Below are 106,249 nucleotides of genomic sequence, written 5' to 3'. Positions count from 1 at the left end.
GAAAATTCTGAACTTTTTTTCAAAGCAATCGTACTGCTTTACCTGCATAGAGACAAAATATCGAAGCGCGTAAGCGTCGCACCGCCGTCTAACGGATAGGCATTGGTACAGAACCCTACTATACTTATTGTTAAAATCTCTATAAAATATCTGATAATTTGATGTGCATATGTCTAATGATCATTTTTGACCGCCAGATGGCATTTTTTTTACCTTTTTTACTAGATCTCCGAAACCGCTAGACCTGCCTTCATGAAAATTTGATCAGTTTTTCATCTTGTTAATACAAGTAAAATGTTCTTTGAATTATTCAAATCGGACGCTCCGTTCTCTTAAAAACTGAGTTACTGAGTTTTTGGCACTTTTTGCCCCATATCTTCGGAACGGCTAGACTTGCCTTCTCCAAAAACTAATCAGCACGTCTCCTTATCAATACGAATCGAATGTTTTTTGAATTATTCAAATCGCTTCATCCGTGTTCCCGAAATCGTCGACGAAAATTTGTATCCGAACACACATACACACGCACGCACACACATACATCAATTTTTTCTAAGGTATGCTAAAATATTCAGAAACCTCTGAAACGTAAAGATTTATAAAAATTTTCATTCTCGATTTTTGCGATTACTTTAACTTGCCTTACGGGAAGTTAATAATAAAGTTCTGGACTTTATAACAGAGGCTTCGGTTCGATATCCTCCTTGGACAACTTGATGTCAAGTAGCATTAATATCGGTTTTCATTTGAAAATATAGCTAGCAATATATTTCCAATAAAAATAGTCATATCTCCAACAATTATCATTATTACATTTTGAGAGTACGGAGCCAACGGAGCGTCCGATTTGAATAATTCAAAAAACATATTAGTTGTATTGTCAAAATATAAATTTTGTCAAAAGATCGAGTGAAAAATGTAAAAAAAACATTTGGCGGTAAAAATGATCATCAGACGTATTCACATCAAATTATCAAATATTTTATAGAGATTTGATCAACAAGCATGAATTTTGTTAACATTTTTATGGGTTTACTGTTAGACTGCGATGCGTCGTTTACGCGCTTTGATATTTCTTCTCTAAAACTACAACAGCACGATTGCTTTGAAAAAAAGATTAAAATTTTCAGCAAAAATAAAAGTATAAAAAAATTTCAAAATATAACAAAAATCATATTTTTCAAAAAGTTTAAAGCTTCTAAAAAAATTAAATTACGGTACAGGAAGTTCCAGAAATTTGCCTTAAGGCACGATACCATGCACCACTTGTTACTGAATAGTTTTATAATGGTCGTATAAAATATATTTTAACCCAGTAAATATATCGTTAGATCTATATATACAATAAATTACAAATGTATATAACAGCCTATCTAAATTTTGAGAGACCTTCGATCGCAGGCTGAATGTAGAATCTTTGTGTGGTTCCTTCGGCGTTGATGGATATATCTTTCTGGGAAAATGTCACAGTGGGTTCCAGTACGTGAGATGGATTTCGTTTTTGTCACCCTCGCGATGTTGCAATTAGAAATACGATACTTTTCGTACAGACCTTTTCCAGACGTCATATCGTAAAATATTACTCACATTGGGACATATTTCAAATGATAGTGCGACTAGTAATATATAACAATTATCAGATAATTATACGTTTTCTTGTTTTAACGACGGAATAAACACTGTGGTAAATGCTTGCAGCTTTGTTGGTTATTCTAAATTTAAATTTTTGTGTATTTTTAATTATTATATATTTATGAATTTGAAAAAAAATTGATTTGTATCAATTGGGTTTTTGTTCTTTAACTTCGAAAGATTGATTAAACTGTAGTACTCGTATGATGACTTAATAAGTTATTTGAACTGAAATAATAAATATTTTTATAACTTATATAAAACTGCATAATATTACCGTAGGGTAAGTTATAGTAATGGGCCAAAAATCGAAATTGAAAATTTTTGCATATCTTTACGTTTCAGAGGTTTGTGAACATTTTGGCATACCTCAGAAAAAATTGATGTGTGTGTGCATATATGTGAGAATTCTATTGTTTGTCGACGATTTCGGGCGTACGGAACAACCGATTCGAATGATTCAAAAAACAATCGCTCCCTATTGATAGGGAGATGTGCAGATTAGTTCTTAGAAAAAGTTGGTCCAGCCGTTTCGGAGATACAAAAAAAAGAGTGCAGAAAATAGATATCAAGTTTTTGAGAGAACAAAGCATCCGATTTGACTGATCCAAAAAACATTCAATTTTTAATGATAGGAAGAAGTGGTGATTAGTTTTTGGCAAATGCAGGTCTAGCCGTTTGGGAGATACGGAGCTAAATGTGCAAAACATTGTAGTTTTTGAGAGAAGTAACCATCCGATTTCAATTATTTAAAAAACTGTTCGCTTGTATTGACGAAACCGTTGCTTTTGGCAAAAGATTTTGTTCTTTTAATTTCCAAAAAAAAATTAATCAATATTAATCTCATATTAATCAATCAGTATAGTTATATTGCATTTAGAATAAGTAGAGTATTTTGATCGAAAAATATTTTTTGGACATTATGAAATTATTTGTTTAGTGTCTAAATAGTCATATTATTTTAACCTCCTTAAAAATGACTTCAAATTTTTCACGATTAAAGGCTTCAAAGAAAACGCAATTTGTTAATTTTATGTTTTCATCTCATAATATTGTAGAGACCAACAAAAAGTCATTATTTCAAAATTTTATTGTTGCAATTTTAAAAGTTCGTAAATCCCAATTTTTCTTGATTAAATTGATCATTTACACATATTGGGAAGATCTTCTACAACTTTGCCAAAATGGCAAATGGCTTTGTAAAATGCTATTTTTACCTAGTTTAAAAGTTTTTATCTATTTGTAGTAAAAATAGTTGTCTACAAAGACATATGAATATAAAATACTATTAGAATGTTCATATAAAATAACAATTTTCTTTATTATTAACTTCTCGTAGGGTAAGTTATAGTAATGGACCGAAAATCGAAAATGAAAATTTTCGCATTTCTCCATGGTTTAATAATATTATACCTACAAAAAGTCATTGTTTCAAAATTTTATTGCTGCAATTTAAAAAAATGTTATATCCCAATTATTATTGATTACATGGAACTTCTTAATAAGTGTAATTGGGAAGTTCAAACAACTTTGCCAAAATGACAAATGGCTTTGAAAAATGCTATTTTTTGCTAGTTTAGATTTTTTTTATCAATTTGTAGTAAAAATAGTTGTTTACAAAGAATTGTTAGTATAAAATTTATTCAGAGTATTCTGAGTCATATTAAATAATAATTTTCTATATATTTTTTTTAATTTCCCTAAAATAAATTATTATCACAAGTAATCTGCACTAGCAACAGCTACATTACCATCCATATTGTTTCAATAATTTTTGTTAATAGCCATCCATACAATATGATAAATATATTTCCCAAACTCGAATATTCAATTATTAATTCTTTAATCCTGACATAATTTATATCAAATCGAATCAAAACAGAAACAAGAGTAGAGAATCAAACGCACGCACACGATCAGCAAAACAAATAACAAAAGTCATTCTTCAAACATTGGATTCTACTTATTATTCATTTTTTACTTCCTTTTTTCTAGAGGAAGAAAAAGAATACCAAAACATATGAACGTGACTCTAGTTTCGAAAGTTCTGGTATAAGACCCACTCGACGGGGGTTTTCGAGGGACCCGTAGTCGAAAATGTATGGTCTGTCGTAGGGATGAGAATTATTTTCGAACATCGATAATAGTTCGACCATTACAATCATCTAATTTTTTAATACAGCTGGATAGTACTTTGATCCATTTCAGCTAGAATATTATTAATCGGATATCGATGTCAAAATATTTAGTAAAATAAAGTAATTGCTGATTAATAAATTCTATAATATTCGTTCACACAATGGACAGCTGTAATATAACAATCTTAAATAATTTCATTAACACTAGCAATGAATAAACTGCATAGATGTCCATTATAAAGCATACCTGTATATAAATGATACACAGCTACACGAACTATTGTTGTTGCTTGATCTCTTGTTTAGAGTAATGAATCTGAATATCAATTTATTTTTCATTATTTATAAAAATTTGCAACTTTGTAATTCTAAATAGCCATCATAAACGAAAAACATGTAGACTTCTTCCAAACTTACAAAAGTGTCTGAGATATAATTCTGAAATAGAAAGACATATTTTCGCCATTTTAGAATAACGCAGTACTGCTTTAATATTTTTTAATATCTATAAAAATGCAGAGAATTATTATGTTAAACAACGCCTAAATAAATATTGTTTTCACAATTTCACTTGTCATGTAATTGTGTTTGAAGAACTTCATGTAATTAAAATTCATACAATGATTGCTTGTTTTTTTTTAGTTTTTCGCTGGCGATACAGTTTCATTCTTTGAACAGTTGTAGTATCTGTCTTGCATATAAAAATAATTTCCATTTTAATAGCCTCAAAAATATATAGTAACCACGAATAATACAAATTACTTCAATAAACTTACGTTTCTTACACGGCACTGATTTTTTATTTGCTTTATTATTTGCACTATAATTATTTATGGGGGCCGGGATAAAATATTCTTTCGATCCAGACATTTTTTATTTACTCAAGATTTGTACTAATATTTAACCTTAAAATGTAATGACATGGAACACCAAAAAATGAACAATATGCTTCACGCTTTCGGTGACGTACGCACGTATAAAGCACGCATACAAAGACGACTCGCACAAATACGGCGACCAATCAGAATGGACCCGTATAGAAATGATATCATCGAGAGCGAATGACAAATCATTGGCACTTGACCTTGCCGTAACGCACTTCCGTTGCATGTGTACGGATTTACACCCTAGTAGGGCCTAAAATTTTTACTTCAAAAATTGTATTAAGAGATTATAGATATCATTTACAGGTGATACCGATTCACAATTAAATATATAGTAAAATTGTGTAAAATTTACTTAAGAGATTTAAAGATCATCTTAGATTACTACACTGCAGAATGAATTTTGCAGAGCTCTGATTATTTTATCATTATTTCTGCACTGGCAGGGTCCATCTTAACAATAGATTTCAATTGATCATCAATCAGTAGATCAATTGGAAATGATCAATTGATCGAGTATGAATTATCTGTTGAACATCAAATTCAAAATATAGAGATTTTATCTAAGTATCAAAATTTCGTTAAAATTGATAAATATCTCCCACCACATTTTACCATCTCTTCGTCCTGTTCAAATTTGGTTGGCATCTGTGCGAAGGAATGAGATGGTCATACCAGATACCATCGGATGGCAATAAACAAGCCAAAAAAATGGTTTATTTAGTTAAAACGTCAAGTCGAGACATCGGTTAAGGTAGGGGTTACGCTTGAAATCGTGTTTGACATTTTCGAAAACAACGTCAGTTGCTTTTTCGTAACCACGTGAGGCGGTCGTATTGGAAAATAGTATTATAGTAGTTATACGCATCGTGGGTCAATATAAATATTGATTGTAATTGTTAATTTGCCAAATTGATTTTGGTGGTTTATTTTAAGTGAATGTGTGATGGTTTTGTTGGGATATATGAACATTTTTGTGTTACTTTAAGTTTGTGGAACAATGAAGTTTAGCGCGCTTTTATTTGTTGTAGTTGCTGCTGTGTTGGGATGCACTTCAGGTGAGATTTTTATTTATAGATAAAAATTACATTGTTAATTTGTAATCATGTAGATAAATCAATAAAAATTGTATTTTAATAGTTAATATAACTTTGCTTAAGTACATTATAAGCAAATTTAATTTATACTCTTTAATTTATCAATTATTGTCATTGAATATATATGCGCCTTCTGTAAATATTTAGTAAATTATTTTAGCCATAGTATTTTTATTCAAATAACGCGATGCTCTCCTTGTTTGGATCATTTTATATTTATTTTAACCATTTTTGCACCAGGATGGTTGTTCGAATTGTAGACGAGTTTGGAAATGTAAATGTAGGCAAGAATTAGAAATTTTAAGAAATTCTTATATATATTATTCAGTTCAAAAAATTTATACATGTTTTGTCTGTTTTTTGTATAATTTTAATTGTTATTGATTAGAGGTCCTGCAACGAGTTTAAAAATGTAGATGTAGACAAGAATTAGAAATTTTAAGAAATTCTTATTTATTATTCAGTTCAAAAAATGTATACATGTTTTGTCTGATTTTTAACTTCCCTTAGGGTAATTTATAGTAATGGGCCGAAAATCGAAAATAAAATTTTTTGCATTTCTTCACGTTTTGAAGTTTTCTGAGTGCAGGAAAAAGAAATCGAGTTTTTGAGAGAACGGAACATCCGATTTGATTGATCCAAAAATTTTCAATTTATAATGATGAGGAGAAGTGGTGATTAGTTTTGGGCAATGGCAGGTCTAGCCGTTTCGGAGATACCGAGTAAAATGTGCAAAAAATTGCAGTTTTCAAAAGAACTAAGCATCCGATTTGAATGATTCGAAAAAATTTTTGCTTGTGTTAACGAAACGATTGCTTTTGGAAAAAGAATTTTTTTCAATTTTTTTTTGATTATAACTCGGATTTTAATTTTAATTCTGGCTAAAGTTCTAAAGCTCACTAATATACTTTAAATGAATAATTTTAACTTTGCTATTCAGTTTATATGATTCTTATAAATATTAGATAATGTCCTTCATTTTAAATTTTATTTATTCAGTTTTGTTTATTTACTTTTCTGTAAACATATATAAGTTACAGTATTTATAATAATCCATTTGAACATTTAATTTTCATCGAATATTACAGTACGGTACGGTAAGTTCCAGCAATTTGTCTTAAGGCACCATGCCATATACCACTAGTTTATAATTTAAATTGTTATTGATTCGAGGTTCTGTTATGCCCTATTGAAATTAGCTGTGTATGTCAAACATGTAACGACTTTATTTCTCATTATGAATTAGCTTCTTAAATTTAGCTTTGCAAAAGATTGCAATTAAATAATTTGATTTTATTTTATCCCTGTTAATATTAAAGTGGAGTGCTTATGATTTCTTCAATAGAAATTCATTTATTATGTTGGGCTTGCTCGTAAGTAAGTTTCGAACAGCTTGTTATCGAGCAATAGTGACAACAGTTTTTACTTGAAAATTTTGCTAGCTATATGTTTCCAAGAAAAATAATCCCTCCGGCTCTGCTGCATCAATAAATATTCGCCATATTACTGAAATTGTAATAATAATTCTTCACATAGAGATAGGACAAATGTTTGGATTGCTATTTGTAGAACCAACTAGTATTGAGTCAAATTAGCACAACAACTAATAGGACTCTTAAGTTTTAAATATAATCTAATATCTAAAATAAAAGAATATTTAAAAGCTTTTTAAAAAGTTTTTATTTTCAAATTTTATTTTTCACAAGTTGCTGTTCAGTTTTACAGTTTCATTGCAATTTCGTACCTGTACTTAAATTTCTTATCGTACCTGCCTCATGTATTTGTTTATCCTATCGCAAATCATCTCTTTATGATTGAATAACGAAAACATAAAGGATCGCATATAAATAAAAAACTCTTCAGTATTATAACATCAAGTTAATTATATATCTTCCATACACTACGCCTTATTAATTGGTACCTGTTATCTTTTATAATATCAGAAGGTCCCATTTAGGATCATTATTTTATATTGTGGTTATTAATTCGTACAATATATAAATATAAACAGTATTTTTGTAAGGCCCGGATGTTTGGTCTCCACGATATTTGCTTTACAAATGAGCTTTATTTTACAGCTTGGATGAGACGGTTTGGTTTAATCGTAAACTTGTTAAAATACTTTTAATGGTCTTTTTGGGTTTAACGACTATTTGTACTTTAAATAAAAGAGCTTTCACAGATAATATCAATATAAATGTTCGTTAATTTAAACTTCCTTGCTGCAAAATTATATATGTTTTTCTACTTAAATTACAACGTGTCTTAATTAGTCTGTTATTTTATAAAGTCATTTGAAAGGAAAATCCAAGTTTCCTTTTCATTTGTGACAAAATTAAATCTAATCACTATGAGTTGCAATTTTTTTTATATGATCTGGTATAAATACGATATTCTTTATAAAACTGGTATAAATAAGTTTCTTAAGAATAACTACGCATATTTTTAAGAAAATCAAATATTATCAGTTGGTTGTAATTGTATAATTTTTATTGCAGCATTCGCCCAGGATGTTGATGGCGGTTCCGTATGCGCTGGTGACATACCAGATGTCGAAGAACTTTCTGTTAGGCCTAATTTAGCGGGAAAATGGATATCTTCAGAGTAAGTGAAAAATAATGTATTCTAGTTCATTATTTTTAACAAAATTACTGCTACATTTTGTTATAACTGTATTAGTAACTTTCTCTATTAATTATGCTCAAGATTAATCAAAGTAATCGGAAATGTTATAAAATGTCTTTACTTACGTCTAGAAAATTTTATTTAAAAAATAAATATTTTATTTAAATTATTTATATAAAAATTAAATATTTTATTTAAAGCGCAACTTTAAATTCGACTATTATAGAGCGACTATCAAATTCAAGAACTAATCTATACCTATGGATTGAGGATTGAAGTCGTACAGATTTGTATGATAATTAGTCGGACAATTCTTATTTCTACATATATTCATAAATAAAATTTTACTTCAAATAAATATGATTAAAACGTCTTAATACTGTGGATTTAATATACAGTACATTTTCGTCATATAATGACTAATTAACCTGAATGGTTTTTCCTTTGCAGACAAGTGAGATTATGTTATCCACTTAAAAATAATAAATAAAACTAAACTTTTGGATTGTTTTTATTAATTGACCTTATTCTTTTTAATTTTAATTTTTTAGAGAAATGTAATAAAAGAAAGTTTGATAGGAAGATAAAAATTCTGAAAACTAATTTAATAGATTTATGACCAATTCTATTTTTTGTTAATTAAAATTTTTGTGACTTATTACACAATATTTACTTCACATGTGTATGATATAAAATAACTAAATTAATTTTTTATATATCTTTATTAAATAAAAAAAATTATATATCTTTACGTTTCAAAGGTTTATGAATATTTTGGCATACCTTAGAAAAAATTGATGTACGTGCGTGTGCTGATACAAATTTTCGTCGACGATTTCGGGAACACCGATCAACCGATTTGAATAATTCAAAAAACATTCGATTCGTATTGATAAGGAGACGTGCTAATTAGTTTTTGGCGAAGGTAGGTCTAGCCGTTCCGAAGATACGGGACAAGAAGTGGCAAAAACGGTAACTCAGTTTCTAAGAGAACGGAGCGTCCGATTTCAATAATTCAAAAAACATTTTACTTGTATTGACAAGATAAAGAACTGATTAAATTTTTGGAAACGCAGGTCCAGCGGTTATGGACTCTCAATGAAAATAAGTTGAACAAATGTCATTTGGCGGTCAAAAATGTTTATTGGACATATGGACATCAAATTATCAGACATTTTATAGAGATTTCAATAATGTGTACACATTTTAAGTTTTTTGAGTTCTGTACCAATATTTTTTATTATGGTACGGGAAGTTCCAGCAATTTTCCTTTGGGGCACGGTGCCATGCACCCCACTAGTCTTTTTATATTTTGCAAAGTAGAACTATTTATAAAGACTATCATGCTTAATACAAATATTTGCATAATACGCCACTTCCTTGCACTTATTACTGAATAGAAATATAATTAGAAACATATTACCCTAACCTGCATAATACGCTGTCTTGCTTATTAAGCGTTTTCGGATAGGTTTTGGTTTTGGTTTGGTGTTTCTGTATTTACATTTTATGGCTTCAATCAATCAATGATCTCATCTTGCGAGTTGCATGCTCTGTGTCTACAATTCTCACCACGATGTCGTATGATATATGGTCCTCTGTCTAGCGTTTGAGCCATCAATTAAACATAAAAATTATACCCTCGTTATATCTCGAGTGGATTGTCATAAACAAACCGATATTATCGGCGTCTCCGATGTCATATACGCGACATTTTTTATGGTCCCATGACTCCAATGTATGCATGGTGATGGTGAGATGTATGAGAGAATGCAAGAATTGAAAAAAATTATGTGTTATTCGATATGATCTTCGTGCGTGGTTTTAGTTATTTTTTTTTAATCTCGACGGTTTAATCTCGATTTCTTGGATTTATAATCGGATATCTTGAATCTCGTGACGAGCTACCATAAGGCCACGCGTCCACTTTGAACGACCTTAACTCCAAAACATTTTTGTAATAAAAACTTTTAAGGTACCATGTTTTCTTGAACAACAGATGCTGTTGTTGTATGATCAATATGATTACTAACTTATTACTAAATTGAACTATGATTACTAAATTCTTAAACGTTTGTGTTTGCATATTTTATGTGTGTACACTGAGAATACACATTCCACCCTAAGCAGTCATATTTTCAATCAAGGTCAGCTCGATATCAAGCATTTTGATATCAAAATTTTACTTGAGCTTTTCTCTACATCTCAAGTGTAATCTAATCTCAAGAAAAAAATCGATTATACTGGCATTGTTACAACACTATTAGATATACATTTTCAATTAAGCATCTGAGCTAACACAAACTAGTCCCGATTTTGATATCACCCTCAGTGAGCTCGATATCAAGCAGTTTGATATCAAAATTTCATTTGAGCTTATCTTTACATCTTAAATATAATATCAAGCACTATTAGATATACATTTTCAATTAAGTTCGTGGGCTAGCACAAACTTGTCCCGAGTTTGAACCTACCTTTGGCCAGCTCGATATCAAGCAGTATGATATCAAAATTTTACTTGAGCTTAACTTTACATTTCAAATATAATTTTAAGCAAATGTCGATTTTGCCAGCATTGATGCAACACCATTACGTATACTTTTTCAATTAAGGACGTGATCTATCACAAATTAATCCCGAATTTGATTCCACTCTGTCAGCTCGATATTAAGCAGTTTGATATCAAAATTTTACTTGTGCTTATCTTTACATCCCAAATATAATATCAAGCAAATATCGATTTCGCTAGCATTGCTGCAACAACAATGCATATAAATTTTCAATTAAGCACTTGAGTTAGCACAAACTAGTTCCGAGTTTGATGCCACCCTTATTTATCTCGATATAAAGCAGTTTGTTGTCAAAATATCACTTGAGCTTGTCTCTACATCTTAAATGTGATCTCAAAGGAAATCGATTTCATCTATACTTTTTCAATTAAGGACGTGTGCTAGCACAAATTAGTGCCGAGTTTCATCACATTCTCGACCAGCTCGACGAGGGTGCTCGATATCAAGCAGTTTTATACCAAAATTTTACTTGAGCTCATACATCTCAAATATATTCTTAAAAATCGATTTCACTGACATTGCTGCAACAATTTTCGATGTATATCAAATTTTTAAAGTCTTCTTATGAGAAAAAACTGGTTGACCCCTGGGTTGCCCTTTCGATAAAAATACCACTGTTGAATGACAACAAACACAGCTAAAAGAACATGTAGTTCTGATCGCTGTTAAAAAAATCAATTATTATCAATCTCTTATAGGGGCTTAAAAAACGGCATAAACATCAAATAATGGTTTATCATTTAAAAAGTTTAGATTTGTGATTAGTAATTTATATTTGCTGGTAAATGTCATTCAGAATTTATTTGTCTCTCCTCTAGCTATTTTTTATTAAAAAAACAAGGATGTGGGTATCTATAAATAACCCTTAATAATTACTAATAAACAAGGTGAATAACATTTTGTCGTTGTATAATTAATATAATGCTATCTTAATTAGTATTAATTAAAAAAATAGTTTGTCAAATATCTTCGATTAACTATCGTAGGAACAATTGTTATATTTTTTTGTATAATCTGTGAAAAATAATTATATGAACAAAGTGCTTGAAATATTAGAATATGGCATCATACTAATTTTATATAAAGTACGCTGCTAGTGTTCATTATAGTTTAGACTTGAATGAACTTTTAGTATAATAAGTTCAATTCGTGATTTACTGGTTTTATTGCCATTTCGTAGAGTATTTGCATACGTTTTTGTTAATCTTTTGGATTACCATGATTGTCATAAAGAGAACTAAGTAAACAAGCGCACTTTTTTCTTACTTCCTGGAGAACAGACAAGATCTGCCAAAATCTCGACCCATATCTTTCGCCAGATCGAAAGCACACACCACGACTCGAATTCTCGCAAATACCAGAACACCATCGAGATCATCTGTCCTGTTTTTTTATGTTTGTTTAAAGTTTTAAAATGAAAACACCGCAGTAGGTTTTACTTCGAATTAATCAATCAACGTCTCTGCATTGGGTCGCGACGGGATATTTTTCTCTGCATGTGCGAGAACAAAGTTAAGCCTAGTTTCCATGAACAGATCGAATCTTTAGAGTTGACTTTGTGAATAAAACCAATACATATGTGTGCAATATTAGTAGAATTAAATAATACGTAAATTTTTATAAAGATCTTTTATTATATTAAATATTATACAAATAAGTAAAACACATCACTTTTTAGAAAAAGTTTAAATAAGATTTGTAAATTGTTATTTAGTTTTTTAATGTAGCCAGTACATAGATACGCACCCTTAACTAAAAAAATCTTTTAAACTGATCTGAAGCATATTTTTATTTTTAAACATAACAGTTAAACTAAGTTTAATAGTCAATATTTAAAGATTATTAAAATATTTTATTTAATTGATGCAGTGGATGTATTTTATTTCATATTAATGATTAAATAAATGTTGCTGATTATCATTAAAATTCATAAAATGACCTACGATATAACGATATAAACTGGTATTTACACAGTATGAAATATTCAGTTTTACTCAATAATTAACTTCCCTCAAAAAAATCGATTTTTTTAAAAAAAAAATTTACGTTTCAGAAGTTTCTGAACATTTTGACATACCTTGGCGGTCAAAAATGATCATTAGACATATGCACATCAAATTAGCAGATATTTTATGGAGACTTTAATAATGTTGATCAATTTTGTTTACATTTCTATGGGTTTCGTAACACCATTTGTCCGTAAGACGGCGACGCGGCGCTTACGCGCTTCTATAATTTGTATCTATGCAGCTAAATCAGTGAGATTGCTTTGAAAAACATTTTTCCAAAAAAGTTATTTTCTTCAAAAATTTAAAATAACTCAAAAATCAATTTTTTTTCAAAAATTAACAAAAAGAAATCTTTTTTAAAAAAAAATTAAATTTTTAGTACGGGAAGTTTCAGCAATTCGTCTTAAAGCACGATGCCTTACACCACTAGTTTTATTTTTAATAAGGAAAAGTAAACAATTTGACCAATATGTGACTGTGTCCAATTTTTAACATTCAATGATTTGATTGATTTAGTGTTTTACATCTGACCATATAATATACGTGTTATTTCTTTTATGCTTTAGATTTGTTTTATTTGTATTTCAATCGTCTTATTGGATTGTGAATGTCGCACCAGGCCCTTGTAAGAATCGTTTTACGACCTGTGATGTGGCTTACTTGATGGTCTGGAAGTGCAGGCGCTGGTATACAGAAAAGATTTTAGAATACTTTGTACATATTAATTGCTAGAATAAAATTTTAAGCGTGTCAATCTAATTACCAAATGTCTAATACAAAACAAATTGTAATTTACATTGAAGACTAGTGGGGCGCATGGCATCGTGCCTTAAGGCAAATTGCTGGAACTTTCCGTACCAAAAATTATTTTTTTTAAAAAGATTAACATTTTTGAAAAAAAATTACTCTGAAAAAATTAGATTTTTGAGAAACTATAAATTTTTGACAAAAATCTACTTTTTTTTGAAAAAAAAAACTTTTTGAAGAAAAATTTATTTTGAAATATTTTGGAAATTTTGACTTTTTTTCAAAGCAATCGTACTGCTTTAACTGCATAGAGACGAAATATCGAAGCGCGTCGCCGTCTAACGGATAAACATTGGTACGGAACCCATAGGAATGTACGCAAAATTTATACTTATTGTTAAAATCTCTATAAAATATCTGATAATTTGATGTGCATATGTCTGATGTTCATTTTTGACCGCCAAATGGCTCATTTTTTTCTTTTTCCTTCATATCTCCGAAGCCGTTGCACCTTCCTTTCCAAAAGGTCTTCATTTAGTCAATACAAATAAAATGTTTTTTGAATTATTCAAATCGGACGCACCGTTCTCTTAAAAACTGAGTTACCGTTTCTGGCACTTTTTGCCCCATATCTCCGGAACGGATAGACCTGCCTTTGCCAAAAACTAATCAGCACGTCTCCTTATCAATACAAATCGAATGTTTTTTGAATTATTCAAATCGCTTCACCCGTGTTCCCGAAATCGTCGACGAAAATTTGTATCCGAACACACACACATCCACGCACACACACAAACACACACACACATACATTCATTTTTTCTAAGGTATGCCAAAATATTCAGAAGGTTTTGAAACGTAAAGATATATAAAAATTTTCATTTTCGATTTTTTTGCGATTACTATATCCTGCCATTACTATAAAAAAAGAAAGGTGATTCAAATATAAGCACATTAAGGAGCGTCCATAAATCATAATAGGGATGACTTATTACTGAATGTGATGCAACAATTTTCGGGAAGGGCTATTTTCACTTGGAAACATGTATTTAAAGGTCTATATTTCCAATAAAAAATTGATATCGCTACTGCTTGATATCGAGTTTGTTCATCAGGGGGATTCAACCCGCGATCCACCTAATTGCAAACCTATGCACTAATCACTCTGCCACGAGACCCGATTTTTAAAATTAAAAAACAAAGTTTTACTGCATTAAATATATTCACAATGTTTTATCACAAAAATACTGAAGGCACAACCGATTGTCTTAAATCTCAACCATTCTAATTACGCATTTCAGACAGACTTAAGATTTTATATAGAATTGCTAAGGGGGCGTCCAATAATCCCGCGAGGTTTCTAGGGGCAGGGAGGGTTTGACAAAAAATCATGAAATATCACGTGGGGGAGGGGGGGTATAGTAAGATATCACGTGTATTTATTTTTAACTATTTTTTTAAAAAAGTTCAAATATTTTCAAAAAAATCAAAATTTGTACTGTTTTTTCACATAACTAAAAATACACGTGATGTTTGGTGGGGGAGGGAGGTTAATTTTGAATATCACCATGGATCACCAAGGGGGAAGGGGGATCCAAACATCCTAAAAAACATTGCAACTTTTTACGGTGGTGCGTTTGGTAAAAAGGCTGCAATGTTATTTTAAAATTCGTTATCTATGTTTAAAAGTATCAAGTTTTGTATGGTGAATTTTTACCAGATCCTCGCCTAGATCGTTTCCCGCCTCCGCGTGCTCGATCGTCAAATCCAGAGATGAACGTTCATTATAAATATAAATATCGGAGACGAGAAAATACTCTTGACATACGACTTGAGCCAAACCATACGACAAGGGGTTGATTGAGTATGTGCTTGACACGAAAACCATAAAAAGCGCGAGTCACGTACCCACTTTTGCCATGTACCTTATGGAAGTTTGTTTTCCTTCATTCTAATGATATAAGTGCATATGCAGTTATATATGAGCAATAAATTATTAACCATAAGCAGCTGGAAATGTAGACTTGTTTGCAAATATCTTGATGTCGTTATACGATTATTTATTACTCAAGGGAAAATACATAAAAGGATTCTCGCGTATAATTCAAATGTTTATTATCTTCGTTTTATTTCTTCATGGCTTTTATAAATTTAACAATTATTTGTTTATGTACTTTTGCACCTTGGAGGATAAGTATTTTAATAATTCACTGGTCGTCGTGCCATGTAAGGATGTAGACAATTTATAGGTTCTATTTTGTGTAAAACTTTACGTTTTATTTTAGCTTTTGTTATAATTTTTAACTTCGTTTTTTTGCTTTGTGCACTATGTCATAAATTTGTTCCATATTTTTTTTTGAAAAATAATACCTGCACACCTTGTTCAAATCACACATCTTATTATATTTGCAGTCTAAGATTGCAGATACATTATTGGTTCTATTCCTGATCAGGTTAAAGTTAATTGATTACATCATATAATATGATGTTTTAATGTTTCAATTAATATGATTCATATTTGCATAAAATTATTGTTAATAATTAAAAAAAATGTTTTCGTTATAACTTGCTATATGTTTTTTCTAAGGATGTAGGCAATTTATTGGCACTATTTCTGATCATGTAAAGCTTAATTTTTTATTTTTGTTTATATTATGATTTTTAACTTCGTTGCTTTGAGAACTTTACCTCATAATTTAAAAAAAATGTACTCAAATCTTGATCAACTGCTTTTTCGTGTTCTAAGTAATATTCAAGTATTTTCATTCAAAGTTATGATACAATTTGATTTTCTAACTTAATATTATATTAGCTTTGTAAGGATGTATATAATTTATTGGTTTTATGTTTGATCATGTAAAACTTAACGTTTTGTTTTTATTATGATTTTTGCTTCGGACACTTTATCTCATATTTGCACAAAAATATTTTTAACTAGTGGTGTATGACATCGTGCCTTAAGGCAAATTACTGAACTTCCGTTCCGTAATGAAATATTCGAGAAATATTAAATGGTTTCAAATAGATTATTATAATTATTGTAACATTGTCTAATATTTATAAGGATTATATAAACTGAATGGCAAAGTAAAAATTATTTGTTTAAAGTATATTAGAACTTCAGTCAGAATTAAAAATAATATCTGAACAATTTTCGATATACAAAAAAAATTTTTTTGAAAAAAAAAATTTGAAACAAAAATTTTTTTTCTCAAAGTAATTATTTTGTTAAAATAAGCAGAAAGTTCTTTGAATCATTTAAATCTGACGCTTAGTTCTCGCAAAAACTGACATTTTTTTGCACATTTAGCTCTGTATCTTCGAAATGGCTTGACCTGCCTTTGCCAAAAACTAATCACCTCTTCTCCCAATCAATACAAATTGAATGTTTTTTAGATCATTTAAATCGGATACTCCGTTCTCTCAAAAACTCGATTTGTATTTTCTGCACTTTTTGCTCCGTATCTCCGTAACGGCTGGACCTGCTTTTGCCAAAAACTAATCAACAAACATATCAATATGAATCGAATGTTTTTTTAACCATTCAAATCGGTTGATCCGTGCGCCCGAAAACGTGGACGAAAAATTGTATCCATTCATACATACACACACACATCAATTTTTTCTGAGATATGCCAAAATGTTCAGAAACTTTCAAAACTTGAAGAAATGTAAAAATTTTCAATTTCGATTTTTGGACGATAACAATAACCAACCCTACGGGAATATCTCTGCACTATGATCAAATGCTTTTTCCTATACTAAACAACATTGAAGTATCTTCCATACATATTTATGATATAGTCATTTTTGCTAAAATTATAATATTTTTTTATTTCGAACAAAGACTTCATTTTAATGTAGAATTTTAAGTTATAGATAATTTATTCTAAATTATATTGAACTATATAATATATTTCAACATTTAATATATTGATCTCTCAATTTAGTCACTCACTTGAGTTGATCAAATATATTTCCTCCGTCTTTTGTCTCTCTATCTATAATCTAAAATTGTTATATCCGATGCGTATTCTTTCATTTCAATATCACTCATATTAATTCCATTAATTTTTTCAGCTAGTATCTATATATAAATTTCTTTCTTAGTTAGATTAACATAAGAATGTTCTGAGCAAGGCAATGTGTTTCAAATTAAACGACGTGACTGCACTACAAACGTCGGTGTGGGACTTTATATTCTTTTATGTCGAGCTGTGAGAAAACGTCGTGATGAGTTCTGGCTTTTTTGCTGAACAATGCAAAATCAAATATTTAAATGAGCTCTTCTTTGTCATTTTAGTGAAGGCTTACTTTAAAAGATCTTATTAATGTTTTTCGTTTGCAAAACGACGCTGATTAACTGGCAACGTTCCAACTTATCTTTGCTTTAAAAGCTTTTATATTGGATCTCTTGTAAAGGAAAATTTCATATATAGAACCGATTGTTTCTCAAACGATTATATTGTATTTGTGGACCAAGAGTAGGGGGCGACCATTGGGGGCATTAATCACGTGAGAGGGGGAGGAGTTTGACAAAAAAAATATGAAATATCAGATGGAAAAAGGGGGTCTAGATATCAACAAAGGGAGGAGGAGTTTGATAAAAAAATACGAGCGGTGGAAAAGGTGGTCTAGATATCATCAAAAATATCATTCAAAAAATCCAAAATTTTTCAAAAAAAATCCCATTTTTTTTTTGTAGGAACGTTTTTTCTAGGTACTAAAAATACACTTGATGTTGGGTGGGGGTGGTGGTGTAATTTTAATTATAACCACATTTCACTTAAGGGGGAAAATGGGGTTCAAAAATTCTTAAAAATTGATCACCTCATTAATGGACCCCTCTTTTCTACCGTAGATGCTGGAATTTGATCAAAATTGATGTTGTCTAATGATCCTAATTATATATGTATATTTGTACGCCCAAGACCGTTTTAAAATGAATAATGCAAATTATAACTAGTAGTGCATGGCATCGTGCCTTAAGGCAAATTGCTGGAACAAAAATTATTTTTTTTTAAAAAAACTTTTACATTTTTTTTACTTTTTTGCCGGCGATATAATCTCATTATTCAAACAGCTGTAATATCTGTTTTGCTAAAAAAATATTTTCCATCTTAATAACTTCAAACATTTATAGAAACTACGAATAATATAAAAATAATATCTAATCAATAAACTTACGTTTAGTAGACAAATGTTTAATTTGTTTTATTATTTTCAAGGAGGGTAAAATATTCTTCTGATTCAGGCATTTTTTATTAAATCAAGATTTGTACTACAATGTAACTTTAAAATGTTTATCTATGCCGATTTCCTTGTTGATATCGGTACCCATACAACGTTGGTGCCGGTACGCACACAACGACAGATTTCTATTCACATACACGACGACTAATCACAATCGACTCGTATAGAAATGATATCATCGAGAGCGAATGACGAATCATTGGAACTCGACTCTTATCTTATCTTATCTGCCGTAACGCACTTCCGTTGCATTTGTACGGATTTACACCCTAGTCGGGCCTAATGAAGTTTTACTTCAAAAAAATTCATTTTCGATTTTTTTGTGATTACTATAACTTGCCCCACGGGAAGTAAAAATTTGATACATTTCCCAGTACCTACTTTATATTTTAAGTATTGATATTCAATCAATTTTATCAACTTCTCTACTTTGATAATATCTTAGATGTCGTTCAATTTCAGTAACTTTATTTTATTGATATATTGCACAAACTCTTCTCATGCTATGCTATTGTAATATATAAAAATGCATAAAACCCATACTGCTTCGAGATTTAAGATCACATTTATATTTATTAGTTATTACTTTGCTTTTTATTGCTTTTATTAATATACGACAATAATATCAAAGTGAAATGGCGCCGAAGTCAAAGCTTTTATCTGGGTCATAAACAGCCTGCATATGGATTTTGATAGCCTTTTCATAATCAATTTTTCTGAGACTAATAAATATTATTATCTGACATCCAAATGTTCCAAAGTTCACATGAGCTTGTGACATATGAAACTTTTAAGAATTTAAGAAACTTGAGTCCTTTTATTATCATTTTTGAACATTAGCAGGATAATCGTATTACTTATCTTTTCAGGATGTGGAGTGTGCACTTAAATCCGATTTTTCAAGTACGGTGTAGTTTAATCCTTGGGTTTAAATTTTTTGTTCAATATAGAGATATGACTCTTTTGAAGAACCAATAACAGATTTAGCGCACTTAATTCCATCTTATACATATTTGGACAAATTAGAAATATATTTTTATGTCGAAGTAATTTTATGTTAACCTCTACAATGTTGTGGGTTGGAATACTTTGAACTTGTTTGAATGTATGAAATTTGTACTAAATCAGTTTTAAAGAAAATTCGGAGTTAATGAACTTAAAATTATTTCGTTAGGTATTACTAATTTAGTAAAAAAAAGTTGAACATAAAATCTTCTAAATTGATCAAATTATTTGAAATATTGATTTTTTTCAGAAAACACGTAATAATGCTACAAAGTATAAAGCATTATATTTAGGAATAGGTGATTAAGTTTACTCAAGTTTTTATATATTTTTTACATAATTTGAGATCTATTTTTGTGTCGGATTGATGAATCAATGTTATATTCTGCAATATTATATATAGGAGAGATCAGCCCTTCGCTGGAAAAGAATTTTGAATTAGAGTAAATCGAAATTTAATTAATTATAATTTAAGATTAGAATAATATTTTATAAATCTTCACAAATAATTGAGATATTGAATTATTCCTGAAAGCGTGTAATAATAATTTTAGATACTTTTTGGTGTTTCTAAATACCTCGTTCTTCAGTTATTATTAACTTTATCAATTTTTTCCAATATTTAAAATAATATCCTATAAATTGAGCGAAATTAATTGAAATATTGTATTCTTCTTGAAAACTTAATATTTTAATTTTCTTTAAGCAAAATGTTTTTAAGAGATAAGTTAAAGAACCATTATTTATGAAAAGTGATTTTGCAGATTATTTTTGGTGCTTCTAAGTATTACGTTCTGTTATGAAAATTATTTGAGAAAATCAAAATTTTAAAATATTTTTACTCCAGATTTCCAGGTGCTCTTTACGAATTTCAACTTTGCAACTTCGAACTTTTATGGCAAGTCGCCGCCATATTGGAAAAATGGCGTCAAAAACAGTTTTTTAACAATATTTCCTTTCGGCAATTCTACAATAAAAAATTAGCTATGTACGAATTAAACTTGAAATTTGGAAAGGGCACCTCGAAATATATAAGATTAATTAAAATATAAGATTACCAATTTTCAAAATTTCTGGAGTGCTATACTGGCAACAGCATTTTCGAACTATGACTGAAATATTACAGTATGTTAAAAGTTTTGCCTTGTAGTATAAATCTGTAAAAATGAATTATTGATATTTAATGTTTATTAACTTCCCGTAGGGTAAGTTATAGTAATCGCAAAAAAAATCGAAAATGAATTTTTTTATTTATCTTTACGTTTCAAAGGTTTCTGAACATTTTGGCAAACCTTAGAAAAATGGATATATGTGTGGACATGTGTGTGTATGTGTGCGGATACAAATTTTCGTTGACGATTTCGGGAACAAATCAATCAACCAATTTGAATAATTCAAAAGACATTCGATTCGTATTGATAAGGAGACGTGCTGATTAGTTTTTGGCAAAGGCAGGTCTTCGATTTTAAAAATTCAAACATTTTACTTGTATTGACAAGATGAAGAACTGATGAAATTTTTATCAAGAAAACAAAATATTTTTTTTAGGATTATTCTTGTGATAATCAAGCATCTATAGAGTCCTCAAATCTAAAACTTCTTATTTGTACCGCAGAGCGTACACACTAATGCTAAAAACCTTTTTTCTGTTGGCGACATAACAGCCATATGATTGTTCATTTAAGAACCATTGGTCTAGCCTAGCCCTTAACAAAATGCATTTGTCGTGTCACAAGTATATTTCGGTTTCGAATATCCTTTTTGCAATCGGAGATTTCCTCGAGCCCTGCAGCGAAGGGCAAATCCCTATGCTGCAACGGCCTGGCGCTGTGCTTGCAGATAAGAATAGACCAGACGCCCAAGTCGCATTTAGCAATTACCCGAAAAAATAACTTTTGACAGGTACTAAAATTTTCTACGAAATCAATATCTTGGATAAATGTTTCCTGTTTTAAGTAAGGGATAAGGGCAAATGATGTATTTGTTTAAACGACTAAAACTAATTGAATGAACTTGTCTCTTGAGAAGTTGTTTTGTTCTATTGGCTTGCTTCCGTGTTTGTCTGGCTGCCTGTCTGAACGTTCATTTGTAAATGGTAATAGATTTATTTTCTGAATACAAATGTTAATAATTTTTTAAAGTCACATTATTGTATATTATTGTATATTATATGACATAATATTATGTATTATTATGTATTATAATTTTTACAGTCACATTATTGTATATTATATGACATAATATTATGTATTATATAACATGATAGTAGTTACATAGTGTGTCATATAAAAAAATATAAATTAATTTGAATATTTAAATTTATTTGTGGATCAATTGATGTCTGCAAATATAAATCTCAAAATATGTGAGATTGTTTTCAATGAATTAAACTATAAATATACAGTATTCTGCAATGATTGATCCTTTCACAAACGTTTTGTATAAATTTTAAATACAATTGAATGACTTATATTTAAATGATTTTATAGCTCGTTGCCAATTTCACTTTGATGTATTTGACTTATTTTAGTATAAGCAATGAGAAAAATTAATAGTAAAAAAATTAGTAAATTAAAATCTAATCTTAAATCACGAACCGGTACGTGCATTATGAGTTTTGTGCTTTATCTATAAAATAAATTTGAATATACTGAAATTGAGTGATATCTAAAACATTATCAAGGCAGAAAAATGGATAAAACTGATCAATTAAGAACATCAATTCTTAAAATATAGATTAGAAGATCCTCTGGAACATGTATCTATTTTTCACTTCCGGTAGGGTAAGTTATAGTAATCGCAAAAAATAGAAAATGAAAATTTTTTTGTTATTTAACTTAAAAAAAAAATGGATGTATGTGTGGGTTGTGTGCGTGTGTGTATGTATGTGCGGATTACTGCGGATACAATTTTTCGTCGATCAACCAATTTGAATGATTTAAAAAATATTCAATTGCTATTAATAAGGAGAGACGTGCTAATTAGTTTTTGGCCAAGGCAGGTCTAGCCGTTTCTGAAATACGGGACAAAAAGTACCAAAATTGGTAATTCAATTTTTGAAAGAACAGGGTGTCCGATTTGAATGATTCAAAAAACATTTTATTTGCATTGGCGAAATGAAGAACTGGTGAATTTTTGGGAAGGCGGACATTTGGCGGACAAAAATGATCTTTAGACATATGCACATGAAATAATCACATATTTTATAGATATTTTAATAATAAGAACAAATTTTGTTTACTTTTCAATGGGTTTCGTATCAATGTTTATCCAGGTTATCTACGCAGCTAACGTTTCGCAATTGCTTTGAAAAAAAGTTCAAAAATTCTAAAATAATTTAAAGTATGAAAAAATCAAACTTTTCAAAAAGGTTAATTTCTTTCAAAAATTTAAAAAATCTCATATTACAGTAACTGAAGTAAAAAAATCTCTCCGGTCCTCAAATAATATATATCATAATTAATATGATATATGTATTAAAATCGTTTGAAAAACGATTTACATATCAAATTTAATTAAATTACAGATTTATAAACACGGTAGAATCCCGCTAAGGCAATCATTATCAATACAATTTTTCGTATTGAAACATTTTGTTGCTATCTTGCATAACACTCTTTCTCGCTTAAGACGCATTTTTTTGACTGGTTCCTGAAAAATCGTCCTAACGGGGTTTTACAGTTTATATCCAATTATATTTTAAATGATACAATTATCAATGATACAGTTAGTAAAGCCTCCATAGGTGGTCAAAATACTATAGAATAGTTATTTTGACATTTTCTTAACCGTTTAGAAACGGTTATTTTAACTATTATATTCCCAAAATACATTTTTCGAGTACTCTCCTGTTGACCACATATTTCATAGCCCAAGCCCACACGCAATGGTACAATACAATATTTGCACTGAGGGTCTTTGGGGAATCATGTGACATTTTTCCTCAAATTTCAGTAAATAATAACCACCACCACCTACCAGCAACAATTTTTTGTTTATTTTGGGAAGATAACGCGAGACGAATGCAGATGCTCACATTGCATTTTATTTGTTAGATCTGCCTATTGTGAGACCCGTAGCTTCGTTATTGTGTACTGACCCTGAATATTTTTGAATAGGAGGACTACTATTGTCCTGGCACACCTTCGGTGTCAAATTTATTTTGACAGGTAAATGTGCTTAGAATAATTGATATGTCACTACATTGTGTCTCATTTTTAGACCCGCATGGAGAACGCTGGGTAGGATAATGTGTTTTCTATGAAAACCTCAAATTTCGTAGAATATTATTAATGATCTCTACCAAAATTTATTTTTAACAACATAAATGTTTTGACTTAAATGAAAATGAAATTCAAACCCTTTTAATCTTAAATATAAATCGTTGTAGTTTGCATAAAATTTACATCTTATTGAATATTTTTTGTTGCTGTGGCTAGATAATTTTATTAATTATTTTATTTGAATGGTTTTTGAGATTTTTTTTTTAACTTTCCGTAGGTTAAGTTATTATAATCGCCCAAAATTCGAAATTGAAAATTTTTACATTTCTTCACGTTTTGAACGTTTCGATTTCTGAACATTTTGATATACCTCAGAAAAAATTGATGTGTGTGTGTTGTTTGTATGGATACAGTTTTTCGTTTACAATTTCGGGCGCACGGATCAATCGAATTGAATGGTTTAATAAACATTCGACTCCTATTAATAGGAAGGAGATGTGCTGATTAGTTTTTGGCAAAGGTAGGTCCAGCCGTTTCGGAGATACCTAGCTAAATGTGCAAAAAATGACAGTTTTTGAGAGAACAAGCATCTGATTTTAATGATTCAAAAAAAACTTTCTGCTTGTATTGACAAAACGTTACATTTTGGATTTTTTTTTAATTTAAAAAATTTTCTTTTGAATAATTCAAATTTTAATATTAATTCTAACTAAAGCTTTAAAGCTCACTTATATATTTCAAAGAAATAATTTTAACTTTGCAATTCAGTTTATATAATTCTTATAAATATTAGATTAAATTTCGTTTATTTATTTTTGCTGTAAACATATATAAGTTACAGTGTTTATAATAATCTATTTGAAAACATTTAATATTCCTCGAATATTTCATTAAAGTACGGAAGTTTCTGCGATTTGTCTTTAAGCACAATGCCATTTATAACTAGTTTAATTTCAATTACAATTGCCTAATAAATTATCAACTAATCTTAGATAATTTTGATGAAAGAAAATATGGCTTACAATATTCAAAATAATTTCTTCTAAATTTTTTCTTATTGTTAGATGTTCAAGGACTATTTAGTCAATATTTATGCTGTACTTTTTATTACCTATGCATTTGTTATGTGTTTCTGATCTTTATTTTGTTTCTACATCATTCATCTTAGTTTATTCACAAAAATGAAATGTATTTTTTTATCATAATTTAGTTTTTATTTAATTTCAGTCATGTTTAAATCAGTGGCTTCCAGCCTTTTTGTACCGCGTTTTTTGAAAAACAGTACTGCTCTTTCTTTAATTTTTCTAACAATACAATTTTATAAACAGTCAACTGATACAATTTATTTATCAGGCTACAAATTAATATAAAGTATTATGAAGAAATATAACTTAATATAATTTAAAAAATAATTATTCATTTATTCAGTTATTTAAAGTAGAAGTCCTTTAGTCCGGCTTGCTCGGAGCCGACCCCAGTGTCGGACTATCGAAAATTCCGTACTGCAGTAATTACAAAAACAATTAGGTTAATAATTAAACTACATAATCAGTAGAAAATACAAACAATAAAGCTTATTTTATATTTAATATTTTTAATTTTTACAAAAAAACAAAAATTTAATGATTTCTAGCCGTGGGGCTACGTAGTTCGTCGAACATACTTCGTTCATGAACCTAGACAAAACCATTAACACAACAAATTACAAGCCACTCCGAAAATGTTCTAATAGCTCTCGAGCCTTTTTATTTGCTCTAAAAGCACACTTTTGAAAAAAAAACGAAATTTTGGAAAAAAAATCGGATTATCGGGCATTCCGGACTAAAGGACTTTTACCGTATATTATTCCAACGTTTTTGGTTTAGTTTTTTGTAAATAATAGTTTGGAAACATCTGTACGCCCCCTTTGCAGCAACTTTGCGCCCCACAGTTTAGAAATCACGCTTTTAAATACTTAAACAGAAATATAAATCATCTATAATTGACAACATCGTTAATATTAAACATTAAAATATGTACAAAGTACAGCAGTATTTTATTTGCTTTTTATATATTGTATATTTAATTGCTACAGTTATTTTATCCATTGTATGAATCGTGATGAAAATGTGGTGCTTGTACATCATGAACCTGCCTTCGAACAAAGCTCCTAAAATTACAATAAAATATGATATTTATATTTATGTATATCATATTTTCATATACATTTGAATACATTTCTCTTATTTCTTATTACAACTCGGAATTAATAAAACCATTATTCATTTTATTGTGATGCGTTATGAATGAATTTGAATAAGTTATTTCACATGAAAAAATATCACGGGTTGAATGCAGAGTGCGTATGAGGCAGTTACATAAATCATTTCCAAGGCAAGTTATATAAATTATTTTCTTCCTATAGAAATGTTCTATTCGTTTTTATGCTACTACAGTTACGTTATCCTGCAACCGACATATGGTTATTCTAAAATATAAATCATCCCAGGAAATCCTCCAGATTTTTTACCAGTATTAAATTTTACCAGTATTTCAGTAATTTACTGAAATTACCATGATTTGCAAAGAAAATTGAATCATCTGCATTAATATTATAAGTATAAATAATGTTGAAACTTAATTTGTGCACTACTGAAGCTGCTTCATTTATTTAATAAAGAAAGTTAATATGTTTTGTTTGCAATTTTTTACATGAATTTGTGAACAAATATTAGTAGCTTTTATCATCTGTTTTCTTTATTCAAAATATATTTAATATTATACATATATTTATTGGGATAACTTCAAACAGCTTATTAGCTGGAAATTCTTATGATAATAAATCTACCAAAAAGTCTGGGATATATTAAAAAAATATTGCACTAAAAATTACCAAGTAAGATTGCATTAGGTTGATTGAATGTTATTTTCTCGGATAACTTTTCTGATAGAAATTTGTGAAGTTAGCGAATTTTGTAATTTTTATAAATGTTCAAATAGTATTGGATTAATAAAATTATGAATTCTAATATCTTCAAAAAAAAATATTAATCATTAATAGAGTTTAATGACTATATTATTATTGATAAACAGGTGCACAACTGATCCTTCATTAATTTAATTTTCAACACATTTTGGAACCTTAGATAAATTCTCAAATTAGAACGATTATTTCATTTCTAAAGCTATTGTAACTATTACCTTTATTTAATTATAACTAGTTTCCTTTATTTAATCGTTATTCCTTCTTTTTCAGGTGCGAAACCAGGCCTGGTGCCAAATTTGTTCTGCGCTCTTACGAGTTCCAGCAAAACTTTTCGTTCACTCTAGACCTGCACCACTATCGAGATGAATGGTGCAGCACGCCCATGTTTTCGGCCAGAGCAATGGGTGCCATCACCGACGATTCTTTTATCATCTTCGAAGTCAAAACCATTCCTCATAATGCTTTAGTTGCTAGAGAAGTCCAGGAAAAGGTCAACAAGGCTTGTCCAGGTTGGTTTAAATACAATATCCAAGTTTTTGTTAAATTAAATGCTATAATAAATATTTGACGATGATGAAATGCCTTTAATACATGATCCACATTTTGTTTTAGATTGCCAAGATTTATTAGATTGTTCTTAGCTTGTGCGATATGTTAAATGAATGTTGTGGCATCTAAAACATGTTAATTCAGTTTTTGTTATTTGTAATTACAATTTTATATTTTCAACAGGATTTTCGTCACGACACTGGCGAGCTAACCGTGAATATATTCTGCAAGGAGGCAAACATCGTTCTCAGAACACAAATTACCATACGTCGAAGAGGTCGAGGTCCAACTACTTCGATTGTGCTCATGCATTGAATTTACAATTTGGTGAATTTTCAAAAATTCGCATACAAAAAATCGAGAACAAGTTAGAACTTCTATTAGCTGATATCCCACAAAGTGGTTCCACCACCAAACCCAAAGGTTACCAACTGCCTTTAGTGAAGATCTACGATGGTAAGGTATCGACCAGTGAAGTCATTAAAAGTTCATCATTGACTGCTGACAATATTTTGCTGGATCTTTTTGAACCTGCTCTGATTACACCGGATCCTGCTGGTTATGGACAAGATGCTTTTGTGCATATCATGAGGTCTAAGAAAAGAAATACTTCGGTGTATCCAAGTATGGATAATAAAAAGTTGTTTAAAAATTGTGCAATTTGTGAGATTATCAGCCGTTCTTCAATAGCTTCACCTCCTTATTTACCGACCAGGCCAAAGTTGCCAGTGTATTTGACTGGACACTGGACATCCAGGCGTTGTGAAAGTCATCCAAACGGTGGATACACTATTAGGCAATTTGAATTCAGAGAACAAAATCGTAAGTTTCATGCAAAATTACGTTACTTTGAAGATCATAGATGCGAAAATGCTTTATACACCCTGCAATTGCGTGGAGAATATTATTTAGGCATGTACAATTCTTTATTAAGAGGAAGTACTGACGTAGACTTTTATACTCATAAAACTATCATCACTATACATGACGAAGGTTTATTAGAAGGCGTCAACAATCAACTTCGAGGTATTCTAGATAGGCGCCCAAAAATCCAAGAATTTCGTCAACAATTTTACGCATTCCAGTCGATTTTTGCTCGCAATGTCAAGTATTGCGATGAAGAATTGTATGAATTGGACGTGCCCATAGTTCACGCACGAACGAATTGCAAAATCTACGGATTAGAAAATTCATTTTTTGCCAAAAATGTGCTGAAATTAGAAGTAGATATGTATGGAACCACGCTTTTGTCTATGGGCAAGTTGGGGGTTACTTTTGCAAACGATATCATACACGAAGTGGAACAATTTAGGCACCCAAGTTTTAGCAGTTATAGCAATGTGATTGATAGGGCTTCTTCTTATGGAATGCCTTTAGAACATTGTGAAAATGTTGAAGCTAACTTGGAGCAACAATTTCTTGGCATCAGCTCAGGAAGCAACCTGAGGCTGAATGCTGTTTTAATTCTGCTTTGTGCTGTGATATTTTTAAATTAATTTATTAAATCTCGAAAAAAATATATAATAAACATATATTATTTGTAAATATTTATAAACGTGCCATATATTAGTAATAGTTTCTAATATTTGTAGAATGTAGATAGGATTTGAGGACCAATTTGGAAATGAATGGTTTACCAAAAGAGACTATAAGTATAGTATATCAATGAAATTCAAATTAATAGTTGGTTAGTGCTGAAAAATTTTGCACTAACATTGCAAAAAATTTATATAAATTAATTTACGAGCAAATACTAATTTATGCATTAGTTAAAAAAAATTAAAAATGCCTTACAAAATTACCAATGCTTTCAACAAAAATATAGATACAACCATAGATAAGGATACTACTATATAATAATAAAATTAATCCACAATTAAGAAATTATCCTTTAACTATTATATTATAATAATTAAAGCATTATTTCTTAATTGGATTTCATAAGTTTTAGAAACTTAAACCGGATAATTAATTTTTTAATGAGAAATAATTGTCAATTAGACTAACAATGTATATATTTTTATGGAGGGACAAAAGTCAACTGTAATAAGACTGATTAGATGAAAATACGTTTCTTTATTAAATGTGTGTTTAATTATCAAGTAATGATTTTAATTAATAACTGTACATACAAATAATATATAATATAATTAGTTATAATTAATTGAAAGCTACTAATTGCTTTCAGAAGCGACGGACATTGCCCAGTGTTATTAGATTGTATACATTTCAAGTTAAAAATAAATGTTTTGTATGCAATTTATATCTTGCTATATGTAAATTCCATAAATATTACACATTTAATAATTAAATATTTATGGGATGTTTGGCATTAAATATTTGTTAGAAATTTTATTCATTAAATTTAATATTCAAACAATGTGATATATTTATAAACAAATTATTAAATAACATTTATAGAAATTAAGTTTTGAATTGATATATGAATGATATTCTATGTATAGTATAAGTAGATTTTCTATTAAATGTTCTTATGAGCATTTTCTCTAGATTTTATAGTGCTTTCTTGTGTAAATAGTTTTCATATAAAATTATAAACTTTTTGTATTAAAACATGGTTTTATTTTGATGGATATTTTTTCACTTTTGTAGGTTTCTTAACAGAGCATAATACGAATAAGCAGAGTTGATCATCTGGAAATAAATGAGACTTTAATTAGCTCAATTTTTTTTTATAATATAATTACTTTTGCTATTATTTTATTAACTGTAATTTTTTTTAAACATATTTTGTGACATTTTTATTTTCACTACATGGGTCATTACGAATTAAATGAAATTGAAGATATTAAGAACTTTTTATGATGATTAATTTCCCGTAGGGTAAGTTATAGTAATCGCAAAAAAATCGAAAATGAAAATTTTCGATTTTCAAAGGTTTTTTAACATTTTAGCAAACCTTAGAAAAAATGGATGCATGCGTGTGTGTGTGCGGATACAAATTTTCGTCGACGATTTCGGGAACACCAATCAACCGATTTGAATGATTCAAAAAACATTCGATTCGAATTGATAAGGAAACGTGCTGATTAGTTTTTGGCGAGGAAAGGTCTAGCCGTTCGAAGATACGGAGCAAAAAGTGACAAAAACAGTAACTCAGTTTTCAAAATATTTTACTTGTATTGACAAGATGAAGAACTGATTAAATTTTTGGGAAGGCAGGTGCAGCGGTTAAGGACTCTCATTTAATATAAGTTAAAAAAATGTCATTTGGCGGTCAAAAATGTTTATTTTTACAGAGATTTTAATAATGTGTACATATTTTGTGTAAATTTTTCTGGGTTTCGTACCAAGATTTTTAATTACGGTACGGAAAGTTCCAGCAATTTGCCTTAAGGCACGATGCCTTGCACCCCACTAGTTATATAGTTTTGAATGGAAATTTAAATTCATTCTATGACATTAAATAATTCAATATGTTCGTGGCTCAAGTTGTTAGAGCAGTGGTTTCAAATCCAAAACAGTTTTCGAGGCGCGCCACACAGATTGGAAACCGCGGTGCTAGAGCTTTCACTTTGTTCTAATCTCGCCTTGAACAACCTGATACTAGGTAGTAGTGATATTTGAGTTTTTACGAAATTTTAGATCTGATTATAATTTAAATCTAAGATGTCTGCATATTTATTAATTTTTAATTTAAATCAAGATTGAACAACCATTGGGTTGCCTTCTGAAAAAACTAGGCTTGCTGTTCAGAATTTTTTTTACCGAAGTACAGGTCCGCATATCCAGAGATACTAAGCCAGATGCTCGAACTTGAATGCATCGTTTTCCATTTTCCATAAAAATATTTGAAATAGTCATTTTACTTCGGGGTTTATTTGCTATCATTTTTGCATCAGAAAATAGACAAGAACTCCATTCGCTTTCATAAAGAGCGTAATTCAACTGCGTACTCTAAAAAATATTAACATTATATTATTCATAAAATTAACAGTCATTAACATGTTTTTTCATACCATGTCCTTAATTTTGCTTCCATACCAGCAAGGTAAAAATAATTGACCGACAATCATTAAGAGGTACACGAAATCGATGATAAATTGAACTCTTTCTTTTTGAATAGATAACTGGAATTATATAAAAATGATACATAAAGGATACATTTGTTACAATAATATTTATAACTATAAATATAATTTAAATAGTGAATTGAATAATTTTATTTTTAAATAATTTTTTTTATGAAAAATGCAATTGTTTTTTCTCATGTCTTAACAGCGATCATAACCTCATGTTCTATGAGCTGTTGGAACTTCTTATTACTTCGTATTTTTAGATGGTAACCCATTGGTTAATCCATCCATATTTGATGATTTATCCTTAGAATTTATCTAATAGGACTCTTTATTGGTTTCGAACCCGGGACCTCTAAATCAAGTCCCGTCGCTCTCAACCGCTTATCTACTGTTGCCCAAAAATGCATTCTAAAAGAATTTTCATAAATTGTTATCAAAATTTACGTAACCGATAACTTCGTTTACTCCGAGGTCCTACAAAATGAATATGCACTTATGATTAATTACCTTAGGTGAAGTACACGTGAAGTGTTATTTTGTGTAATAAATCTTTGCAATCAATAGAAATAAAAACAAATTACAAACCTACAAGTTATTTATGTACAAATAATAACATTATGTAAGTAGATATTAAAACTTATTCGAAGTGTGAAATGTTTACTTTCATTTTTGGACGTAGAAAGTAGAGATTAAAAGAATCTTCTTGGTGCTTGAAGAAATGCCCAGAATCAATGTCCATGATGTTAACTAAATATTTGTTATGATTCTTTAACCTAAGCAAACTATTTAAACTACAGTGCAATTTTAAATGGTTCTTTATAAAAAATCATTTTCGTGTCATTTTTGTGAGCAGAGAAGATTATTTGAACAAAAAAAATAAAAAGTTAACAGAGCCTCACATGTGATAGATGGTAGCCTGTGAGACATAATAAAGCGCCTCCAACTAAGATGTGGAAAAACATTGAAGATCCATACATTTGTTGTAAGTTGTTAGTTAACCTAATAATAGATAACATTTTTAGTTTTTAGTATTAATTTAATACGTGACTGTTTTTAAATAGAATGTTCAATGAAATGAGATATGTATGCAGTGGTATTTGATATTTAAATGCAAAGTTTATGCAATTTAGTTTAGATTTTCTGCCGCCCTATCTGATATGGCGCTCTTTTTAGTAGACAAGATTTAACTTTTTCATGTAAACAACAATTTATATATTGCAATTAAAACTATTTTTGTAACTACTTGCAATTAGATATAATTTTTGACTTCCTGAAGAATAAGGATATAGTAATCGCAAAAGAATTAAAAATATTTTTTGCATAAATTTACGTTTCAAGGTTCATTTTGGCATACACGGTTTTTTGCGATTATCAAATTAAAAGAGTGGATTTTTTTTCAGGATTTTTTAAAACATATTTTACTCAATTTAAATAAGATATCAATCAATAAATTTTACTCAAGTTGAATACGATATCAAATTGAAACCATGGACTAACTATTCACGTTTTTTTAAACATATTTATCAACATTTTGGCATACTTTAGATTTTTCTAAGGTAAGTTTTTTTATCGGTTCTATCTTCCATTAATTAGTACTTTCAAAATCGTCAACAAAAGAAAATTTGCACATACATATATACACACGCATACATCGGATACAATTTTTTGTCGACAATTTTGAGAGCACGAATCAACCGATTTGAATGATTCAAAAAACATTTGATCCCCATTGATAAGGAGACGTTCTGATTGGTTTTTGGCAAAGACAGTTCCCGCCTTTTTGGTGATAAGGAGGAAAAAGTGGCAAAATGGCAATTCAATTTTTGAGAGAATTAAAAGTTCGATTTCCGAATATTTCAAAAAACATTTTAGAATTGACTAATTTTGGAAAGGCAGGTTCAACGGTATCAGAGATCCAGAAAAAAAGTTAATTAGATGTGCATGGTATTGTGCCTAGAGACAAATTGCTGAAATTTTTCCTTGAAATATTTTGGCATATTTAAAATAATAATAATAATTTTAGCAACTTTTGAGGTTTTTTGAAATTTTCTGAATTTTCATATACGTATAATTTTTTCTACATACCGTCAACCCAAACAAATTATTTTTTGAATCATTCTTATTGGGTTCTCCGTTCTCTCAAAAATTATATGACAATTTTTTGCACACATTGTCTTCCTTATTTCCAGAATGACTAAACCTGCCCTTCGCAAAAATGAAAAATAGGAATTTTAATTTTTAAAGTTTACTTATATGGTTTAAACAAGTGCTCTCTACGTGGATTAAACGACTTGAATGCTTCAGAAAACATTCGCTTCGTACTAATCGCGAGAAGAACTGGTAAATTTTTGCGACAGGCCTGTCTAGCCGTTTTAACCCTTTCGACTCGGATTCCGCTGCTCCCGCGGCAAAATTCATATAAATCTAGAATTCGCGAGTGGAAAGGGTTAAAGGTTCGGAGCTTGTATTGACGGTGTGAAGATATAATTAGTTTATGTTCAAAATATATTCAACAACTCGACCGATTGCCACGCTAAACTAACCAAACTAAGTAACTAAGGTTGATTAGAAAATTCCAATCTATTTCATAGAAAATGGTCTGTAAATTTATAAAAACAGATAAAGATCAATCCTTAAAATGATTTCTCATACCATTTATCGGGTTTAAAATTTTAACCTTCTGAAAAATTTGCCGCCCTAGGCCCGGGCCTCACTGAGTATATACATTGTAATTATTAACAAAATTTAGTCACTCAGTTTTTGTTGGGACAGTGTGCATTTAAGAATTAATAAATGTAATTATTACATATGTTATTACAATTTGGATAGCAGTCTAAGAACTATAGTAACAGTAAATTTTACATACAATTTGATTTTCCTATGATGCTTCACACAATTCACCACTCTTTCATCAAAGCACCGCAGACCTCCATCCGATTTGATGTTCCTCAACTTATAAGCCAATAACTCTAATTGGCCAATAATCACTGCCATAATTCCCATAATGAAACCTTCGATCACAGCCATTATTGAAGCTTGGTAAATTAAGCTTATGCACTGATAAACATAAATCCGTTCATAAATTGGCGAATAATTGATTTCAAACCAAAACCAAACCTTTAGAGGCAACACGGAATCCTTGCTGCTTCCATCCAGCAATGGAACTGACAAATATAAAATTGCAGCGAATACGATCCAAAAAATTAGCAACGTTCGGACTTTTGTAGCTTTTTTGATACTTTTTCTAATTATTTTGTCAGATTCTTCATCTTCTGCTTGAAACTCGTCTGATGATAAAAGACTTATGATTTGGTGGAAATATTTGTGGTTGATGTACGTGCCAATTGTTTTTCCTGTTGGAATAATTATAATAATAAATTACCATTCATGTGTAATATTTGAATGTAGTTTTATAGTTGACAATGTAAACTAAACATATAACATTCGAAACAATTAGAATTAGAATTAATTCTTCAATCATTTTTTTATGTTGATGTATTCTTTTCTAATGATTTCTTCTCTCCATGGAGTGAATTCTAAATTATTTTTTTTCTTCTTATTTCAGTTTTTTCTGTTTAACTTTCCGTTGGGTAAGTTATAGTAATCGCAAAAAAAATCTAAAATGAATTTTTTTTATATCATTACGTTTCAAAGGTTTCTGAACATTTTAGCATACCTTATGAAAATGGATGTATGTGTATGTATGTGTGTGTGTGTGCAAATACCAATTTTCGTCAACGATTTCGCGAACACTGATTAACCGATTTGAATAATTCAAAAAACAATGGATTTCTACAGATAAGGAGACGTGCTGATTGGTTTTTGGCAAAGGCAGGTCTAGCCGTTTCGAAGATACGGGACAAAAAGAACCAAAAATGGTAATTTAATTTTTAAGAGAACGAAGCGTCCGATTTTAATAATTCAAAAAACATTTTACTTGTCTTGACAAGATAAAGAACTGATTAAATTTATGAGAAGGCAGATCCAGCGGTAATGGACTCTCAATAAAAATAAGTTAAAAAAATGTCATTTGGCGATCAAAAATGTTTGTTGGAGAAATGTACATCAAATTATCAGATATTTTATAGAAATTTTAATTATGTGTACACATTTTGTGTAATTTTTTACGGCACGGAAAGTTCCAGCAATTTGCTTTAAGGTACGATGCCATGCACCACAAGTTTTTTCGATAATCTGTTTATTAGAAAATGACCAACACTTGACTCCATGGAGTAAATTCTATTTTTTTTATATTCCAACTTTTTTCTCTATCTTTTTGTAACATTAGCTTTAGCTTCTAATTTTTTTGTTTCCTGCTGTTTCTTGCTATTTTGAAAAAAATAGACATAAAAACATTAGACCATATTTTTATGTACCAACCTGCCATATTAAGAACTGTTAAGAAGATATACCAGTTATCAATAAGTTTTTGCAAATTTCCAATTGAAAATACAGTTGCATTTAAAAACATAGTTAGAAAACAACAATGGAAAAATAGCACATGAAAAATAATTTGATATATTGCATAAATAATTTTTTTACTACTATCAGTTTCAACAGATAGTAAACCACAAAAACGCCATTGCGATATCGTACTTTGCACAAAATTAATCATAATGTTAAAATTTATAATGTAATTTTAAATTTAAAATTTGTTAGCAAATTCCTATAAATACAACAAGATACTGAAAGTAAAAAATATAAACGCATTTAATGATCAAAGCAAATGACAAATTAATTAAAGATTAATTACTTGAAACGATGTATTAATCTACAAATAATTACTTATACCTAATTAATGAGTTAATCTTCTTTTCATTTTAGGATACAAGTAGGGACATTTACAGATGTGTATGTGTATTATACCAAGTAGATTATAATCAAAAAGTTTATGTAAAATTAATTTAATATAAATTACTTTTTCCGTTAATTACGAAATATATTATGTACACCTGAAAACATCCCTCGCGCATAAATTTATCATTTCGCGACGGTTATTAGCAGCTAAAACTTTTCTTTCATATAATTCCTAAAGATGAGGAAATAAATTGTGGGATTAGCATTTGGCAAAAGTTTTAAAAGTGACACCGCCGTTACTTAAATCACGTTGAACAATGTTTTTATTGCAGAAGATATTGATCGAACTGTTAGTTAAGGGTTGTAGCTTGGAGTAGTAATTAAGGGCGGTTAGAGAAATAGTTTTTTAAATTTTTCTCACAATATTTTTCCAAAAATATTTACTCACAACATTTTTGCAATATATGTATATACATTATTTTATATTCATATTATATTATATTCATATAAAGTGAGTATTAAAATAAGATAAGATCCACTGATCTATCTTACAATATGTTGGTTAAAATATATACCTCTAATGATTGTAATTATATACTATGTAGATGCCGTTTTCTCTTCATTATTGAGTTATGTGCCATTTGTTTAGCCATTTCTCTAATATGGATATATAATTTTGAGTCAGTTGAGATGTTAATTGGAGATTATAATTTCTAAATAAAAAATTGTCTACAACAAATGCAGCTATAGTCGAGTTAGAAGGTGTCGGTATGTCTATTATAAATAACGCATATGATAGCGGTCCTAGAACGCTACCTTGCGGGACACCTGACTTTATTTTGAATAAATTTGACGTTTCTGCGTTTACTCTAATCTGGAAGTATTAAAATTAAAATATTTATTTAACAATCAGAAAAATTACAATATTTCAGTAAGCTAAAGTGATTATTAAAATAGGATCCACTGATCTATCTTGCAATATGTTAAATATGTAAAATATATATAGAAACTTTTTTCTCTTCATTCTTGAATTATGTGCCGTTTGTTTAACCATTTCTCCAATATGGATATATAATTTTGAGTCAGTTGAGATGCTAATAAGGGATTATGATTTCTGAATAAAATGGCAGTGTCATCAACAAATGCAGCTATAGTAGAGTTAGGAGGTGTCGGTATGTCTATTATAAATGACACATATAATAGTGGTCCCAGGACGCTGCCCTGCGGGACACCTGACTCTATTTTAAAGAAATCTGACGTTTTTGCATTCACTCTAATCTGGAAGGATTTGTTTTCTAAATATAATTTTAATAATTTCAAGTGTTTAACTGAACAATATTTTTTAATTTTATAAAACAGCCCAGGCTGCCAGACCTTATCAAAGGCCATTCGAACAGAATAAATATTAAAGGAAAGTTAGTAATTTTGTACGCTCATCAATGTATAAATGTATAAAATGAGCTGCATGCTCATCAATAAATAAATTCAGAGTTTCAATGTGTATAAAATGATTCTATTCTAATACATCATCCATGTAGATATTTTATTTCAAGAAATCCTTTAATACAAGTAGTCTTATAGACAAATAATATATTCTGAATAACTTACTTTGCCTGATGAATATTAGAATCATTACAAGTCTAGACGTAAAAGCATGTAATATCATAAGTTAGAATATATATTTGTTCGAATATAAAAGGTAAACATGCGGCTAACACAAATATTTTTTCCGAGAATCATCTTTGCATGAAAGTGCGCGTTTTTTTTTATATTTATATAAACTTATTTTCTGGTTTATTTGTATGTTGTTCTAAACCCTATAGCTGCCCGTTTAATGTCTATCTGTCTACATGAAGTATTTTATATATTTAACACATAAAATATAAGTTGATAGTACAATGAATTTTAATTTGAACTTGGTTTCCAACAAAATCTACCAAATAGATTTATGGGCCGATTCTGCCGCACAACAGACCAATGTTATGGCAAGGCCATGTTATGCACCAACTTGCATACAATATGGTACTGAATATTACTCAATTCTATCAAAATGTCATGTATTTGCTGTGCATTCAGGCGTTTTATACATAAACTGCAACCTCACTCGCATGTTATGAAGCTAGGTCAGAAAGACCCTGTTATCTAAGATCGTTTTTTGACATTTGTGAGATTTCTAGGTTGGGTTTTCTTTCAGACAACCTGGCTTATGTCAATATTTAGAATGGAAAGTTCTTCATAACATAGCTTTGCCATAACATTTGTCTGTTATGCGACAGAATTGGTTCATTAGATATTGTATAATCGATATAACTGAATATTTAACTATATAATGCATTACACATTGTTCGATCTATTCATTTACCAATCTATATATAATATTTTGCTGATTGTCACCCAAGATTATTTAACATTAATTAAAATTGGCATGTTTGCAACATGATGCAGCAAATAGTTTGCGATTTTTAATTAATTTTTTTATAATGTTAATTTGAAAGATCAAATGCTCAACTAACATATTAAATAAATTTAGAGATACTCAATTGAGTTAAAGAGTTTATTGTGCTAATTTTTCATTAAATAGTTTATTATGTTATAAAATTGGTGCACAAGTTTTTGAGAAAATTATTGCACAAATCTTTTTTCAATTTTTGAGTGTAACAAATCAGAATCACTTATACATTGAGAACACAAAATTATCGAATCCAGTTTTCAGAAAAAAGTTAATTTTTTTCTTGAAATTTATTGATTAATTTTGAAACTTATTGGACAGTGCCAAAAATTTTTAGCTGTTAAGACTTTCAATCATACGAAGTTATTTACAATGGGTTATGTTTTTATATATAGAAGATGGTACATTTTCAAATACTACTTTTTAGGACAAGAGGGTATTTTGGGCTTTCAATCATTCCATCTAAATGACTCTCGTCATAAGTCATAACCTGGAAAGAAGGGTACTATTTATGGTCCAAGTAATTCAGTATAACCGGAATGTTTTATTAACCCTTTCCACTCGGATGCCGCTGCCGCTTCGGCAAAATTCATATAAATCTCGATATACGCTCATCTTTAGGACATATTTGTTTGTATTGCTGTTTTGTTTGTAAGACCGAGGAAGCTTGCATTTAAGTGCATGGTAAACCTATCCGTACAAATATAATAAAACTACTTGAATGAAGACGAAATAGAGTGTATATTATAAAAAGTATCATAAAAAGTAATAATTTTAGTATTAATTATTATATTAACCCTTTCCTCTCAGGCGACAAAATATGTGGTAAATTTAGATTTTTCGAGCGGAAAAGGTTAATATAATTAATCAGGAATTTGTAATTCCGAAGAAAAATTATTGAAATGTCACGATTCGAATTACTTTGGAACCGTGTATATCTCCATTTTACTCAAAAAACTTATATTTCTATACATCCTTTATAACTTGTTTAATCTTTAGTATCTATTGTATAACCCAGTCCTATGCAAGAATTCGTGTGAATTGATACGTGTGCCGCACAATACTGTATTGGATTAACAAATTTCATCCCCGAATAGTCGAATTGACATCATACTACATTTAAAAAAAATCCTTTCTACTTTTTCGTTTCATTCTCAATTCAACTGCTACCCCAATCTATCAATTTAATACTTTAATCCGCGCTTACAAGCATAACCCTCATACAATCTATTATTGTATTTCCTGCGTTGTTATCATCATTTTCAACCCCTTTGAATAGTAGATTACATATGTAATAGAAAAATTTACATATGTGCCTCCAAAACAAATCGATAGCTACGGCCCTGCATGGAAAAACAGTGGAAATGCGCATGCCCCAAAAAGTCGCCCCCCACTTTGGCGCGAAACAAAACGTACACAGTATTTGCCGTGCGAGATTTGCCGTGTACCACTGACTCTATTAGGGCTGGCCATTTTGTTCTGGACGATTATTTGTTTATCGATGATCTACTGACTGATTGGATTAAAAATAGATTTTCAACTAGACCGATTTGTGAACATGTGGTCGATACTAGATTTGTATATACGAATGCCGGTTAAATTCTTGTACGCCGAATTGTTTAGATAAAATAAATAATTATTCTTATATAACACTGAATTAGAATTACAATGTGATTTCTTCTTATAGTTTTTTAATTTTATTGGCCTTGCTTACTTAGAGCATTTAGCCATGTACAACATTTCATTTTTTCTTATATTCTGTTCATCTTAAATAAATAATCTAATCTTGCTTTTTCTTCTTACTTCTAATATTTTTATTCAAATTCAACTCAACTTAATTCTGATTTTCTCCAATTCTAACTTTTGTCTTGCTTTCTTCTTTCTTCTAATTTTATTCAAATTCAATTTAACAGTTCTAATTATCTTTAATTTCAAATTAACTATTTTTAAATTCTACTTTAGTTTTATTTTTATGCACTTTCTAATTAACAATTCAATTTCTTTTAAACTTTTGCATATTTTTTATGTAATTGCCAAGAATGACAGATGAGCTATTCTCGCCACCGATTTTTTGTTATAAAGAACAATTTTTATTGTCAAAATTTTTTATCAATCACAATTTCAATAAAATACATAATTGATAATTATATAAAAATATGTGTTTTATAGGCCTAAAGTGTAGCTTCCTCGTTGCTTAGTGGTTGGACTTTTGGGCTTTTAATCAAAATGTTTCAGGTGTGATAATCAGCTCCGATAGCTTGATGTCAAGCAATAGCGGCATCGGTTATCACTTGAAAATATGTTTTCAAGTGAAAATATCTTTTCCCCGGCATTATTGAATTAAATTAAAAATTATCACATCAAATAGGCCAATCGTTGCCTTCTAAAAAAAGCTACGTAGCTATGATAACAACAGCTCATAAGACTACTATTTTTTATTTTTGTTTGAAAACATAGAAAAAAGACTAAAGACATTTCACTCAGTTTGATATATACTGCACTTTTTATTTCGGAATTTGCAAAAATACTTTTATCATTTTTCTCTAGCATCTTCTAAAAATTCATTTCGATTTATAGAAATTTTTTGGGTATATCGATTTCTTTACAAACTAAATATATTTTTCTTTTAATTGATATATAATATTACATTTTATATTTTGGGATCTGCAAAATTTCTTTACTATCTATAAGTAGTAGGTAAACTTTTAATCCTATCTCTCAATCATCTTCAAAAAATTGATATCATTTTGCAAAATTAAACAAATTTGTTATAAAAAAGTTTGTTATAAAAAATATGATTATAGAAAAGTTTTTAATAAAATTATTATTTTTATTAGGCTGTTGGAAATTTGCAATCTGATATGGAAACACTACAAATTTTGTAATCGAAATTTGGATTAGATTGTATAACAAATAATGAAGTATTGTGAAAATTTATTGGTTTAGATGACAAGCCTAATTTGATTCTTAAAACACTTCAGTAATTCGATTCACAATTTACAAATTCTTTAAATGTCATATTTAAAAATACAACTTAAATTAACAAAATCTGAATGGCTTAAGGTTCAGTACTAATATAGAAGACTAAGTTTTCGCCTATTTGGAAATCTTTTTCTTGGAGTCACAGATGTCGATAAGTTTCAAAGTACTAATTTAATGTTATATTTGAGTATATTATATCCTATAAACTTTCTCATCTCAGAATCAAGCCTATTCCAATAATTAGTATAATAATTAGAAATAGAAAAAATCACCTGAAAATTATAAAATTTTCACGTTAATCACTCGAAAACCATAAAAGGACAGGCGAGTTGGTTGAGAAGTCAATTGCTATACAATTAGAAAGCAATCATAGATTTAAGTAAATGAATTTGAAGAAACATATTAGAAACAAAATAATTTTTTTTTATGCAGAAGCATAAAATATTAATAAACAGTAGTCTGCTCGAAGGCAGATCCATGGTGTGAGAGCATCACAAATCAAGATTTTTTTTTCTCCTTTGTTTATTATTTCTATTACAATTAAGCACCTTTTATTCATTTTTATGGATTTTTTCTTTCAAACTTCTGCTTCCATGTTTTTGGTCCTGTGCTTCCGCTTTCAGTTTCCTGGTATTCTTTTAGTTCTTTAATCAGAAAAAATCAAAATACAAAAAAAAATTAAAATAGAAAAAGAATAAAATTTTTCTCAAAGATCTATTTTTTTCAAAGTTTTGTTTTTGTGCCTTAAGGCACTATGCCATACACCACTAGTTTTACCTTCGACGACATCGTATAAAAAGCAATTTTTTTGCAGACTTGGTCTAATCCAGTTTAATTTCATTTTCGAAATTGTGTTCAGTAAAATTTTTTCTTCTTCCATTCTCTTCAGCATTTTCTCATTTGTAACTTATTCATCCAATATCTGTATATGTTGGTAAGTGCATGTATGTGTGTTGCGTAAGTGTTGATATGTTAATATGTGGTACCTTATTAATTAGGAACCTATATTTAGAAAAAAAATTAGGTTTTTCTACTCTATTTCGAGATTCAATTTTAAAGTCAAGTGCATAAGAAAACAAAAGTGTAAACCCTGTCCTGCAGTGGGTTGGGGCTTTTCAACCCCTCATTTTGTTGCAGTGAATCTGACCTTCCTCTCTGTCGTCTCTTTGCGCGATCACTGCGAAACATTTTATTCATGAACAAACGTTTGATCGTGGGGCTATCAAAATCTTTCACACTAAACGAAAAAATAGTGCAGTTACGTGCCGCATAAAACAGATCGTCTCGAGGTACGAGGCAAGCACCCCACAAAAAATGTGTAAAATATATAGGTGAACAAGAATTACGTTCTCGGGGCTTGTTCTGTGAGTTATGTGCTTTGTGGAATACTTATTTATTATTAGATTCGATTTATGACTTTCGGAAATATTGAGCACAGTGTTTGTTTTGCCCGTGTGTGCAATGTAACGAATAGGTGCAAAGTTTTATTGGTTAAAATTGAAGTGAAGGGTGTAATTGGAATATGATAGTTTTTTAATCAAATTTTACATTTGATAGTGTCAATTTATTTAAGATATATAGACAAATTGTCATAAACACACAAAATGTATTTAGCGATCCATAAGCGAAACTTGGTGCTACCTTTAGCAGTTACCTTGATTCTTCTAGCGTGCATCGCATTTATTATTTTAGCGCCTGCAAAATTGTCATTCGATAATCTAGATTTGAACAAAGAACAGTTTCTAGAAAACGATGACAGTATTCCAGATACCGTCATAAAAGTTTATGATATGAACAAAATGCGTAGTGATGAAGTCAATGCAGATTCTGCTAGATGGACCGTGAATACGTGGCCGAAGGAGATCATCATAGACAACGACGAACCTAGTGATTTTGTGAATTCTGCTGATGATTATGAAGAAAAAGACGACGAAAATTCTATTGATATAGACGATAACAACGTTGAAGAAGAAAGTGAAACTTTGGAAGAAAAAAAGAAAACTATCAATAGTGTTAAGCAAGCTGAAGTCAGATACATGCTAGATCTACGTGGCTCTGATGAATCTGATTTCGATCAAGAAGTTTCAGGAAACTACGCTGATCCAGATCCTGCAGCTACTGATTCTTATTTTAATAATGGAGAAAGTACTGTCTCATTGGAGGTGAGAGCAAGAAGGCTCCAAGGAAATGCCAGAAGTGCAGCCGAAAGATCAAAAACGTTGTTGTGCAAGGGTTTGCAGAAAGGGGAAATGTGTAAAATTTTATTCAAAAATCATAATGATGTAAATTAAATGAAGAAACTAAAGATGCTTGGACGCATATTTATTATATGTAAATGAACTCATGAATTTGAATAACTCTTGTAAGAAGAACATTTTCTGTGCACCAAGTAATAGCAACTAAAATACTTGAATAGGATTTTAAAATTTTCTTCACGTTTTTAGCTATATTATGTAAGGTAAATATAAAAATATTTTATACGTTGCAAATAAAATTTAAGTCTGAATCAGTGTATTCTATCGGCATAAAAATTTACACATGGGGCGTTTCAGTTTCAAACTGATTTTAATTATCAATATTATACTATTACACCATTTTTATTCTTAAAACAAATTATCCAGTTATTAAATTGCCTTCAAAAAAATCATCTTTATTAAATTTTAAAGATAAGTCGTAATCACTCTTGACTAATTAATTGATTGGTCTTGAAAAATTAATTGATATTGATATAAATGGTATGAAAGTAAATTATGCCTATAAATTGTAAAACGATATATGATTTCTTTATTTTCAATATAAAAAGAATTAATTAGACAATCAATATTTTAATTTTTTATGTTGTATTACTATGAACTATTAATACAGAATCAGCATCTTGTGTATTTTATAATGAAACTTTTTAAATTAAGGGATTACATTGAGCATTTAAAGGGTTCTTTGTGGGATTTTTAATCTACTATTTGGCTACTATTTGGTGTCACAAAAAATGTCTTTCTCACAAGTTATTGAATATCTATAGTTATAAATGAGCGGAATAAAATTAAATTGTATTAATAGTAAGGTAAATTATATTGGCTACTGCTTAAAATAATTCTAGTCAAAACCAAATGAAATATAATGCAAATAATGTCTATAATATATATTATGTATACGTTAGTACTGAAAATATAATTTTTCAATAGATATTTAAATTTTTATTTAACAAATTATATTTTTAATATTATAAAAATAACAAAGTTAAATATAATTTTGATATATATTTATTGTGAACAATTTTATTCTATAAAAATATTGAAGACAATCTTTTAGTTATGTATTTTAATGTGAATATGCACTGTTATAAAATCACATAATATCGTAACATGTAAATGATAGTAATTTTATTTTGGAGTAGGAGTTAGAATGGGACCATTATCAAAAGATTAAAATATGAATTTATATCATTACTGATGTATGTATATTCAGATGTTAAAAAATTATAAATATATAAAAAAAAACGTTTTTTAACATCCATCCATCTTGCAATTAAAAAGAAAAACTAAGTTATGCTTGAAAGAGTTCAAGTCAGATTTGAGACTTGAGTCTTTTTTGCAAAACTCAATTAATATGAGATAATTATTAATATGAGTTTATAGTTTTTTTCGTAAATATGACCGTTATGTCTTTTGTTCATTTTATGCCATTTATGTGCTCTTTTATTTTTTAATTATTTCTGCAAAAATTTAAGACTAATTATTATTAACATAACTTATTTTGCTTTCAATAGCTGAATGGTTACCTGTTAAAATTGTTATTTTTATATATTTATATACAAATTTATTATTTTATTTTTAAATTCTTATTTACATGTGCCAAATATATAAAATATAAAAGTCTATGTAATAATATATCTTAAACTAGAATATCTATTAATACTGTAATCAAACTTACTTATGATAATGAAATGGAATAACTAAAAATTTATTGGCAGATTCTATAGTGTATTACTACAGAGATTTATAAAATAAATATGTTTATAAAATATAATAATGAAAATATGTATTTTATTTGTAATGTTACAACAACTGTTTTAATTGACCTTTTTTCTTTCGGATAATCAGTACAAATAAAAAGGAGGAAAAGGGTGTATTTGGGCATAAATAAAATTATTGATTGATTCTATGTTATACATTATATATTATTTGGAGCATTATAATTAAAATATAATACGTAATTATAAATGATATTTGCTACAAATTTTTTGGTCAAATTAACTTTGATTAACAATATAAATCCAAATGAGAACTTTTCTATTTAAAAAAACTTATTAGTTATTTATTGTTATTGTAATATTTAACTTTCCATAGGGTAAGTTATAGTGATCACAAAAAAATCGAAAATAAAAATTTTGATTTATCTTTACGTTTCAGGGGTTTCTGAGCACTTTGGCATACCTTAGAAAAAATGGATGGAAATGGGAACATGGTTCAACCGATTTCATTTATTCAGATAAGGAAACGCGTTGATTAGTTTCTGGCAAAGGCAGGTCTAGCCCAAAGGAGCAAAAAGTGTAAAAAACGGTAACTCTGTTTTTAAGTGAACGGATCGTCCGATTTTAATAATTCAGAAAACATTTTACTTATTTACTTATATTGACAAGATGAACTAATACTAATTAAATTTTTGGGAAGACAGGTCCAGCGGTTTCGGTGATCTAGTAAAAAGCCGTTTGGCGGTCAAAAATGGTCATTAGGCATAGGCACATCAAATTGTCAGATATTTTATGGAGATTTTAAAAATAAATTTTGTTTACTTTTCTATGAGTTCCGTAACATCGTTTGTCCGTTAGACGGCGACGCGGCGCTTACTCATCTCTATGCAGCTAAAGCAGTACGATTGCTTTGAAAAAAAGTTCAAAATTTCCCAAATATTTCAAAATAAAGAAAACATTTTTTTCCAAAAAGTCAATTTTTTTCAAAAATTTAAAATTTCTCAAAGATCTGATTTTTTCAAAGTTAAAAAAAATAATCTTTTTTTAAAATTAATTTCTAGTACGGAAAGTACGAGTTTCAAGGCACGATGCCATGCACCACTAGTTATAATTTATTTGCGATAAACAGTTCATCAGATTATCATCTTAGCTACTCATCATCAAAGAACAAAATCTATCCATCTTACGTATATAGTCAATGCTTTTCGAAGTATCTATTTGACAGCGCCTGGCAACACACATTTTTGTGTTTTGATTAGTTATTCTTGGAACTGGCAATATTTGACTATTTTGTGCAAGGTAATAACGATATTTGTGAATTTTACGGTAAAAATCTTATAAATATATAAAATAACTGAATTAAAGTAATTGTGTAGTGTATAAATTTACCATCTTTATGATAAAATACATTTGTTTATTTCAGTAAAAATATAAAATGGATAACGCAATCATTATCAACGACAATGAGTCAAACAAAGAAAGTGAAGCTTTCACAAAAGTGATTAAAAACGATGAAGGTGATGCCTTAGGTACTTCTTTACCTATGGGTAAGAATATTATAGCAAAAATGCCTGTGAGTATTGACTCTGAATGTTACAATATGGAACATAAACACAGGGGCCATGCTATAATATTCAACCACAAAACTTTCAATGTGTCTCAACTCAAAGAAAGACACGGCACTGATGTTGATGGCAATAATTTGGAGAATATACTGAAAAATTTAGGCTTCAAAGTGGCAATATGCCATGACTATAAATTTAAAGACATGTATAAAGTCTTAGAAGACTTAGCTACCATGGACCACACAGATAATGATTGTATTGTTGTGTCAATTTTAAGCCATGGTGAAATGGGTACAATTTATGCTAAAGACACTCCATATAAATTAGACTCCTTACTCGGCATGTTCACTGCAGACCGATGTCCTACACTCGCTGGTAAACCCAAAATATTTTTCATTCAAGCTTGCCAAGGTGATCAATTAGATGAAGGAGTCACACTAAGCAATCGAACAGAGACAGATGGATCAGCTTATTCATATAGAATACCTTCCCAAGCTGACTTTTTAATAGCTTATTCCACAATTCCTGGCTATTATTCCTGGAGGAACACAACAAATGGTTCATGGTTCATGCAGGCTTTGTGCAATGAATTGCAATTAAATGGTAGAACAAGGGATTTGTTGACTCTTCTTACCTTTGTTTGTCGTAGGGTTGCTACTGACTTTGAATCGAATACGCCTGATAGTATTATAATGCATCGTAAGAAGCAGATACCATGCATAACATCTATGCTCACTCGGTTAGTTTTCTTTCCTAAAAAGTAAGTGATTTTTTTATTACCAAATATTCAAATTGACACTTTTTATTGATTTTTTTTTGTTTTGAATAAGGTTACATGGTCAAAAACTAGAGATAAAGAAGAACCCTCTAAAGATGTTTTATAATAAATAAAAATAAATTATATACTCATCATTGCATAAATCTGTATAATATTTCTTATACGACTAATAACAAGTAAACTTTTGTCTGAAATTGATTCACATTTAATATTAGATTTAGATTGGCTTAGCTATGAATGAAAATGACTTATCTTAGATTTTACTCACTACACAAAAGACATTTCTTCTTTGTCTCTTTCAACTCAGATTTTAGTATTATAAAGTCATGTTTTAATATGAAAAGTAAGAATTAGGATTAAGCTCATAATATTTTGTACATATTTAAATATCTTTTGTATGAAGGACCAATTAAATGTAGATAAATCTAAGTTTTACAGGTTTATATGGCCTTGTTTATAAGAATAATATACAAAATTGTACAAAATATTTTGTGCTTTCGAGCAAATACTTGATTTACCACTCTGACAACATTGTGATGAATTTATTATGACAAAGGGTTAATATTTTTTTTTAGTTTAGTTATTCTAGAATGTACAAATTACATGCGAATTGACCAGTGCATTTTATATTACTTAAAAACTTACTTAATCAAATAATTATAGTAAGTCTAAGCATTTATTTTACATTTTTGACAGTATTCTTGACTTAAAATACTATAAATTTAATTCTCAGTGCATTAAGACAACGGTAGACATTAGAACTTTTCTAGAAAATTATTAAAGAATAATTTGTTCTAAGTTTCAGTGATATTAAGAGGAAACTAAACCTTCAACACATATTTTTAATAGAAATTAGTTAATATACTTAGGTCACGTGTTATTAAATTCCTTCATTAGTTTTAAACAATAATGTGCAAAATAAATAAAATTACTTTAGTATAATTAGGATTTGTTTCTAATCATTTACACTTGTGATATTTTACATGTGCAAATTAAAGGGCCAATGTATCGACTTGAATAAATATTGTGCCTTTGTAATTTACATTAAAAATCATTGTGAGTAGATTTAATAAGATATAATTTTACAAAATTACTTTCATAATGAACTTGTTTGTGATTGTAATTTATATTTTTGCATGCAACAGCCATATCAAAATTGCATTTAAATGATCTCTGTAGTCTTCACTCAGACTTCTATTTAAAATATAGGATTTTGTATTTTTTTAATGGAATAAATGTTTATGTCTGATAATTAGTATTTTATTGTAATCTTAATATTTGCTTCATTTAATTAATTATGTTCATGACATTTGAACATCATGAATAAAATTTTATCATGGAGTAAACATTTGGTCATCAAAACAAAATTTTAAATTTTAAATTAGTTATCCAAATTTTGATTTGCCACATATTTTTTCGGCTTTTTTTGCCAAATTATTCTAAATTAATACGTTTTTTATAATTTCACATCATGGTAAGTGATTTATCTAATTGCATAATTGGAAAAGTATCTCATTTTGGGGCATTCATGACACTGCCCGAGTGAATTTTTTGAAATTTCATCACAGTGATATAATACCAGGAAGAAATTGCAATATTTCAATAAAATTGGACTGAAAAGTTATGTTGGTGCTATAGGAATTGCTCGATGGTTTGAAAATATTGTGTATCGTGTATAAAAATTGGATTGTAATATTATTTAGCACGAAGAACAGAATTGTGGGTTTCATTTCAGTAGAGAAAAAAAATTAAAGTATGCAATTGAACTATGTTGATAATAGTAAATTTTAAATTTTCTATTATCAGCATTTAGATTAATAATTTAATGGTGTTAAATAGAAATATTTCGCATTGTTTGAACGTATTAGTCACGCCTTGTGAATTTTATCACTCATGTTTACATAGTAGTTATCATATTTTAGATTGATGTTGCTGAAGTCAGTATTGTTTTGAATTACTCATCATTGCATAAATGTGTATAATATTTCTTGTACGACTAATTTAAACAAGACGGAAATTTTATGATCTATTTGAATATTCAACTGATATCTTTCGAACGGCTTTGAAATTTTCAAAATCGATTGAGGATTTTTTGCGAAAACGTGGACCAAAAACTTAGTACTTACCTGCTAATTGTAAAGACTCTGCTGATCTTCGCCCAAAATTAATAGGAGCAAGTCCTAATAGATTTTCATGAAATGACTCTAGAATTTTTCAATTCAGTGCAGCCGTTTTTAAGAGCTTGGAAATTTTCAAAATCAAACGAGAATTTTTTGCGAAAACATGGACGAAATATTTAGTACTTGCCTGCTAATTATAAAGAAATAGACTAAATAGAAATTAGACTGCTGATCTTCGCGCAAAATTAATAGGAGCAAGTCGTTATCGATTTTCATGAAATGGTTCATGAATCTTTGAATTAAGTTCAGCCGTTTTTAAGAGAGCAATTTTTCCTCACATACACGCAGGCACGTATAATTTTATCAATTTCGATCTCAACGATTTAGAATGACCTAAAACGTCTAAAAAACATAAATTTAGCAAATCGAATTTTCTAGCAAAAACAAACTTCTTCGCGAAGAAGTCCATTAATCGCGTGAGGTTTTTTGGGAAGGGGGGGTTTGACAATTTGAAAAAAATCACGAAATATTACGTGGGGAAGGAGGGGGTACAGTAAAATATCACGTGTATTTATTTTTTATCTGAATTTTTTGATCTGAAATCTGAAAAAAATAAAATTTTACCATTTTCTCGTAACTAGAAATACACGTGAGATTAGGAGGGGGAGGGGTGGGTTAATTTTGAATATCACCGCGTATCACCAGGAGGAGGGGAGGGCAAAACTTCTTAAAATGTGACGTCCCCCAAGTTATTTGTACAAAAAATAAGTACTGTATTGTAATTAAAACCGCGATCCTGATCACAGGATTGGAGGTTCCAATCCCTCGCTATGTACATCCTCATATTTAGAAATAGTGATTTACGTTTTCACTTGAATATAGATAAAAATATGTTTTCCTGCAAAAATAGCCATCGGAAGCAGCTGCACGAAAAGCAAGTATATAACAAAATTAAATAGACCATGGTATGAAAATAAAAATAATGCATATAAAATTTCAACAAATTTCTCAAACGTATAAAGAAAAAGTATTGCGGTTGCTACATGCCAATAAATCAGATTAATAGAATAATATTCCTTATTATATTTTTTTCTCCAGAGGGAATGTATATCTATACATGTTGGTCAAGGTGGAGTACAAATTGGAAACGCTTGCTGGGAGTTGTATTGTTTGGAGCACGGCATAACTCCTGATGGCCAAGTTCTATCGGATAATCCTTGTGCAGATTGCGGTTGCGATGATTCGTTCTACACGTTCTTCAGCGATACTGCAGCAGGAAAACGGGTGCCCAGGGCAGTTATGGTGGATCTGGAGCCTACTGTAGTAGGTTAGCAGTTTATTATGAAAAAGTTATTTATAGAAAAAGTCATTATTTTTTGAATTATGATTTAGGGGGCGACCATTAATCACGTGAAGTTTTTAGAGAAAGGGGGGGTTTGACAATTTAAAAAAAATCACGAAATTAATCACGTGTATTTATTTTTTATCTGAATTTTGACACGTGAGGTTAGGCGGGGGAGGGGGTGGGTTAGTTACCGCATATCACCAAGGGGGAGGGGGGTCAAAAATCCTTAAAAAGTCGATCACGTGATTAATGGACGCCCCCGTATATATTTTATTTTTCTATTATCGGGATGAATACTTGTTTTGTACAAGGCGTTATATTATGTTTTGGGAATGATAATCTCTCTAAAGTAGGCTTTCATAATCTCATAAACTGATTATTTCTAACTATAGGTCAATTTATGAGATTGCGTAAAGAAAATTCGTGATCAGCGCATGATCTTTTTTATATCTGACGATTCTGACTGATTTTATTTCATATATTGCGATTATTAAACTATATTTTAGTTTAAGTTTTTAATTTAGTATTCAGAATTCTTAAAATAGAAATAAACTAGTGGTGTATGACATCGTGCCTAGAGGCAAATTGCTTTAACTTCCCGTACCGAATCAAAATTTAAAAAATCGAAATTATTTTTGATATCATGAATATGTTTGTTTAGAAATTAAAAAAAAACTTGCTTCTTTACCCAAAAACAATCGTTTTGCAAACACAAGCAGAACGTTTTTTTAGTCATTCAAATCGGATGCCCATTACTCTCAAAAACCGGCATTTTTTATACTTTGTTACTCTAAAAAACTCGATTTATATTTTCTGCACTCTTTGCTCTGTAACTCTAAAATGACTTGACCGCCTTTTGCCAAAAGCTAATCACAATATCTCCCTATCAATAGGAATCGAATATTTTTTGAACCATTCAAATCGGTTGATACGTGCGCCCAAAAACGTTGACGAAAAATTGTGTCCATACACTATTGCATACATATACACACATCCATTTTTTCTAAGGTATGCCAAAATGTTCAGAAACCTTGAAAATGTGAAGATACGCAAAAAATTTTCAATTTCGATTTTTGGACGATCACAATAACTTACCCTACGGGAAGTTAAAAATGTTTATCTATACAAAATAGTGCAAAATGAAGAATTATTTAAATATCTATATCTTACAAAGTCTTTTTTCTGTAATTTTGTTTGTCATACTTATGACAATAACAATATTTATAAACTTTTAATCACCTAGCGATCATTCGGTCGATTTAATAATTATGTGGTATGCAAAGGCAACTGCTAGCAACTTGGGTGTTCGAAATTTGCTTGTGGGCCTAATAACAGTCATTTATTGAACAGAAACAAAAAAATATGAAACAACACTTACGCATAGATTTATTTAATGATATATGAAAATAAAAACGATTTTGTATGGCGAGTCGTTGGTATTAACATAATAATTAGAAAGTAATTTTAATGTGCTGTAATTTAATCACTATATTGATCTTTTTACAATCTATTGAATGAAATCATAATAAATAAGTCAATGCCAATTTTAAACTTCCAGTAGTAGAAAAACCCTTTGCTAATTTTATGCTTTGTTTCGGTGTTTCGAGTCATTCTTAATCGTTTGCCACAAAAGTGGGGAAAAAATTGTGTGTGTGGCCATGATCAGCCGAGTCGTTTCTTCAGATTTAACAAATAATAAATATATTTTAACCGGCAACCGAATATGATAATTTTTATGTCAAAATCATCAAATACTTTTTTTTATTAAATTAAAAATTTTAATAATAAAAATTAACATTATTTTTCACAATCTTTAATCAAATATTGACAAAATATAATTATCTTTATTTTTACAACGTTTGGTGTGCATTATATGTGGTGATGAATTCCAAGTCCAAAATATACTCGTACCTATAATTTATTACATTGGTATTTTATTATTATATGGCCGAAATGTTGATAACCATAATTTTCAAATAAAGGATGTTTACTTATCGTTAGCCATCGAACAGGTTCTGTGGGGCTGATACTGTTTAATTTTATTTGTATAATTTTTACCCATTCCGTTGTATAATTTATTTTTTAGAGACTTTTACGATGAATCACGAATGATAAAATATTCTACGTTTATATTGTATTGTATTTGCCATGCTGAACGTTTTATGACCTTCCTTTTATATTATAGCGAAAGAAAATGAGATATTTCCATTCATAAACAGGGTTATTACGGTTCTGCAAAAATATAAAAAAACAATAATTGCATACTTGTTTACTGCAACTTTCATTTAATTATTTATTTTAACTATCAACAGCAAAAAATCAAGAGAAATTAATTTTTTTTTGCATTATTAAGGTTAAAAAAATTGCCATTTGATTAGAATGATTTAGATAAAAATATTATCGTGTTGACAATATTATATTAGTTATTTTTAGGAAAATTGAGGTCTAGTTATTTCGGATACACTGGGAATGATATGAACAAAATGACTATTTTGTGATCAAAATTTTTTATTTTCATCAATTATTAGATAATAAGCACTTGAATTCATCGAATTTTATATAGTGATGATTTCAATAACATTCACAATATTTTTTTTTGGTTCTGTATCAATATTGGAGGTCTATAAACCATCGTTTTCCAGATGAAGTTCGTACCGGAACCTACCGCCATTTGTTTCATCCTGAACAACTGATAACTGGTAAAGAAGATGCTGCTAATAATTATGCCAGAGGCCATTACACAGTAGGAAAAGAAATCGTAGACTTGGTTCTGGACAGAGTGCGAAAATGTGCAGACTTGTGTTGTGGATTGCAGGTTTGAAAAAAAAATCTATAATATTAGAATAATAAATATAAAAATAAAAAAATCAGATATAATTTTAATAGAGATTTCAAAATTGTTTAAACATTAATTTGGCCTGGTTTTATCTCAGAAACGTTTTTTTAAATTTTAATTATTCTCTGGGTACCTAAGATAAATGTTATTTAGATTTTAATATTTTCAGGGTTTTCTCATATTCCACTCTTTCGGCGGCGGAACAGGATCAGGATTTGCCTCCTTACTCATGGAACGGCTATCTCTTGATTACAATAAAAGGTCCAAACTCCAGTTTGCCATCTATCCAGCACCTCAGGTTTCCACAGCAGTTGTAGAACCTTACAACTCTGTGTTAACAACTCATACTACACTGGAACATGCTGATGCAGCATTTATGGTACAGTATTTTGAAATTCTAATAATAATTGCTGCTTTTTTCATCTAAATAAATATATGCAAAAATAATCTGTTTCCGCCCGGGATCGAACCGGGGGCCTTCCGCGTGTTAGGCGGATGTGATAACCACTACACCACGGAAACTTGTTAGTCTTGCCCATTGCATTAATTGTATTGCACTTACTTATATAAGAAAAAAACCATATTGTTTAATTTTTTTATATAAAAGTATTATATCAATTTTAATATTGTTTAAAAAAATAGATTTTTTATATATTATTCATTTATATATCATAATTAAAATTTTTGCATATCTACGTTTTTGGGTCTTCTGAATATATTAGTCCAGTAAGTTTTCACCTCGGGATTCGAGATTCCCAGCTGTATGTCTGTAAATATTTGTATATTGACACCCTAAAGTTGTCTCAAAACCTACATATGGTATTGACACCCTACCATATGTAGGTCTTGATACAAATATTTACAGACTTACAGCTGGGTATCTCGAATTTCGAGATTCTTACCTAATTTAAGCTTAAGACTTAAATGACTACACTATATTGGCATACCTTAAAAAAAAATTATGTATGTGTGTGTGTGCGTATGTAAATGTATGTGTGTGTATAAAGGTATGCGCGTGTGTGTGCGGATATAAATTTTCGTCGACGATTTTGGTAACACGAGTTAACCGATTTCAATAATTCGAAAAACATTTGATTCGTATTGATAAGGAGACATGCTGTTTAGTTTTTGGCAAAGGCAGGTCGAGCCGTTTCGAAGATACGGGGCAAAAAGTGCCAAAAATGGTAATTGATTTTTTTATCGAAGGGTCCGATTTGCATGATTCTATTTGAATTTTGTATTAACGGAATGAAGAACTGATAAAATTTCTGGGAAGGCAGGTCTAGCGGTTTCGGAAATTCAATAAAAAAAGTGATAAAAATGCTATTTGGCGGACAAAAATGATCATTACACATATGCACAGCAAATTATCACACATTTTATTAAAAAGAACCAATTTTGTTTACTTTTCTATGAGTTCCGTACCAATGTTTATCCCTTCTAATAATGCGACGCGGCGCCCACGCGCTTTGATATTTCGTTTCTACGCAGCTAAGGTATCGCCATATATTTGAAAAAAAAGTTCACAGTTTCCAAAATATTTCAAAGTATAAAAAAAATCAAATTTTTCAAAAAGTTCATTTTTTTTCAAAAATTTTAAAAATTTCAAGAATCGATTTTTTTCAGAGCTATAAAAGAAAATTGAATCTTTTTTAAAAATTTTAATTTTTGGTACGCGAAGTTCCTGCAATTAGCCTTAAGGCACGATTGCCAGTTTGCGAATTCAATGACAAAAATTTCACTAACCTTTGCCCCTACTTGATGGATATAATCTACGATAAATTTGTTATTTGTCGACATGTTAATAGGGCATCCAAATTATCTTAAAAATAAAAATTTAATAGATGTATCAGTACATGTAATATTGAAAAATAATACATGTTCTGATGCTTTTTGCACAAAACATAAATTTCATTTAATCTATATTAAAATAGTTCCGTAACTGGATTTTAATCATATTTATTTAATCAATAAACTTATAACTACAGGTGGATAACGAGGCTATCTATGATGTCTGTAGACGCAACTTGGACATCGATAGGCCAACATATACAAATTTAAATCGTCTGATAGCACAAATTGTTTCGTCGGTGACAGCTTCATTGCGTTTCGATGGAGCCCTGAATGTCGATTTAAGCGAATTTCAAACTAACCTTGTACCTTACCCAAGAATACACTTTCCACTAGCCACTTACGCTCCAATTATTTCTGCAGAGAAAGCTTATCATGAATCCATATCTGTGGGGGAAATCACAAACGCTTGTTTTGAACCAGGTATACCATCAGCATGCACAATTATATTATTTAACTTTAATTGAATTATAATTGTTCAACAAAGACAACTTTTTTCATATTGTTTCCAGTTGTAACATGTTCTTGGTATCATTTTAAGTATTTCGTATACTGATTGTAAACAAACTTATCCACAGCAAATCAAATGGTAAAATGTGATCCCCGCCATGGCAAATATATGGCATGCTGCATGCTTTATCGGGGCGATATTGTACCCAAAGATGTGAACACTGCCATTGCCATTATTAAAACCAAACGAACCATCCATTTTGTCGACTGGTGTCCCACTGGCTTCAAGGTTGGCATCAATTACCAGCCACCAACAGTCGTACCAGGAGGTGATTTGGCTAAAGTCCACAGAGCAGTTTGCATGTTGTCTAATACAACTGCAATTGCAGAACCTTGGGCAAGATTGAACCATAAATTTGATCTGATGTATTGCAAACGTGCCTTTGTTCATTGGTACGTCGGGGAAGGTATGGAAGAAGGAGAGTTTTCAGAAGCCAGAGAAGATTTAGCTGCGTTGGAGAAAGATTACGAAGAAGTCGGTATGGACAGCGATGAAATTTGTGACGCGTGTTGCTGACGATTGTGGAAAATAACATACGGAAAAATAATTTTCGTATGAGAAAGAGTGAGATGTGAAATCATACGTTATGTTAAATTGTGTATTATAGTTTTGTGTTGTGTTTTTGAATTTTAAATTTTTGAATTGTACAAAATTGTATACGTTTTTATATGTCTTGATATATGGTTTTGATCTCAGACTTTTTTGTTTTTCATTTTATTATAATAATCTAGAACCAAAGTTATAGTATTACAGTGCGTAGAGAGAACGGAGCATCGTTATGAGTGATCCAAAAAACATTCAATTCGAAATGACAAGGAGAAGTGGTGATTAGTTTTAGGCAAAGGCAGGTTCAGCCGTTTTGAAGATACCGCTAAATGTGCAGAGCTAAATGTGCAAAAAATGGCAGTTTTTCAGAGAACTAAGCATCCGATTTGAATGATTCAAAAAACTTTCTGCTTGTGTTGACGAAAAAATTGCTTTTGGATTTTTTTGAATATCGAAAATAATTCGAATTTTAATTTTAATTTTAGCTGAAGTTCTAAATCTCGCTTATATACTTTAAATAAATTATTTTAACTTTGCAATTCAGTCATTATCTATTATATAAAAATAAGTCGGGTTTTCCTTCCTGACGATATAACTCCAGAACGCACGAACCGATTTTGACGATTTTGCATTCGTTGGAAAGGTCTCGGACTCCGTGAGGTTTAACAAAGAAAATTGAAGAAAGATTTCAACAGAAAAGCGGAAAACACTTTTTCTTTTTTTACATATAGCGTCATCTCTGATACTTAGCATGTACTACAAACTAATATTTTTTGTTTGACGGCTACTCATTTGTTTGATAGCTACTCATTGTTCTCTGCTCAGTTAATTTCAGTTAAGTTATGAACACGGGGTATTCTAATATTGTCTAGGGTTAATTTCATGTGCCAATCCGGCAGTGAACACAATCACTGTGAAATTGTGCAAAAAAAAGTAAAAAAATAGGCTATTTGTTTCCTAAAATTTCAATTGGAAACCTTCAAATAAATCACGTGTATTGTGCAAATTTTTATTCAGTTTCAACAGCAGGCAATTTTTTCTTAATCTTTTAATCACCAAACGAAATGTTACATAAAACGAAACCATCTGGTGGTGAAACGGAGTTCGCCCGGTTTGCTAGCATTTCTTATAAATGTTAGATAATGCCCTTCATTTTAAATTCGATTAAGTTTTGTTCATTTACTTTTCTGTAAACATGTACAAAATACCTGATTTATAATAATCTACTTGAAAACATTTAATATTTCTCGAATATTTTATTACGGGTATGGAAAGTTCAAGCAATTTGCCTTAAAGCACGATGCCACACACCACTAGTTTCGACTTTGATTTATCTTTCTAAAGTAAAAAGACTCAACTTGTTTATTCAATACCAGCATATTTTTTATAATTCAATGTTATCACGATTTTGTAATTTTATTATCTAATCAATAAAAAAAATCTAATATCAATTTTTATATACGTTTTAATTTCCTATATTTGTTGGATGTATAAATTGTAAATTATATTATACACTTTATTTTTTTACCAAAGCCAAAACTTGATGAATGCCTAAATTCCACGGATCAAAATGATAAAAATTAACTGTTTCACTTTTAGTGATTTTCAGACGAAAACTTATTTGTTCTGTTTTGTATTGTGCATATTTTGTGGTACATTATGCGCTGTATAATTAACGAATGCAAAAACATTAAATATATCGTTACAGCAATAATGCATATAACCAATGGCGATATTGCAGATGATGCTATTAAATGAAGAATTTCAATATATACTCTATTTTAAAATCAATTTTAAAAGTTGCCAAAAACGATGTGTGGTATTCTACAAAATTCCACATGCATTGAACGTCAAAATTCACTTTCAATTATTTTAGTTTTTGGAAATTGAAGCTTTATTATAGCTTCGCAAAATTTTAAGTGGTTTTCAACGCATATGTACATAGATTTCATAGCTGTTGCAAGAAGAGAGACTAATAAAAATGGTGGGCAAGTTGCACTACTAACAACGATCCAATTTTGACACATCAAAACATATTGACCACTTTTAGTATATTTCATAATTTAACATAATATATTATATTAAAATAAGAAATGGTTTCTTTTGGTTCTGATTTAAGTTGGAAACATTCCACTCAGCCAATAACACGATGAAAATAATATTACTAGCCCATCTTCGTAAAATTGCTAGATACTTCTACCTCTAGATTCTATCAAATTTTAGCCAGAAGTTATATCTGTACACATTGGACAAGGAGGGGTCCAAATTGGCAATGCTTGTTGGGAACTCTATTGCTTAGAACACGGTATTACTCCCGATGGTGACGATATTGACGACTTCAGAGTTCGTTCCGCTTACCGAGATATAGATGATCAGACTTTCTCCACATTTTTCTCAGTAACTTCTGCTGGAAAACACGTACCAAGGGCTGTATTCGTGGATTTAGAACCTACAGTTGTCGGTATGTTGACGAAAAATAACATATTTATAATGTGAATGGAACAATTAATTCCACAATCATAAAATTTCTCTTTGTCGAAATTGGAAATTTAGAAGTTACTGCACCATCATATTATTTTCAAACAAAATTTTAGGCTCGGGATGGTTAAAAATATAGGAAAAAATCTACCTAGAACGTTTTTGTGATGTGTAAAATTTCAATTTTAACTTATATTGTCCTAAGATATGTACTTGATAAATAATGTGATATACGCCTTTTTATAGATGAAGTACGTACTGGAACTTATCGCCATTTATTTCATCCTGACCAATTAATAACCGGTAAAGAAGACGCAGCGAACAATTATGCAAGAGGACATTATTCCATCGGTAAAACTGTTTTATAATATACAATGAAAATTACCTAGACTTATTTGTTTTTCTGTCAAAGGTAAAGAAATTATAGATTTGGTTCAAGAAAGGCTTCGAAAATTGGTCGAAAGGTGTGACTGCATACAGGGTTTTTTCTTGTTTCATACACTTGGCGGCGGAACAGGTTCTGGTTTTACCACACTTCTAGCAGAACAGTTATCAGTATGTTATCCAAGGAAATCTAAATTGCAATTTGCAATTTATCCATCACCAAAGGTACTTGAGCATTGTTTTAGGAAAACTCATAACCATAGATAAATAAGTATCATAACTATTATAATTGATTTTTATTTCACTGTAGATTTCTACTGCAGTAGTCGAACCTTATAATGCCGTAGTTGGAACACACAACACATTAGGTATTACTGATGCCGCTTTTCTTGTCGACAATGAAGCAATTTACGATATTTGTTGCCGAAACTTGGGAATAGACCGTCCAACTTATACAAATTTGAATCGTATTATTGCGCAGACTGTTTCGTCCGTAACAGCTTCTTTAAGATTTGATGGAGCTTTAAATGTGGATTTGAACGAATTTCAGACAAATTTAGTGCCTTATCCTAGAATACATTTTCCTTTGGCTACATACGCACCTATAACATCAGCGGAAAGGGCATATCACGAAGAAATTAGGGTTGCTGACATAACAAATGCATGTTTTGAGCCAGGTATATAAAACAATATAAATAAAATATATTTAAAATATAGAATTCTATAAAATACATTGTACAAAAAAGTGGAACTGTTTCTGATAATATTTCAAGGTAATCAAATGGTCAAATGCGATCCAAGGCATGGAAAATACATGGCTTGCTGTCTTCTGTATAGAGGAGATGTAGTTCCTAAAGATGTGAATTCTGCCATAAAATGCATTAAAGCAAATAGACGGATAAAATTTGTAGATTGGTGTCCCACAGGATTTAAAATTGGTATTAATTATCAGCCTCCTACTGTTGTACCAGGAGGAGATCTAGCTAAGGTAATAATGTACATTTATGAAATTGATTATAGAAACTGCTCCAAAGAATACATTCTTCATTACTGGCTTTACCAGTAATTATTTTTTTTTTGTTTTTTTTTTTTATATTAATGCTGTGTTTAGGTCCATCGTGGTGTCTGTATGTTAGCCAACACCACTGCTATTGTCGAAAGCTGGTGTCGTCTGACTCGCAAATTCGACATGATGTTTGCAAAACGTGCTTTCGTCCATTGGTATGTCGGTGAAGGAATGGAAGAATACGAATTTTTAGAATCGCGCGAAGATTTAGCGACCTTACAAAAAGATTATGAAGAAGTTGCTTTGGACACTTGTCGGGACGATGGCCTTTACAGTCGTAAATATGAATTTTGAAAAGCATCTCCAAAACTGAAAAAGCATTGCATTAACCGAATGGACAAATATAAGGCATATAAGATGTTTGCAAACGATTTCTCGCGATGCATAAAAAAAATAATGAATGTACGTACATTAAAACTTCCTAAAAAATTGTATAATCAAAAAACATAAAAGACAAATATGAATGAAAGCATTAAAAATCAGCAAACAAGAAAACTATTAAAAACCTGAAAAAGGAAAAAGTGAAGACAAAAATATAAAACTGTAATATGAATGGAGATTTTGTTGCGTATTTTGTATTTAGTTTAATGAATATATGTGCGTATGCTGTTTACACAAAATGTATAGCTATTTTTATTTGTTGATTATACAAATTAAGTTCTACAATTTTTTATATGTTGTAAGTAAATTGCTTACGAAACAATTATTCTGTAGCCATAAAATCAAATCTAAATTTTGATTATGAATGCAGATTGCCTCACAGTGAATTTTACTAGAAGTATTATAAAATCCCGCAGATACAAATAAAATTAGATCAGATTTTGATAGTATGAATCGAACGATTAGAATAGAAAAACAATCGATTTGTAAAGGTCTGGTACTAGTTTTCGGAGATACAGGGAAGTAAAGTGAAAAAATGATCATTTAATTATCGAAAGTTTTCACTGAACAAAAGACACTTCAAATTAATAATTTTTTAACTTTCCGTAGGGTAGTAGGTATAGTAATATGGCGAAAATCGAAAATGAAAATTTTTGCATTTCTCGACGTTTTGACGGTTTCTGAACATTTTGGCATACCTCAGAAAAAATTGATGCGCGTGTGTGCGTGTGTGTGTTTTGTATGTCCGCATTTTTTCGTCCACGTTTTCGGGCGCATGGATCAACTGATTTTAATCGTTCAAAAAATATTTTATTCCTATTGATAGGGAGATGTGTTGATTAGTTTTTGGCAAACGCAGGTCCAGCCGTTACGTAGATACAGAGCAAAGAATGCAGAAAATTCAAATCTAGTGTTTGAGAGAACGGAGTATCCGATTTGAATGATAGAAAAAAACATTCAATTTGTAATGATTGGGAGAAGAGGTGATTAGTTTTTGGCAAAGGCAGGTCCAGTCATTTTAAAGATACAGAGCTAAATGTGCAAAAATGGCAGTTTTTGAAAGAACTATAAGAGTCCGTTTTGAATGATTCAAAGAACTTTCTGCTTGTTCCAACAAAATAATTGCTTTTGGAAAAAAAAATTTTTGTTCAAAATTTTTTTTTCAAAAAATTTTTTTTTTTTTGTATATTGAAAATAATTCAGATTTTAATTTTAATTCAGACTAAAGTTCTAATATACTTTAAACAAATAATTTCAACTTTGCAATTCAGTTTATATAATTCTTATAAATATTAGACAATGTTACAGTATTTATAATAATCTTAAAATATTTAATATTCCTCGAATATTCCGTTACGGTACGGGAATTTATAGCAAATTGCCTTAATTCACGATGCCCCACTAGTTTAATTTTTAATTTTTTGAAAATTTTCTAAGATTTTGCAAACGATTTTAACTTTTTAAGTTGAACTTTAGCATTATGCTCAGAGGTTTTAAATGAATGCCCTTTAGCCTATAATAATAATAATTTCAATTATATATTTAATTTCATTCAGAAAAGTTTGAAAAATTTGAAAATATAGACTATTTCCATTCGACGTATAATGTTCCAGCCAACTTTGATATTTGCAATTTATCACAATCCATTTCAGTGCACAATTATAGTAAGCCATGTGATTTCAAATCCAGATTAGTAAGACAATCGTTCTAAATTTTTACGTTCTAAATTTTATCGTTCTAAATTCGTTTTAGTATTCGATTTTTTAAAAGCTTCTTTCTAAATTGTTATTTCAAAATTCTATTTACGTTTAGAAACCAATCGCGATGCCTTTATTCCAGAACAGTTTCAGAATGGTAAGATTTTTAAAATTTTTTAGGTATTTAATTTTGTTGACATAAATATGTCATTATGATTCTGTAAGCAACATTTAACTCATGTATACTATATATACTGCTTTTGTATACTATTACCAACAATATTAATTCAAAAATATTTTTAAATAATTTTTTTGTCATTTTTCAGCGCGAATGCATATCGATTCATATCGGGCAAGGCGGTGTCCAAATTGGCAATGCTTGCTGGGAGCTTTACTGCCTCGAACATGGAATCCAGCCTGATGGCAGAATGCAATCAGACAAAAGTAGAGCAAATGGTGATGATGCTTACGGCACATTTTTCAGTGAAACCTCCGGAGGAAAACATATACCTAGATCAGTTATGGTGGACTTGGAACCATCCGTGATAGGTAAGAAGATTATTTAGCAACATTTTTTTTTATTGTTATTTTTTTTATTTACAACTGTCCAGTAAAAGACATTCAATAAATTTGATGAATTTACAATAGTCGGCCGAAAAGGGACATTGTATACTACAAGGGCATGTTGGAAAAAACAACTCAGTAGTTGTTTTTTCATTCGATATACAATTCATAATATTTTTTTGATATTTATATAATTTTAACTATTTACTTATTAAATAATATCTTATAAATAATGATTAAGTTATTTCCATTTTTTATCAGGTGAGTTAATGGCTTAAATTCAGTAGCATTTAGCAATATTTTGAATTTTTATTTATTTGTACTAAAGATCTTATTAACTTCTCGAAGGAGAAGTTTATGTTTTCATAAAAAAATCCGATTCGCTAATTTTGTGTTTTCTCGACAAGCCATTCTGAATCGAATGAAACCAAGTTTGGAAAAATTATGTGTGTGTGTTGTGTGTGAACAGATTTTTTGCCGTAAATCAGCTTTCTCAAAAACGGCTGGACCGAATTCAAAAATTTAAAAGGCATTCGATGCATCTCGATGAGGAATAGCGTTTATCAGTTTTGCGCGACGATCGGCTGAGCCCTTTCTATGTAAATAGCAGAAAATTTTCGTCCACGTTTTAGCCTGCAATTCTGAAGATTTTAAAAATTTAAAAACCGTTCGGAAGATATTTTTGGGAATCGTGCTGATTAGTTCTTTGTAAAGATTAGCTGGGACGTGTTCTTGTAATTAACTGTCGAATTTTTTTTTTGATAATGTTCATGAATTTTTTTGGCGATTGATATCATGGTCTGCTAGATCATACTAAAATATTACGGCCCAACTCGTTTTACTTTGAAAATTCGTCGAAGTTTGAAAAAATTGGTCTCGTTTTTTGGCATTTATCAAAATTAGACCTTTCATTGACATTTTCTCGATCATGTCGATTTTAAAAATTTAAAAACCATTTAACGAAACTCGATAAGCACTTGCGTCGATTAGATTTTTGATACAATCAGCTGAGCAGTTTTTTTGTAATTAACGTTTGTAAATTTTTTGTAATTGAAAAACCATTTAACGAAACTTGATAAGCACTTGCGTCGATTAGTTTTTTAATGCAATCAGTTTTTTGTAATTAGCAGAAAAGTGAAAAATTTTCCGTCCACGTTTTAGCCAAAAATTTTGAACCGATTTTAAAAAATTAAAAACTATTCGAAAAATATTATTTGGGAGTTGTGCTGATTAGTTTTGGACAAAGATTGGCCGTTTCTTCGTAATTAAGTGTTGAAAAAAAATTTGTTGATTTGTTGTTTTCATGGTAATAGATATCATGGTCCTGAATTAACATACTAAAATTTTACGTTTTACGGCAAGTAGCTTAATTTTAAAAATTCATCAAGGTTTGAGAAATAATCATAGTCAAAACTTGTGCCAAAAGTTGCTTTTGTAATGTGATGAGTCAAACATTATAAATTCATCCAAATTGAAAACAATAAGCTACAATTTTAAGGCGTATATAAGCACGCGTCTGTGCAAAATAATAAATACAATTAATTTTAATGTGTTTGAGAAAATTCTATTCGAAAACGAAATAAGATTTGATTGAAAGCAATAACTTTATTTTTGAAATAAACAGTTAAAAATTGTGTCTAAATATCTAAATTTCGATTTCGATTGATTAAGTTAATTTTTACGCATTAGGGAAGTTCATGCAACTTGCCTTAAGGCTAAATGCCACTTTCAAGTAATTTAATTTTATAAATTAAACCAAAATGAATAATCTTTCTTTTTGCAAAATTTAGTACAGTGTATGGCTTCATAGGCCTTAGAGATATTTTTTATTCAATTAAATTTATCCTTATTACAATTCTATAATAATGCGGCACGTTGATTTATTATATTAAATCCAGAAAAAATAAAAACTCATTTAAACTTTTAGATGAAATTCGCACGGGAACGTATAAGCAATTGTTTCACCCAGAACAACTCATCAATGGAAAAGAAGATGCAGCAAATAATTATGCAAGAGGGCATTATACAATTGGAAAGGATATTATCGACGTCGTCCTTGACCGCATAAGAAAGCTATCCGAAAATTGTCTTGGTTTACAGGTATGAGACATCTAATTTTGGAATACCTTTCATTGAGGTTGATAAATATTCTCAACTCTCTATTTTCCCAAATAAACGACTATTTAAATTTTAATAATTTTTCCATAATTTCAGGGATTCTTGATTTTCCATTCTTTCGGCGGCGGTACTGGATCCGGTTTTGCATCATTACTAATGGAACGTCTATCTGGTGATTATGGAAAAAAGTCTAAATTAGAATTTGCAATATATCCAGCTCCTCAAGTATCAACTGCCGTGGTTGAACCTTATAATTCCATCCTTACAACTCACACCACTTTGGAACATTCAGACGTTGCATTCATGGTCGATAACGAAGCTATATATGACGTCTGTAGACGTAGTTTAGATATTGATCGTCCATCCTACATGAATCTGAATAGACTCATAGGCCAAATCGTATCATCTATCACGGCTTCATTACGATTTGATGGTGCTTTAAATGTCGATTTGACCGAGTTCCAGACTAACTTAGTGCCCTATCCTAGAATACATTTTCCGTTGGCCACTTACGCTCCAGTAGTCTCATCTGAAAAGGCTTATCACGAACAGATGAGTGTTGCAGAAATAACAAGCGCATGCTTTGAACCCAACAATCAAATGGTGAAATGCGATCCTCGCCAAGGAAAATATATGGCATGCTGTATGCTTTATAGGGGAGATGTTGTACCGAAGGATGTCAACGCTGCCATCAGTATTATCAAATCTAAACGCGCAATACAATTCGTAGACTGGTGTCCAACTGGTTTCAAAGTTGGCATCAACTACCAGCCACCAACGGTGGTACCGAGTGGAGATTTGGCAAAAGTTCAGAGGGCAGTATGCATGCTGGCAAACACGACTGCAATCGCCGAGGCTTGGTCCAGATTAGACCATAAATTTGATTTAATGTATTCTAAGCGAGCTTTTGTGCATTGGTATGTTGGAGAGGGTATGGAGGAAGGAGAGTTTTCAGAAGCTCGCCAGGATCTGGCAGCTCTAGAAAAAGATTATGAAGAAGTTGGAATGGACACCGTTAATGAAGACGATAGCAGCGAATACTGAAAATGTGTTTTGTTTATTATTTATTAGGTGAAACTTTGAATCTAAATTGTGATGTTTTTTATTTAAATAACGTGCTTGTGTAAATAAACTGAAAGCCTTATTTGTGTGTATAATTTACATTTTTACTACTTAACACAGCGATTTCCAACCTGTGGGGCGCGCCCCCCTGGGGGGGCGCGGTGCAGTCCCAAGGGGGGCGCAAAGTTCTTTCAAAAATATTGTTTTTAAATGTTGAGTAAGTGTCAAAAACAAATCAGCAAAATACATGCAAGTAATCTACAATTTTCGCTGCAATTTTGTCAGGACAAATGTAACAGCATGAATATACATACTATACTTTTGGTGCATTCAAAATATTTCGTTTTTGCGTTTGTAGCCGAGTGAGCTGTAGGCCTATAAACAAAAGATAAGCACTTGGATCATATCGAATATTCACGTGCTTACTCGAGACTAACTTAAGTAAATAAACAAAAGCATCCTTTTTATTCTGTTATCTATAAATCGAATTCATTAGTTGTCCTGGAGGTACACGCGTTAGAAAAAATCATTTTTAAATTATTATTGAGTTGAAATTTATAACTTTAGTTTTAGCACATTATTAGCCAGGAATTATTGTGAAAAGTAGTGAAAAAGTGATTTTCTTGGATTTGTTATAAAAACCGTTTGTAATGGATAAATACGTGACTGGGTATGAAAAGAAAATTTAATGAAGCAGAAGAAGAGGGTGGTGAAAATAATGGAATTGTTTCTTCACAAAATAGTAAAACTAAATAGTGAAATATTATATCATTTGTTTTTATTAAATTTAAAATTATTTTTTCTTATAATCAATAGTTATGTTTGTATGTATATGTTTGTATGTATACTTTTGTATGTATATTTTGTATGTTTATTTTTGTAATATACATATATTGTGCATTATGTGGATTGTGCAAGATTGAATAAATCATAATTTCAATTAAGTATATTTAAATTAAATTGTTAAAAAAATTAGGGGGGGGCGCAATATTTTTTTCTTTCAAAAGGGGGGCGCAAGGAAAAAAAGGTTGGAAACCGCTGACTTAACAGATCAGTATATTTTATTAATTGCGATATTCGACGTATTAAGTAATTCTAATTTGTTAAACTAAATTTGAAAAAGTGTGTAATTTCAAAAATTTGAAGTTTTTGGCAACAATTTCTCGAGAGGTCTGACCAAATACCTTTTAGCTACTAAATTCATTGAGATTTGGAATAATTAGCTACAACTTTAGGAGAGAGAAGTTGTGCTGCATATAATTGCTGATAATTTAAATGTATTTGAAAATATTCAATTGGAAATCACAAAAATTCTGAACCGATTTGTAATGAAACTAGTAGTGTATGGCATCGTGCCTTAAGATAAATTGCTGAAACTTCCCGTACCTAAATTCGAGAAATATTAAATGTTTTCAAATAAATTATTATAATTATTTGAAGTATTATAAGTGATGTTTAGAATTTTAGCCAAAATTAGAATTAAAATCCGAATTATTTTTCGATAATCAAATTTATTTTTAACTTCCCGTAGGGTAAGTTATTGTAATGGGCCAAAAATCGGAATTGAAAATTTTTACATTTCTCAACGTTTTGAAGGTTTCTGAACGTTTTGGCATACCTCAGAAAATATGGATGTGTGTGTGTGTGTGTGTGTGTGTGTGTGTGTATGTATGTATGTATGGATACAAATTTCCAGTCACGTTTCAGGGCGCACGGATCAACCGATTTGAATGGTTCAAAAAACATTCGATTCCTATTGATAGGGAAAAGAGCTGATTAGTTTTTGGCAAAAGCAGGTCCAGCCGTTTCGGAGATACGGAGCAAAGAGTGCAGAAAATAGAAATCGAATTTTTGAGAGAACGGAGTATCCGATTTGAATGATCTCAAAAACATTCAATTAGTAATGATTGGGAGAAGTGTTTATTAGTTTTTGGCAAAGGCAGGCCCAGCCATTTTGAAGATACGGAGCTAAATATGTAAAAAATGGCAGTTTTTGAGAGAACTAAGCGTCCGATTTAAATGATTCAAAGAACTTTCTGCTTGTCTTAACAAAATAATTGATTTTGGAAAAAAAAAAATTTCCATTGTTCCATTTTTTTTTTTTTTTTTTTTTATAGTTTTTTGTATATCGAAAATATTTCAGATTTTATTTTTAATTCTGACTATAGTTCTAATATACTTTACAAATAATTTCAACTCTGCAATTCAGTTTATATAATTCTTGTAAATATTACACAATGTTACAATATTTATGATAATCTATTTGAAAACATTCAGTATTCCTCGAACATTTCGTTACGGTACGGGAAGTTCCAGCAATTTGCCTTAAGGCACGATGCCATAATTGCCTCAAGACAGAATTCCACTTACAGCTAGTTAAAAATTAGCTTCGTCAACGCAAGCAGAAAGTTTTTTAAATCATTCAAATGGGATGCTTAGTTCTCTCAAAAACTGCCATTTTTTGAACATTTTGCTCGGTATCTCCGAAATGGCTGGACCTGCATTTGCCAAAATTTAATAACCACTTCTCATCATCATTACTAATCGAATGGATCATTCAAATCAGTTGATCCGTTCTCCTAAAAGCTGACATTTTTAGCACTTTTTGAAGTTAAAAAATGAAAGATATCAGATAGAAAATGGACAAAGATTTGAACAAAACTGAATATATTTGCAATAGTTTCTAACAACAAAAGTATCTACATAAACTTAAATTTAACCATTGTTATCTCATAAATTGTATCTATTGTTTTTCATTATTTAATTCAATTACTTACATATATCTGGAACTTCATGGGACTTGCGTTAACGAAAAATTTCACTTACACCTAGTTTATATATCTATTAATTTATATATTAATTAACCACATTATTCATATAAGGAATTTTTAATTTTGATACAATCTTGAATGTAAATTTGATAAAAAAAAGTAACAAAGATAAATGACAGTTAACTATTCCCTGGTTTACAATGCTTTTGGCTCACTTCCTAGACAATATTAGAATATAATATATTTATATAAAGTATATACTTGTGCAGATATTTCAAATTTGTATTTCTTATATGTTATTTAATTTTTAATTAATTAATTTCACTCATTTCACATTGTACATCAAAAATTTTAAAATTTTATGACAAATTAGTGTCAGCATCTAATGGCGGCTTACTGCAACGCAACCGAACGAAGTTCGTATGCGTTCGTATGTTTCAAATTGACACTTCGTTAACCGACTTTACAGTTTGACAGTTTTTTAATCGGATTGCATTATTTTTAATATTCAACTAATTTGATTTGATGGTAAAATAAATATGGAGTATCTTAATAAATTAATGTTGATGAAAGCTGGATTTTCGAACATTGAAATACCTTCGGACATTTCGTGCCAGAAGGATTGTCCAACATACTTAAGGAAATTTATTGGCAACAATCAAATTGATTTTATTTATAAACATGTGAGTTTGATGTCTGTTTTATAATTAACCATTATTTTTCGTATATGTAATATTTAGCTATTAGCTTAGCTCAATATTTTATCTAAATAAGTGCCTGTATGAGGTGTGAGGTGCTTCATGTTTCTTTCTTGCTTTACATCTTTATTTTAATCTATTTTATGCTCAGTACCACTATACAAATATAAATTTAGATAATAAAATGTAGTTGTTATTATATATACATATATACATACTATCTATAATTAACATGTATAAAATAGTACTATTGTATAGATATTTTGTACGGTACCAGACACTTCCGTCTGTCTGAGATGTATAAAATTTATATTTCCAATATATATATATATATATATATATATATATATATATTATTAAGTTTGATTTTCTAGATCGATGTAGAAGAAGATCTATCAATTACTGTGGATACTCTCGACTTTAATCATACTAGTGAAAGCTTAGATGGAAATCCACTAAAATTAGAATTGGCAGATGAGTCTTTCAATGATGTCATGGTTGAGTATAAAAGTGCAGCAAAAGTTCAATTATGGCATAAAAGTGAAGCAAAACATGGTTTTATGCTACGGAAAGATTCAATGTATGTTGATCTTAAAAAAAATTAATATTTGCTTATTATATTTATTTAATAATATTATAAAATTGCTTATTTTAAATTTGCAAATCTTAATATTAAAATTTGCTAAGTATAAAAAAAATTAAAATTCATATTTTTTATAGCACAATCATTAACGGGAGTTATATTTCTTTATTCATATAAAGATAATAAGTTTTATAATTTTGAATTAGACCCATCAAATAATTATTGAATAATTTATAATTATTTTGATTTTAATTATAGATTGATTATGAACAATTTCTTATCAAAATGGAACAACCAAAATGATTACCAATGGATTTGGTTTTTGGTTGATGCAAAAGATTATATTTTGTTTGGATCGAGGCATCTTAATGGTTGGTGGTTCAATGCTCGTGTTAAACCAATGGTAATACTTATTATTCATCATTGTCCATTTTTAGGACAGTAATACTTAATATGATATTTTTAAAATATTGTTTTATAATGTTATGATCAAGCATCACAAGTTATTAGTTGTAGTTTATTCATTAGTCTTTTGAACCCTTGATTTTTAAACAATATCCAATAGTGTACATGCATAACTTGTAGATAAAAATAGATTTCAATAGTTTGTAATAAAGTATTATTAATATTTTTTTATTATTGTTCACAGCCTTCTGTTTTATATAATGATATAAACTTGAATGTATTGTTGGAAAACTACATTAAACAACATAAGTTGGAATATAATGATGTAACTGTTAATGTTTCTGTGGAGTATGATTTACGAAGTAATGATATTGAAACTTTTGATGAAGAAAATTTATCAGTACCCCCACCAATGAAACTTCTAGCTTATTGGAATGAATTATCATTGACCATTCCATTATCAGGAAAGACAATACTGGTAAATTTTATTATTGTATGATCTGATTCAAATTTTATATGAAAGATACTTAAATTTCAGTTTATAACCAGTGGATGTATTATTTAATTATGTTGTTTCATATTACATATAAAAAATTATCATACTCTTATAGTTAGTCCATACAACAATTTACATAGGCATATAGTATATTGTGCATTTGAAAGATTATTTCATATTTAATTCAATTTACTGCAGTTCTGTATTTGTAGCGGCAAGATCTATCTGTTGGGAGTGAGTCGAAATCAAAACATTTATGGAATGAATTATGTATAGTTCAAGAGCTTTATGATTTAATAAAGAAACATCAAAATACTTCAAGTGATATGATATATAAAATTATCATGCCTAGTAGCAGGTAAAACTTTACATAAAAAATATGAAACTTTATTATTAAAAATTTATTTTGTCTTCATATACCAGATCAATCTTATCATTACATATTGATTCCACTATTTGAATAAAAACTAATGTATTATTAGAATATATAACTCAGATAAATAAAATGATTATAAAATTAATTACAGTCACACATATCAATTTTATTTTGAATTGTAGTGATCCTGATTTATATGTACCAGTCGAGGAAAAGTTACAAGAAATGTTGCATCAAGATCATGATTATGACATAGAACCAGCAGAAGAAATCCAAAGTTTTAATCGAATTGTATTTAATGGCCGGCTACATCTTAGTTTTTGTGATAAAATTTGGACCATTCTAAAAGGTAATTCATATTAAATATGGATAACTGTTTGCATTAACTAAATTTTGACATATTTGGATTTGATGTGGAATTTTACACATATTAAATGTGTTGATCTTTTCTAAAATTTTAAATATTTTCAGATGTATCTTGTTATTCACAATTAGTCAAATGCTTCAATATAATTTTCAGTACAATAGCTCATGGAAAAGTTAATATACAGGTAACTATTAATAAAAAAAAAGTGTACTTATTTGACTATGCTTATTACATTAGATATTAAGTATTAATATTTTTGCTTTGAATTTCTGTACTATAATAATGTTAACAAACTGTTGTTTCTATTCACTATAATCATAAGTGGAAGCAATAGTCATTGAGATAATTACATTCAATTTTTATTACAATAAAGCATTGTTGTTGCAGTATATTATCCAAGAAGATTTTGTGAGCATTAATAGTTTTTAACCATATACTTTCTGTAATTTATTCTTGTAGTAAACAATATAACAAATTATCATGCAGCTTTTGTTGTATAAATTCTATACAAATTATATAGTATAATTTGATTTATAGCTATGTGATTTTCATATTGATTATTGACATTAACATAATTATAAACAACACATTTAATTATTTTAAGACTGAAGAAAATACAAATACACGATTAGAAAGCCTAGTTTATGATGTATTTCATCATAGAGCTGCCATCCCACATTTATCTGGTTTACAACCTCTTGAACTCCTACTCGAGGCTGGAGTTGAGAAATTGTGCAAGGATTATATTTATTTCTTTGAGACATATAAACTCTACCATAATAAACTACCTTTCTATGAAATGTAAGTATGTGTATTTATAACTCTTCAGTCACATTGCAAACTTATCTGAAGTCTGAAGTAAATATTTTATAATACCAAGTAATCAGCACCAACTCATATTATAAAAATATATACAATATAAATAAATACATGTAACATTAATATACCTTTTCAGCCCAAAAGAAACATCATCGAACATTGCATACAGTATGATGAAACCTAGATTAACTATTCCATCCAAATCAAGCAAAGCAAAAGTTTTTAATAGTTCTTTGATGCAATAGTTTTTGAAAACTCTAGGTAAATATGTATTTATTCTGTTTGAACACATTGTTAGCAGGCATTATTGACACATGCATCCTAGTTTTTGAAATATGAAAAGAAAAAGCAGTTATAAATTATTCGAGTAACTTCATTTAGCGAGAATATTGTAATAACAACAATTTAAAAAAGAGATAAAAATCCGGAATAATTTTGGTTTGTTAATTTTTTGAAATACAGATTGTTGTTACTAGGATATGGATATGTTATTTTTAATTTACTTCTCAAGCTATTCTGGATCATTGTATACAAAATCGGAAAATGTTTTTGTCCCACATTTATCTGGTTTACAACCTCTTGAACTCCTACTCGAGGCTGGAGTTGAGAAATTGTGCAAGGATTATATTTATTTCTTTGAGACAGTGAATTTCAAATTTAATTGAATTCTATGTAATTAACAAAAGAAGCAATTTTATGACAAATTTCAGAAGTACTTAAACACCTTTAATATAATAATAATAATTAAATATTTTTTTGCAGATTTGATGAAAAAGAATACACCCATAAATTTAAAATATTAGCAGAGTTCATGTGGTTCTGGAAGCTTTAATCAACATGAGAAACCTTCAAAATCTGAAATGAGTAATTTCCCATTTATCCTTTATCATTTGTAACTTATTTCTTATAATGTATTTGATGTTTGTGTTCTTATCCATTCTAGGTAATCTTCTTGAGATGTGCTCTAGCTTAATGGAAACTGTCTTAAATGAAAAAGATCCTGACTACAAGCCTCCACAATCTCTAAAGGATTTGCAAAAAAATGTTGAACAAACTATTAACGTTCCATTACAAACTAAATATGCTAAATCAATTATAAGGTTAGTATTTTCAAAATTTATTTTTATATATTAACTTCTTCTTTTATATATTAACTAATATATTATATATAATGTTTTTTATATTTTTAACATATTTAACATCAATAGAAATCCAAATGATCCAGAATCGCTGCATGTAACATTTTCAACTGAAAGAAGTACACGAAAAATCACTACACAATATAGTTTTAATATAAGCAGTATGTTTCCTCCACATTTAGTGCAGACAAAAAATCTAGGTAAATAGAATTCAGAATAAATTGTTCTATTACTGTAATTTTTTTTAATATGTACTATTGTGTGTATTATTTTCAGATCATCCGGAAACGGATAGTAAAAGTCAACTATATAATGTTGCTGCTTTCTTTAATGTTGGAACTCCGGTTTGATAAAATTATGATTGGTTGTTATTAACTTTATGTAATGTTAACCAAACTGTTGCTTCTATTTACTATATTTTAACATTTTTGCAATAAAAACTTGATATTTTACTTAATTAGTGTTTGTTGAATGGAAACAAATTTTTAAAAGCTACTATTTCATATTTCTTATTTCTTTAAATCTTCATAAATTAAGATGTTGTAAAGTTGTTGAAATTGTAAATTTATTTGTAAAATTAACTACAGTTAAGTTTAATTGTTTTTAATAAATTATATAATTAATGAAATGTTCATGTTTCCATTTGTCTCAAGTAACAATTTTAGTACATCAATGTTTATTAATTTTACATGGGTGAAAAACGTGGCGTAGAAATCACTATCCTTATTTTTTATTATAATTTAATCAAAACTTCTAGTATCACTTGAAGTTTTATTAGCAGTTTCAACCAAAATTGAAATTGAAAAGAAAAAAAAGTGCATATATTGAATTGATATTTTCCCAATTTGAATTTTTCTGGTATTAAAATTTACTTCTTAGGTCCAAGAATGGTCCAAGTATTTCCTGACTTAAATGACTTTTGTACAAACGAAACATGTTTATATAAAAACACTTTCTTTATTTATTTATGCATTGATTTATTTATTGCACTATTTCATTTGTAAGTTCAATGTCTTATGCAAATGTTAAAGTACTGATCTTGCATTTATTTAATCGGTTCAAAATCCAAATGGTGAACTTAAAAAGTGGGTAAACGCAAGCTTAAAATAAAACTCTTAAATACTGAGTAAAAAAGCTCCTTTATAAATGACCCTATTAAAAATCTTTAACCTATTTAACTTTCCGAAAAAATTTGGTTTCGCCAGAAATTCCGAAGTTTGATTATAAAAATTCAGTAAACTTTGGAGTTTTCGGTTGCGCCAAAATGTGACCACTTTAAAAGTTACTAAATCTCAGTGCATATGCAGTTTATTTACACAAATAAAATAGTTTTTGAAAGGCAAAGGGCCAAATATAAATAATTAATTCGAAGCATTTTGTGTTTTGAAAAAAAAAGCGTCCACTTAAAGTAGAGCAAAATTTGAATTTCGCACATAAACGGTGAGACCAACTTCAGGTGTGACATTTTCTGTGCAGTGGTAATACTTATCGCCTGCCATGCGGATATCGTATTAATGGCTACCTTTTTGTGATCGCCTTTGCTCTGAGCAATTTTACACGGTTTTGTGAATTTGATATTCTAACTATTCGTGATGGGTTTTAACAATATTTGGTACTCTCATCCCCGTAAATACGGCCAGGGATCACGCTCTTGGTGAGTAGGCTCAAAAATGATGTGTAAACGTATTTATTTTGTAATTATTAGTAGGATTACTAAGCCACGCGGTTTTTTCCATCTGACGTTTAACATTATGCTTTTCTTTTTAGTCGATCCTGTTCCAACAGACACGGTTTAATTCGTAAATATGGATTAAATATATGCCGCCAATGCTTCAGGGAATATGCCAACGACATTGGATTCAAGAAGGTAAAACAGTTCTTAACCTTAAAATTTATGGTATCTTAATTGTGTCATTAATGCCCGTATTCCCATATATAGTAGTTAATTCGCAAATTTAATATATAACCTAAATAAATCTGAAAACCTTATTGTACAGGGTATGAGCATTATAAAAATTTACTTATTTTCAAATCAATCATAAATACTCGGATGAGTTGAAGTAGTTCATTATTTATCATAGCACTTGATGTCTTTTAATTATGTGATTATCCAGTGGTTAGGATATTCTTTTTGAATTTGTTATGAATAAGTTATGCATACAACGTTTTGATCTTACTGGAAATAAAAATGCAATTCTTTGCTAAAAAAAGTCCCATTGAAGTATTCTCGTTTCTCAGTCGTGACTGAGAAGGCGAGATGTCAATGTCTTAATCAGCATTTTTGCATATTTTTGCTGTTACTCTAATATTTACTACTATAAACGAAATACCAGTATTTATCTTTGTTTGGCTGTATCCACTTTGTTCGACTTAAACTTCATTTTCGATTTATTGCATTTCTGATAAATATTTTTGTTTCAGCTATCATAAACCGTGATGAGTGGCAGTTTGGATAAGGATGCTTATTTTGTAACATATTATTATAATAAATATCTGTTATAATAGAATGTGTTTAATTTGATCTGGAATATTTTAAAGAATAGTGGATGCTTATTTTGTAACATATCACAATTATAATAAATATTTATTGTAATAGAATGCGTTTAAATTGCTCTGAAATGTTTTTATAAGTGAAAACATTTTGATATTAAATATTTCTGGGTTTACATATATTTAACTAAGAATGTAAAACTTTTTTCTAAATACGATCCCATGATGATGTCTGAAGTAAAATGTTTAACTGGTACTCATTTTCATTTATTTGAATTACATGCTTATATGAATACTTTATGTATACATTATACATGTGTATGTGTGAATGTTATTGTATGATGCAGTTCAATTTCTCAAATGAGTAAAAAGTTCTGTAAGCATGTGCAATTTAGGAAGAAATACTATTGACAAAATTTACCAATGCCCCAAATTTAAATATTGTTATTTTTAAGGTGGCATTAAATGGGAATTCTAATACAACCTTAGCAATTTAACTTCATTCATATTGGTATACTTTTAAGATACATTCTGTCCTGGACAACATAATAATATGCATTCTATGTAATAATATACTTTCAGTTGGAATGCAAGGCTAAAGTTAAATTGTTTAGAACATTTCTGTTTTATTTGTGCTTAGTGAGAATAGAATTATTATGTAATTCACAGTGGATAGTAATGATGTATTATATTAAAAAAGTGCGAATGGCGGTGGCACTAGACATCCAATTTTATAATATTGTATTATGAATGTTTACATGGAATGATTTATATTCATTTTATCAGTGTTATTTGAGTACCATCAAATGTTCCAACACCTAATTTTAAAACACGAACTTATAAATGTTTTGTGCTTGTAAAAATGCTGGATCAAGTAATAGGTATGTCCATATTGCACATAACAAGTTTATTAATGATTAACTCCAGAAAACTGTATTATATTATCAGAATAATTTTGTCATTTTGGCAATTTTCTGCCTGTTTACAGTATGATAGGTGATAGGTAAATAAGAATTGTTAGACTCTGGGGCAAAGGCGCTCCAAACCAAAATATTTTTCTTCTGTTACTGGAACATGTTATTAGCTGCTTCAGTATATTTTTAGTTTTATATAAATTGTAAATATCGATTATTGCAATGGATCTCATTTCAATATTTATCTGAATATTTCAATATCTAGAAATCTTGACTTACTTTTAACCCTTTAACCTACAATGGCGATCAGAGCCCGCTTACGAAGGCTAGGACAAACGTAAATATTACGGGCATGGCTCGCGAACGATAATCGGGCCAGAAGCAAATATTACGCATTACGGGCATGGCCCGGTACGGTGATGGCAAGAATAACAAAATATTAATTTATAAGAAACTATGAAACACAAAATTAATTTTATTTTTGTGATACTGTGTAGGAAAATAGTCACGAACGCTGCGCCAGCTTGTACAACTTTGGGCCAACATTTTCGAATCTAAATCGTAAACTAGGGGGCGCGTGGCATCGTGCCTTAAGGCAAATTGCTGGAACTTCCCGTATTAAAAATTCGAGGAATGAAATTAATCAATAATTGTTTTAAATAATTTCAAATAGACTATTTATTATAAATACATACTGTAAATTTATATGTGCTTATTGGGCGACGAGCGTATTCTACAAACAACTTATGTGCATGCTTACAAGAAATTTCTTTAATTTATTTTTAAATTTGATTTTTTTGATAATTTTGAAATTTAAAAAAATCGTTTTTTTAATTTTTGAGAATTGGGAAATTTTTGAATTTTGATTTTTTTTCAATTTCGAAATATTCTCAAATTTTTGTAAGAAATTGTTCTTTTTAAATTTTGATGTTTTTCAAATTTTTCGAAATTTAGATTTTTTTTAAATGATGAAAAATTTCAAAAATTTAAGTTTTCTGAAATTTTTTTTTTTTTGAAAATTCTCAAAACAACGAAATTTTTTGTAAAACCATTTTTGCACACCGTCTACACAAGAAAACTGCATGACCATTTTTGCACCCTTTGCGCTCTATACCTGCGGAACGGCAGGATGTGCTTTTTGCAAAAACGCCTCGCCATGGAGTACCGAATGTTTGTTCAATAATACAAATCGGTTATTCTACACTGTCGAATGCCGCGTCTCCACTGTTACGAATCCGTGCGGCGAATGGTGCGTCACGAACAAATTTGCGCAGCGGAGTGATACTGTGCGAACGCACGAATTTCCTTTAAATTTGTCCACTGCGCATGTCCATAGCGCACTTTTTTCTTCTTTTTTTGTTTGAAAATGGGTGGGGGGGGTTATTTTTAGAATTACGTACCCTGCCGAACATGGTCGAAGCGACACGAAAATTTCAATAGCTTGCGTTCGCGGCGCTCGCTCCCGCCGCGAGCAACCCGACGCATCGGGCTGCCGAGAATACCCGAACCGACACTAATGGATTAGCGTCAAAGCGCGGATCGAAAATGTAAATAAGTAAGCAGTCATTAAAATTGATGTACTAATTATAATTTTATCTAACTATTAGTATAGGAAATACATCGGTAATTAAGTTATAGATATGTTGAAATATATGTATATCCAACTAAAATATATTTTGGTAGACTTTATTTATCATATTTCAGAGTTAATTTTATATCATCATGATATTATCATGTATATATATATATATATATATATATATATATATATACTCTTACTACTTATATGACGTATCATATATTTATTATTCAAAATAAATTAAATGTTTCAAAAAAAAAAATGGTAATATTGTATTATTTGCAATTACGCTAAATATCATTTAAAATCTTATTAATATGCAGACTGAATTTTTGCTCAAAGTCTTTTCTGATAAGTATTTATATTTAGAACAGACGTAATAATTTTTATTCAAAACTGATAATTGTTGGTCAGCCTGCCTCTGTATCCGTATACGTTATTTCTTTGAACTTGTACGTAAACGTTGATCTGTGCTACGGTATAAGTTTAAGTTTCAAGTGAAGGCATTAAGATATTTCATCGTATCCTCAATTTTGAAAATGGATATGCGTAGAGAAGATGTTATACTTCTTTACACTTCTTATAATTGAACTGTATCAAGAAAAAAAATATTATGGAATCCTAAAAATTTCAAATGTATCAAATTGCTCGCAGTGTGCGTCGCGCACAAGAGCCAACGCATGCGTGCGTCGCGAACAGGATTCGCCGCACGGATTCGTGCAGTGGGGACGCAGCAGAAAATGTCGAGGACATTTGTTTGAATTATATACATAAACTTCAAAATTAAAAATCTTGGTACGGAACCCAAAAAAATTGACACAAAATGTGTACACATTAATAAAATCTCTATAAAATATCTGATAATTTGACATGCATATGAACGTTTTACCGCCTAATTACATTAAAAAAAAAATATTGAGAATCCATAACCGTTAGACCTGCCTTTCCAAAAATTTTAACAGTTCTTTGTTTAATCAATATAAATCGGACGCTCCGTTCTCTCAAAAACTAAACTATAATTTTTGGCACTTTTTGCCCGTATCTTTGGAACGGCTAGACCTGCCTCCGCCAAAAACTAATCAGCACGTCTCCTTATCAGTATGAATCGAATGTTTTTTGAAATATTTAAATCGGTTGATCGGTGTTTCCGAAATCGTCGACAAAAATTTGTATCCGCACGGGCACACACATACGCACTTACACACACATACATCCATTTTTTCTAAGGTATGCCAAAATATTCAGAAACCTTTGAAACGTAAATATATATAAAAATTTTCATTTGCGATTTTTTTTGCCATTACTATAACTTGCCCTACGGGAAGTTAATTAAGGGGTTAAAATAGTGAATTAAATTGAATAAACATTATTTTCTCAGTTTAAAATTGTGCAATTAGTTAAAATATCATATTTCAAGCCATATTCTGGTCAATAATAGACAGTTTCTTTTACATTTGCAAAATAGTGCAATGTATTATGTACTGTGGAGGCTCTTGAACAAGCAGTAAGCAAGGAATAATATTGTGTTTTATTTATATAATATGTGTACAATAACAGAATAACCGATAATAGAACTAGGTGTAAGTGGTATTTTGCTTTCAAAAATGTAGCATAAACTTTCTCTGGTTGCATGAACAGGAGCTAGGTGTAATTAATCGACTGAATCCATAAGAATTTAGATTTACTTTGTAAATTGTGACAATAAAATTTTCAACTTCTATATTTTTAACATAAATATTTTGCGTTTTATTAAAAACTAATCAATTCATTTTCCTACTGATGATATATTATATGCGCATTATTTTTATGTCCTATAATCGCACGTCAATTATTTAAAATTTTATTTTTATTAAATTATTTAGGCCTATAATATTAATAATATAATATAATTTTAATAATAAAACTTTAGGATAAACTTCGTTACTATGCAACAATTCATTGCATAGTAGATCAATTATATAATTAAGAATTTAAAAAACCAACAATTATTTTCAAAGAAAAGGCCCGGCCGATTTTTACCAAAAACTAATCAGTGCGATTTCCAACTTTTCTATTCGATTTACGATTTTTGATATTTTTTTACATTTATTTATCTGCTGTTTGTAAAGAAATGGCTTGACTGATAGTCGCGCAAAACCAATCAATGCATGCAGTGGCGTTGTGCTAATATTTTTTGCCGGAACGCTAAAATTTAAAAACCGGTTCAAAAACCGGTTTTCATGTTTGTTCTGGTTCCGTTCGAAAAGGAAAGGAACAAAAATAATTACAAAACCCATTTTGTGAACATATATGTATGTTTATTACAATAATAGGAACATTTAATAAAAATTAGTTCGATTATATTTTTTTATAAAATTCTTTTATTGAATCATTTTCTGTATACGGCGATTTTTACAATTTTTTTGCCGGAATGCGTTCCGGCTTAAAAATGATTTGCCGGAACGACGTTCCGGCGCGTTCCGGCTCGACAACACCACTGAATGCATGTCAGCATGTCTCATTATTGCAACAGTTTTTGAAAAAACTTTGATGGAAGGTCAAATTTTGGCCCACATATCTTTCGATCAGTTTTTTACTTTTAAAATCGTTTTAGCATTTTTGGATAATTATAAAGAAACGGGTTGTCCGATTGTCACGCGATCCTTATCGAGTTTGAGTTTTCGGAATCGGTTCGTCCGTTTTTGAGAAAACGTCGTCAAAAGCTCAAATTTCGGCTCACATACTTTTACTAATGTTGGTGTCAAACGATTTAGTATGACTTGAAACGTCGAGAAAACATAATTTTTTCTACTTTTTTATTTCCATTTGGTTTATATAAAATTTTTACTATACTTCGTATTCCTGTACTATATTTTCTATCAACTGATAAGCCACATACTGATGCCAATCGACTTCATAGAGCATATACCCCATTTTCGGAGGCGAATACATTTTTCATAAATCGCTTTTCTTACTTTCAGACAAAATATGAAATGCGGAAAAATATGAAAAGCATGAGCTTTTCACGAAAAACGATTCGTAAAGGTTCTGACTTTGCGGTATTTTACTTTTATTGTTAAATGTTAAACGTATGTCGGAGGAAAATGATATAAATTCAGAGGAAATTATTTGTATCGATACTAGAAACTAGTCTTCAGTATTTGATCTTATTCCTGCTAGTTTTTTTTTTATTTTCTATTTGTGCCATAAAATTGCTTTTACAAATTTAATTGTATATATAATAATGACTTATTTATCATACATACTAAAAATATTGAATAATTTCTGAAATATTTATTTTACTTTATTCAGTGAATTTTTTAAACAATTCACATGTAATGAAACATGACTTACAAATATAAATATCTGACATTATTTAGGTTTTAGAAGAATATGGTTTCAAAATTACAAATATGTCTTCCAATATTGAATTACTATAAATTAATTTCAGTCCAGTCTGAATCGTTTGACACCAAAATTAGAGAATGTATGTGCTTGTGCGTATTTGATCAGTTTTGTGACGATCGTCCCAGGCGTTTCTTTATAATTACCAAATAGGTCCAAAAATTTTTGTCAATGCTTTATCAAAAATTCTGATTCGTGCCAGTCCGTTATTTCGTCATAAATTGTAATTAATTTTTTCTTCTATTCTAATGAAACCTTTAAAAGCGATTAGGTTAAATATTTTGAAGAATATCCTAAAATATTATAAGCCTAGGACAAGTGATTTAATCATAAATTTTATTAACTTCCCGTAGGGTAGTCATAGTAATGGGCCGAAAATTGAAAATGAATTTTTTTGCATATCTTCACGTCTTGAAGGTTTCTGAACATTTTGGCATACCTCAGAAAAAATGGATGTGTGTGTGTGAATGTATATATGAATACAATTTTTCGTCCACGTTTTCGGGCGCACGGATTTGAATGGTTCAAAAAACATTCGATTCCTATTGATAGGGAGATGTGCTGATTAGTTTTTGGCAAAGGCAGGGCCAGCCGTTTCGGAGATACGGAGCAAAGAGCGCAGAAAATAGAAATCGAGTTTTTGAGAGAATGGGGCATCCGATTTGAATGATCTAAATAACATTCGATTTGTAATGACGGGGAGAAGTGGTGATTAGATTTTGTCAAAGGCAAGTCCAGCCGTTTTGGAGATACCGAGCTAAATGTGCAAAAAATAGCAGTTTTTGAGAGAACTAAGCATCCGATTTGAATGATTTTAAAAACTTTCTGCTGTTTTGACAAAATATTTGGTTTTGGAAAAAAATATTTCAATTTTTTTTTGTATGTCGAAAATAATTCAGATTTTAATTTTAATTTTGGCTAAAGTTCTAATGCTTACTTATATACTTTAAGTAATGAAGATTAACTTTGTAATTCAGTTTATATAACTTTTCTAAATATTATACAATGTTAAAGTATTTATAATAATCTATATGAAACATTTAATATTTCTGGAACATTTCGTTACGGTACGGGAAGTTCCAGCAACTTGCCTTAAAGCACGATGCCATACACAACTAGTGTATGTTTGAAATGATAAGCTACCATTTTAGAAATGTGATCCGGAACAAATATTGCTTTTAGAAAAACCAGGGTGGAAATCCGGAACGTATGGTATCCTTAATTAAGCGCATGCTTCTTTTTGGTCAACAAAGAGTAATATTTAAAATATTTGTTGAAAATACCTAACATGCGTGGCAAAGTTGCACAAAATTGAATAATTTGCGAAATAGTTTCAGACATTATGTCATTACAGTATCCGTATACTGCATACCAATACTATAAATCACCCATGATTTAATATACATAATGATTTCTTATTAATTCAATCGATTATCCACACATGTCATGTGGTAGATGCAATTTGTCTACAAAACTCTACTTGCAACTAGTGGTTATAAATGATTATTATTTAAACGTATCGGGATGTAGCCGCAAATTGTTTTGAGATAAAATTACACTTACAACCCTTTTCATAAAATATATCTTGGCGTCATAAAATAAAACAGATTGTAGTTTTTCATTTTTTTAGATTCGAAAACGAAACACAACTTTATTCTGAATTAAAAAATATATGAATGTTAATTCAAATTATGTACTTTGTTCTAAAGATCTATCCCTAAATCAATTTACTTGACTTGTGTATCTTGTATCCTGGGATATGATATTTTTACATAAAATATATCTTGGCGTCATAAAATAAAACAGATTGCAGATTTTCATTTTTTTAGATTCGAAAACGAAACACAACTTTATTCTGAATTAAAAAATATATGAATGTTAATTCAAATTATGTACTTTGTTCTAAAGATCTATTCCTAAATCAATTTACTTGACTTGTGAAATCTTGTATCCTGGGATATGATATTTTTACAAGTGAGACAATATTAATCATGAGCCGTTCTGAATAAATTATTAGTGTGTATCCATATTATATGACTTTGAGACCTTAGACTTTAGTTTATAACGCGGTTTAATAGGAACATAAGACTGCGTAAACCAATAAAGCACCCGGAAACTCAAACTTTAAATGTAATTAATTTTTGATTTAAGCCCGACTAATTTAATTAGGAACGGTTGGGGATAATATGGCATACAACGGGAATTTTAAAGATCCTTCGTGAATAATAAAGCATGGGTTTTATTAAGTATAGGCCTTACGCGTATAAATTGTGGTATTTGGATGGATAGGGCTAGAATTGGGTTATTTCATGTACCATATATCTACACATACATATCTGTATAATAAATAAATATATATATATATATATATATATATATTTATATATATTCTAGTTGACCCAACAAACGTTGCTTAGTCATAAAATAATATTTCTAGAAAAGGTTTGAACGTTTAGTATTTAGTATAAACTAAAATGTTTAATATCAAATTAAGTATTTTACCTGAATGCGAATGTGGTATATAAGTGAAAAATGCAGACAAGAAATATATGATTTACCCACTGCAAAGCATGCCACATATAAATGTTCTTTGAGCATATTGGTAGTCATTTCAAGTATCAGCCTAATATGAAGCTGATTTCATTCAAATTGAATTGACACATTTAGAGTTTCAAGCTTTAAATGTATTATTACTCACTTTGAAATTTTTTCATTAATTTTTGAATCCAAAATCCGATCATTAATTTTCGAATTTTATTGTGGCAAATTTGTGAAAAATTTTATAACTTAGACCTAGATTTGTATGGTACCAAGTTTTCTCTCAAAAACGGTTATTTCTTTAGATTTTACTGTTCAATCTCCACATTTTTTTTGTTAAAATTGCTCTTTATGCAAATCATTTATAAACTATGTTCTGTTTGTATGGGTCGGAGGGTATTTGTACAATGGGAGGGGTAAACAACCCTTGATAAACATAAATTGTTTTTTAAGTAGAATTGTTGCTTTGCCATGAGCTCAAGAAAATTGTAAATTATTGACGTACATGATTTTTTATTTGATAATAGAAAAACTATATTTTTGACAATTATTATGGTAGTATTAGGTTTTGAACAATGCTGAATATATTCAATTTCTCTAAATAATTTTTGAATGAAATCTAATGGAAGAACTACTTAGACTCATCATACATTATATCAGTATGCTTGTGAATTTTGTTCAAATGATTTTTTTTAAATATTGGTTTATGGTTACTTATTTTCTGTTTATTTAATTTAAGTTATTATTCTGTGTGTCACATTATTCTGAAGATTAATTTTTGAATTATATTGTGGCATGCCCAGCGAATCAACTGAGATTTCAAAAATTTTGTGAAAAATTTTATAACTTTGACCTAGATTTGTATGGTACATATTTTTCTTTAAAAACGGTTACTTTTTTAGATTTTACTGTTTAATCTCCACATTTTTAGCTAAAATTGCTCTTTATGCAAATATTGAAAATCCATCATGAACTATGTTTTGTTTGTATGCATTGAAAAATATTTGTACAATGAGAAAAAAGGAGAGATGGACAACCCTTGATAAAAATAAATTGTTTATTCAAGTAAAATTATTGCTTTTTCATAAGCCCAAGAAAATTGTAATTTATTGACGTACAAGATTTTTTATTTGAAAATAAAAAACTATATTTTTTGACAATCATTATGTTAGTATTGAATTTTGAACAATGCGGAATACAATTTTTTTAAATAATTTAAATTTAAATAATTTTTGACTAAAATCTAATAAAAGAACTACTACTACAACTCAATCAATATACATTTGCAGTATGCTTGTGAATTTTGTTCAAAAGATTTTTTTCAATATTGGTTTATAGTTACTTATTTTCTGTTTATTTAATTTAAGTTATATTTTTATGTACCACATTATAACATTTTCACATTTGTTATATAATTGTTTTGCTTTTTCATAAAAAAATATTAAAACGTCAAAAAATTGTGTCATTTCTGGTTGCCCAGAGATGATACATATTTAAATTTGGATTACGCACTTTTTCAGTATTATAGAAAAATGATGTGTTATTAAAAATGCTGTTGAATAAAATAACTTTTCTGTTTATATTATTATTTGTATTTTTATATAGTTCAACTTCAGAGTTGAAAGCTACTTTACGAGCATCAACATTTTTTATATAAACTTTAATTCTTCTAAAATTGTCTATTTATGAAATGTACTTGCGACTTGTATTAAATTTCTGAACGGTCTATTTGATCACAAAAGCTATTTAATTCGATTTGTTTATAAGATGCGATTTCATATTCTTCTCAAAATAACTTATCTTTCGCGATTCAAACCAATAAAGTCTTTCATATATTTTGATAGGATTTTTATTGAATATATCGATCGTAATAGAATTTTTATATTCAACAAAGTATAAAAAAATCTAATTTATTTCTATATTGATATATTTATTGTAAAGTACCGCATGCAGGTTTATTGCCAAGTTATAGGTACGTACACACAATTTGTATATATATATATATATATATATATATATATATAAATATATATACTTGTATAGTATACTATTGAAAATGTGAAGTGATTTCACAACGACAGTATTTTTATGTATAATTATCTTTGAAGTAAACGACGTCATAATTCAGAAACAAATAATATAATCTAGTGATTTTTTATTACATTATTAAAGTTTGGTTTTTCTTATTTAAGTAGAAAATTTATGCTCTAATTTATGCTTTTAAAAAATAATTTCAATTAATATTTTGTACCTTAATGCGGAACCAAAATTATTGATTTTCTCCAATCAATACACCTGTTGACATCGTTTCATTTGTAGCATATATATTCAATTTTCAGAAAAATATTTATTAAAAATTAACAAATCATCTACCTATATACAGACTTGCAAAATATAATCTTTAAATTGTAGTATTGTCACATGGTATCCTAAATAAATATTGTCTATTGTAATTCTTCATTTATTATATAACAAATTGCTATATAAATTTAAATAACAAAAATAAATTAGCAAACTACTTTGAAGATTAAAGATTATTTCTGAAGACTGACTTTATGGGGTAAAATTTATTTAAACAATTTAAATGTTTTCATACCTGGTCGAAGCCAATTATGCGGCATTTAGTTAATGAAGTAATAAATTTTTAAATGAAATGCTTTCCTACATAGCTCATTTTAACAATTTTACTAAATAACTAAATAAATTCGCTTATATAAAAGCAATCTCAATTTACGTTGAAATGTAATTTAATATACTACTTAGTGGAGAAAAATACTATTGTGCGATATCTTTTTTATGGGACTATTTTTATTTAAGTCATTTAAAAGTTTAAAGAAATAACTTAAATAAAATCAAATTATTCAAATTTCTTGTACATTTGTTAGAGATCAAAAACCTAATCAGAACTTTTTTAAAATAAAATTCTCTCTTTTTTCCTCAGTTTTAATCATATTTGAAATATGGTTGATGAATATTTTATAGTAAGTTCACAAAGAATTGCTGTCGATTCTTTTATTTATGATCTTACTATGAAGTTTTATTAAACATCCTTAAAAAAAACGTCTTTTAGCAGTAGTTGTATCGAAATGTAATATTGTAAAATTCTTTGAAATTTATTTAGCGTTTGAGGTCATTAATATATTCAGTTATTTCTTATTTTTTTAGTTATTTTTGTTTTGTTATAATTATTTGTGTAAGTTTTGACTTATTTCACCAATTTGTATTTCTTCACAGTTGGTACAGTTTATTTTATAGAAAAGGATATAAAATGTATTAATTTTTTTAATTATAAATATATATATATATATATATATATATATATATATTATATGTATGTATATATTATATGTATGTATATATTTGAATCAATAAACAAAGCAAAGAAAATTAATTAAATATTAATAATTTTGGATATGAAATTACAGTACGATATTGGATACGCTTCAAATACTTTTTCAATTTGAAATTCTTTGGAATGAAAGAAAATGCAAATAAGAACTCACAAAGGAAATTGAATCAATGACGCTATATTAAAACTGAATAATTAATCATGAAATAGTCAATTCCACAACGAACGCCCTGTGATGCATGATTCATCGTGCACGTCAAACATTCAATTTAATCAATAGACAGTTTACACCAGGGCAAAAATACACATTTTACATGTTACATGAATCAATCATTTTCAATAAAGGCGAACGAGTAATATTCGATCAAATTAGAGCATGACATACATTGAGTGATGCTAAACCGTGACATTTTTTTCAATTCGTCGATTATTATTAATGATATTTATTTTTATTTGAATGCATGTTGCACCTGTAGAGATTAAATACTTAATAAAATATGAAAAATTGTTATCAAATTTTTATACAAAAAAAAACTATCTAAATGATTTTTTTACAAGACACAAAAATCAACTTAAATTTATCGAAAATGGTGGTTCGTAGTGCACATTACGTATACGCTTGGTTTATTTACTAAAACAAAATATTTATATTTACTAAACAAAAAGAGTGCCTCCTGCACGACGTCGTCGAGGGTAAAATAAAACAAAAGGAATAGGAAGAAGAAGAATGCAGAGGTTTGACGACTTACGCGAAGTACAGGATCGCAGAAGCTTGAAAAGGAAAATACATGAAATAAAAAATGGGGAGGGGAAATAGTGGTAATGGGATGAAGGGTAAGGGAATCATTTATTTGTGGTGGCTCTCACACCATGGACCTGTCTTCGGGCAGACTACCATTTATTACCATTTAATGTTATTATATGTGTATGTTTGAGTGGAATTAATAGTGCTTCTTCTTAATAAATTACACGTTTTTCAATGTGAACCAGAAGGACCAACACAAATAGGTTCATTACGGAGCAATGACTATACAATCACAAGATCAGAAAGAAATTAGATTAACCTTGACTTTCAGAAACCGAAAAAATAGAATGAAATGTATAGGATCAGTGATATTCCCGTTTATTTTTTGTATGAAAACCTGATTCTATTAAGGGAGTATTCTGGTCTAGAATTATAAAAAAATTCTGTGGTTTTTGAATGTTTTTGAAGTTTTACTATTGAAGAATATGCGTGCTAGAGGGGTTTTCAAAATTTAAACTATTTCAAGAGGAATTCAGGCTTTCTCGAAACTCTTTTTCTATACGATATCCACGATTTCTTAACTCCTACCGGACCGATTTACTTGAAATTTTTACAAAGTCTTTATTACAGACTTCTCATGGGTATGAACTACACTCATCACCAAACTCCAAAATTTTCTATTTATGAAAAATTAGATTACATTAAAAAAAGTTGTAAAATTTTTTTTCAGAAAGTCACTATTTCGTAAAATTCTTTTAATTTCTCCGTAGTTCATAGAACATTATTTTAGATTAATAAAATATAAGTATTGTCTACTTCGGATTGATTCGAGGGCTAAAATCATGGGTGTAGTCAGGCGCTAATTTTCTGAGACACCCAATTTTGAGAGTTAAGCGTTTATAATTTTTATCTTCTTGTTATATTCTAAAAACATTATTTAATAATTTGTAACAAATATCTAGTAAAAATATTTGTTGCCTTTTTCTAAGGCTTTTCAAAGTCCATAATGCCCCGGTAAATAATGTGAACTATGTACTATGAACTATGTTCCGGGAGAAAGTTCATTGTGCGAAAAGTTCGCTATGCGAAACGCGTATTTTCTATACATGAAAATAAAATTAATTCGTTCTGTAGTTTGCAATGTGGTCATAGAAAATAAGATACTTTTTTACATATAATTAAGACATTGAAAAAATATTACTTATTTACAAAATAAGTTAATATCAGAGTCGTACTGTTTCCTTTTGTGCCCTTTTAGCTTCTGAATTTTTAAAGAAACTATCGATAGTATTTTTCCAATAAGTATATTTTCACAGCAGAGCAAAAATTTCCAAGAGCCACTCTTTGAATTAATTTGAGCAACATATGTTTTTTGACTACAAATGACAACGATTTAGTACGCTGTGTGAAGCAAAGTTCGGAACGATAGAGACCAAAAAAAAGTTTGTTATGTGCGAGGCGTACGTTATGCGGGGCATCACTGTATTTCAAAATAAATCATTTTGTTCAAACTCTTTTTTAATTCAAAGGATACCATTTTACAGTATGTGAATGTGAATTTTGAAAATTTTAACAAAATATGTGAGCATTTACAAATAAAAATGCTAAAACCCACACACACATATACAAACAAATATATATGCATGTATATATTGTTCAACGCACAAAATAAGTGGCGTCATTAGAGCACAAAGGGTACGCAATCAGGTTCTATAGAAGTGAAATATGAGTTGATCCACTAATTAAGCACATACTGGAAAACGAAACGAGCTCGAGATAATCAAGACTTTGTTCATATTAAAAAAAATTAAAAGCAATCATTCGAATATTTAGTTTGTTATCGTTAATGTCAAAGTTCGAAACACAGATTCAAACAAATTGGTTTCCACCGCATAGACATTGCTGTTATAAAAATTTCAAACATGCAAATTGCAATTTTCGCTTTACCTATGCATTAGTTTAACAGAAAGAAAAAAGTTTTAAAATATGAACATATAAAAACTGTAACAATTTTATGCCATAGAATAGTAAAAGATTTGTATATTGCATACATGTGTGTATATATGTATATATATGTATATATATGTATATATATGTATATATATATATATATATATATATATATATATATATATATTGTGCTCTATATTTGCCTTAGGCTAGGAAAATGCCGAACAAATTTCACAAAGTACCTCTATTAGTCCACCATTTTGGATCGTCATGTACGTCTGTAAATCAAGTAAACTGAAATAAATGAGGCCATAAAATAAAGGGCCACTAAAGGCTCATACGTTATTTATACTTATTTGCCTATAATCAAGAAGCGAGGGATTTTTTCAATATAATTATCTCACTCACGAAAAGCTGGACTAGGACCATCGACTTAATTTTTATTTTAAACATATATTGTAAATAATATAAATTTCTAAGAATATAAATTTATTTTTAATTCTCCAGTAAATTATCAATTACAATATAAAATCAATAATATGTAGTACTGCCTTAGGAGGGCAGGTCCTACCCAGCGTAAGAGTAGTGTAAGAGAATTCCTATTGCCATTTCACACCGCAGTGCCCGATATGGTCTTAATTTCAATTGGAAACATATTTTTGATCATAATTACAATATAATATTTTATGTTACTTTTATTTATTATAGAAGTTACTTACGATTAAAAGCATAAAACTATTAAATTTTGCTTAATTTTAAACAATTTTGTAACTTTTCCGACGGTAAGTTATGAAGTTTGAAAAAAACTATGATCATTGTTTTTATATTTTTACATTTCACAGATTTTACTCGGTCTAGGTTTCGTTTAGATTTCGGAATTTTCAAATAAAATTAAATTAAATACCCACATAAAACAATCAAATTTCAAAACAATCTACTGTATCGGCTGTAAACTTGATTTCATTGTGTATGTTAAGCAATTTGTTTGATAAATAAATTAAATTATTTTTGATCATTTTATAAAGAACGGTGACGAGAATAGGTAAAGAATTTCCAAAATGCATAGCTGGTTGATTTTAACATGTTTTACAATAAAATGTTGTTCGCCGCCTTCCTCCTGGTGCTTTTCTGTCAGAACAGACACTACAATCCCTTTATCTTTCCCTTGCATTTAAATTATGCCACTGATTAGTCAGTATATTTGTTTATTTTTGTGCTGCCATAATTGTTTTTTTTTATTATATTGTCTAATAATTCATTTGTAAACTAGTTGGTTTGGTATTTAGCCTTGAGGCAAATTACATGAACTTCCCGATATGTGTAAATAATCGACTTGATCAAAAAAATGTGTAAATAATATACTTCATCAATCCTACTTTAAAAAAAACGATAATAATTTTAGCAAAGTTTGACGAATTTTTAAAATTAAACTACTTGTTGTAAGGCCGTAATATTACAGTAAGTTCTATAAGACCATGATGTATATCGCGAAAAAAAGTTCCATGAAAAACGGCTTAAATTTTTTTTTAACAGTTAATTACAAGAAAACGGCTCGGCAGATTTTCACCTAAAATTAATCAGTACCATTCCCATCTAATATCTTTCGAACAGTTTTTGATTTTTCAAAATCGGTTCGGTAGGATGAGCTTAAATGTGAACGAAAATTTAACACTTTTTTTCAACATTTAATTACAAGAAAACGGCTCGGTAGATTTTCACCTAAAATTAATCAGCATCATTCCCAAATGATATCTTTCGAACAGTTTTTGATTTTTCAAAATCGGTTCGGCAGGATGAGCTTAAATGTAGACGAAAATTTAACACTTTTTTTCAACAGTTAATTACAAGAAAACGGCTCGGTAGATTTTCACCTAAAATTAATCAGCATCATTCCCAACTAATATCTTTCGAACAGTTTTTGATTTTTTAAAATCGGTTCGGTAGGATGAGCTTAAATGTGGACGAAAAGTTCAACATTTTTTTTCAAATTACAAAGAAACGGCTTGGCAGATCGTTGCACAAAACTGACAAACGATAGTCCTCACCGAAATACATCAAATGGCTTTTAAATTTCTAAAATCGGTTCAGGCGTTTTTGAGAAAACGTCGATCAAAAGTCTAATTTTGACAAATGCCAAAAAGACCATACTGATTTTTGCAAACTTTGACGAATTTTTAAAGCTGGACCAGTTGTCGTAGGGCCGTAATATTTTAGTTTGACCTAGAAAACTATGGTATCTATCGTCAAAAAAATAATCATAAAAATCGCCAAAAAATTTTTTTTTTAAAACTTTATTACAAGAAAACGGCCCGGCCGATCTTTACCAAAAACTAATCAGCACGATTCCCAACCAATATCTATCGAACGGTTTTTGAATTTTCAGAATCGATTCAGAATTGCGGGCTAAAACGTGGACGAAAAATTTTTCACTTTTCTGCAATTTACAAAGAAACGGCCCGGCCGATCGCCGCACAAAACTCAGAGACGATAGTCCTCATCGAGATACATCAAATGGCTTTTAAATTTTTGAAATCGGTCCAACCGTTTTGGAGAAAACGTCGATTTACGGCAAAAAATCTGTTCACACACACACACACACACACATACACACACACATACTTTTTCCAAATTTGGTCTCATTCGATTCAGAATGGCTCGAAACGTCGAGAAAACATAAAATTAGCGATTCGGATTTTTTGATGAAAACATAAACTTCTCCTTCGGGAAGTTAAATATGAACTAAATTAATCTATTTGATGGTCTTATATTTCTTGGTATTTGTAATCGGGTGTTTGTAGACGTATGTCAAACTCGATTATTGAAGGAGAATCGTCTGTATGAATGTCTATTTGAAACTAATCTTCACTACAGCTTAATTCACAAAATTTACCAGTCGTATTGCCATATTTAAAAGCGCTCGGTCGTTTTAAATATTAAAAAAAGTCTATATAGCAAAGAAAAAGGCTAAAAATACTACTAAAATAACTTAAAATTATGTTTATTTTTGTGCTGCCATAATGGTTTGTTTTTTCTATTATATTGTCTAATAATTCATTTGTAAAATATAAAATAAAATAATCTATTTGATGGTCTTATATTGCTTGGTATTTGTAATCGGGTGTTTGTTGACGTATGTCAAACTCGATTATTGAAGGAGAATCGTCTGTATGAATGTCTATTTGAAACTCATCTTCACTACAGCTTAATTCACAAAATTTATCAGTCCTTTTGCCATATTTAAAAGCGCTCGGTCGTTTTAAATATTAAAAAAAAGACTATATAGCAAAGAAAAGGGCTAAAAATACTACTAAAATAACTTAAAATTATTTTCAAAATACAACACTGTTTATCACTGCTATATGTAATTTATTCAACTTTTCGATGCAAACTGAGTCATTGTTTATAAAATAGCCTGTGTCTCACAAAGTATGTTTGTCCACTCAGGTGGACAGCCGTCCCCAAAGAGTTAAAAGAAGTGAATAAGTACGTAGTAATTGTGTTAAAAAGAGGATTACGAACATGATATGTTATTATAAGGGTGTTCCAATTTTCGTTATGGGTTGATCAGGCCATAGTTTGGCTGGCGTGCTTGTCATATTAAACTATGTCTAACTCAATTTACGCGTACAATACTCCTGTATTGAAGGCAACAACAAAATAGCCCGGTCAATTTAGACCTAAAACAGGATGAAGGTTACTATAATTCATAATGGGCTGTGACTTGGAAAAATTGTTTATTAGCTAAAATTCGCAAAACGGTATTTTTGACCTTTGACCTTGTGCAATTTTTTTTTAACTCACATCGGTTCGATGAGGACTTTTGAAATTTCTTTCATAATTATGAAAGATATACAATACTATAATATAAAGAAATACAATTGTATTTTAAACAATTTTGCCAAGTTACAGCCCATTATGAATTATAGTAACTCTCACCCTGATTTTAGGTTTAAATTGACCGGGCTATTTGTTGTTGCCTTCAATACAGGAGCGGCGTATAATAATATTTGTCAAATTAATGACAGTTATAGTATCTGTTTGTGTTTGTTTTCCACATTCAGCAAGTTTTTATGGTTCAAGAGAGGTCTCAATAGATTCATCATTGCGGACGTCTGTCCAATTTTGATATCTGTGTATTTTGTGAAGCTGAGTATTCGGTTTCTCCTGGATTTTGATTTTTTATCTCATTTTTAATATTTAAGGTTTATTTCTTAGTGAATGCTTTAAATATTTGTATTGTACGCAATATTTAAGCAGTGCATCGATTGATACATTGGAGGAAAACTTGTTTGAGTCATAGTACCTACTGGAATAATGAAAGTGAAAAGGTTAGAGAGCTTTAATTGATGTTAAATTTTTTTCATTTAGTTTTATTGATCAATTATGAATCATATGGAACATAATTAGTGAATTAGTCGTTAGTATGTCAATTTGTTCAATGCAATCGCATTCCTTGTAATTCAGCTTGTGCTATATTCAGTCATTTGGGCACGAATCGTGTATTTATTTAACGAGAGCCGCGTTTCACGTGGGCGTCGGGGCGGAAATGAATTTCCATTTAAACTGTCAGTTTTGGCGTTATGTTAAAGCTACAGGCAAATAGAAACTCGAAACGGTCGTAGAAATATTGCCGAATTGATAAAAATAAAATCGAAAGAGATAGGATAGTTGACCGATAGTAGAGTACAAAGTGTTATTATTATACATGAAATGTTGCGTTCAATAATTTTTTTGTTCCAGTAATGGAAAAGCTAGATTGAACTACAATTACATAAACAACTTGTGGTGCATGACATCGTGCTTTGAGGCAAATTGCTGGAACTTCCCGTACCAAAAATTATTTTTTTTAATAAACTTTTTTGAAAAATTTGGCTTTTTTTATATTGCGAAATTTTTGATTCTTAGAATTTTTCTGAAAATGTTGAACTTTTTACCTCTAAAATGTCAAACTTTTTACCTTCCCGTAGGGTAAGTTATAGTAATCGCAAAAAAATCGAAAATGAAAATTTTTTCATATCTTCACGTTCTGAAGGTTTCTAAACATGTTGGCATACCTTAGAAAAAATACAATTTTTCGTTCACGATTGCGGGCGCACAAATCAACCGATTTGAATGATTCAAAAAAATTCGATTCCTACTGATGAGAAAACGTGCTGATTAGGTTTTGGTGGAAAGGTCTAGCAGTTTCGAAGATACGGGGCAAAAAGTGCCAAAAACGGTAATTCAATTTTTGAGAGAACGGAGTAACCAATTTGAATGAATCAAGAAACATGTTACTTGTATTGACAAAATGAAGAATTAATGAATTTTTTGGTGAGGCAGGTCTAGAGGTTTGGGAGATACAGAGAAAAAAGTAAAAAAAAAAGATATTTGGCGGTCAAAAATGATCATTAGACATATGCACAACAAATTATCAGATATTTGATAAAATTTTTAACAATAAGTACTAATTTTGATACAATTTTCTTGGGACCCGTATCAATATTGTTAATTTTTAAAGTTTGCTTATACGGATTGAGCAAATTTCAAAATTTTCAGAATTTTTTTTTCTTCGAAATTTTTAAAAATATACAAAATTTTATACTTTAAATATGAATTTTAAATTTACAATTCAGTTTGAAAATGTATATATTTCAAATGCGTTATTCTAATTGTAAGAAATATATCCTCAGACGGATTTATTTAGCACCTCTTGCTAATGTAAACTTTCTCAAGTTTTTTGCGCGATAAGATCGTCACTGTATATTTTATGCCTGTATAAATCTATAGTGATTATAATTATCTATTTGAAAATGTTAACAATTGTTATTAATCATTGATTAATATTTATTTTTACTGATTTTTTCTTCGAATATTTAATTCTGGAACGAAAAGTTTCAGCAATTTGCTTTAAGGCACGATGCCATGCACCATTAGTTTACAAAGCAATCGTACTGCGTGGCTGTTTTAGAGAAGAAATATCGAAGCGCGTAAACGCCGCATCGTAGTCTAATTGATAAACATGGTTACGGAACCCATAGAAATGTAAACAAAATTCATACATAATTTGAACTGCATATGTCTAATGATCATTTTTGACAAATGAGTTTTTATCGATCTCTGAAACCGCTAGACCTGCCTTTGCAAAACTTTTAACAGTACTTCATTTTGTCAATACAAACAAAATGTTTTTTGAATTGTTAAATCCGACGCTCTGTTCTCTTAAAAATTGACTTACCATTTTTGGCTCTTTTTGCCACGTACCTTCCAAACGGCTAGAGTTGTCTTTGCCAAAAACTAATCAGCACGTCTCCTTATCAATACGAATCGAATGTGTTTTGAATTATTCAAATTGGTTGAACCGTGTTCCCGAAATCGTCGACAAAAATTTGTATCCGCGCACACACATACACACATACACTCATACATATATTTTCTCTAAGGTATGCCAAAATGTTCAGAAACCTTTGAAACGTAAATATATATAAAAAAAAATATTTTTGATTTTTTTGCGATTACTATAACTTACCCTACGGGAAGTTAATAGAAATTCAAAAATATAATTGCTCAAAGTCAAGTTTGACCTTTGTACTCCGTCTTACCCTACCATTATGTTTACAAATAAGATATTTTGGGTATCATTAACTTATAGTACAAAACCATGTATTCGCTCTATGATACACATCGTTCGTTCGTTCGTTCAGTTTTTTGTTTTTATATATCACGTTTTTCGAAAGCTAGCTGCAAGAAACTATAGACACTATAATACCATGGTTGCAATAGCAGTTTATCACCATTTAGTATCAGTATAGTTCGACAACTACGAACAATGAAAGCTAACCGATAAATTCATGGTTTCGGATAATGGTTTTTTAATGTATTTTACTTGCAACTGATATAATAAAATCTGTAAATTTATCACATTTAATTTGATGCATTACTGGATCGTTCTAAATTTATAACTAGTAGTGTATGAAATCGTTCTTTAAGGCAAATTGCTGGAACTTCCCGTACCGTAATCAAAAATCTTGGTACAGAGCCCAAAAAAATTACACAAAATGTATACAAATTATGAAAATCTCTATAAAATATCTGATAATTTGATGTGCATAAGTTCAATAAACATTTTTGACCACCAAATGACATTTTTTTAACTTATTTTTATTGAGAGTCCATAACCACTGGACCTGCCTTCCCAAAATTTTAATCAGTTTTTTATCTTGTCAATGCAAGTAAAATGTTTTTTGAATTATTAAAATCGGACGCTCCATTCTCTTAAAAACTGAGTTACCGTTTTTGGCATTTTTTGCCCTATACCTTCGGAACGGCTAGACCTGCCTCCGCCAAAACCTTATAACCATTTTTATTGAGAGTCCATAACCGCTAGACCTGTATTCTCGAAAATTTAATTAGTTTTTTATCTTGACAATACAAGTATCTTTGGAAAGGCTAACCTCCCATTGCCAAAAACTAATCAGCATGTCTCCTTATCAATGCGAAATGAATGTTTTTTGAATTATTCAAATCGGTTGATCCGTGTTTCCGAAATCGTCGACAAAAATTTGTATCCGCACACACACACACATACACACGCACATACATCGATTTTTTCTAAGGTATGCCAATATGTTCAGAAATGTTCAGAAAACGTGAAGAAATGTAAAAATTTTCAATTTCGATTTTTGGACGATTACAATTACTTTCTCTACGGGAAGTTAAAAATGTATGTGTAACTTTATTAGATTATTCTAAATTTACAAAAATTTGATATGGTTATTCATTGGGAGTTTCATACACCATCTGCATTCCATATACCATCATTATATATTTAACACAACAAATTCTATGAAATTTGTTCTCTCGAGCAAAACGTATTAAATTTTATGATTTGGCGTCATCCATTTATTTCCATCGCACTTGGTTTGATGGTAAAAATTGTTTTTCCTATCTTACTATTTTATTGCAGTTACCCTAATATTTCTATATAATACATTTATCACTATGAATTAAAATATATTTTCAATAGTTATGGTTATAACATACATTGTAAAGCTTTGAAATCACTGAATTCAAATTATACAAAAACAGAACAAGCATTCGTGCCAAAGTATAATTCGTAAGAAATATGAAATAGTACTTCATACAATAAGTCGCTTTAATATACGCTCACGCATTTATAATATACGATTTAAAATTTGTATTCATCTATTTGATATATTACAAAAATCCGTGTAAAATAAAAGCACCACAATTGTATAAAAAACGATGACGCGATTACAAAAATAAAAAAATGTGAAAAATGTAATACAGCAGATGCTGACGTAACTGATTCACTATTTTTGCATTTCCATGATTTCATATATCTCATACAATATTTGGTTATCTCACTTTGTCCTATAAAATACTGTGATTGAAGCGCACAATGAAAAATTCTATATTGTTGCGCATGACATGCACCAAAAATGTGAAATGGAAAAACATGTTTTGCACTATAAGTCGCAATTCATAATAAAACTGGGAAACAAATCCGATTTAATACCTATCATTTTTTAGATACGTCAACGATGCAACACATTAATTATTATTTATCTAATCTATGCATGCAATACTGTTCAAAGATTATAGTAATAATCTATGGTATAATTGAAATTCTAAAATTTACGATTTATTTCAGGTAGCATACTCATGTATTATGTATCATGCATTATCACAAATTGTGCTTCATATAATTTTATGTAATTTCATATGATTTAATATTCAAAATGTATTTCATATAGGGCAGGGTACATAGGTCCAATTTGGCTTTCAGCAATGATATTGAAAAAACGAAATAGCACCACATATCAAACAAACAATTATCTGACTATGATCAGTAAAACTCCTATCTAATTCAACATCGTAAAAATGCGTTTTGGCTGTTTTTTAAAAATAAATAAATACTTTCTATAATTTTATATAATTTCATATGATTTAATATTCAAAATGTATTTCATATAAGGTGGGATACAAAGGTCCAATTTGGCTTTCAGCAATTATATTGGAAAAACAAACAAATAGCATATATCAAACAGACAACTATCTGACTATATTCAGTAAAACTCCTAGCTAATTAAACAATGTAGAAATGCGTTCTAGGCTGTTTTTTTAAAAATAAATAAGTACTTTATATAATTTTATATAATTTTATATGATTTAATATTCTAAATGCATTTCATATAGGGTAGGGCAGAGAACAAAGGTGTAATTTGGCTTTGAGCAATTATATTGGTAAAACCAGATATTCAACATTGTACAAATGCGTTTTTTGGCTGTTTTTCAAAAATTTTACCCCTATAGGCGGACGGAAAATAGGACGGTCAAGGGACAAAGGGAATCAATATCTTACTTTTAATTTTGAAAAAAATCGAAATTATAGCTATATTTTTCAACCAATGCAACATATAAAATTCATGGGTACATTTATTACAGAGATAATACTGTAAACCTTGATCTTGTATTCCGTAAGAAATAATCATCAACATAGTTAGAATAACTAATTATTTAACGTATACCTTGTAAAATTGCCTTTGTAGAGTTTAGTTGGTCCTTTTTACCCACATAAAAGGTTTTATAGAGGTTATATAAAAAAACTGTTGAATATAACTTAAAAATAACAATACATTTTATAAAACAATTAAATAGCGTATACTTACAGATAATTTTAAAGACTCGTGAACTAAACAATAGTGCTTCCAACCAAAAAAATAACTACCAAAGAAAATACTTCCTTATAGATTTTCTAACATTGCAATTATCTTTCGATAGCAACATCGTAAGAATCAAAGTGTTGGCTGGCTATATATCTTTTCCATCTACTATAATATAATGTAACAGAGTAGAATAAAATAACTCTAAAACCATCATACTTCTCAAATTATGAATTAGCAGAATTAACAAAATATTTAATTCAAATGATAAAGAAAGTAATTTAATACCAGTAAATAGTTTAGCATTTCCATTATTAGATTGCATGAAAGTCAAACTTGCGCATATTAGTTTAGTAGTGATAGTTAAGTTTAATTCTAACTAAATGGCCTCCCTCGTTATTTGTGTTGGGCTATAAATTTGATCTGAAATGTTGATCTTGGCATCATGTGCTAAAGCTAAGGCAAACAATAATTTGTAATAGGTATAGATAGACTAACTGTGCATGCCAATTATGGCGAAAAGCAATATATATTATTGTTCGAGTTGAATAGATAGGCTCAGCGGTATAAAATGTATCAGTGTGATGTCACATATTGGTTGGCACTAAGTAATTGGTGACTCTACTAGAAATTTAAAGACATTTTTAATGGAAACTAAATAACTTTATTCTGTAATGTATAGTCCATTTTGTTCAATGATTTTTTATCATCTTTTTAGCAGCATATTTATCCAACACTCATGATAAACTTCTGGTTTATATTCTTAAAAAAGTGAATCGGGTACAAATTGACACCATCACCATAATAATCATCGAATTGTTTACCGATTAAGTAAAGATCGAAAAAAAAGGAGGTGCAGTTTTAGGACTAAGACTATATGGTGTATGTGGAAAAACATTCCAGCCAAACTCCAATAATTTAATTTGTATACAGATGATAACCCTTGTATAATATAATACGATAAATACATTCTAGAAAACTAGCGTGTTATACGAATCAGTGTTGTACGGGACAAAGAACTAGCACAAAAAGAGGGGTTACTTTCCAAGAATTCAATAAACATGCTACATATCATGATTTTTTCATAAATATTGTTTTATTTATTGATTTTCATAAAGTAATATACATTACATGAATAATATGATTTAGTCATAATTAACAAGCGCTATCCAACACAATCATTTTTTCTGCAAGATATCATCATTCTCTGAGCAGTTTCTGTACTACCTCTATATCTGTACATTATTTTTTGCAAAAATATAATATTTTCAATTTCTTGCTTTTAGCGAAAAGATATTTATATATTTATCATATGGCTAAGTCATCTTCATTAAAATTTTATGCTCATTTTATTTAAAGGATCTTTGTTTAAGAATAATTGACTAATTATTCGGAAAGCCTAGATTTTTTTATCGAACATACTCGCTCGAATAATAAATATTAAATTAGTTATGTTTTGCATTAGTTTCACCGCATTTATTGAGGTATTTTACTAATTTACTAATTTTAGATTAAATAAAGTTTGATTTTGATAGGTTTTACTATATTTTTCATTTTATTAGAGTTTTGCCCAATTCTCAAACCGTGTTAGAGCAAACCCGTACTTTAAAAGTATCTAGTTATAAGGGGGTTGGTCTCAATTTTTTAACCGTGTTAGAGCGGATCCGTGTTATAGAAGTACCGTGTTATGCGGGAGTTACTAGTAATTTGTTTAATTTTGTTAGTTGTTCAACGTAGATGTCAGAATTGATTGTTCGGTTACGCGGTTAAAGGGCAAGTAGACAATTCTTTTGTAATCAACTTGAACTGGACAACCGAGCATAAGTAAAAAATCATCAACATGAAATGTGGCAAACTGATTGCCGTTTTTTAAGGCTTCATCACTATAAACAACTCATAACTTTTTGTGAACTTAAGATGGCTTTATACCTTTACAGAAGTAAAAATAGAGATGTAAAAAACATAAGCTGAACGAAAACTACGCAATTGATAAAAAAATCTTTTTTACTGATGGACATCAAAATTTCTTACTATCTCAAACTTTTGGTAGATGCTCTTGGGTTGCATCTTCTGGAACAATTCAACCGTATGATTGCTGTTGGCTGTTGTGTCGAAGCAAACACGTAACGGCGAAGTAACACTCGAAATGTACGCACAATACGAGCAACGCAATGCGTACGACCCCCATTTAGCCTTGGGTGGCTGGAGGGCCCTTCTAATTTATGGAGCGTCTCTTCTGTTTTATATGTAAGATAACACGTACAATTATTTTGTCTGAACGTGACATTTACTCCCAGCTGTTTATTGGTTTCAATTAATTTCAACGACTTTTATTACATTTTTATTCAAATAAGATATCACAATTCTACGAAAACAATTTGCCTCAATAATATTTGTAAAAAATGGAGAGAAACAGTTTGCTGTTGAAATAAAATTGATAATAAAAATACAGAAAAAGAGAACAAAAACGTAATGTATAAGAATGATTGAAATCAGAGAACGTATAAAAAGCTAAAAAAGATGAATAAAATTGCTGATAATTATTCAATTGAGTTTACCTAGGTAAGAATACTTCAATCACATAGTGAGAAACTTGGCCCACTTTATTACCAACTTCTGATTGATGAAAACGTTTGACTACTGAAATTTCAGTATTTAAAATTAACGGTTGAAATATTTCAAATATTTAATGAGCATGTATTTCTGAAAAAACAACTTTCATTAAATGAGACTTAGTTATTTTGTTCTCATATGCACATTATGCCTGTAAGATAATATCTTATTGTTGAAGTTATTTTGAATCATTGAAATATAAAAAGTAAATGGTGTATTATTTAAATTAACTTAGGATTACTTATAGTATAAAAGTGATACTCATACTACTGAGTGTGATAAAATCCAGTTTAAATTATCAAGATATGTGCACTAAAGATATTTACAAGTCAAGTTCATTAAAATAGATTTTTTTTGAGTTTATTAAAAATATTTTTTTGATGAACACTGTTTAGGACTGATTAATATTTTATTAACTTTCCGTAGTATAAGTTATAGTAAGGAGACGAAAATCTAAAATAATTATTTTGCATATCTTTACGTTTCAGAGGTTTCTGAACATTTTGGCACACCTCAAAAAAAATGGATATTTGTGTGTGAGTGTTTTGTGTGTCCGCATTTTTGTTCATGTTTTCGGACGCACAGATCAACCGATTTGAATGATTAACAAAATATTCATTTTCTATTGATAGGGAGATGTGCTGGTTAAGTTATTGCAAAGCCAGGTCTAGCCGTTACGGAGATACAGGCAAAGAGTGCAGAAAATACAAATGGAGTTTTTGAGAGAAAGGAATATCCGATTGGTAGGGAGAAGTGGTGATTAGTTTTTGAGAGAACTAAGCATCATATTTGAATGATTCAAATAACTTTCTGCTTGTATTAACGAAACAATTGCTTTTGGAAAAAAAATGTTTTGTTCTAAAAAATTTCAATTTTTTTTTGTATATCGAAAATAATTCAGAACTAAAGCTTTAAAGCTCACTTATATACTTTAAATAAATAATTTTAACGTGTAAATCGGTTTATATAATTCTTATAAATATTAAACAATGTTACAGGATTTATATTAATCTATTTGAAAACATTCAACATTTCTCGAACATTTCGTTACGCTGGAGGAAGTTCCAGAAATTTGCTTTAAGGCACGATGCCATACACTCCTAGTTGTCTAAATATATCTGTAAAATATTAATGTATAATGTAATATAAATATAAATGTATAAATAAATAAAATTAAAAAATAAGCAATATATCAAAATTATTACTGATTGTATTAATTAATTTAATATAATAATAATTCAATTGCAGTTGCATGTGTTATAATACCAAACTCGTTAAAGTAAATACATTTCTGTTCTTGATTTAAAGCTTAGACAAACTAATATCATAATTTTCATTTTAATATTAATTTAATCTGTTTAACTACTTGCTTAATGAACAAAATACACTACTAGGCTCTGGAATAATATTATTTCCGCATGTGATCCCAAACGTTACGAACTGAGTAATTACGTTATGTAAATTGTGTGTTTCTTGTACTAGACCGGGAATCTGCAACGTTGTACTACAAGAAGGATTTAATAGTTTAGAATCTAGATACTATTTGATATAATTATTAGTTTTACTTCATTTAGTCGAATATCTTGAATTATACCAGTTGCAATAAAATTTGTTTTGAATTTATTTGTTTTAGAATTTTGTGGTTCAGATTTTTACATACACACACTCTCTCTTCCACATATACATATTGTTATATAAATATATATATATATATATATCGCATAGATTTAACATCAAATTGTTAATCATTATTTTAGTGTAAAATGTATAATAATCATTGCTCGGACATCAATGCCCTTTCTAGGTCCGCGTATGAATCTGCAGATTGACGCAGTTCAGACAAGCGTACGTAAACTGCATAATGTATATTTAATGTTTACTGGCGTTGTCCATAACTGTGCTTACACTCAAAGTTCAATAGCCAAAATCGTATATGCAAATTTGATGGAAACATTGATTAACATATTGACCATCAGAATATTATACCCGTATTGTATGAGTAATTGAAATCAATTTATTTAAAAATTGGATAAGTGTTATTCAATAATGATATTTTATATAGTTTAGATACGCATATTTACAATATGCATTAAAATATTTGATTCATAATTTCATAATTGTCATGCTTCAT

The 106,249-nt window shown here is 29.4% G+C and overlaps 8 protein-coding genes and 1 non-coding gene across 9 annotated transcripts; 8 read left to right on the top strand and 1 right to left on the bottom strand.

Annotated features, from left to right (window-relative positions):
* The first annotated feature begins 5,654 nt into the window (after positions 1 to 5,654).
* On the top strand, positions 5,655 to 29,193 carry LOC113388249 (protein APCDD1-like). Its single transcript, XM_026625647.1, has 4 exons — positions 5,655 to 5,712; positions 8,250 to 8,355; positions 27,419 to 27,657; positions 27,881 to 29,193. The coding sequence occupies exons 1-4, from the start codon at positions 5,655 to 5,657 to the stop codon at positions 29,191 to 29,193; spliced, it is 1,716 nt and encodes a 571-aa protein (XP_026481432.1).
* An 18,169-nt stretch (positions 29,194 to 47,362) lies between these two features.
* Positions 47,363 to 48,423, top strand: LOC113387786 (caspase-1-like). The gene is made up of 2 exons (XM_026625162.1): positions 47,363 to 48,260; positions 48,331 to 48,423. Exons 1-2 carry the CDS (start codon positions 47,371 to 47,373, stop codon positions 48,389 to 48,391), a joined length of 951 nt encoding a protein of 316 aa, XP_026480947.1. The 5' UTR covers positions 47,363 to 47,370; the 3' UTR covers positions 48,392 to 48,423.
* A 3,259-nt stretch (positions 48,424 to 51,682) lies between these two features.
* On the top strand, positions 51,683 to 57,497 carry LOC113387787 (tubulin alpha-3 chain-like). The gene is made up of 5 exons (XM_026625163.1): positions 51,683 to 51,725; positions 54,386 to 54,558; positions 54,749 to 54,958; positions 56,568 to 56,853; positions 57,009 to 57,497. Exons 1-5 carry the CDS (start codon positions 51,698 to 51,700, stop codon positions 57,455 to 57,457), a joined length of 1,146 nt encoding a protein of 381 aa, XP_026480948.1. The 5' UTR covers positions 51,683 to 51,697; the 3' UTR covers positions 57,458 to 57,497.
* Trnav-aac lies at positions 55,029 to 55,101 on the bottom strand. The gene has a single exon. It is a non-coding gene; the product is annotated as a tRNA-Val (tRNA).
* Positions 57,498 to 59,422: 1,925 nt separating the features above from the next.
* Positions 59,423 to 61,709, top strand: LOC113388248 (tubulin alpha-1 chain-like). The gene is made up of 7 exons (XM_026625646.1): positions 59,423 to 59,479; positions 59,711 to 59,948; positions 60,212 to 60,316; positions 60,378 to 60,574; positions 60,660 to 61,026; positions 61,123 to 61,337; positions 61,461 to 61,709. The coding sequence occupies exons 1-7, from the start codon at positions 59,423 to 59,425 to the stop codon at positions 61,707 to 61,709; spliced, it is 1,428 nt and encodes a 475-aa protein (XP_026481431.1).
* Positions 61,710 to 63,798: 2,089 nt separating this feature from the next.
* Positions 63,799 to 67,219, top strand: LOC113387875 (tubulin alpha-1 chain-like). The gene is made up of 3 exons (XM_026625263.1): positions 63,799 to 64,042; positions 65,985 to 66,157; positions 66,272 to 67,219. Exons 1-3 carry the CDS (start codon positions 63,922 to 63,924, stop codon positions 67,217 to 67,219), a joined length of 1,242 nt encoding a protein of 413 aa, XP_026481048.1. The 5' UTR covers positions 63,799 to 63,921.
* A 3,274-nt stretch (positions 67,220 to 70,493) lies between these two features.
* On the top strand, positions 70,494 to 73,997 carry LOC113388247 (protein zwilch-like). Its single transcript, XM_026625645.1, has 9 exons — positions 70,494 to 70,691; positions 71,081 to 71,286; positions 71,548 to 71,692; positions 71,939 to 72,172; positions 72,403 to 72,548; positions 72,749 to 72,915; positions 73,038 to 73,117; positions 73,538 to 73,734; positions 73,889 to 73,997. The coding sequence occupies exons 1-9, from the start codon at positions 70,548 to 70,550 to the stop codon at positions 73,995 to 73,997; spliced, it is 1,428 nt and encodes a 475-aa protein (XP_026481430.1). The 5' UTR covers positions 70,494 to 70,547.
* Positions 73,998 to 74,596: 599 nt separating this feature from the next.
* Positions 74,597 to 75,306, top strand: LOC113388631 (protein zwilch-like). Its single transcript, XM_026625995.1, has 4 exons — positions 74,597 to 74,616; positions 74,696 to 74,852; positions 74,961 to 75,091; positions 75,168 to 75,306. The coding sequence occupies exons 1-4, from the start codon at positions 74,613 to 74,615 to the stop codon at positions 75,239 to 75,241; spliced, it is 366 nt and encodes a 121-aa protein (XP_026481780.1). The 5' UTR covers positions 74,597 to 74,612; the 3' UTR covers positions 75,242 to 75,306.
* Positions 75,307 to 76,404: 1,098 nt separating this feature from the next.
* Positions 76,405 to 77,395, top strand: LOC113387809 (40S ribosomal protein S29). The gene is made up of 3 exons (XM_026625187.1): positions 76,405 to 76,545; positions 76,659 to 76,758; positions 77,313 to 77,395. Exons 1-3 carry the CDS (start codon positions 76,484 to 76,486, stop codon positions 77,319 to 77,321), a joined length of 171 nt encoding a protein of 56 aa, XP_026480972.1. The 5' UTR covers positions 76,405 to 76,483; the 3' UTR covers positions 77,322 to 77,395.
* The last annotated feature ends 28,854 nt before the right edge of the window (positions 77,396 to 106,249 follow it).

Source organism: Ctenocephalides felis, unplaced genomic scaffold (genome assembly GCF_003426905.1).
Source record: "Ctenocephalides felis isolate EL2017-DRISC unplaced genomic scaffold, ASM342690v1 CF-g0.4_SCAFFOLD_03572, whole genome shotgun sequence".
In the NCBI taxonomy this organism is placed as follows: Eukaryota; Metazoa; Arthropoda; class Insecta; order Siphonaptera; family Pulicidae; genus Ctenocephalides; species Ctenocephalides felis.
This window is presented reverse-complemented; position numbering and strand designations above follow the sequence as displayed.

Coding starts and splice junctions, on each gene's coding strand:
- LOC113388249 (XM_026625647.1), top strand. CDS start 5,655: ATGAAGTTTAGCGCGCTTTTATTTGTTGTAGTTGCTGCTGTGTTGGGA. Junction 5,713..8,249: donor TGTGTTGGGATGCACTTCAG/GTGAGATTTTTA, acceptor TTTTTATTGCAG/CATTCGCCCAGGATGTTGAT. Junction 27,658..27,880: donor GGTCAACAAGGCTTGTCCAG/GTTGGTTTAAAT, acceptor TATTTTCAACAG/GATTTTCGTCACGACACTGG.
- LOC113387786 (XM_026625162.1), top strand. CDS start 47,371: ATGGATAACGCAATCATTATCAACGACAATGAGTCAAACAAAGAAAGT. Junction 48,261..48,330: donor TTAGTTTTCTTTCCTAAAAA/GTAAGTGATTTT, acceptor GTTTTGAATAAG/GTTACATGGTCAAAAACTAG.
- LOC113387787 (XM_026625163.1), top strand. CDS start 51,698: ATGGTGGATCTGGAGCCTACTGTAGTAG. Junction 51,726..54,385: donor TCTGGAGCCTACTGTAGTAG/GTTAGCAGTTTA, acceptor ATCGTTTTCCAG/ATGAAGTTCGTACCGGAACC. Junction 56,854..57,008: donor AAACGCTTGTTTTGAACCAG/GTATACCATCAG, acceptor ACTTATCCACAG/CAAATCAAATGGTAAAATGT.
- LOC113388248 (XM_026625646.1), top strand. CDS start 59,423: ATGTACATAGATTTCATAGCTGTTGCAAGAAGAGAGACTAATAAAAAT. Junction 59,480..59,710: donor CTAATAAAAATGGTGGGCAA/GTTGCACTACTA, acceptor ATCAAATTTTAG/CCAGAAGTTATATCTGTACA. Junction 61,338..61,460: donor CAGGAGGAGATCTAGCTAAG/GTAATAATGTAC, acceptor TGCTGTGTTTAG/GTCCATCGTGGTGTCTGTAT.
- LOC113387875 (XM_026625263.1), top strand. CDS start 63,922: ATGCAATCAGACAAAAGTAGAGCAAATGGTGATGATGCTTACGGCACA. Junction 64,043..65,984: donor CTTGGAACCATCCGTGATAG/GTAAGAAGATTA, acceptor TTAAACTTTTAG/ATGAAATTCGCACGGGAACG. Junction 66,158..66,271: donor AAAATTGTCTTGGTTTACAG/GTATGAGACATC, acceptor CCATAATTTCAG/GGATTCTTGATTTTCCATTC.
- LOC113388247 (XM_026625645.1), top strand. CDS start 70,548: ATGGAGTATCTTAATAAATTAATGTTGATGAAAGCTGGATTTTCGAAC. Junction 71,693..71,938: donor ATGCTCGTGTTAAACCAATG/GTAATACTTATT, acceptor TATTGTTCACAG/CCTTCTGTTTTATATAATGA. Junction 72,549..72,748: donor ATTATCATGCCTAGTAGCAG/GTAAAACTTTAC, acceptor TTTGAATTGTAG/TGATCCTGATTTATATGTAC.
- LOC113388631 (XM_026625995.1), top strand. Junction 74,853..74,960: donor TATGCTAAATCAATTATAAG/GTTAGTATTTTC, acceptor TAACATCAATAG/AAATCCAAATGATCCAGAAT. Junction 75,092..75,167: donor AGTGCAGACAAAAAATCTAG/GTAAATAGAATT, acceptor TATTATTTTCAG/ATCATCCGGAAACGGATAGT.
- LOC113387809 (XM_026625187.1), top strand. CDS start 76,484: ATGGGTTTTAACAATATTTGGTACTCTCATCCCCGTAAATACGGCCAG. Junction 76,546..76,658: donor GGCCAGGGATCACGCTCTTG/GTGAGTAGGCTC, acceptor TTTTCTTTTTAG/TCGATCCTGTTCCAACAGAC.